This window comes from Dipodomys spectabilis, unplaced genomic scaffold (genome assembly GCF_019054845.1).
Source record: "Dipodomys spectabilis isolate Male_0828 unplaced genomic scaffold, ASM1905484v1 ptg000174l, whole genome shotgun sequence".
Classification (NCBI taxonomy): domain Eukaryota; kingdom Metazoa; phylum Chordata; class Mammalia; order Rodentia; family Heteromyidae; genus Dipodomys; species Dipodomys spectabilis.
Window position 1 is genome coordinate 2,050,780 of NW_024870851.1, and position 144,179 is coordinate 2,194,958.

The window sequence follows — 144,179 nt, forward strand, 5'->3', positions numbered from 1 at the left end:
CGAAAGCCGGACCCCCAGCTCCCACAGCCGATTCCCGGCACGGGGCGGCGGGCTGCGCGCGGGGCTGAGCCCGGGGAGGGCGCGGCGCGGCGCGGGAGCGAAGGGCGCAGGGCCGGCGGCCGCGTCCACATGTGGCGGGCCGCAGGGAGGGGGGGCGCGAGCCGAGGGGGAGGGCTCACGTCGCGGCGAAGTTCCCGGATGGTCGCAGCCTCCCTCCCGGCGCGGAGAGCTTTTCCTGCCCGCCCGGCTCAGCCCTGCGGGGACCCCGCGAGAAGTTTCCCAGAAAAAAATGCCCGGCGCGCCGCGGGGCCGTGGAGCCGCCGCCCGGAGCCGCTACGTGGTAAGGGCGCGCGGGGCGCGCGGGGCGGGGCGGGGCGGGGGGGGGGCCGGCCCGGGTCCGGGCTGTGGGTCCGGGGGCGCCGGGAGGGACTGGCTCCCCGGCGGGGCTCCGCTGCGCTGCCTCGGGAGGCGCTGCCCCCAGCGGCGCTGCCTCGAGCGGGCGGGACGGCCGGGGGGGGCGAGGCCGCGACGGCCCCCGCGGCCCAGCTCCGGGCGCGGCAGGAGGGAGGCGAGGAAGGGGCGCGGACGGCCCGGCTGCTCCGGGTCCGGGAGGACGCTGCCGGGCTGCCCCGAGGACTCGGACCCGACCCTAGCCCTCGCTTCGCGGGCTGGACCTGGCGGCGACGTCTAGGGCCGTCCTTCACCTCTCCGGCTCCCGCGGAGCTGGCTTCGGGGCATCCCGGGAGCCAAGCGGGCTGGGGAGCCGCCTCGCCCGCCTGGCTCGCGGAAGCGCGCCCCTCCCGCGACTCCACTTCCCGGAAGAGCTTCCTTCCCACCCGGATCGATCCGATCCCTGCGGGGGCCCGCAGAGCCACCCTCGCTCCGGCGTCTCTCCCCAAGCTCTCCCGCTCAGCGTCACTTCACTTTTCCCGAGACACACTTGCCTTTTAAGAGAAGTCTCTCGTGTAAGGAAAAACAGCTTGACCCAGCAAGGGTTATCCAGATCCTCACTTTATGGCTAGACTTTGAACTCTGGGATTCACAAAGGGTGTGTTTGCGTGGAACCCAGCCTACAGTCTTCTGGGTCCTGCCTAATAGAAGGTGGACTATCCTCTCCAGAGCCTGGGGTTCCAGGTCCCCTCCTCTGAGCTCTCTGGGAAGCCCCTCCGGTTGTCAGCAGTGAGTGAGTGGATTTGATCCCCGTTTCTGAAGATTGCTACTCATTTCTCCCTCCACCCCCTCCCAGGAGCTTCACTGCGCCTCTCCTTCCCCTTCCCAGGCACCAATTTTGATCCTGGTCTCTCTCACCACTTTCCTAAAGCAATTTCTGAACAGCACTGTGGCTTCGTTTTGGGTGACTGGTAGACTTTGCCTTCTCTACACTGCTTATTTCTGTAATGAATGAAGTAAGGAAGAAATTTTCTGTTTTAGTTTATAAGTCATCTTTTGACTTCTTAAAGTGAAAACTCCACACAGGCTCTCTGTACTCTGAAATCTTCAGCCCCCTTACAGTGCTCACTGCGCTGCTCAATCCTATGATTATTCTTGTTCTGGGTATTTGCCTGCCAGTCATCCATCCAGAGTTGAATTTTTCGGGGACCTGGAAGTGGTACACTCTACACATGCCCAGTGACTGGCTGAGTAGAAGTGTGTAGACTAGGCTTTGCAGATGGTGGTTCTGTCACCGGACAGAGGTGAGGTTTAGTGAAGCTCCCCTTTAAATATAGGAACTCTTCACTTAGGGTCCTTGACTTCGATCACAGAATAAGAATTTCTGGACAAGTCGCAATGGTAAGAAAACTTGGCAGAGCTTTATTAAGTAAACAAAGAAACAGACAAAAAAGCAGACACACAAAAGGGCAGGGGCACACTCTTGCAGATTGTGGGTGCTTTCATAAGGACATAAAGACACAGACATAGGCCCACAAAGGAGACACCCAGCTCCTTGTGCTGTTGGGTATTTATAGGGTAAAGGCAGGGGGTCTGGCTGTAAGTTATGCAAAGCTAGGTGCTTTGTTTTTGCTTTAACTACACCTGGTGTTATTTTCTCAGTTTCCAGGTAAGAATCATCCTGCAATAAAACAGATCCTTGTCCTTGAGACAAAGAGATGCCCTGCTATCTGCATTTTGGAGCATCCTGTCAGGCAGTTGTGAATCCTTGGTGAGAAATGCATCCCTTAGGAAAGAATGCATTCAGTTGCCTCTCTTTGAAGCAAAGATAGTATTTCTAAGTTTCTAGATACCGTGTTTCTGAGTGGTTTGCACCAGGCCTCAGTTTCCATAAGTTATCGAGCTTCAGTCCAACAGCTCAATGACATCCTCTTCCTTGGAACCTTCCCAATGCCTGACTTAACCTTTTTCCCTGAGAATTACATGAACCTTTTCAGATTGGCTGATGTAAAGAGATTTGAAAGCAAGGCAAAATTAATTCTAGGACATTTAGAGAGAATGAGCTTATTTCCAGCTGGAGGAAATAAGCCTTCTTTCATTTTTTGTTCGTTTTACAAATAAAATCTACTGTATTGTTTATGTACTTTCTTTGATTAGCATAAATTGTTGTACAAAGTATGGGGTTTCATTGTGATATTTCCATATATGCATATAATGTACTTGGTTATATCCTTTTTATTTTTTTGTCAGTTTCTGGGCCTGGGCGCTATCCCTGAGCTCTTCAGCTCAAGGCGGGCACTCTACCTCTTGAGCCACAGCACCACTTCTGGTTTTCTGGTGGTTCATTGGAGATCAGAGTCTCACGGACTTTTCTGCCTGGTCTAGCTTTAACCTCGATCCTTAGATCTCAGCCGCCTAAGTAGCTAGGATTACAGGCGTGAGCCACTGGCGCCCAGCTTATATATCCCTTTATTACTATTTATTCCTTTCTCCAAGTCCTTTCACAATTTTGATAGCTTTCATCATGACATTCTGACATTTTCGTCCTTTCACACTTTGATCATTTACACAGACACACACACACACACACACACCCTTTCTGCTTCCCTTTCCTACCCATAGTCACTTTCTGGTGTCAGTGGGCATATCTTACAACTTGAGCATTATCTCATTCACAACTGGAGTTGATAACCTTTGTACTTCCTCCATCCTGGAGTGTGAGGACCGAGTGGAATAACAGGGTGTAAAACAGCAAAAAAGCAGCTTGACAGAGAGTCATCAAGACTTGGAACAACAAGAGAAAGTGGTTTTGTAATTTCCTGTAGTGTCACGTGCTCTATGGACTCTCCTACCCCTACCATCTAGGTGCTCTGGGCAGCTATGCCTTTTGTGGATATTTTACTAGATCTGTGTCACTGACTTCACTATTTCAAGGTGTTCCTAACTATGGTTATAATTTGGGGGACATGAAGTTTCCACAAAGGACTAACAGGAGCGTTTTTGGTACTATAACTCTTTCATTTCTAAGCATCTAAGCTGTCTTCCTGAGGCCTGTCTGCCCATAGGGGATACCAAATTCCAAATGATGTCCCCACAAAGGTCTCCTTTCTGGTATTTTGTGTGTGTGTGTGTGTGTGTGTGTGTGTTTGTTTTTGCTGGCAATCTACAATTATGTCATGGTTCTTGATGGTTTATAGGCTCATTTATGCCTTGTGACTAGCTAGGACTTATAGATGTGAATCAGGCCACAGTTAGCATCATGCCAGATGTTCATTGAGCATTGAGGATCCCTGCTAGAGGCAAGGTGGAAGTTGTGCTCTGCGCTTGAGGTAGAGGAGAGATCAACCTTAAGAGATGCATGCCCCTGGATGGCTACCTTCTGTTTCACACAGCAGGAGTGCAAGGTAGAATATGATAAACAATATTGAAAAAGGTGCAGAACAAATACAGGAATTTCAAGGAGGGTGAAGTTACTTCCAGCTGGAGGGAAGTCAGTCAGTTTGTCATTGATTTATCCACTTAACAGGTACTTATTATTTGTTCTGTGCTAGGCATGGAAAGATTAATAGGCCCATTTACACTGTGTCCCGTTGAGAAACACTTCAGGCTTTACTTCTCTAGGACCAAGGAAGTCTTGCTCACATGAGATACAATTATGCCCAGCCTTAACCAGATGTAGTTAGTTACTCCTTGACCTGCAGGTATTAAGGTCAAGTTAAAATACCAATTGTGTCTCTTGAACACTTTTGAATCATAAAATCTCCAGGCTTACCAAAGTCCACAGAATATCTTCAATTAGGTAAGAAATGTTATAAGCTAACACGCATTATGTTGGTTTTGTACGGCTGTGTCAGAATATCTGATAAAAGTATTTAAAGATTTATTTATTTTACCTCGTGGTTTCAGAGGGTCCATGGTCACTTAATTCTGAGTTTCTTGACCTGTTGTGAGGAAGAACATTATGGCCACTGGAGCATGTAGGAAGAGGTTGATTATCTCTTGGCAAGCTATGCCCTTCAGAACCACCCCCGCTCCCCCCCTCCCCCAAACCTTTGTTCTTCCAACCAGGCCATACCTTACACAGTTTTCAGACTCTTCTCAGCTGGGAACCAAGCCTTGAACACATGGATCTGTGGAGATTCCTTTGTATTGAAGTCTGCTGGTCCTTAGCAATGACTGAGACTAGAAGCTTATAAAGGCTTGATTGACTGCCTGCCCCCAGGTAAGGCCAATGTTCTGCTGAAGGCAGAGCTTCTGAATGGTTATAGCATGGACCACCGGTGAAACACATCTTGCTTCCAGTTCCAGTGCTTACTCTTACAAGAGCTTTGTTTCTTTACTTTTAAAATGAAGAGTATAGTAGCTTTCCAATTAATTGTTGATAAATAGTGGTTTATTTCCACCATTCTACAATAATTGAGAAGAGTGAGTTTTCCACAAAGTCAAAGGATTTTAATGAGAGTTAGATATTATATCATATATGTAGGTCACTTGGCAAATTGTGGCTACCTCAGTATTTATTTGTGGGTTATTATTTCTTGCATCATTATTATCAGTGTTAGTCTATATAAAACATTGTTGGTATAAGAACTTAAACATAGGTACTATTTTTATGCAAATTAATTCACATTAATAATTCCTTAGCTGTGTGCAGTTTATCAGGTGCTTCCCACCAGTCCTCTCATATAGCTCTGAGAAGGAGAAATCTCAAGGAGAAGCCATCTTAGTATTAGAGGACTTCCAGCTTGCAGTGTCTGCTACTCAGTAGTACCGACTGTATTGAGGTTATCAGAACAGATTAAGGACAGGGAAGGGAAGACAAGGTATATCGCTTTCCTGGTCCTTTGGCACCAGGAAATAACAAGTTAACATGTTGTGGCAGTAACCCATTAGGAGGCATACCTGGCAGGAGGGGTAGAGGTAACGAGTTGATCAGACTGACTGCCCCCTTCAAGCTGCTTTAGTCATGAATATAGTCCTCAAGGACATTGAGATGGGGTACCTCTGCATCTTGTGGCCAGGGGTCATGGAACTTTTAGTCCTGAGAAACATACTTAGTGTTACAGAATCTGCCCATTGATTATAGATACTTGAGAAATCAAAAGTAATATACTTTGCTAAGACTTAACAGAAGAACATAGAATAAGTTGGAAGCACAGTTATTTACAAATCTCATTAGTAATTTTGATAAATGTGGTTTTTGTAAGATTGTGCTCAAGAAGAGACCAAATGCTCCTTTTCCATTTACCAGTTCCCCTCTCAGGCAGCTTCCATCACTGTTTGGGCCTCACTGTGGTTTGAAATCTATTGTCCTGTATTGCAGTTGCTTGTCACCCTTCCTCCTCATTAAACATAGGAACTATTTTAATACAATTTCTGTTGTTTTTTTTTTGTTTTTATGCAGTTACTGTTTTTAGGCTCTTTCACTTAAAAAGACACTTAATAGTCAAAATAGGAGCTTTCCAATTATTCTTGATAAATGGTGGTTTATTTCCACCATTCTCTAAGAATTGAGAAGAGTGAGTTTTCCACAAAGACAAGGTAAATCTTTGTTCTGTAGAAGACTGACTTCTGAAGAGGTTGGCATACAAATTTCATCCTAAGAGTGTTTCTTCACTGTGATCAACAATGTGACATTAAGTACTGTGTATCTTGATATCTTTTAATTTGAAAAATAATTAGTCTGCTAATAAAGGAATTAGGATTTGTGTTCTTTCTGGAAAGATGACAATCATTATTGTCTAAACAAAGAATTGCTGTTTCCTGGGTTCATTTTTCTCTGTGTATTTACTGTATTTGGTTCAGATGGGGACCAAGACTCTTCTGCCCTTGACTTTTGCACCCTTTGTTCTGGCTGAGCAGAGGTATACAGCCTAAGAAGGACATTTAGGCCAGGTTCACGGACAGTAGCCTTCTCTGTGGCCACAGACTCCTTTGTACTTAGAGAATATGCACTTCTGACAGAGAAGAGCTATCAGAAGCAGGAAGGAAATTGTGAATAAAAAAAAAAAATCAAGCCGGGTGCTGGTGGCTCACACCTGTAATCCTAAATACTCAGGAGGCTGAGATCTGAGGTTCATGATTCAAAGGCAGCCTGGGCAAGAAAGTCTGTGAGACTCTTATCTCCATCGAAAACCAAAAATGGCACTGTAGCTCAAAGTGGTAGAGCACTAGAGCCTTGAGCAAAAGAGCTCAAGGACAGCACCTAGACCCTGAGTTCAAGAACCATAACTGACAACTCCCCCCCCCCCAAAAAAAAATCCAAAAAACAATTCAGAGCCAATTTTCTAGGCAAGTGGACTCAATGATAACTGTGAGTTTATATTTTTATATATAGAGAGAGTTAATAGATTTTTAAAATTTTGTCCTACATGGATATATATACACCTTTTAAAAAGTATATGTATGTTTATGTTTATATATATTCTCTCAATAACAAAACTTGATCACCCTACAAATATGTGTACATACCTTATCTCATTAATAAGAGCTATATTGGTTATATTTTTCTTCTCCTTCTATCCCACTTGATATTCTCAAATATTTGAAATTGTTATATAGAAACTGTTTGTAGTTGGTTGCTTTACTTTTTAGTATTTCTCCAACAACAATGACAATAATAATCATGCTGGGATTGAAACCAGGACTCTTTACATGCTAAGCACACACTCTGCTAATGAGATACACCCCAGTCCCTCCCCACCATGTTATTTATCTATTTATGTGTCAGTGCTGGGGCTTGGACTCAGGGCCTGGGCTCTGTCCCTTAGTTTTTTCGTTCAAGGCTGACACTCTACCAATTGAACCACAGTTCCACATCCAGCCTTTTGTTAGTCAATTGGAGATTAAGTGTCCCACAGATTTTCCTGCCTGGTCTGATACCAAACCATAGTCCTGGATCTCAGCTTCTTGAATAGCTAGGATTAGTCATGAGCAGCTTCATGTTATTTTTTTTTTAACAGCTCATAACATCATGTTGTGGGGATGTATTATTAACAATTTCACTATTGGTTGATTGACAACGATCATTCATTAGACCGAACACTAGTAGTTCAGTGACCATCCACTCACCTGCTAGCTCTTGTTAATGATGTTTAAACAACTAGCCATTTATTCAGTGGTAGAATAAATGTCATTTATTAGTTGACACTACATAGACCAAATAGGCAATTTAATAGGTTGAATTTCTTGTTTTTTCTACTGCTGTGTGTTGTTAGATCACCACAGCTCATTTCTAAAATCCCCTGAATATTTTTCTATTGATGTCTACAAGAGATTATATGTACTGAATGGAAAAAGTTAGGCCTGGGAGGGCACAGGAGATTGCACTATGGATTGATGCTATATTGAACTGCTGAATATGCTTTTAAATAATGTTCAGGAGACCCTGAGTCTGCCTTTCGCCCAGCAGAATAGATTTTGAAAGTAGGAAACCTTTAAAGCCTTGAAGATCTTGAGAAAACATGTACCCTTGCTATTTATTTTCTGAGAATGTAAACAGTGAGATCAGTGTCTAGAGCACAATGGTCTTGTGTTGTGGGATAGATAGTTAAATAATGGAGACAGTCAGAGCAGCCCTGAGATAGAAGAGAATAGAAATGGACTGCTCTTAAACAGGCCCACATCCCATAAACAGCAATGTATGTGTGCCCTGTTAGGTTCAACTTCCAAGAAGTATTGAGCAAGAAGTGAACAGAGCAAAGAGAAGAAGACTAATGTAGTTTTATTTCTCAGGTCTCAGAAGAGAGGCTGAGGAATACTAGGGCAAGTTTTCAGGTAGTGCTAAAATTCCTAATTAGATTTTTGAGGACCTAGAAAAAGGCAAAGTCATCGGAGACCTTTTCAAACCTTTTTTTTTTTTTGGGTCCGGTCATGGGGCCTGAACTCTGAGCCTGGGCGCTGTCCCTCAGCTCTTCAGCTCAAGGCTAGCGCTCTACCACTTGAGCCACAGTGCCACTTACGACTTTTTTTTTCTGCTTATGTGGTGCTGAGGAATCGAACCCAGGGCCTCATGCATGCAAGGCAAGCAAGCGCTCTACCACTGAGCCACCTTCCCCCCCCTTTTTTTTAAGAGCACATTTACTTTAAGCAAGGCTTCTGGTTGTCCATTAGAACCAGAGTTTGATTGGCATGAATGGTTTAATGAAGTACTCTTGCCAGTGATTCTTGGGAGGCTGTGGATGGGAGAATGATAATTTGAGATCAGCTTGAGCCGCAAAGTTTATGAAACTTCTAAGCCCAGAACTGGGTGACATAGGGCATGCCTGTCTTCCTAAATATGTCATGGGATGTTGAGATTGAGAGGCTCTGGGCCAAGCTAGGAAGAAAAGTCTGCACACTCTTTCTCAATGGAAGAAGCTGGGTATGATGCTTAATATCTGTCATCCCAGTTACCACAAGAAACCTAAAATAGACAGATGGCAAGGTTTCAGGCCAACCCCTGGACATCAAATGAGATCCTCCCCCAAAATAAACAGTGCAAAAAAGGGCTTTAGGCATGGGCTTGTGATCAGGTACCTGCATAGCAAGTCTGAGGCCCTGACTTCAAACTCTGAACTTCCAAAAGGAAAAGAAAGAAAAGGAAGGGAGAAACATTAGTTTAAATAATCTTGGTTTTCTTAAATTAGAATTTCACATTGTTGGGCTGGGAAGTGGCTTAGTGGTAGAGCACTTGCCTTGCATGCCTGAGGCCCTGGGTTCGATTCCTCAGCACCACATAAGCAAAAAGCAAAAAGCCGGAAGTGGCACTATGGCTCAAGTGGTAGAGCGCTAGCCTTGAGCTGAAGAGCTGAGGGACAGCGCCCAGACCCAGAGTTCAGGCCTCACAACCGGACCGCCCCCCCCCCCCAAAAAAAAGAATTTCACATTGTTCTAGTCTTACCATTGTTTGTTGTTTTTAAGGACTCATTTTATTTGAGACAAATAAAAAAATTGTTGTTAGGTTCCTCAGAAGATTCCACATAGAGCTCCCCTATGACCCAGCAATCCCACTTTTGGGCATTTACCCAAATGATCACAAACAAGACCAGCTAAGACTAAAGATACCAGCACAAATATGTTTATTGCAGCATTATTTACCATAGCTAAGATATGGAATCAACCCAGATGTACCTCAGGAGATGAATGGATCAAGAAAATGTGGTGTATATACACAATGGAATTCTGTGCCTCCATCAGAAAGAATGGCATTGCCCCATTTGTTAGGAAATAGAAAGACTTGGAAAAAAATTATATTAAGTGAAGTAAGCCAGGCCCAAAGAAACATAGGTCCATGGTTTCCCTTATTTGCAATAACTAGTATATGCCTGAGTCAAGCAGAAAAGGTCAGATAAGTTGATGTTAGGTGAAATGAACCCCAAGATAAGGATTCAAATGTTTTTTCTTTCTTGCTATTGTTTCTAACATTTATAAGATGATTTCTTGGTTGCTTTGTATGTCCTTCCCCCACGGTATAACCCCTGCTTTCACTGCATTTGATGTTGGTATAATTTGTGGAGGGGAAGGGAAAAAACAAATCATTTAAATAGGGATACAGGTGGACCCATTGCAACAATGAGATGTACAAGTCGTTATGTTGAAAAACAAACTTTACAACTTTGCCGGGGTGGGGAGGAGGGGGTGGAGATGAGAAGGAATGGGAAGAGCGAACAAAGGAGGAGGCTACAATGCTTGATAAGAAATGTGCTCATTATCTTGCCCGTGTAATTGTAACCCCTCTGTACGGTATTTTCACAATAAAAAAAAATGGTTGTTAGAATTAGGATTTCCTTTTTGGGTGGTGTTTTGTAAGATTTCAGAGGTAGAGCTGCATTATTTAGACATCATAATTCCCTTAATCTCATTTGGATGAGGAACCAGTAATTGAAGGAAAACAAATCCTATGGTTAAAGAACTGTGGGGACAATGTTATAGTAGTAGTTTAGTGGCAAGATTTCTTTTTGTGCAGATTCTCTTATACATCATCTCCTTTATGCTGTAGGAAAGCACCGTGTTGTCTCAGCTTGGAAGAAATTTGTGTGTTCACCATCAGGCCAGTGCAGAGTGCTTATAATTCATAGCCTTTGCTGAAAATTTCACTCTATCACTTTAAAAATTGTCATTTTTAATTTGTTAGATTATAACAATAGTGTGGGCTTGCCAAAGACAAAAAAAATGGAGAAATGCCTAGAGGAAAAATTAGTATTTTTTCCTCTTTATCTTCCTCAAATCCTAACTCCTCAAGGTAATCAATAGTACCAAGTTTGCAACTGTGCCTTTACTTATGTAACAATTTATAAATGTTTTCATAATAGCTTATTTTTTCTTTTTTTCCTCTTCCTTCCTTTTCTTTCTTCCTTTGTTTTTTCCTTTCCTTTCTTTCTTCCTCTTTCCTTCCTTTCCTTCCTCCTTCCTCCCTTCTATTCTCTCCCTTTCCCTCTCCTTCCTTCCTTCCTTCCTTCCTTCCTCCCTCCCTTCCTCCCTCCCTCCCTCCCTCCTTCCCTCCCCCCCTCTTTCTCTCTTTCTCTTTCTTTGTGCCAGTACTGGAGCTTGAACTTAAGGACAAGGCACTGTCCCTTTGCTTTTTGTACTCAAGGCTGATTCTCACTTGAGTCATAGCTCCACTTCCAGCTTTTTGGTGGTTAATTAGAGATAAGAGTCTCACAGACTTTCCTGCATGGACTGTCTTTGAGCTATGATCCATAGATCTCACCTTCTGAGTAGCTAGGATTGTAAGTGTGAGCCTTCAGTGCCTGGTGTATGATAGCCTCTAATACTAAAAATAGAGTCATATATATTAGTCGTCATTTTTGTTGTTTTTCTTTTGCAGTGCTGGGGCTCATGAATTACTAAACAAGTACTCTGCCACTGAGCCATACTCCCATCTCAGGCTACAACTTTTTTTTTTTATATATAAGGCACCATAGACTTTCTCTAAATCAAAAACAAACAAAAGATAGTATAGATTTTTCTTTAAATCAAAAAACTCATTTATGTCATGCTTAATATTCCATATTTTAGCCATTCATCTTGTTCCAAGTTTTCTCCTACAATAGTACTTCTCAGAACACACTAATGTGTGCAAGTGTGTTTGTACGTGCTAGCATACAGAATTGCTCATTTCTGTCGAGTCCCCAAAGTGGTATCACTTTTCCAAAGTTGTAACAATTCAGTCTCACTAACACTCTTTTAAATATGTTTCCCCACTTCCTAACCAGCATAATTCATTTCAGAAGTATAAACTTTCTAATTTCCTTTTCCTGTTTTGTTTCAAATAACTTCTTAGGAATCTCTTGTCAGTATCTCTACCTTTATAAAAAAAATTCACTCATTTGAATTTTTCATGTTTTTTTCTTTAATTTCTCTAATGTGCATATGATTTGTCTTCTAAAACTAGAAAAGAAAAACTAAGGTCACAGCTTAATTGTTCTGGGCTGAAACGATAATAACAAAGTAAATACAGACCTTCCAATCCAATTTTCCTCTAGAAGTATATTATTTATTGTCTCATGAAATAGAAATGGTCTAATGGGAAAAACCAGAAACTTACAAAGATGGGAAAATTTTAAAGGAGTTTAAGCTTGCATAGTTAATTGAGTTTCTCTCTTGGATCCAAAAGCCTCAAGACAAAGATTCTTTGAGAGTATTAGTTATAAGTTCGCTGAATTACATAAAGAGGAAAAAGTGAATCATAGCAGATAGAAATTTCAAGTCCAGGGGCTGGGAAGGTGGCTCAGTGGTAGAGTGCTTGCTTTGCATGCATGAGGCCCTGGGTTCGATTCCTCAGTATCACATAAGCAAAAAGAAAAAAGCCAGAAGTGGCGCTGTGGCTCAAGTGGTAGAGCGCTAGCCTTGAGCTGAAGAGCTGAGGGACAGCGCCCAGGCCCTGAGTTCAGGCCCCACGACCGAATTTCAAGTGCAACTGCTATTGAAAAGAAAGTTCCTGTCCTCATTGCGCTTGCTTATTTTTCTGGGAGGTGAGACTGGAGTCCACTTCTCCTGGTCTTATAGTTGCTGAGTTCATTATAAAATTATTTGCATGTAACTTCAGCAGTACATTGGCTAATCAGAAACAGCTGTCCAACCTGAGTTGTTTATATGACCAGAATAACTAAATCAATCAGCAAGATCTCTTATGTTTTGGTAGATCAGGCCAACATTGTGTATTTAGCCCAGAATAATTATGCTTTGTAACTAACCTGACACAGATGGCAAAAAGATTGTTTGGGCAGAATTGGAACTAAAAATTAAGAAACCCTGTGAGTCCTTGATAGTGGCCTTAATAAAGTGTTATTCTGTTTTTGATCTTAGTGTTTTAAAGGCTAAAATTCATAAAGGTGTAGTCTTTTAAAACATCTTCTGTTAGGGTTGGGACCCCTGAGTGAAGCTGAATTCTCTTGATCAATGTTCCCAAAGAAGAGTCTGTGCATTCTGCCAAACTGCCAGGACTGAAATAAGCCCAGAGCCCCAAGCTGGTAAAATGCCACAAACCAAGCAAACTGACATGTCTGACTAGAGGCAGCTGTACTACATCAGGCATGAAACACTCATTCCCAAGTGAGGCTAGAGGCAGAAATCCTGTTTGGGTGGAGCCACAGTGATTCCTCAGAATGATGTCTCTCTGCTCCTAGCCCTTAAGGCCCACTGGAGCTGAGTGAGTTCACAGAGTGTCCATAGGCTCCAAGCAATCAGTGTTCATAGAGACTTCAGTACTGTAAGACAGGAGGTCTGATGACATAGGAAAAGTCTCTGGACCCTGAGTTTCCATGTGTTAACCAGTCTTGGGGGAATTCTGCATTTGCTATCACTCAAACCCACTCTCAAGGACAGAAGCCTGCCTGCTTCCACTAGTCAGAGAATCCTAGGCCTGGACTACATTTGAGTCCCTGGTTGGCTCTGATGTAGTGCTAACCTGGAAGATAGTAGCTATTTTAGGTTGCAGTCAGTGAATGGAACAATAAGGTAAAATGCTGTCTGTTCTTTTGCTGCAGACCACCTTTTGCAAGAAGTTGCATTTTCTTGGGGCCACTTATGCTGATGCCTGAAGGCAGATAGAGGTCTCTGTTTCCCACCCTCCCTTTGCCCTTGGCTAATCCTCAGTGGTGCAGATTCTAGAATTTAAGTAACTTTGAGATTAAGACCTGATTATCACCTGGTTCATTGGCTTAACTCCCTTCATATAGTACCCTCTGCAAAAGGCCTGGGTAGAATGAGCAGATTCATAGATTAAACTCAATCTTGTGTTCTAGTCCTAGCTTTCTTGCCCAGGAGTCTCATGACCTTGACAACAATACCACATTCTGCAGTTATAGAGAACAGGAATCTGCAGGAATTCAGAGAGAGGCTGTGATGAGAGAGAGAGGTGGAGACAAAGATGATCCTTGGGCTCCTTGGTAGTGTTTTGGGTCAAGCCTTAACTTTGCTCTGGATCAGTCATGTTAACACCTGACACCCAACAAGACATACATTAGACATCTCTAAGAATCGTCCCAAAACATCCCAGGTGCTGCTTAAGAACATGGTATTGGGGCTGGGAAGGTGGCTCAGTGGTAGAGCACTGGCCTTGCATGCATGAGGCCCTGGGTTCAATTCCTCAGCACCACATAAACAAAAAGAAAAAAGCCGGAAGTGGCGCTGTGGCTCAAGTGGTAGAGCACTGGCCTTGAGCTGAAGAGCTGAGGGACAGCACCCAGGCCCAGAGTTCAGACCCCACGACTGGACCCCCCCCCCCCAAAAAAAAAGAACATGGTATTGATTGGTGTCACATTTTGCTCTCAAGAATAAATGACTAATATAAACTTCATTGAGCTGCTGGGGAAAGAACATAAAATTCAACCAAAAAAAGTAGAATCTTTGTTATTATTATTTTAAAAAAATGTAAGACTCTAGGATTTAGGACAGAGAAACTGTATGAATATCATTTTGCCATTTGGCAGTTAAGCAACCACCTCCAAGAAGTAGGGGCCTGCCTCATGCCAGATGCTAGTTGATTGCAGAGTTGAGAAGGGTGGTGAGCCTGATGAGTCCTAGTCCATACCTCTTTCCCTTACCTGAATTACTTACAGTATTCTAAATGCTTTTTCTATTGAATTACAGCTAAAGCATAGACCTTTCTGTGAAAGCAGAACTCTCTCAGATAGGTAACACAGGAAGTTCAGCAGGGGAACAAGGCAGTGTTCAGTTGTTCAAATGGCTGTGGCTCTCTCATTTTCATAGCCCATCCTCTGCCTCCTGGACAGGGGTGTAGGATAACAGGTTTGTCCCTATTATCCCTAATGCATGTAATTACTTGGGTATGATGAAGTCAAACTAGCCTAGTTCACATTAGAGTTCATTGAAGGGGCAGGGATAAGAGGGGAATAGCCACTTCCTTTCTGTGCAGACAAATGTACCTCAAAATCCTGCTACTGGGAGCAATTGTTAGGCAACGAATTCAGCAAGCTTTGGTCATAATGGCTTTGGGGCCTGAAAGGCCTGTGAGGCAGCAATCTCTCCAGGCTGCTAGAATGGAGCTCAAAGCCCCTCCTGGAGGAGGCCTAGGCAACCTGTGGAGGCCTCCCCACCCCTTAGTCATTGGTCAGTTCTAAGATAGCCTGTCAGGGCTCAGAACTGTAGGATAAATGACTACTGTCTACCTTTGTACCTATAGATCCTCAGAGCAAGAATGGGGGGAAAACAGCTCTTTATCAGATAAGACAGAACTCCAAGCCCTGGGCCTTATCTCATCTAGAGGGCCTCTGAACAGACTATGGCAGTAGAGTGGGGTTGTGGGTACTGTGAAATGTCATTGGCCCAGGGCTGATTGTATCTCTGGTTTTGCTTCATTTCCTCCACAGGAAGAATATTTGGAGGAATTGAAACTTAGGCCAGAGAAGAGACTTGCTTCTGCACTGTAGACTGTCACAGAGTGGGAAACACTCCATTCTTGTCCTCCACTCCATCAGACCCCCACAACTAGAAGCTTCCCTGGATCACCAGGAGCTGAACCCTCTGCTACCACTTTACCTAATAATCTTTTAAAGCCTAGGGAAAGACAAAAGACAGAACAGAAGATCAACTAAAGCCACTTTTCAGCCTCAAATCCATGCACCTGAGAATATCTTCATCAGAGAGCAGAGGGGCCTCTTTCTATTTTTCTGATATGACCCTGGCCATTCTAGATTCAATCAAGGAGCTAGAATTGAACTTTAGGAGTTTCTGATTCCCATATATGTGATCTCCCTGGCCTTGTCTTCGGTTAGAACAGTGTGGCCCTGCCTTTGAGTGTACGTTTTTGTTCCACATCAGCTAGCCTCCTGAGCATGAGATGCCAGGCCACAGGGCCTGTATAGGCTACTGCCTTACACCTGGATGGTGCAGAAAACGACTTCATCTCTCCCTCTAAGCAGTCAAAGCTCATAATCATGCTGACTCTCACCTTTTCTGAACTTACTGCCTCATCTCCAGCACAAACAGACAGCTCTCTTAAAACCATCAATGGATTGCCTACTTGGGGGAACTGGAGAGCAGAATGTGTTGTAACTGACCCTATTGCATAAGACAGCTCAGGGACTTCCTCCTTTTTAACCATAAGGTAAATAAGCTCAGAAGGCCCATGTAGAAGAACTGAAGGAACAAAATAACTTGGGGCCCATAAGCAAAGAACTTTGCCCTGTGTGGATCCCAGGATTGGGAAAACAGAGGACATATCCCTTTAACTCTTCCCAGAGTCACAATGTTTTTAAAAGAGAAAAATGTAAATTTAAGAGGTCACAAGTGGTTTAGAATTTAAACAACAAAAAGGAGCATCTCTCATGAGCAGGAGTCCAGCTATAAAGAGGCATTGTCCAAACTAGTGTTTTGAAACTTTTTTGACCATAATTTACAGTAAGTGGTAAGTTTTTTCATTGAAGGTAGGTAGATGATAGGTAGAGATTGGGGTGTATATAGCTCAGTGCTAGAGCACTTGCCTAATGCACAAAGCTTTAAGTTTGATCCCCAGCAATCAATGAGTCCTAGGCGATGGATGGATGGATGGATGGGTGGATGGATGGAAGGACAGATGGAAAAACCCAAAATCCAAAAGTATTATAACACAATTCTGGTGTTTACCAAATACAACACATCTATGTTGCATCTATGAAGGAGGGAGGGAGAGAGGAAAGGAGGAAGGCTAGATGGAAACCATCAGAGAATGGTAGCCAGAGAATAGGCAGTAACTTTTAGTTTGAAATACTGGTTAGGGGCTGGGAAGGTGGCTCAGTGGTAGAGCGTTTGCCTTGCAAGCCTGAGGCCCTGGGTTCGATTCCTCAGTACCACATAAGCAACAAGAAAAAAAAGCCGGAAGTGGCGCTGTGGCTCAAGTGGTAGATCGCTAGCCTTGAGCTGAAGAGCTGAGGGACAGCGCCCAGGCCCAGAGTTCAAGCCCCACGACCGGACCTAAAAAAAAAAAAAATACTGGTTAAATAGAAATGTGTATAGTTTCTTTAGTAAATTTAAAAGACATTCACTGTGGCTAGTCCTGTGCACATTCCTGTGCTTTCCTCAGTGCTGAGCTCCTTGCTGCTCATCCGAGCCACTCAGGTAGTCTCAGCCACTCAGTATTTTTTCATACTTTTCTCCACTTCAACTTTTGATAATTTTGTTAATATTCTAAATAAATGTTAAAATCACACCCTTTCCTCCTACTTCTGAATAAATTCTCTAGATGGTTTACTATCTGTATTTCTTTATCTTATCCAGTTGCACTGTATTTCCACTCTGTTGAAATGTAAGGTTGTGATTTCTTCACTGAATCAGCTGAAGAAGGATATAAGCTCCATGAGAGCCAGAAACTAGCAGGAAAAGACTGCTTCTGTTTCTCCAATAGCTGGCACAGAGAAGGTACTTAGAAATTACTACTTGTTTGAAAAAAAAAACAGAAAAATAATTAAAGCAAAAAGGCTCAAATGATAAAAGGACTTCCTAGCAAGCACAAAGCCCCGAGTTAAAATTAAAAAAACAGTAGTTAAAAAAAAAGCATTATTTGAAGAGCATTTTAACAAACTCAACTTACAGTAGCATAAGATACAACAGGATAGTACAGTATGTTCACAATAAAAAAAAAAAAAAAGATACAACAGGATAGATAGGAAGGACCCAGAAAGGCTGCATTTAGAAGAACTTCCAAACCCTGTGTAGGTTTAATCCTCTGCAGAGCAAGCCTTTAAAAACAGTAGTCTGGTGTGACATGTAGTCTGGTGTGACTGAGCCTGGGAATGGCATACTCTGTGGGGCTCTAGGCTTGGAGTTCAGAAGTCATCCGTACAGGTGGGCCTGACCCAACGCAGGCCAGTGGGGGACACAGAGAGAGTGTTGCATTAGGACAGTCCGGGATATTCCTTTGAAACTACACTGAGCTTCCTTTTCCAGAATAGCAGTTCAGAACAATGTGATTCAGGCTTCAGTCACCCCAAGTTTCTGCATGGTAGGTTTCTGTGGAGAAGGAGGTGCTGGCTGAGTCCTAAATGGCATCTTTGTTCCCAGGCCTGGACCACCGTAGTGTGAATGGGGCATTTAGATTGAGGAGTAGTCTAGGGTTCTAGGCCCCTGGAGACCCTAGTGCACAACTATGTACAATGCCTGGAGCCAGAGCCAGCCTTTCCTCCTAGGCCTGGTGCTCCAGATCCCAGCTTATCATACTGTTCCTACAGTAAAAGAGCTATAAAACCTTCTTTTAAGGTGGTGTGTGTGTGTGTGTGTGTGTGTGTGTGTGTGTGTGTGTGTGTGTGTGTGTGTGTGTGTGTGTGTGTGTGTGTGTGTGTGTGTGTGTGTGTGTGTGTGTGTGTGTGTGTGTACATGCCTGGGTTGCAGGGAGGAGAGGGAAAGGCAGGCATGACCTAGGACCTGGGAATAGAACAGAGGGATAGAAAGGTTCTTCCTCCAGCTCTGCCATTATCTGTATGCCTTGGGCCTCAGTGTCCTCATCTATAACTGGGGATATTGGAGATACTCTCATGATCTCCTCAGTTTTAAATGCCTGGTACTTTGTCACAGGCCCAAGAAGCGTTTTCTGGCAGGAAGGAGAGGCTGCCCAGAGCTTCCTTCTCAGGCAGCCAGGGACGACATTCTTTCCTGTGCCCGCATATGGAAGCAATTTCTAGATTATCCAAGGCACTAATGCTGCTGAGCTCACCCGAAACAGAGGAGCTCGGTTTTGGTAAGTGGAGAAAAGAAAAATTTTGCATGTGTTTTTCTGTTTTCTACCATGGGGACTTTGATATATGGAATTGTTCTTGTGATCTGTTTTTCCATGTTTAGGCAGGGTAGGGTTTGGGGCATTCCACAGAAAAATCCTGATGAAGTGAATGCCAAGTGAACTGCTGCTCTCTGTGACAGGCCTGAGCATGGGGGAATATGCAGACATCAACGAATTTCAGAGTTCGTTCCATGTTTATTGTAATCTTTCTCTCTGCAAAATTCTCTAAATTGAATTGGGAGTCATCAGCTTTGTAGGGGAAAAATTTTCGTAATTCCTTCTCTGCCCTGAGAACCCTTTAAAAGCACACATGTTCCTCTTCTGAACTCCTGAGTTGGGAAGTGGTTTCTGTTAACTCTGCCGCTGCTGGCAGCACTTGCTCCTAAACGCAGAACACAAACGGGACTCTTCTAGAGCACTACTTTGCTCAGAAAGCCTCAGCCATTGTCCTGGTCCCTATAAATGGTCCTCCTGACTTTCCTTGCTTCCTCCCACCCTCTCTTTCCTTCTGACCTTAATTCCAGGCAAAGGAGATTACCATAAAGGATGTGTTTACAAAGAAATGGTTTTGTTCCCCTTTCAGTTCAGTCTTTAACTTCTTTACCACCTAATCCCCACTATGGGAACCTTTACAAATTTTGTAGAGCGGTAATACTTTTTTGTAGAGATGAACTTGTAGTAATTAAGGATCTACATATTTTTTACCAACATTTGTGAAAGGAGTTGAATAAACATTCTTCTTTAAGAGTCAAATAATTCCTTAGAATATTTTCCGAAGAAAAAAACTCAGAATCAAGACAGTAGGCTGATACAAAAGATTCTCAGAGAAGACATTTTAAAATTTCTGTTGTTTTTGGGCCTCCAGGGCTGAGCCTTCTGGCCCAAGAGCCTCTTACTCTCTTTGGAGGGAGCATGTTTACCTCTGGCTTGCTGGCTGGAAATGACACGTGACTAAAAGATAGACATACTTGCCCAAACCTCACAGGGCTACTCCCCTATTTCGGAACACTTGATTGCCTCTGTTTGGCCTCCAACAAAGTTGTAATTCTGTACAAATTTTCCCCCTCTCTAGAACCAACATCAGAAATGTTTATTTTGTTTTTGTTTACTTGGTTTGTGTGTGCTTGTGTGTACTTGAACGCAAAGCCTCACCCTCTTGCTTGGCTTTTTCTCTCAAGGCTTGTGCTTCACCACTTGAGCCACAACTCCACTTCAGGCTTTTTGTTGGTGAATAGGAGATAAGAATCTTCCAGAGATGTTTGATGAGGCTGACTTTGAACCTAGATCTTAAGATCTCAGCTTCCTGTGTAGCTAAGATTACAAGTGTGAACCACCCACATCCACCTATAAGTCTTTATTTTAAGGAGGCCCCCATCTCTGTAGGACTGTACTAGATTCTCTTCGGCATTCCTCGGAGCTGATCTGGCACGCCTGCTTGTTGTCTTCTTAAGCTAACAGCTGAGAGCCCAGTGCTGAATGTTGCCCCTTCTAGACACTGCTGAGCTCAGGCTTACCCGAAGTGGAGTGAGCACTGCTTGCTCTGCTCTGTGACAGTTGCTGAAGCTCCTTGCTTTCTAGGAAGGCCGACCCACATCATTCTTTCCCTCCAGTGATTCTCCTCTCTAGGGCAAGCACAGTGCCCTGGCTTTGGGTTTTGAAGCAGCCACACCCACTCCCATGGCAGGTACCCACTGTTACAGAGTCAAGACCAGCTTCACAGACAGTGACACTCCTCTGCACATGACTGTTGAATGCATACTGGAGGTTTGTTAAAGGCAAGGTCCCTGTCTTCACTGAGTTTGTATAGGGAGAAACAGGTAATAAACAAGAAAATGGATGACTCAGAAAAATTGAAATGGTGATCTGAGAAAAGCTGATGGGATCATGGGCTGGAGAATGATGAGACTACAGTTCCAGATAGAGCTGTCAGGGCAAGCCCATCTGAGGAAGTGACTGGAGAGCTGAGATATGAGTGGCAGGGGACAGATACATGACATCTGGGAAGTGTGCATCAGAGTCAGGAAAGGCCAAATGCTAGGACCTGAGAACAAACAGGACATATCCCAAAAAAGAAAGAGGGAGTATGTGGAGGAGGAGAGGATGAGGGAATCAAGTCAGATGTAGGCAGACGCAGGGCCTCTTAGAGAACAGAGTTCTAATTGTAATAACCAGTGTGTGGTAGAATCTGCAGTAAGTTTTATAAGTCACTCTGGCTCTGCCAGCTCTGGCATCTAGCCCTACATCCTTATTCACACCTCTTCTTTTTTTCCCTCCAAGCTGGCTTGGACCACAATCCTCAGGATCTCTTCCTCCTAAGTAATTGAAATTACATGTACGAGCCACCACAATCAGCTCTAACTCATACTTCTTATCCAGTCAGTATACCTGACTTCTCATATGACCTACCTGTCATATGCTGGCTGTCCTAGTTCGGATCACTTCTGCAGCTTCCGCCATGGGATTGAGATTCATGGGATTGTTGAACCAGTCTTCTTGCAGCAAGAGACAGGGAGGAGAAGGAGCGGCTTACTGTGCTGAGAGACTTTGAGCAGGCCTTTTATAATTGTATTCTCTGAATTTCCATTCAGTTACTACTCTGCCCTAAGCTTCAGTGACATGCTTATAATCAGTATTTGTCAATCACTTGTTCTATCCTGGGGTTTTTGTGTATCTCACTCACCCCTCTAAGTGCTATAAAATGGGCACTGCTGTTAACCCTGCACTAATAGAGGCACAAGAGGTTAAACAAACGAGTTAGCAGCTAGTGTGCCAGGATGAACAGTCTGAACCACTTTACCCATATATGAACAGTGGGGATGGCTTCCTTTTGCCACCCTAGACAGTTCTACACTGTCTCTTTTCCACTGTTGTGCAGCCCTCATTAAGGACAGTGGGTTCTCCCAGTTGACACACTTTGTCCCTATCAGTAAGCTGATAAGATAGGGTAATTTCTGAAGCAGATCCCTAAAGGTTCATCATGAGGATGGCATCTCCCTCATCTGCTAAGCCCAGGCCGAATGTCCTTTCCAGGATGTGCTCAGCACCCCTGTTCTGATCCAGATGTGAAAACCTATCTGAACTTACCACCTGCTGTGCAGTGGTAGTAATAATAGTAGTAGCGAATGATAGAGCACTTACAATTTTTATTTTATAAATAAGGAAACTAAGCACATAAAGGTTAGAGTCCTAGAGCTAGTAGATGATAGAACCAAGATTTGAACCCAGGCAGTCTGGCTTCAGAGTAGATATTTAGAGCCATTTAAAATATCCTCCCTTCCTCCCCTGTCCCTCATGGTAACTTACATTCTAATCCTTGAAGCCACAGAATGAACTAAGTTTATTAATATAGACAGAGCCTTAAATACTTGGAGACAGTTATTGCCTCTTTCTTGGTTCTGAACCACCACACCACACTCTTAGGGACTGGTGCTACCCTAGATCTCTATCTTCATCCAAAATGCACAAATCATAATTTATACTTGTCATCCATATCCTGATATATGTGAGAGGCAAGGGACCATCATTAGTAATCATACTGGAACCACATTCAGGTGTTCATGCAAGAGCACTTGGAATAAATCTCAAACATACAGGTTTGGGGAAAACAGGATTGGCAGACCTTGTAATAAAGAAATTTCTCGGTTAAGTCATGTGGTTTAACCTGCCCCAGGATTTGAAGACTTTTCTAAGGGACCGTGGGAAAGTAAAGCTTATGGCATGTAGATACATCATGGATGAGAAACCATTAGATCTTAGGAGCCTGCTGTTTTACTGGAGAGTGCTGGATTTAAGATCAAGTCCCACAGTTGCTAAGGTGATCTAAAATGAGTCCTCTTACCCTGAGTTCCATTTTCTCATTTTTATTTTTCACATTTAAATCAAGTAAAAATAATGTTATCTACAAAAACCAATTATTATATTTTCTACAACAGGCAATGCATTTCAGTACAGGACTATGGCAACACACACTGGTAAAATATATACATCTTCACAAAAGTGCATGTGTCACACGGTTTCCTCATCTTATGACAGGTTGATAATTTGATAATGTATATCAGGCTTCCTGACACAAGCAGGGCCAACATCTTTACGTGGAAGCCACTGACATGGAACTTGGGATTTTAGCCTCTTTTTTTGGTCAAGTTAAGCCTTATCATAGTTTTTAAAGTGCTAGCAAGAGCCCTCCATTTCAGCATGCTTTCGAGATATTCGTGAAAATTTCCCAGATTCTAAGTATCTTGTTTAATACTACTTTTCTTTTAGATACTATGGGTTTTGCTTGTACAAAAGCAGGAAATAGAACCTTTTGTTGATGGTACCAGTTGACTTACTGAGAAATTTCTTTATTAAAAGATTTGCCCCCTGGGCTGGGAAGGTGGCTCAGTGGTAGAGCACTTGCCTTGCATGCTTGAGGCCCTGGGTTCAGTTCCTCAGCACCACATAAGCAAAAAGAAAAAAGCCTGAAGTGGCACTGTGGCTCAGCTGGTAGAGCACTAGCCTTGAGCTGAAGAGCTGAGGGACAGCACCCAGGCCCAGAGTTCATGCACTACGACCAGACCCCTCCCCCCCCAAAAAAAATAAGATTTGCCCCTGGGGGGCAGGGGGAGATATGAAGGGAGAGGGGGGAGGGGAGATGGGAAGGGATAGGAAGGGGAAACAAAGGAGGAGGCAACAATGCTTGATAAGAAATGTACTCATTATCTTGCCCATGTAATTGTAACTCCTCTGTACGGTATTTTCACAATAAAAAAAAAAAAAGATTTGCCCATCCTGTTTCCTCAAAACCTGATTTTGTGAAATAATTTCAAAGTATGTTCACATAACTTATTAAAGCCTCAGAATGGCTCTGCAAAATAATAGTATCTGTTTTCCAGAGATTGGAATGAGGCTCAAGGGTTTCAGTAACTTGTCTGAAGATATACAATTATTAGTGGTGGGATTTCAGTTCAAGTTCAAGTCTGCAGGACCTTTATCCAGTAGTCTTTCTACCATACCTGTAGCTTTCAGTTTGTGAGTTTTTAAGTAGAGAACTTGTTTTTGCAGATAGAAGCAAAGCTTTTCTGAGAGCCTTCGTGGTACAGGGAGGAGTACTTGCTTTCTCTTGGTACTCTCTTGAGATTCCATAGGATCCCCAGATGCTTACCAAGTACTTTCTCAAGATTCCTTACACAGTTCTGCCCATAAGATTGCTGTGGAGCTTGGCAGAAATGGCCTCTACATGAATCTGTTACATCTAATAAATGCCACTGTGTCTTAATTCTCTTGGTCAAACCATCATGGAGCTTGCACCAGTTTTGTGAGCATAATCTCAGGAGAATCAATTTCCTCTTCCTTAAGGTGCAGTAGGACCTTTCCAGTTCCCAAACTCAACCTGCTGAGTCCCACTCCTACCTAGACAACAAGTGGAATCTGGATGTTACTTGCCTGCTTTCATCATTTATCCACCCATCGCATAGATGCTTAGTGAATATTTATTAAATAAAATCACATGAGAAAGCTCAGTCTATTGGCCTGCATGTGTGAAGGGTAAGTGCCTATCTTTGCCATATGCACAGCCTAGTGCCCCTTCATCTCCTGTGTGTGAGGTGTTAGGAATGATCAAATCCCCCAGGCTTCTTCTTTTACAATTCTGACCCCAGCCCTTTCTCAGCCCTAGAAGGCAAAAAATGAGGGTGCCTGGTTCCTTTTCAGTGCATGTTTGCTCTTCCTCCCTAGAGTCTGATGCCTCCACCTGCTATTCTGTAGAAAGAAGAAGATAGAAAATAAATTTTCCATTCTCTTGTGTTTCTGGGTCCCAGGGAGCAACTGAGATGACATCTATTCAGAGAGCTATTATCTAGGAGGAAGGAAAAAGAATGAGAAATACTTCCTATTTCTAATGGGTAGATTTTACTAAGGAGATCATGCTCAGTCTCTCCAGTGAACAGGACATAGATATCTATCCTTGAAGTCCTGTTGCTCTCACTCAGTGCCTGGAGCTTTGCAGACACTGAGAATAGATCCTTCTCTTTGTATACGTGCAATACTCAAGCTGTCAGATCCTTCTTAAATCCAAACCTGCATCATATAAAATTTATTAATTACAGGTAGTTTTAAAAGAGACATATGTTTTATAAAATACATGGTAATTTTACCTACAAGAGACCATTTAGCAAATTCAAGTCGTTAAGCCACTATCAAGTATTACAAATGGTTCTTGCATTTTGTTTTTAGATTTTTTTTGTGTGGGTTGTGGGGCTTGAACTCTGGGCCTGGGTGCTGCCTCTCACCTCTTCAGCTAAAGGCTAGCACTCTACCACTGCCGGCTTTTTCTGCTTATGTGATGCTGAGAATCGAACCCAGGGCCTCATGCATGCAAGGCAAGCACTCTACTACTGAGCCACCTTCCCAGCCCTGTTTTTAGATTAAAAAAATTTTTTAGGCAATAGTTCTTATATAACAATCTTTTTCTTTCTGAAAGAGCAGCAATGACTAGAATACTAATCCTAAACTTCACCAAGCCAGTATAAATTTAGCAGTCATTCTGCAGATGGCTGTGCAGAATGAGGAAAATATAAATGTCTAATATTTGGGATTTTAAGTTAGTATAGCCATAGTCTAGAGTATGTAATAATGTTCATTAGCTCTCTCCATGTGTGTGTTTGTGTATGTGCACACACGTGTGTGTGTGTGTGTGTGTGTGTGTGTGTGTAACAGATTGGATACCTAGGTTAAAGACATTGAGAAGCTGTCTTTTTTTTTTTTTCCAAACCACAGACAAGTCATGAGGTTGTGTGTAAAAGCTGGTCATTCTGTTCCTGGGGAGATGATAGATTTTTCCTACTGAGCCAGTATGAAATCAGTGTCTAGTGTAGCTAAACTCAGAACCCCTAGAGTGCCCCGTCCCCACTGAGCAGCCCCTGTGTTGCTGGTAAGGAAGAGAGCAAGAAGGAGCAGCAGGGATGGGTGGGCCCTGGAAGTTTGCAGTTTCAGTCCATGTGTTAATGTTCTCATGCCATTCTTGCTTGGACACTTCGTTTTAATGTCAGACCTGGAATCTCTTTAAAGAAAAAAAATAGGAAAATCTTTTCTTTGGAAAATGTCTTAAAACCAAGGAGAATAGCAGAGGAAAATGTGATGTAAATGGAAGCTAGTGGTATGAGTTCCTCTACTTCCTTTTAATTCTGTTGCTTATTTTCTTTTGAGTCTGCTATTTCTTATAGATACTTTTTAGAAACATTACCTTTTCTTTGTATGACATTCATTTTGTGCAATAATTTCATATTTCCTTTTATTAATTAATTGCTGTATAGCAAACAACCCCAGAACTTAGTAGCTTAAAGCATCTGTCATTTTACTTGTCTATAGTTCTTTCATCTAGGCAAGACTCATCTGGGCAGGTCTTCTGTTCTTGCCTGGGATTAATCTTTTAGCTGTATTCAGATATTGAAATAGCTGGACAGGACTTCTCTCTTTTTCCATTTAGATTAGGATCTCAAAATCAGAATTATCAGGGTATCACATTTTTCAGCCTTCTGTTGATTAAAGCAAGTCACAGGTATAGCTCAAAGTTAAAAGTAGAGGACTATGTAATATGTGAGAACCATTAGAGGTCACTAGTGGAACAAAGGACCACATAATCATTCTTTTTTTAATTTAAATTTTATTGTAAAGATGATGGACAGAGGGATTACAGTTACATAAGTCAGTTAATGAGTACGTTTCTTTTTGTTGTTTTTTTTGTGTGTGTGTCCGGTCGTGGGGCCTGAACCCTGGGCCTGGGCACTGTCCCTCGCTCTTCAGCTTAAGGCTAGTGCCCTACCACTTGAGCCACAGCGCCACTTCCAGCTTTTTTCTTTTTTGCTTATGTGGTGCTGAGGAATTGAACCCAGGGCCTCATGCATGCAAGGCAAGCGCTCTACCACTGAGCCACCTTCCCAGCCCCAGTACGTTTCTTTTTGAACAGTGTTAAGACCTTCCTCATTTTCTCCCACTTTTCCCCTCTCATTCCCCCTCCCCTTCAAGTTGTAAAGTTCATTTCCATAGTGTCTAGTTCATTTTCATAGTGTCTAGTGAGTATCACTGTTGAATTGGTTTGCCATTGTCCTTTGTCTCACCATTTTGTTGTTCCCCTTCCCTTCCCAAAGTCAGATACAAAAAGGGTACAAAAAGAAAAAAAAAAAACTGACAACTGGGAATTAACCAAAGGGGAAAAAAAAGAAAAAAAGGAAATAACTGTAAATTGTACAGTTAAAAAAACCTCTTGTTTCCATTTCTTGGAGTTCATTTCAATAAGTATCATTTTATATGGTCATATGCACATAGCTATTGAGCCACTGTGATCCTTTCCTAAGAATATCTTAGACATATTCTAGTTATTACAAATAAGAAAAACCATGCAACCTATGTTTTCTTGGGTCTGCTTACTTTGCTTAATGTAATTTTTTTCTAAGTCTTTTCATGTCCTTATGAATGTGACGATGTCATTCTTTCTGATGGAAGCATAGAATCCATTGAGTATATATACCACATTTCTTGATCCACTGAGGGACATCTGTGTTGATTCCATATCTTAGCTATGGTAACTAATGCTTCAATGAACATGGTGGCTTTAGTGAAGGTTGGTTTATGGTCATTTGAGTAAATGCCCAGGAGTGGGATTTCTGGGTCATAGGGAAGCTCCATGTTTAGTCTTTTGAGGAATCTCCATACTGCTTTCCAAAGTGGTTGAGTAAGTTTGCATTCCTACCAACAGTGTGGCAGTGTCCCCTTTTAGCGACATCCCCACTAGCATCTGTTATTATTAGTTTTCTTGATATCGGCCATTCTAAGTACATTATAAGTGAGGTAGAATCTTAATGTTGTTTTGATTTGCATTTCTTTTATGGCAAGGGTTGTTGAACATTTCTTCATGTGTCTATTGGCCATTCTTATTTCTTCTTCAGAGAAGTCTCTCTGCATGTCTTATTAATGGAGTGGTTGATTTTTTGAGCTCTAAGTATATCCTAGATATGAGACCCTGGATACATAGCTAGAAAATATATTCTCCCAATCTGTGGGCTTTTTGTTTATCTTGCTAGCTCACACAGTCATTATTCAATCTGCTGATATTTATTTAGTACATGTCATGCTAGGCACTGAACATACTAATGGTAAACACAGGTCCCGGTACTCTTGGAGCTTTTAGTCTATGCGAAACAAAAGTCAGTAATCAGAAAATTGTCACACAGTATGATGAATGTTGATGTGAGGGTGTGCTGGGCATGGTAATATATGCACTCAGAAGGCTAGGCTAGCCTGGTACACAAGACCCTATCTCAAAAAACCAAGCCAGAAAAAAAAAAGAAACAACCACAAAACTATTGGACCTGACCTCTATCATGATGGAAGAGGATTTTAAGCAGATCTGCCTTTTGGAGAGGATTCGCTAGTGGCTACTAACTGAGCGTGGAGGACTGGATCTGGACACCTCAGAATTTGATACAAAAGACAAAACCAAGAAGACTGCTCCCAAAGGTAGGGAGCTCAAGGATGCATTTAGGGATACTAGAAATAGACTACAAGTGTTGATGATTGATTGAGGCGGTAAGAATAAAGAAGCAATGGATATTGGGTTTCTGTCTGGGCATTCGGTGATGGTCTCATTCTCTGCAATAGGGAATTTTGAAAGTTCCCTATAGGATTGGGCACCCGAGAGTAGGCTGATGTTCCAAAGAAAGCCAACTTGGACATAGCAAATTTGATAACACTGCAAAGCTTTTGTAGACTAATATATTGTGAGCCACTTAAGTGCCTAGCTTCCATGCCTCTCTGATAGTGTATTCCTTTCTGCTTCTTCCTGTGCTTCCTTAGAGAAGTATGGAATGGCCAGGTCTATGACAGTGGATTGGAGGACTGGTGAGAAGACTTGGAATCGCTGAGTTACAGAGAGCAGCTCAAGTCATAGGGTTGAGAAATTTGAAGATGAGAGAGTTTGGGAAGAAATTGAAGATGGTGGGGTGGGGGTGGGGAGAAAAATATAAAAAAGTTAACACATAGATGAAGACATAAGAAAGCCAAGAAAAACACATCATCCCTGTGTGGTGGTAGGGGAACAGAAAAGAAAAGTCAGAGAGAAAGACATAATTCTACAATCTAGTGCTTCTGTTATGGAAAATTCCAGAATCTTGTTCTTTGGTGCCTCATTTTTATATTGGCATTCAGAGGAGTGCAAAATTAGAAAAATGAAGTAAGCCTTTTTTTTCTTTTTTCTTTTTAAGGCTTTCATGGGTAAGAAAGTAGCCTTCAGATAAGAGTTCTTGCTAGATAAAAAAGGAAATGAGCACTTACTGCTCTAAAATAAACTCTGATCCATCTGTGGAAGAGGATTTCTAGAAAAGAAAGAGGCATGCAAAGCGTTAAAGTAGATTAAGAAAAAAATTGAGGAAAATACTAGGTTGTGTATTTCCAACTGATCTGACAGAGAAATATCTGTAGCCTCAGAGAATGGAGAAAGGGCATGTCCCCATGATCAATTTTTAATAAACATAAATGGTATAATAAATTATGTATAGAGGAATGGTATGAAACATTCAGTGATGAAGGATAAATAATTTAAGTGATTAAAATTGCTTCTGTCACATGTTTGATGTATGAGAACTCTATTTGAATTTTCTCTCTAAGGAAATAGAGCAAGATTTTTAGAGAATCTTTTTCAAAACATTTCTTAAAAACTACCAAGAAAGGGCTGGGAAGGTGGCTCAGTGGTAGAGCGCTTGCCTTGCATGCCTGAGGCCCTGGGTTCAATTCCTCAGCACCACATAAGCAGAAAAAAAAAGCCGGAAGTGGCACTGTGGCTCAAGTGGTAGAGCGCTAGCCTTGAGCTAAAGAGCTGAGGGACAGCGCCCAGGCCCAGAGTTCAGGTCCCACGACCGGACCCAAAAAAAAAAAAAAAAGACTACCAAGAAAGGTTGTTGAACATAAAAATACTTGACTCTTTTGTCTTTTATCTTTTCTGGTAAGTATGTGGAAAGCATCTTGCTGATGATTGTACTCTACCAGGTTAGCAATGATAAGATCTCTTTCCATGTATGCAGAGAAACTGTCAGGGGCCAGGAATATAGTGAACTCAGTTTCCTTCCCTCCCTCTCTCCGTCCCTCCCTCCGTCCCTTCCTCCTTCCTTCCTTCCTTCCTTCCTACCTTCCTTCCTTCCTTCCTTCCTTCCTTCCTTCCTTCCTTCCTTCCTTCCTTCCTTCCTTCCTTCCTTCCTTCCTTCCTTCCTTCCTTCCTTCCTTTTCGTTCATTCATCACTGTACTAGGGCTTAAACTCCCTGAACTTTTGTGCTCAAGGCTAGTACTCTACCACTTGATCCATAGTCCCACTTCCAGCTCTTTGGTGGTCAGTTGAAGACAAGAGTCTTACAGATTTTCCTGCCCAGGTTGCCTTTGAATGCAATCCTCAGATCTCAGCCTCCTCAGTAGCTAGAATAACATATGTGAGCCATGGGCACCCAGCTGTAAACTCAGTTTCTTATACAGTCTTAGACTTCCAGTATTCCTAAGTAAAAAGCACTGTCTTTGCATAGTCATTGCTTTGGATAAACTTCCATTTCTTCCCTCACAGTAGATAATTCAGATGTGTTATACCCAGAGAAGGGCCAGAAGGCTTATCCTCATCTTACCTTAGGAGAGCCACATTCATCAAAAGTTCTGTATTATGTAACGCAGTGGTTAAGGTTATAATTGTCAGAGTCAAAGCATATTTACATGTGAATCCAATCTCTGCTATTTATTGTTTTGTGAACTTTGTCAGTTAATTTAAACTCCCTGAAGCTTAGTTTCTTTCTGTGTAAAATGGCTCCAGAGACATTCATCCCAAAGGACTATTGAACATGAAATAAGGTACAAATGGCAATTACTTAGCTCAATGCTTGGACCAGAATAATTATAGAACTAATTAATTATAAAATTTTTATACTTTCAGAGAGGAATATAAAATAGACCAACAGGATCAGGGCAAATCCAAATTTAGGAAATAAATATCTACCATCTAATCTAAATCAAAGATTATAAGTTGTGGCCCCAAAACCAATTTTTGGGAAATGAAGTTGTTTTTTTTTTAAATTGAATCCACATAGCTTAAAACAAAGGCATATACTGTCCAGTTAACTCCACTACCACATTTCTGTTCCCAGCCTGCTTTCCTCCTCTGGAACTTGAGTTGTTACCCACAAATAATTTGTCACAAAATAATTATTAGCTCTACAAGTTAAATAATTTCCTTTAAGTTTCCTGGCTCCTTAAATGCTTTATTTTAAATTGGCACATCTAATTTTTATATAGCATTAATGGAGATGGGGAAATGTTTTGCCCAACTTAAAAAAATTGGTAAAAATTAAAGAGACGAAGATGGTAGCAGATTTTCTACCAATTGTTTCCTTGGGCATTATTCTAAGTAATTGTTTACATAACACCCATCTAGACATTCCATTTCCTGGGACTATTCCTTCTCCTAAACCAGAAGCTGATTATCTAGAAATATAATTACAGCCATTCATGGTTAATATTTTATAAGCTAACATGCTTATCAATAAAAATTCAAGTTCAAAATATTGGTTTACAAGACAATGAGATGTGACTGTAAATACATTGACTGTCTTCCCAGTGAGAAGTAGGACTATGTCCCTTCCTCTACAACTTGAATCTCCTTTATCAATGGAATGTGTCAAAGTGACCTTAGGTGGCTTCTAAGGCTAGATCATAAAAGGCTTGTTCATTGGGAACACTTGCATTTACAGACTTGCTTAAAAGTCTTACCATGTAAGAAGTGCAGCTGCATGCCATGTAAATGGTCTGCTTACAAAGTCTTGGTGAGCCTATTCTTTAGCCTTCCTAGCCTTGTGCCAGACATGTATAAATGAAGAGACTCTCTTGGACATAGATTTTTTCCAACCCTAGTATTCACCAAGTGATCCCAGAAAGAAAACAGATGTTAGCGAACAGAGACTTGCTGTCTCCATTATGCCATTGCTGAATTCCTGACACAGAATCTCTGAGGACAATAAAATGGTACAATTTTATACACTAAGTTTTAGGGTCATTTACTACACAGCAATAGATAACTGTAGCACTGGCCCAACTTGGTTGTTTAACTCTATGGCTTAGGTATTTACCATATAACATACTGTGTTTACAAGACCTTGACTGTGCAACCACCAGCTCATCAAGATAACCTGGTCAGTTAGTGCTATATGTAGTTTGGATCTTGAATGTTCCCCAAAGGTCTAAGTGTTAAAGGCTGGTCCCCAGCATGCCACTATGGGAAGGGGGTAGAACCTTTCAGTGGGGCCTGATAAGGGCCTTAGCTAATTGGTGGTATGCCTCTGTGGGACCTAGCCATACTCCCTCTTAGGCTTCTTGACCACAAAGTGAGCAGTTTTGCTCCAGTACACTCTGCTGCCATGATATGTTGCCTCACCACAGGCTCAAAGCAAGAAGACCAACTTACCGCAGACTGAAACCTCCAAAACTATGAGTCAAAAATACCCTTTCTTTTTGTTAATTGTCTCAAATACACTTGTTGTAGTGACACAAAGTTGACTAACACAGTTATCTAGTCTGCTAACAGAAAATTTTCTAACTGGAACCCAAGTAAAGGCAAACTAAAAGGTAATGTGAAAACCAAACTCATACAATTTGATAGCTTCACTGGAAGGATGTATTACTGTTGCTTCATTTAGCTGTAACTCAGCGTCATCATCTCTAAAATAGGAATAATTTCTTCCGTAATGATGAATTAGACAATACACAGAAAAAGCCCTTTAGGTTTAAAACTGATAATATCATTGCTACACATAAACACTTATGTAATACGTTAGATTAATGGCTAATACTAATAGTCATTTTCAAAGTAGTCTCAGCCCCAGTAGAAAGTCTCTTGGGCCTAAGGCACCTGCTGCTTTAGAAGCAGTTGAACTATAGTGACAGTCTTAGTCCTTTCATTAGGAACCAGTTGAGTGTCTGTGTTTACAAAAAGATAATTGAGTCACAAGATTGGAAGTCAAGGTTCTGCAGATCACAAGGCACATCACTTCAGAGAGGCTGGGTGGAAAAATTCTATCTTTTATGTTCACTGCCTTTGCAGTGGGTCAACAGACACGGACCTAAGTCAGCACATCCAGTAGCACTCAATTGTAGACATTGTGCCTATAGACTTGGTCTAATGTAAGTTGGGGCTCTTCCAATTCTGGCAGTTACTCATGGTACCCTGGGAGGACAGGCTTGAATATTCCTCAGGGAATTCCAGGACATTCCATCTGAGGAAAGGACAGAATATCACAGGGAGCCAGAACACTAGTCTCCAGCACAGCTATGAATGAAGATAGATTGGATGCTTTCTGTTGAGATACCTGTCTTTGTATTAAAAATAGTCAGGCAGTGTAATATTTAATACTAAAAAGAAAACTGAAAAGCTATACTTTTCTTTTTTGAAGCACAGTTTAAGATAGCCTTAAGATACAGAAAAAAAAATGTCTAAGAAACACTTTGATTTACAGTGGTTTATATAAGGCCAAAGGCAAAGTTATATCCCAGCATCTGCCTTAAGGGCTGTATTAGGCATGTTAATTTAGACTCTGAATCAACATTTTTAATTTAAGTGCTTTGTAGCTCAGTCTGGCTTTGAACTTGTGATCTTCTTGCCTTAGCTCCCCTAGTGATGAGATTGCAGGCATATACTACTATGCCTGACCTGGCATTTTTTTTTTTTTAATTTTTAGGGCCTTATACTTTGTGTGTACATAGAGTGGATCATGAACAAATCTGGTGAGTTAGACTACTAAATTTGATAATGATGGATTCCACTGTTCTTTGTTGCTAGGATGCAGTAATTCTTAATTCAGCAGATACCAATAAGGCCCCAGCTCCTCCTCTCCTCCCAGGGGGAGACATGTGAGGAGGAGTATGGAGTAGACTATACCAGTATAGTGGAGAAGTACTGGAACACAGCACTGCCTGGAAGGGTCCAGAAGGAAGAGGCTTGACCCCTGAACCAAGATTGGTACCACAGGAAACAGAACACCTGTCTGAGGTTATCACCCTTAGTACTGACACACTCTAAATACTAACATTTACTATGTTAACATGGCAGGAAAACTGGATTTGAAAGGACTGTCCAGAGGGAACGGTAAATCACTGTTATATCAAAGTTTCTGATACGTTTCTGTCAAGACAGAGAAAGTATGTGGAGATGACTGCACCCCTGGCCAGTGTAGTTGAGGAAAGTAAAGGCTTGCAGTCATGGTGAGGCAGAGGTACATCTCTTCAGAACCACTCTTGATCACTATTTCCTTGCTCTCTGGATTGTTTTTCATTCTTAAATTTATGTGACCAGGCATCAAGGAAACCTAGGAGTGCACAGGAGAACAAAATTGATTATGCTTACTAGTCCTGGACAAAAAGGAGGCATGGTGTGCTGCTTTGCTTTTGCATCTATCAGTACTACTGCTTTGCAGTGAATTTGAGAATGATGGATTCCACTGTTTAATGTATTTCAGTATACACACTTATTGTTTAGACTCAGAGATGGCTGGTTATTTTTGTATATATTTGTTATTGGATTTTAATTGGTGAATGTTATGTTGCTTTCAGTACCTAAATATATCATTGGGAGGTATGCTGGAGTAATTTAGAAAATAGCACCCTATTTTGGGCACTACCCAAAACACCAACTTTATTTCTAGAAGTTGATTGAAAGCAAAGAAGATAATAGATGCTGATATACAAATGCAGTGTTTTCCACTCATTATGACTGCTACTAATTAATAAACCCTTGGCAGATGTTTGTGTTTTGTAAATTTATTTCCTTCGCAGATTCACATAATTCAGTCTATCTGTTGTCATTTCAAAATTTAAATCTTAGTCCAGAAAAAATGTAATAAACATATGAGATTGGGTTTGATGTTGCTCAGCTGGATATGACTCACACACTAATTGTAACCTGACTAAATCCCAAGGCTTTTCTTGGCCAGATTCTGCCTGGAGTCTCAGTCAAAGAAAATGAATTCCAATCCCAGAAGCCTTGAAAAACATACTCTAGGTTTTTCTAAAAGGCATGGTTTAAGAGTCTTGTACTTCACATCACATAAACAGCTTCTAGAAAATTCTATGAAGTCACCTGTTTCTCTGTCTACACTCATGGGTACTATACTAAATCCCTATTTCTCTCAGTCACATAATTTCATACTAATCATGAGGCAGTCCTCATTTCTAAAACTCATAGAATGTAATTCACTCATCATTATTCCTTTCCCTCTCACCTTCTCTTCTTCTCTCTTCCTCTTCCTTCTTGCATTCTCTGTCTCTCTCTGTCTCTCTGTCTCTCTCTGTCTCTCTGTCTCTCTCTGTCTCTGTCTCTCTCTCTCTCTCTTTCTCTGTATCTGCATCTTGCTAGACATTGAATTTTTTTTTATCAGATACAGATACTCTTCCAACTTTAGGAACACCAGTACTGTATTACCTCAAGACTGAAAGCACCGTTGTAGATTTCCTTCCTTACTTCATGGCTGGATTGTGCCTCTCTAGGATGACCTACAGCCTGGTTTCTCCTAATTCCTGAGTATCTTTTATGTGCTTCATGCAGAACACCTTCAGAAATAAAGTTCTTTGCTTGATTGATTCATTGTGTTTCCCAAGAATGGATACCAATGGCTCACACTAAAGCAGTGGCTACCAGGTACCTGAGATTGAAAATATCATGGTTCAAGGCAAGTTTGGGCAGAAAAGTTTGTAAGACCTCTTCTCAACTAATACCTTGGTATGGTAGCATGTGCCTGTTATTCTAGCTATGTAGGAGGCTGAGATCAGGATTGTGTTTCCAGTCAGCTTAAGCAGAAAGGTCTCAAGATTTGATGTAAATGAAAGAAGCTGGACATAGTACCTCGTTCTTGTCATTTCAGCTATGACAGGAAGCCTAAAATAGGCTGTTGCAGTCCAGATGCATGCCCAGGCAGGAAGTTAGACCCTATCCTGAAAACAACCAGTATAAAACAATGCTGGAGATATGGCTCAGCAGTAGACATCTGCTTCATAAGTACAAGGCCCTGAATTTAAACCTACCTCCTAGAAAGTACAAGGCCCTAAGTTTAAACACCACTCTCCAAAAAGTTCCTCTACCCATTCACAGTAACAATAGCCATTGTTTTTTGCATTGCCCCAGCCAGGTAATATCACATTTAATACCTATGAAATTCACCTTATAGATGAAAAACCTGTCACCACAGCACCTAGTAAGTAATAGATCTGCTGTTTGAACCCAGGCAGTCTGATTCCAGAATCTTTCAATTAAGAAATGATATGAAGTTAGGTGCTGGTGGCTCATGCCTGTAATCCTAGCTACTCAGGAGGCCGAGATTTGAGGATTGCTGTTTAAGGACATCCCAGGCAAGAAAGTACATGAGACTCTAATTTCCAATTCATTAGCAGAAAAAAAGCCAGAAGTGGAGCTGTGGCTCAAGTGGTAGACCATTAGCTTGGAGCAAGAAAGTTCAGGGGCAGAGCCCAGGCCCTGAGTTCAAGCCCCAAGACCGGCACACACAGACAAAAATGATGTGAGCTTGTTTACCAGTTTAGCCCCTTTCTGTGTGCTCTTAAGTGTTCATTGGGGTGCATGCAATCAGGTATTCTTGTGGTCTCATGTTATTATATGTGTGTGTGTGTAGAAAAGACAATTTCCAAATCAAAGCCACAAATCTGTGTAATGAGGGGTGCATTGCCATTCATGATCCATCTCAACACAGTTGGCACACTTTTGGGTTGTTTGTAGTGCATTGTATTAGTTTATTTTCTGTTCAGCCAAAAATATGGGAGCTTCAAATGTGAAATACTTAGTTGTTAGTACTTTCTCTTGGCTACCTCTGGAATTCTGTATTTATGAGGCTTCTTATGACTTATCTTGCATGAATGGCAAGGCTTTCCTCTGTGTCCATTAGCCAGTCTTTTTTATGATTAAAGAAATTTGTCATTTCCTTTCAGTGTTTTGATTAACAGTAAAGGTGAATGAAGGGGCCTGCTTATTTTGGAATTCAATTGTGTGATATTGAAAAGGGCCAACTGGTTGTTGGTATCAGGGCCTGTGGGTTGCCAAAGAAGAATGATGCCACTAGGTTAAGCTCTGGCTTTGAGGGCAGATGGTCCAGAGCCTTCATAATCCTGACTTTCATTACAGTGGCATAAACAATGTGCCAGTGTGTAATGTGCTAGCAATAGAACTTTCTTGACCTTTTGGCTTCCTTTTAGCTGCTCCAAGAGCTCAGAAATGCAATGTATGGTATCTCTTTTGCAGGACTGTTAATGAAGACAGCTTTTGCATGATATAATGCTCCAAAAATCCCCCACTCTTCTGGGGGAGCGGTTGCTCTGAGGTCTGGCTGGACTGTCTGACCACCAAGTGCTTCAGAGCATGGCCCTCACATGGTGCCTGGTGTAAGTTATACAGAACAAGGAGACAGACTGATAGTAGACTTGTTGGAAACTTTAGGTTCACTTATTTAGTAGTTAGAACAGATCTCCCCAGCTTTTGGAAAGTTTGTGGTATGAGAGTGATTTAAAATATTTTAACTCAGTGTTTAAAATATGTTCAGACCCTCTTTTAAAATATTTTTACCACTTCCTTGAGGTTCTAGCCAGGATTTCTGATCACTATACTGAGTTACTGCCAGATACTTAACACTTGCTAGACCTTGTCCCTACTCCTTCTCCCTTATAGCCCCAGTTTTTCCTCCAAAAAGCCAAGTATGGAATGTCACTGTTAACCTTCAGTTCAACATGTATATGTACACATGTAAACACACATGCACACACACACAATCAGTTCCTGCTTTTTAGAGCCAAAATTCCTTTCAGTTAAATCAAGGCTCTGAAACAGCCTACTTTATAGTAAAGGTTTTAGAGTCTTGTTTATTGTGGAGCTTCTAGCCTCTCAGCAAGTTGAGCAACAACTTTCTCAATCGAATTCCTGAGTTAAGAGTTGGGTTTACATTCTTATGTTCATGCCTGATTCTAGATCATATTCCTCAGCCAATGATGACTTTTGACAGAAAGTGGCAGCTTTCCTTCTGAAGGCACCTCTATAGACCTTCACAGTATCTGCAGATGGCAAAATCAGCCCTACTGCATTCTTTCCTGTGCCTGAGCCAACAGGCTCCTGGGTGCCCCTGCATTCCACACCTGCCTACATTATTAGTGAGAGTGTACCCTTTTAGAACAGTTTCTTAGGCTGTGTGTCATCTCCTCACTATATATCAGCTACTAATGTGAAGTTACCACTTCTCATTTCCCCAAATGACAAAGGACTTCCTGCCAGTCACCAGGATCCTACTATATAATTCACTGGTGTTCATCAAGAAAGGTCACATGTATTTGGAAAAAAGTATAAAAATGATTTCAAAACCATTAGATTTAAAAATAATAATAACAAAGCCAGAAGAATAGAGAGCACTACAACAATAAAAAGAAAACATGGTAAATCAGCAAAAAAAAAAAAAAATCAAGAAAAAATGGTAAGTGGGAGGGAACCAGAAAAAACAACAATATAACAGAATAATATAACGTATAATAATGTACCCAGAATAAAGATATCATAAAAATATGACTAGGTTAAATTCATCTAATAGAATCGGTGACTCTCATATCCACTAAAAAGATAATCTAAGGAGTTAAGAGGCCTGGCTCCGGTGGTACAGCACCAGTCAATGAGCTAAAACATCAGATACTAAGTTTGAGTCCTGGTCTTGGACAAAATAAATAAAGAAAGAAAGAGAGAGAGAGAGAAAGGAAGAAAGAAAAGAAAGAAAGAAAGAAAGAAAGAAAGAAAGAAAGAAAGAAAGAAAGAAAAAGAATCTAGCTGGGTATAATCCCAGATACTCAGGTGGCAGAGGAAGGAGGATTATAAATTGGAGGCTTGCCCAGGAAAACTTAGTAGGACCCTGTCTCAAAAATAATATATAGGGGGCTGGGAAGGTGGCTTAGTGGTAGAGCGCTTGCCTTGCATGCATGAGGCCCTGGGTTCGATTCCTCAGTACCACATAAGCAAAAATAAAAAAAAGCCAGAAGTGGCGCTGTGACTCAAGAGGTAGATCGGTAGCCTTAAGCTGAAGAGCTGAGGGACAGTGCCCAGGCCCATAGTTCAGGCCCCACGTCTGGACCCCTCTCCCCCCCCAAAAAATAATATATAGGCCCAAAACAGTAGCTCATGCCTATAATTAATCCCAGAGATAGGAGGATCATGGTTCAACCAGCCTAGGCAAAAAATTAGCTAGACCCTATCTCAATATAAGATGGATGTAGTACTATACATCTGCACACACAGGAGGAAGAAGTAGGAGTATTACATTCTGAGACTGACCCCTGGCAAAAGTGCAAGACCTGTCTGAAAAATAAGTAAAGAAAAAAAGCTCAGAGCATTTGTGTGTAGCCCTGATTTCAAACGCCAGCACTGACAAACATATATAAACAAAATGGGAGAATGTTTGTTTGCCATGCTCTAGGTCCTGGGTTCAGTCCTCAGCACTGGGGGGAAAATATAGCTATATATAATCCTCATGAGTTGTATGTAGAGTAAAATTACACAGAAAGGATGAAAATGAGAAATACTTGGTGGAAGCTAGCTAACACAACAAAAATAGGATGGTAAAATTAATATGAAAAATGTAGGATTAAATGTACAAAAATGTGTAGAAGAATAGTAGAAGTATAAACCCCACATGAAAATTAGACAATAATGAATATTTACTGACCTACCATGTAATCATATAAAGCAAAATCTATTAAAATTTTAAAAAGTAATAAAACATATAAATATATAAAATAAAAAAATTGAAAAATACACTCAAATTTGCCATAATCATATAGAAAGCATTTAACAAAATGTGTTCCAATTTTGATCAAATAGACAAAAGTAGTGGAGAATATTTGAAGAACCATGTCATTGTTGAATTAACTCAATAAATAGGATATTCATATACACACATTTCTAAAAACCATGGGGATATGTATATAACATGATTATACAGAGAAAAATTTCATGTACCCCCCCATCTGTTGGCCATATTTAACATCAGTGTTTATTTTGTTTTATTATTTTTATTTTTAGTTGGCATGTAACAATTGTACATATTTACGAAGTATAACAGTGCGATATTTCTGTCATAAATCAGATCAGGGAAATTGGCATCCATCTTGTCAAACATGCATCATTTCTTTGTGTTATAAACATTCAGAATCCTCTCACGTTGAGCCTGGCCCTGGTGGCTCATGCTTATAATCCTAGTTACTCAGGAAGCTGAGATCTGAAGATCACGGTTCAAAGCTAGCCCAGGCAGAAAAGTCCCCATGAGACTCTTCTGATCTCCAGTTAACCACTCAAAAACAGGAAGTGGCACTATGGCTCAAAGTGGTGAAGCATTAGCTTTGAGCAGAAGAGTTCTGGGACAGTACCCAGGCCCTGAGTTCAAGCCCCACTACTGACCCACCCTCCAAAAAAATCCTCTCACTTAGAGACACATAATTGTTGCTAGCCTTAGTTATCTTACAATGCTATAGGACAGAAGAAGTTATTCTTCCTATTCGACTGCACTTCTATACCCATTAACAACCCTCTTTATCCTCCCCCATTCTTACAGTCTCTGGGAACCATCATTCCATTCTCTACTTGTGCAGAATCAGCTTTCATAGTTTTCACATATAAGTGAGAACATACAGTAATTTTCTTCCTGTGTCTGAATTATTTCACAATAATTAATAATTAACACAATATGTTGAATTACATTCATGTTGCCTGAAGTGAGGATTTCAGTGCATGTGTGTGGCTAAGTAATATTGTATACATGGACCACACACTCTCTTTTATCCATTCATGCATGGGTGGACCCCTGGATTAATTCCATATCTTGAGTCTTGCCTTTTGTGAATAGTGCTGCAATAAATGTGTGTGTAAGTGTTTCTTGTAATACTGACTTCATTCATTTGGTTATATTCCCAGTTACTGGGATAGCTGGGTCACATATGGTAGTTTATTTCTAGTTTTTTTAGGAACCATCATACTATTTTGCATAATGACTATACTGATTTCTCCTTTCTCCACATTCTTACTAGCATTTGGGTTTTTTTAATTTTTATTTTTTATATAAACATTAACCATTCAGGGGCTGGGAAGGTTGCTCAGTGGTAGAGCGCTTGCATGCATGAGGCCCTGGGTTCGATTCCTTAGCACCACATAAGCAAAAAGAAAAAAGCCAGAAGCGGTGCTGTGGCTCAAGTGGTAGAGCACTGGCCTTGAGCTGAAGAGCTGAGAGACAGCGCCCAGGCCCAGAGTTCAGGCCCCACTACCGGACCCAAAAAAACAAAACAAAAAAAAAAAACCAAAAAAGAAACATTAACCATTCAGATTGGGATGAGATGATACTTCACTGTGGTTTTGATTTGTATTTCCTCAGACACAGCTGAGCTTGCAAGTTAGTTTCAACTTTGTTTTGGGACTCTGTGTTAATCTCTCCTGGATACTTTATCTGTAAAGTAGAGATGACAGTACTTGCCTTACAGGCTTAGTGAATGAGAATGTGTGAGTAAAGCACCTAGCCAAGTGTCTACATGTAGAAAGACTTAGTAAATGACTGTTGAAAACAGTCTGCAATCTGCATCAAGTCCCAGCTGGATGCTGGTGAACTGATTAGGGCACTATGGGTACCTTGGTACCTTTTACATGGGAGTGAGACAGGAAGCAGTACTTACAGTAGCCAATCTAGATGAAAAGCTTGAACATTTTGTGTGACTGTGAAATAGACCAGTAGTGGTGAGTGGTTGGAATAATCTCTATTCATTAAATGGAAGAAGAAAAAAGCAATGTAAACAAACTTAGCTCACTAACTGCAGGGAAGATCTTGGCCACAGAGAAGGAAACAGCCAGTTCTGTGCTATGCCTTTGGCTTCTCTGGGGGTGGGCAAGGAAGAGCGGGAGTAGGAGCCAGAAGGCTTTCCGCACTGCCTGCCTGCTGACCAATATGCTGACTTCTCATGCTCCAGACTGCAACTTCTCCCAGCCAGTGAGCATATACCATAAGCTCCTCAGGCATGATCCATGAGATATGGGGACAGTAAGGCAGGAAACACAAGAGAGCCAGAGATAGTAATCTCAACAAAAGAATTCAATACCTCCCCTCTTTTCTCTGTGGCGGGACTTAGTGACAATTTTTGCTTTGATATAACTGTAGAATGAGTAGTTACAAATCTTACTTTTTTTAATCGAACTACTTTGATAAAAATATTTGTTCAGTGGAAGTAAAAAATCAGTGAAAATAGTTCAGTGATTTCATTTCTCCAGATAAGGGTTAATTGATTGGTATACTTCCTCCATTCCTGAGATACCCCAGCTGGAGTTCCATCAAAATAATGAAAGGTACGGAGGAAGAAAGGACACAATATTAAAGGCACACCTTGATTCCAGGAGTGTAAAAGCATGAAGGAGAAACACTATCCAGACAGACATGCATCTTAGAATGAAGGGAATTCAGCATTTCACTCATTTGATCTCTTAGCTTTGATGTTTTTCTACTGGTAGATGCTATAACTAATTTTATGAATGCAACTTTACACACAGAAAATGATTTGTGTTGGTGTTTATGGGTAGAAGAAAAGAAAATTGAAAGCAAAAAAAAGTTTTCTCTGGTCAATAAATCTAGTTTCTTTTATTCTATTGTGAAGAAAGTAAGACAAAAATCATAGACAATTGGGGAGGAACTGTACATATGATTAAAATGGTACTTAACCTGTATTTTTCATCAAAATAATCTATAACCTAGTCTTATCATGAGAAAAGCATCAGAGAGATCTTGTCATGGCACATTCTCCAAAATCCCTTGCCAACATATCTCAACACTGTCAGTCTTCACAAGCGGGGAATGGGAGCAACTGTCACAGTCCAGTGGACCCTAGAAGTCCTGGTGACTGACTATAATGTGGTGTCCTGGATGGGTCCAAAATAAACTGTGGACTTAATGATAATGTTTCTGTGTGGGTTTGCTGATTGTCTGTAAAATGTTAGTAATGAGGGCAAGGGGACAATGTAGAGTCTATGGGTACTCTGCTGCCTTATTAGTTTTTCTATAAATCTACAACTATTCTGAAGAACAAAATGTATTACTATTTTTAATTTCTAAACTGAAAAAAATTACAGACAGAAAATCAGGTTAGGAATTTTGGTGGTTTTTTTTTTTCTTTTGCCAGTCCTGGGGCTTGCACTCAGGGCCTGGACACTATCCCTGAGCTTTTTTTGTTCAAGGAGCACTTGAGCCACAGCTCCACTTCCAGCTTTTTCTACTTTTTTTTTTTTAATTTTTTGGTTCCGGTCGTGGGGCCTGGGCCTGGGCCTGGGCCTGGGCCTGGGCGCTGTCCCTGAGCTCTTCAGCTTAAGGCTAGCGCTCTACCACTTGAGCCATAGTGCCACTTCTGGCTTTTTTCTTTTTGTTTATGTGGTGCTGAGGAATGGAACCCAGGGCCTCGGGCACGCAAGGCAAGCGCTCTACCACTGAGCCACCTTCCCAGCCCCAGTCCAGCTTTTTCTGTTGATGTGGTACTGAGGAGTGGAACTGAGGGCTTCACGCATGCTAGCAAGCACTCTTCCACTAAGCCACATCCCCACCCCCTAGGTTAGGAATTTTAAAAGAATATTATAAGGTATTTTGTTCAGACTTTTTCTAATTAAGAACAGAACCAAGAACATAAGGGGCTTAGTTAAAAATAGAATGGGAAGCTGAGCTCAGAATGTGATACTTCTAGATACTTTCAGATAGAGTTAATGTTATCTTTTTACCTACATAGTATTCTTTGTGATGTCTGACTCCAAGATTTTATCATTGTTCTTTTTTTCACTCAAGGCTGGTGCTCTACCACTTGAGGCACAGTTCTACTTCCTCATTATTCTTACTTTAAAGCTGATACTATGTCTGTAGCTTGGATGGGTATCTTGTTCAACTGGCTAATCTAAATGGACAGTCCATTCAGAAAACCAGCCCTCAGCTGTCAAGACAGAAGACAGTTATGTGGTTTCCAAAGCCAAAGCTACAATATTGAGGTGAGACCTTTGAGTCTAACTGTTGTCCTCATCTCTCAGGACTCTTTTCCTTACTTGGTATTCTCACATGGAAAACCAGGAGGGAAATTACTAGATGATATTTTCAAGATTTGGAACTTGTCTACAGTTATTTTACTAAAAACTAAAGGATTCCTTTAAAATCATTTTGTAAAAGCTGGGTGCTGGTGGCTTATACCTGTAATCCTAACTACTCAGGAGGCTGAGATCTGAGGATTGTGGTCTGAAGCTAGCCTGGGCAGAAAAGTCCCCATGAGACACTTGTCTCCAATTAACTCTTATCTCTGAAAAAAGCCAGAAGTGGCACTGTGGCTCAAGTAGTAGAGCACTAGCCTTCAGCACAAAGAGGCTCAGGGACAGTGCCTGGGCCCTGAGTTCAAGCCCCAGGACTAGAGGGGAAAAAAAAGCATTTTGTAAAAAGAATTATACCAAGGTAGCCATATAGAAACAATTTTGGATTTTCTGCATTGAGCCAAGTTATGCAAATTATAGAATATTCCCTTTGGTCCAGGAAGTGTCCCACACACCACTTTCAACATGTACAAATTTCAGTGTGTTTGGACCCTCCTGATGCTAGGGGAATTATAAAAGGAAAGAGGAACATGACAGCTAAAAATGGTGTCCTTGGGCTTCTTGCTCAGCCCTTGCCCAGCTCTGTTCCAGCCCCTCCCTACTCCCCAGGGCAGAGAGGGGCAGATATAACCTGGAGCTCTCCCTAGCTCCCCTGCCAGCTAGCTAACACCATAGTTACTTAGCTCAGGAGGCTGGCTTTGTTTTTCTAGACCAAGAATTAGGGCACACTGTCTGATAGCATGACTAAGTAGGCTGCGTGTGAACTTGAAGCTCTCCCAGGAAGTTCAGGGTAAGTGGTTGAGGAAATGTGAGCCAAAGTCAGCGTGTGAACCACTAATGGTGTACCCCAGAGCAGAGTATGGGGACATCCTAGGAGTCGCTTCATCAAGGACTCTTCCTTAACAGTCCGAAGGGTGTGCAGCAGCACCGGGTGCTGCCCTGACAACAGGAGGGTGCCCCAACTCCAGACTCTACCATAGACTCTACCCCTGCTCATCTGGGGGCCTCCAACCCCTAGTTGCAGACCCTGGAGCTCAAAGAGTCTTTCTCTCTTCTTAGAATGGAGTCAGAAGGGCCAGGGGCTCAGAAAGTACCTCTCTACCCTATAACCCCAGCTTATCTCCTCTTTACTTGTACTCTGCAAACACCCAAAGAAAGCTGGGGGACCTTTGTGGAGAGACCACCATTTCTGTTGACAAGGGATGACCTCACGTGAAGAGGCAGCCAGCCGATGTTATCACATGCCTGTGAGCGCTTGGAGAGGCAGTAGAAGAAGGTGCAGAGAGGAAGTGCAATGTCACATGCAGCTTTACAGGAAGCTAGCCAGCAGATAGCTAGCAAGGACTTGAGCACTTGGTCATTTCAGCGGATCCAAACAACCCAGGTTAGTGCCTTGTTTCTTCTGAAAATCCTTTTGTGGCTGCTTTCAAAAACCTGATTCCCTTTCCTGTAACTGTTTCTCTAATAAAAAGAAACTGCTCCGGCTTTGAATGTGTAAGCCAGGGCATGGCTGGTAACTTTAGCTGTTAGAGGAACAAACATTGAGTCAGTATGGTGAAAAGAAGTTCTCCAAATTGCTTGATTTCCTTGTTTAGAGCTTCTGTGCCTACAAAAAACAAGTTGAATGTTTAAGTAACTTACTTCATGGAATGCAGCTAAGCCTCTTTTCATTTTTACTTATTAGCATGAATCCAAAACAGGACAGATGAACTTGTATCCGCAGACATGTGGGGTGTGGACAGGGACATAGAGAATACAGAAATTCTGTGTGTAAAAGCATGCTAAGGGCTCGTTGTAAACATTTGTTGTTTTTATGTACTTTTCATCCCAGGTGACACATCTTTTGGCTTAGATTTTATGTTAAAATAATTTCTTAGGTCTATACATTCTGACATTTCCTGGTCATTTTACCCTCTCTTAATTTTTTTTTCTTTCCCCTTCCGTCTCTTCCTAATACAAAATGGGAGTAGAGAATAGGGCAGCTTGATATGAGATGAGGAAGTCAAGTCTCTAAGAAGACAGGACAGCCTGGAGCTAAAGCTCAGCCATTGGAGTTTGGGGAAACCTTGAGGTTTAGAGTTCACTAGATCTCTCCTCAGCTTCGTGCTTCTGATAGGAAGATTGAAAGAGTTTGGAGGAAAAACACGAAGAGGCTAAAAAAGATCGGGAGGGAGTTTGAGAAGGACTCAGAAACAAATGAAGGGCCTAGGATCATTTATCCTGTGGCCAAGAAGGAATAGTTTTGGGAAGAACCAGAAATTGCTAAAGGTTTCTGACATTGCCTGCCACTTTCAGACAGATAATGAGCAAGGAAAATGTCTCAAGTCTAACTTAGTAAAAGGAAGTTACTTCATTCTTTAGGCATTGTTAAGCACTAGAGCAGGGTAGTAAGCCAGAAAGGTGGCTGAGCTCTTACTGGACATTTTGTGGACTATTCTAGATTTGTTTCTTTGGTTGTGTTATATATTAATGGAGACAAAGAAGTAATGAGGAAAGGAGGCTAGAATTCACAACTTCCTGTTTGTTTATTCCAGCCTTAGTGTTCTAAAATGTATCTACTGAAAAACAGCAAAGGGGTGAAGGGTCATTTGATTCACGTGTTATTTATATTCCAGTAATGCAAAATAACCAGGACTGTGTTGAAAGTGAAAAATCATTGTTGTTTTTGTCCTCAAATTGCCACATACTTTTCATTTTTTAGTACTAAGTTGTGCAAGAAGATGGAGAGGAAACTGACAGTAGGGGAGTTTCTAAGTCAGGACTCAGTTCTGGTGGTTTCAGAGGCTACTGGCTCGCTTTGAGGAGCTGCCCCTAAACTCACCAATTTCATTGGGTGGGGGATGGGCACCTTACTACTATTGGATCCCCTGGCACAAATGCTTGGAAGTGCCCAAGTAGGAACTGCAGTGTGGCAGAACATCCGTGGTGCTCCCCTGAACACCACAAAGAGGCTTACATCTTCACAAGTGGCTCTACCTCCTTCGAAGGAGCTCTTCTTTCAGTTTTGTTTTATTAATTTGTCATAGAGCTTTGCTATTCATGGAGTTTTATATTATGCTAATCTGCTTCTCATACTAGAAAGGCGCTTTATTTTCTTAAAATACTTTCCATATGGACTGAAGTGTGTGTGTGTGTGAATGTGTGTGAATGCATCCTTCCCAGAGCTATTTCCAGATTTCTTCCTAACCACTTCATGGCGTATTCTCCACTTTCTTATTTTACTATGTTCTTTGGTATTTAAGATGCATGAAAAGGTTTCCAAAGGGTCCTCATTTATGCATCCCCTTTGGGCCCTGGGCTGGAGGGGTTCTGAAAAAAAAAAGGAAGAGGCAGAATGCAGAAAGTAGTGGTTTATGCTGGATGGTGGAAAGTACCTGAAATGTAATTTTGTATGTAATTGCGAGACAAGAATTACTACCCACCTGAACATAGAGTTCACTTTGAAGGTCAAAAGTGTTAAAGAGATGAGTGCTGGCCTTTATCTGGAGAGCAAAATGGCACATTTTATGGGGAGGGACATTGTGGATGTATTACTGAGTCCATTAAATAATAATAAGAAGAATGGAGTTGGCTTCACAAATCTCTCTTCACCCAGAACTTGATATATGGGCAGCTGCTTCTCAGGATCTCACATGATGTGACAGTCACACTGCAAACAACATCCACAGATGTTTAGATCTCAGAGGGATGAAATAGCATGATACATAATACATATATAGTTATGATATTAGGCAAAAAGAAAATAATAAAATTTGATATGAGTGCAGCTTTTATATCAAACTCATCCTCAGTCATCATTTCAAGTTGGTAGGATCTAGCTCAATAAGTTGGACTGCTGGCTTAGGAAAATGAGCAAGTTCAGAGGGGCTGTTCTGCAAGGGGTACCCATGATAGGTGTTTAGATGACAGATTTTCTGGAAGGAAATGGTAAGGAAGATGTGATAGGCAGCCTCACACAATGTTAGGTAATGATTCTTTTGCTGGAGGTACCATCTTCTGTAAGTATGAACCCTAATACAGATTCTGACACTTCCAGAAAGGGATTGCCAGTAAGTCTGACTGATAGGTCACTTTTCCATTTCAATCACCCTTTGTTTCTTGATCAGGAGGAAAGTTAGTGTTATTTTTAAATATAATTTTATTGATACAATTAAGGTATTGTATAGAGGGGTTACCAGTTCATAAGTCAGGTAATGAGAACATTTCTCTATTAGACAATGTCATTCCTTCCTTCACTCTCCCCCCATTTTCCCTTCCTATCCCTGTCCACAAGCTACAATAGTTCATTTTCTACAGTAACTGCATTGTGCTGTTTCTTTGTTTTAAAAAGCTTCTTTCACCAAATTCCCTTCAAAGAGGCATCAGAAAATGACAAGAGCAGTTGCATTTATGTGTTTATGAAAATGACAAGAATGGTTTCGTTTAGGAAAGTGCACAGGAAGCTTTTCCTGGACAAGAATAAAGTAGGAAAAGATGAATGCTTGAAGTGGAACCCTGAATTTAAGAGTCACCTATTCCTAATTTATATTATATCCTACCCCTTTTCACCCGGAGGTATTCATATAACACTAGCATTGTAATTTCTTCATGCTAATGAGAAGTTACTGCTGTAAGACTAATCAGCTAGATATTTAACAGAGTCAGAGCATATATTTGATGTTTTCTGTAATGAATTGGGTTTCCTTTGTACTTGGGTTTTCTTAGATTTTGATGTCATATTTTAAGTTAACTCATTGTATTAGTTGGCATGTTAATCAGACTTTTTATCAAAATACCTGACAAAATAAATAAGACATATTTTGCTTCACAGTTTCAGAGATTTTAGTTCATAGTTGCCTAGCTGCATTGCTTTTAGACCCAGAAAGGGCATAACTGGGAAAGATGTTCACCTCGTGTAAGCCAAAAAGGCCAGAATACATCCCTATTGACCTTTTTCCTCCAGCTAAGTCCTATCTCCTACCTTCCACCATCCATCAGGGGATGAATCCAGGTATGAAGTCAGTACCTCGTGACCCAGTTGCTTCCCAAAAATCCCAGCTCTGAGCACTGCTCCATTACAAACCAAGCTTCCAACACGTGAGCTTTGTAGGGGGACACCTCATATGCAAACTGTAACAGTTTTGTAATCATAATATTGCTTAAAAAGAGTGTTTTGTGATCTGGGTGCTGGTGGCTCACCCCTGTAATCTTAGCAACTCAGGAGGCTAAGATCTGTATTACAGTTCGAAGCCAGCCCAGGCAGGAAAGTCCATGAGATCCTTATCTTCCATTAGCCACCAGAAAACTGGAAGTGGAACTGTGGCTTAAAGTGGCAGAGTGCTAGCTTTGGGCAAAAAAGCTCAGGGGTACCACCCAGGCCCTGAATTCAAGTGCCACAACTGACAACAAAAAAAGGGTTTATGTGTGTGTGTGTGTGTGTGTGTGTGTGTGTGTGTGTGTGTGTGTGTGTGTGTGTGTACATATATATGTGCATAGGTTTTTTATGATGGAAGAAATACTTTAGGATATGTATTCTCTTTGCTAAAAGTCATTAGATGGTTGGAACCCTCAATTATTTAACATGATACTAACTTCAGACTAGGAGGCTATGCCTATGAAAGCCATGTAGATTTATTTGCAGGGTTTGCTAGTGAATTACTGTTCTTTCAGTAAATCACTGACCTATGAGTGATCATAAATTTGGAATATCTTTGCTTTCCAGACCAACAATGGAATGATAGGTCTTCCTTTGAGGAATTTGAGACCTGTAGAGTGTGCTTGACTCCTGAGGTCTGGGTATAGCCTTAGTAGAGAAAGAGGAGGGGCCTTCCAGTACCTCACCTGCCTGCTATGCTGGAGGAGCGGGGCAGAGGGAGCTGTTAAAGGAAGAGCTGAAGAGCTGATGTTGCCGCTCTGCCTCTTACTGCAGTGGCCCTTCTTAAGAAAGTACTAGTCCCACGAGTCTTTGAAATGAGCATTTTTTGATGAACTGCCACGAGGACTTTCCCAAAAACCTCTTTCAATGCAAATACTCTATATGTTGCTTTTTGTCTTCCTTTTTCTTTTCTCTTTCTTGGTTCTACAAACTTTTATCTTTGCCATCACATGCCCATTACTTTTTGAAAACCTGTTTTATGCATGGACAGTGTGTTTCCTCCCTCAGCCCCTTTCTGCTAAGCATGTAATAGCCTTCTCTCCAAGGAAAATAGGACTGGAGTTCATCATGTTGAGCAAAGTAAGCCAAACTCATACACAAAGGTCATGTTTTCACTCATATGCAGAATCTTTTCTTTTCTTTTTTTTTTGTCTATTATGGAGCTTGAACTCTGGGCCTGGGCTCTGTCCCTGAGTTTTTCAGCTCAAGGCTAGTGCTCTACCACTTGAGCCACAGCACCACTTCTGGTTTTCTGGTGGTTAATTGGAGATAAGGGTCTCAGGGACTTGCCTGCTCAGGCTGGCTTTGAACTGTGATCCTCAGAGCTCAGACTCCTGAGTGGCTAGGATTACAGGCATAAGCCAGCAGCGCCCAGTTCAGAATCTTCTTTTTTTTTTTTTTAAAGACATGAAAGTAGAAAGGAGACTATTTGGGAAGAGGAACACCAAGAAAGAGAAGAGAGGACAAGAAAGGACAATGGGGGTGAATACATTATCCAAGTATATTAAATAAATGGGTGAAAAATGTCATGATAAAGCCTACTATTTTGTACAAGTAATATATGTTAATAAAAACCTATTTGCCTCAAAGAAGCAACCGCCGATTAATAAGTGGGCTAAAGACTTAAAGAGAGACTTCTCTGACGAGGAAATAAGAATGGCCAATAAACACATCAAAAAAATTGCTCAACTTCTCTAGCCATAAAAGAAATGCAAATCAAAACATTGAAATTCCACCTCACCCCAGTTAGAATGGCTATAATCAAGAAATCTAATAACAACAGATGATGGAGGGGATGTGGCCAAAAGGGAACCCTACTGCATTGTTGGTGGGAGTATAAACTTGTTCAACCACTTTGAAAAGCAGTATGGAGGTTCCTCAAAAGACTCCACATAGAACTCCCCTATGACCTAGCAATCCCACTTTGGGGTGTTTACCCAAACGATCACAAACAAGGCCATACTAAAGCTACCAGCACATCTATGTTTATCACAGTATTATTCACCACAGCTAAGATATGGAACCAACCCAGATGCCCTCAGTAGATGAATGGATGAAGAAAATGTGATATATATGTGTATATATATATATATATATATATGTATGTATATATATATACACACACACATATATGCAATGCAATTCTATGCCTCCATCAGAAAAAATGACACCACCCCATTTGTGAGGAAATTGAAAAAAATTATGTTAAGTAAGCCAGGCCCAAAGAAACATAGGTCCCATGGTTTTCCTTATTTGCATTAACTTGTATATGTCTAGGACAAGCAGAAAATGTCAAAAGCTATGTACATATGACTATATATGATGATGCTAAGTGAAATGAACCCCAAGATAGGGGCACAAGAGGTTTTATATTTGTTGCTGTTGTTTTTAATGTACTTATAGTGTACTACGTGATTTTTTTTTGTTTCTTTTGTATGTTTTTCCCCGATGGTATAATCCCTGTTTTCACTGTATTTGATTCCAGTGTCCTGCATCTTGTATATACATTTGTCTAATTTGGGGAGGGGAAGGGAAATAACAAAATGCTGAAATAAGGATATACAGGTTGACCCATTGAGCAATGAGATGTACAAGACACTACGTTGAAAACAAACTTTACAAGTTAGGTATGGGGAGGGAGGAGTTAGGGAGGTGAGGAGGGAAAGGATGGTAGGGAAAAAACAAAGGAGGGGGTAACAATGCTTGATAGGAAATGTACTCATTACCTTAGTCATGTAACTGCAACCCCTCTGTATACTATCTTTACAATAAAAAATATATATTCAAAAAAGCTACTATTGGGGCTGGGAAGGTGGCTCAGTGGTAGAGCGCTTGCCTTGCATGCTTGAGGCCCTGGGTTCAATTCCCCAGCACCACATAAGCACAAAGAAAAAAAAGCCAGAAGTGGCGCTGTGGCTCAAGTGGTAGAGCGCTAGCCTTGAGCTGAAGAGCTGAAGGACAGCGCCCAGACCCAGAGTTCAGGCCCCATGACAGACCCCCCCCCCAAAAAAAAGCTACTATTTGGCCTCTTACAAGCTCAATAAATATTCAGGAAGAAAAAAAACTTTCCTGCAAAACAGAGACAAATTAATGCTTATGAATATAGTTACCTGATTTAAATGTTTGAGGTTTCTTATAGAGGGGGAAAAAAAACTTGGAAAAAATGCATTAAGATGGTAGGTCCTGATTATGAATCAGTAAACTTCTTTGCAGGATTCTTATGGAAGCAGCAAGTGAGGGAAAGAGGACTGAAAGGGCCAGAAGATAATTTGTTCTAAAAGACAAAATGTCAGATTATTTTAGAACTAGTTTTTTCCCCCTCTGCTTCAGTGCCAGGAACATCTGGCTTTGGGAACCAGTTCGGAAAGTTTTCAGATGCTATTGTCATTATTAAAGATTTAAAGAAGCAGGTAAAAAATGGATTCAGCTAGGCGCCAATAGCTCACACCTGTAAATCCTAGCTATTCAGAGAGCTGAGGATCATGGTTCAAAGCCAGCCCGGGCAGGAAAGGCTGTGAGACTCAGAAAATGGGAAGTGACGCTGTAGCTCAGGTGGTAGAGTGCTAGCCTTGAGCTGAAGAGCTCAGGGATAGTACCCAGGCCCAGAGTTCAAGCCCCACAACTGACCAAAAAAAAAAAAAAAATCATGGATACTTCTAGAAAAAGAAGACACATGAGGCGAGTTCTATCTGCTCAAATTCTTGGGAGATACAGCAATCTGATTCTAATTTTGTAGGCAGAATCTTATTCCCTCCCACCTGGAGAAAGTTTGTGTGCAATGAACCTGGTCCCCATAGAACAGAGAAAACAGCCCAGAGTGTTAAAATTACAACTGGACCCAGGACAGACCAGGAAGAGATATGCTCAATCTTATGAGCACAATGTTAAATGTGAAGTATGAATGAATATCATAGCTCACTATGTCCTGGAGTAAGCAGTCCTTGTAAATGTTATTGACCCTTAGCATTAATTCCAAAATCTCCAATCCATCTTCTGAATATCAAATAAGACTCCTGGGTACCATTATCTTGCATGGATATAGTGTGGCTAGTGGACAGGGTCAGGGGTCAGTAGAAAGTAATGACATTTGTAAATTCTAGGATGCTCAGCAGCCCCTTGTGAATTTTTAATGGGGGTCAGCCAGTCTGAATCCGATTTTTCTGGCTCCTAGATACAAGGGAGGTTTTAGGGGCTCTATGATTATGGCTATATTTGAAATATGGTAATCCAGCTCTAAACCAACTCAGACTCAGACTGAGGTTTCTTTTACTATACACTCACACCACCAATCACTTCTGTGACTCGAACAGTGTAAACATTTTTCCTACCAGCAAACAAACACTTCTGCAACAGGAGGTGTTCTAAGCTGATTCAGTTCTGATGCTGTAAACCTGGAAGTCACTTTCATATACTACAGGTTGAGGAGACATCCCCAAGACTGCTCTCACCTCTCAGCTTTAGATGCTAGCCACACTCCACTACCTGTGTTTCTGACCCACTAGCAGCAGATTGGGAGTTCCCACAGTCCCCTCCTTGGGTTTGATTTTACTTTACTGGAGCAGTTCACAGAACACAGGGAAACATAATGGATGTTATAAAGGACACAGGTGAAGAGACGCAGAGAGTGAGGGGTGGTAAAAAAGACAGGATGTTGCCTGAACCTCCCCTAGCCACTGTTCAGCTATTTGGGATTGCCCTAGGCTTGCCTTTTGAGGTGTTTTGGAGCTATCATTGCATATCTAATGGATAGACTGGGTGGAGAAACCCAGTTGTTGTATCATCTTCTTGGCCTCTTCATGTAGCATCCCCCTCCAGAATATAGGGTAAGATTTGTCTGGAATAAGGTCTTATGACCTACTGTCAGATAAGTATAAGTTAGAGAATTTCTTTATGGACCCATCCAAGATAAAAAGGCTGGGAAATATTCAAATTTCATGAGGTCATGAAACTTCTCTTCCCTTACCTAGGGGAAAAGAAATTCTGATTTTTATGGTCTGCCTTGGGGAGGAAGTTATGAGTCAGGAATCAGAGAGGAAGGTCAAAATTGTTCATATATCAGAGCTACTCCTGGGGTCTGCTGGGCAAACAGCAGCCTTTTCTTGGTGTCAGGCTTATATCTTTGTTGCTCCACTTCAGACTGTCTCAAGCACACAAGCATTATTAAAAGAAAATGAAACATAATAGGTTCTGTCATTAGAAATCACAAGACCCTTGTTATACACTAGAAAATTTTCTAGTTGTTTTTCTTTGAGCTCCTCACTCCTTTCCACATTTTCTCTTAATTTGGAAGTATTTATTGAGAACCTTTCATGTAGATCTTTGAAGAATATGAACCATGAGCAGTAAATATAAGATATATGGTGTGTGTATGTGTGTGTGTGTGTGTGTGTGTGTGTGTGTGTGTGTGTGTGTGTGTGTGTACATGCTGGATCTGGGTCTTGAACTCAGGGACAGGGCATTGTCTCTGAACTTTTTTGTTCAAGACTAGTGCTCTACCACATGAGTCACAGCTCCACTTAGAGCTTTTTGGCGGTTAATTAGACTCAGCTTTAAGTCTAAGTTCTCAGATCTTATCCTCTTGAGGAACTGGGATTACAGGCATTAACCACTAGCACCCTGCTTTTTAAATTTTTTAACATTTTATTAGTTTCAATGAACAAGATGCCATATGTATCACTTGAGACACTCATAAGTGACAAATTAAGATGCAAATATTTTCCTTATAGATGTTCTATAATTATGTATATTATTCTGCATTACATTTCTGTACTTCTTTAGTCTATGTTTTTCCACTACAAGACACCTCTTTGTTCTATTCATATCAATTCATTTTTCTCAGATTTAATATTTTCTTCTTTTTCACAGTTTATACTGTTTTTTTACCTCAGTGTACTACCATCATTATATATTAAAATACAAATAAGAAAATTCAGTGTTGCTGGCACAGAGTAAAATTTTTTTAATGCATGAATGCACCAATGTTTAATGTTAAATAATGAAATAATTTATTTGCCTCAGCAGGTGCTGCTGCAGGGTCCTCTTTCTCTGAGGTCAACTGCTGATTGTAGGCCATGTGCTGTTCACAGGTGGCCCTAAGCTCCTGCAGCTGGGCCAGGTACTGGTAATGTAGGTCCTGCAGATTCTGAGCTGCTTGGCTAACTCAGCCATCTCTTTCCATTCTTCTAACTTCTTTTCTAGCTGGTCCATCTTCTTCTGAAGGTGTTTTTTCACCTGCTGCTCAGGATGCTGGTGAGCTCCTCCTTCTCACTGCTCAGCCTGTGGAAGACTCCTGCAGCTGGGCCAGCTGGTCATTCAGCTCTTGGTTATGCACCAGTGTACATCTCATGGTCTTGTGTTTCTCTTCCATTGTCTCGAGGATCTTGTGCTGATCCTCAGCATGCTGACTCCATTCCTCGCCTTCTCCAGTATCCACAGCCACTGCTACTGCTCCACATTCTGGAGACCAAGGCTCTCATTTTCCTGTACCTGGATGTAAAGTTGTTCCTCCAAGTTCTTGAGCTCCTTCTAGGTCTGGAAGGCTTGCGCCTGCAACTGCCACTCAGCCTGAGATGGTCCTGCAGGGGACTGGGGCAGGGGGCAGGGGTGGTGGTGGTGGTGTATGCAGGTCTGCCAGCTGCTTTCTCAGTTCCACTAGTTGGTCTTTAGGTCCACCTGCTGCAGTGCTTCCTGCACACAAGCCAACTTCTCATTCTCTTTCCCCTGTTGATCCTACAGGTCTTTCTCTTCCTCCTTTAGGTGTTCTATATCACTGAAGAGATGCTGGTTTTTTATTCTGCTGGAGTCCAGGGCAAGTGCCAGTTCTTGGCAGTGCATTTCCAGCTCCTCAGTGTAATTATGACAGTCTTGGCCCTGGCAACTCTGACTGTGCCCAAAGACTGAGGAGGCTCAGGGTCTGTGTTGTCTTTGGCCAAACATTCACCACCTCTACCTCCCTCAATGCTAGTAATGGTTGAGCCAACAGAGGGAATATCAGTGCTACTAGGCAGCATGGAATGTGGGCATGGCCCAAATTCTTGTATCCCATTGGCCAGAGAGAAACATGAAAAATAGGGGGCGTGACCAGAATTTTGTGATCCAGGCAGAATGGGTGGAGTCATAATGACAGTTGCTCCTGCAGCTGGGGGGAAGGGTAGGACCTGCTCTTGTTGGATAGGTGCATAGTTTTACGAGTCATCTTTCCTGGCTTCTATCATATAACTGGTCACCACAGTTTCCACTAGGCTTCCAACTGTACTTCAGGAAATAGCACCAAGAAACACAGCTATCCTCAGATCTTCACTCCTTGCCAACTTAGCTCTACTGTTCTGATCATATTTGCTGACACTTGTATTTTGGTCAGGGAGCCATTGAGATTCACAATGACCTGGACATTATCTGCTTTTCCAGCTGCTCTGGTACTGGAGGGTTCAGGGACATCTGAGTACAGAGCTCCTCTCCATGAATATTGGTCATGCTCTCACCTAGTCCATATATATTTCCTAGACTAAAGGTAATTGGAGGCAGTGGAAATTCATCTTCTTTATACATTTCACATCTTACCACAGCATATGTTTTACACACTTTGGCGGCTGATCTCAGAACATTCAGAAACACAATCATGGGGGGAATGTGTCAGTCTATTAGCTGATCAGTCAGCTAACCAGTCACATCCAAATGAAATCCATTGTGTCCAGAATCCAGGTTCTGGGGCAGCCCTCTACTACTCCAGAGCCCTGGGACATCTATGTCAGCATAGGAATTGGTTGTCCTCCAGTGATGGATGAGCTTCAGACTGGGGATGTGTCAGCAAGGCCAGGCATTTTTGCTGTGTGGGCTAGACTCATCACCCCTCATCACTCCCACTCACAGCATGTATGACTCATGACACACACTCGGTGAATATGCACAATGACGTCTCTGGCACCCCACTTTTGATGTCTTTTTTGACACCATATAGCCCAGGATGGCTTTCAAATTGCTTTGTAGCCCAGGTTGGCCTCAAACTCATGAGCTTCCTGCTTCAGCCTTCTGAGTGCTAGGATTACATGTTTGTGCCAACATGCCCAGCTTTACATGATGTATCTTTTAGAAGGTTAGAATTTAATAATTGCTAGAAAGAAGTATTAGCAGGATAAGAAAGAACAGTCACAGTGAAAGGTATGTATGTGGATTTAAGTGGGGGTGATTAAAGTGATACCATGTAGAGATGTACAGATTTAGAAGTGATGTGAGAAGGGTTTTTTGGGCGGGGGTTGCGGGGGCTTAGCCAGTACTGGGGCTTGAACTCAGGGCCTCACACTGTTATTTGGCATTTTTCCTCAAAGCTGGAGGCTCTAACACTTGAGCTATACTTCCATTTCTTGCTTTTTGCTAGTTAATTGGAGAAAAGAGTCTCATGGATTTTCTACCCAGGGTAGCTTGGAACTGTGAGCCTCAGCCTCTTCAGTAGCTAGGATTATAGGCATCTAGCACCAGTGCAGACTCTTTATTAAACTATTTATTATGGAAACTCAGAGTTCCTATGAGCTACATCTGAGACAATGCAAGATTATTAAGACATATTTTGACTTCCAAAGCCACTCTTCTGTCTTTGGTTTTTAATCAATTGTGTATACTTATAGTTAGTATACTGGAATGATACAGGCATTTCCTAGGCCAAGCTGACAGTAAGTGTTCTTAATTCTGGATCTTGCCCTGACCTTATAAGAAGAATGAAGAATATGTGTCAAATTTGTCTTTAGGTCATTAGACCCTCAACCAGCCCAAAGCAGACACTGTGAGGCGTACCATTTGCAGAGGTAGAAACTGCCATAAATGTGTGAAGGAACTTGATTGCATTCCACAATAAGAGCTGGAATTCGACCCATGTCTATGAGTATCTAAAGCTTTGCCCAGTACATTTCCCAGAAGCAAGAAGTAAAACAAACCAGAGATTTCAGTTAATTCAGAAAGCACTTGTGATTTTATAGGTAGACCAAGTAATAATGCAGGAATCTCTTTTAAGCAAAGCCTAGAACCTAGGGTGCCATTCAGGAATGTCAAGAAGTTGCATAACCAGTCTAGGAGATAGGGGATCCTAAACAAGTCTTTCATTTGGCCTGTGTCCTCTACAAAAGTAGTTATCCATGGGTGAAATATCACTGATGGGCTGAGATTGTAACACTCCATCAAACCCATACCCAAACTCCTCTTTCACAGAAGCCCATTGGTGCTAGCAGCTGTCCCAGGTTGCTCAGAAGGCACCTGGTATTGGGGAAACTGCCAGTTAGCAGTTACTGGGAGATTCACATGAGGAATTCTGTGAGCCTCAGAAATGATTCAGGACCTGGAGGGTCTGGCCTCAGCTCAGGGCTCAGGAAGAAGTAGGCCAGTGAGAGCTACAGGGTAACTAGATCTGTTCCCACCATAGTAGTCCTTAAGAGGAGCCCCTCTCTGCACTTGATACTCAGTCTCATTCATTTGCCCTGATCAGACATGCTGGTTATTAAACAAGATGCTTCAAAATCAGGTTGGTGAATTGTCAGTGCAACCCAGGATCTCTAACTTCTCCCATAGCTAGGAATGGCATGGGTGCCCCAGGATGCTGCTCCAGCATGATGTTTAATGGTCATGATTGTACAATGCCTTTGTGTCATAGTTGTTAAATATTTTCAATGCAATCCTACCCTGCTGAAATGGAACAATGAAACATTGCTGTGAGCAAGGGATGAGACATTTCGATTGGAGTCTAGGAGGAAAAATTAAAATTTGCAGTTGTGACCCTAGTTGACTTCTCTGGTGTGCCTGTCTTGGTAGTAGTCCAAATTGTTCCTCCTCACTAGAAGGAGAATGAATGGTTGCAGTAAGCAAAGGTGAAACAGAATCTTTGGTCACATGATTTTGATGCATAATTTCAGATGGCTCCAAGTTTAAGATAATGTGGATGTTGCAGAAAAACATCTTTGCCTCTACCAACTTCCTACTTCAGCCCTACTTAATCATTAGAAAAGTGGTTTGTGGGGTTGGGAAGGTGGCTCAGTGGTAGAGCACTTGCCTTGCATGCTTGAGGCCCTGGGTTCGATTCCTCAGCACCACATAAGCAAAAAAATAAAAGCCAGAAGTGGTGCTGTGGCTCAAGTGGTAGAGCGCTAGCCTTGAGCTGAAGAGCTGAGGGACAGCACCCAGGCCCAGAGTTCAGGCCCCACGACCGGACCCCCCACCCCCCAAAAAAAAAAAAAAAGTGGTTTGTTTGTTCCCGTAGTTCAGTTGGTCACCATCCCAGAGGAGGTGAAAGGTTCATTATAAATTGAGCTCCACTGATCTTTATTGTTGCCAAACACTTGCCTTTTGCAATTGTGAGGAAAGTTTTCAAAGCTGATTTGTTTCTGAGTGGGCCACTCATACCACATGGTATTTTTGTTTTTTTTTTTTTAAATCTTATAAACATAATAAATGCCCACAGATGGTAGATTCTAGGGAAATATGAGAAATCCTGATTTTAGATGGTATAAAATACACTATTACTTAATCAGATTTTTTTTAATCCTGAAGTTTATTAATTGAGTTGGGAAAATAATACTTTTATTAACCCCCTAACTGAAAATTCACATCCATTCATTATAAATGCAACCAACAAACTTCAGGACAGCTAGCAGCACTTGTGGCACCACACCAATGGAAATCATAGCTCTTTTATGTCATCAGGTGATAGACAACCTAAGGAAGCACCCAGTAACCACCCAACCTCCTGAAATTCATGCTCTTGTATATCCTCTGGGCACAGGCTGGAGTTAATTATTAACTTTGGTGAGTAATGTGGGGTGAGAAGTCAATTCTGAGATTTTGCTATAAAACATTTGTAATGTCTACTGTCATGCTCATGCTACCATGTTGTTATAAGTTGCAGCACAGGACTACAGAAAGCATTAGGCCAAAAGCCAGTGAGGAGCTAATGTATGCCAACAACATGTGATGTGCCTGGAATCAGCTTCTCCCCTCGTCAGATGAGAACATGTTTCCTGCAAATACCTTGATTGTAGTCTTGTGATAGACCTTGAGTCAAAGCTAAGCTGTGCCAAGATCTCTGGCCCATAGACACTGAGAGAATACAGTAAATGCTTCTTGGTTTTAGCTGCTCAGTTCTAGGATAATTTCTTATACAGCAATAAATTAACTAATATATAGTTGTAGATATCTTCAAATGTTTATATTTGTTATTACTTACTAGACTGGCCACTAGATCTTACTGTTATGAAGAAACACACACTTCTATATGACAAATTTATTTTAAAAACCATTTTGATACTGTGCATCTTCACTATTGAAATTTACATATTATTTTTCAAAGTCTTCAGGCTCTGCAGATAATTCATAACCAAATATCAGCAACAAGAAATATATGAAGAGGGTCATATAATAAATACTATAGTTATCTCTGCCTTGTGAAGTTTCTAGTTAAAAGCCTAATTCTCAAACTTACCAGCTCTAGAAACCTTGGAAAATTCAAACAAATATAATTTCCCTTGTAAGTGGGGTTAGTTCCTGAAATGTCTTAACAACTAGTAGACACAAGTGCTAATCAACCCAAATAAATGCCAGCCTGACAAACAAGCAGTGTGTAGTAATGCACGTGTGCTTGTATGTAGAAGTGGGGGTGCAGTTAGGATATGAGCACCACTGAGCATTCAGAGGTTGCAGATGGACTCTGATACCCTACTTCCCTTTCCTTCCCCAGGCTGTGTTTTCAGAGTTCAACAGTTACACTGCTTGCTGGTTGTTTGTGAGATGATTTCAGGAGACATTTGGATAAACATTATTATTATTATTAATTACAAGGTACAGCAGAAAATTGTAACACCAATGAAAATATGTGACTTCTTGAATATAGTTTCTTAGGATGATACCAAAGTATGCATTTAGACTTTTTAGATTAAATTAAAATAAAAATATGAAGTAAACAATATCACATATCACTTTATGATGAGAATATGTTCCAAAATGCATCATTAAGAGATTTCATCACTGTGTAACTACACAGAGAGTACTTACACAACTATGATGGCACTAAGGAACATCACCTCATAGAATGCCATCGACTCAGTCTGTCATGACTAAAATGCCATTATACAATGCATCACTATGTACTGTTCTGGTGGGAGGTTGAAATTTGAGAACCATTGTCTTAGGAAATTTATGAGGGAATTAGCCATAGATATACATACACAGTGACAGATAACCTATTGAAGTCCATGAGACCTAAGTTCATTTCAGTTTGTGTCAGGATATTGGATAACCTAGAAGGCTGGGTATGGAAGACAGGATTCTCTGTGCTGTATACCTCCAAAGCTTGTAGGGTCATGTAAAACTGCCCCTTTGCCCTCCTGGAGAGGGTGAGAAGTGGATGGACAATGATGTGGCAAAGTTAAGAGGTAAGAAGTTTCCTATTGTCCTCTAACCAATAAAACTAAATTACATTTAATCCCACAAATCCTAAGGCTTAAAAACATTTCATGTTGATGTTTCAGTCACTCCTGTGGATCACTATGTAATACTACCCACTCCAGGGCAGTGCCTACTTAAGTATGGCCAAACCACGTTGAGTCAGGCTGGACTGAAAGTGCAAAAGAAACATCAGATTTTGAAGACAGTTAAAAAAAAATATAGGGCTAGGAATGGAACTCAGTGCTAGAGTGACTGACTGGCTAGCATGTTCAGTCCCCAAAACTGCAAAAAAAAAAAAAAAAGGAAGAGAAGAAAAAAAAATCTCATTAGAAAATTTTATATAATGTTGAAATGGTATTTTAGACAGATACAGTTAAATATATTCCGAAAGCTAATCTCACATGCTTTTTAAAACATGGCTACTGGATAATTGCATATTGTGTATTTGGCTGGCATTCTTTCCCCATTTGCGGGGAAGGACCAGTATCCAAGTATGTGGAGAAGGGTGGACAGGATGCTGTAGATGTAAAGTGATTATGCTGGCTCTACTTGTCCCTCCCTTGATCTCTTTTTTTCTTTTTGTCATTGCATTTCCTTTTTTAAAAAAAGTTTTTTTATTGTGAAAATACTGTACAGAGGGGTTACAATTACATGAGCAAGGTAATAAGTACATTTCTGATCAAGCATTGTTACCTCTGCCTTTGTTTTCCCCCTACCATCCCTACCCTCCCATCTCCACGACTATCCTCTCTCCCCTTGGCACCCCTCCCCCCAAAGTTGTAAAGTTCATTTTTCAACATAGCCCCTTGTTAAAATTTATTTTTTATTGTAAAGTTAATATACACAGGGGTTACAGTTACATAAGTTGGGTAATAGGTAATTTCTTTTTGAACAGTGTCACCTCTTCACTCGTTTTCTCCCAGTTTTTTCCCTCTTGACCCCCTCCCCCACAGCTGTATAGTTCATTTTCAACATAGTGTCTAGTGATTATCACTGCTGCATTTTTGTTCACCCTTTGTCCTACCATTTCTATGCTCCCCTTACACCTCCCAAAATAGATAAACTTACATATAAGACAAAAGGTACAAAAATAAAAAATAGCGACAAAGGAGGGGAAAAAAATACCCAAAAAACAAAAACAAAAGACAAAGTAACAAAAACCTCATTCCATTTTTTGAAATTTATTTCGACAAACATTATTTTATATGATCATATTCACATAGCTATTGAGCCTTTGTGATCCTCTCCTAAGAATAACCTCCTTTGGTCTCACTGTGTGACTATCTAGAGTCCTGTTTAATTTGCCCCGTCCATGTGTATATTTTGTCTTTAATGTGCATTTCCTTTGACTTTCTGGACACACTTGATAACATCAGAATCTGAGCCTCAATGTGTCCAAATCTCTTCATGGGAAAGCTCGCTCTCATTCTTCCTTCCTTTTCTCACTGATGACACCCACACTTAATTAGCCTCTGTGTCTTATTATTTCTTCCTATGAAATATTGCAAATATGTCTTCTGTCCTCACCCTGATTGAGGCCTACAAACCCTATGGTCTGGGCAATTCAGATAAGTCACTTGTCTTGGAAGTCTCCAGTTCTTATCATATTGCCATAAGAATGAACTTGGTAAAGGCAAGTGTGGTCATGGCACCATTGCTTAAGTAACTGTTATAGGTATTATGCACTTCCAGCAAATTTCCAAATTCCTGAATACTGTCATACCCCAAAACACTTTTTTCAGCCTCATCTGGTGCCTTAGGCCATAGTTGGGCACATCTGACCCCAATGCTAACTTGCCTAGGACTCTAATCTCTCCTTCAAAGAAAGACCCAGCCCCTGGGTCCGCTCCTACTGAAGCATTTTATGTGTGTCTGTGACCACCCGTCACATGTGCTATGATTATGTGCTCACATGCCTTCTTTTCTGCTTCCCTCTAGAGTGAGTCCCTGGTTTCTTACCTTAATGCCCTCCCTCCTTCTACCCCAGCTGTAACATAGGAACTGGTCACAGTGTAGACTTAGTAAATGTGGGCTGGAGGTGAGGATGATGTGTAAATGTTGAGTATTTTAATGGCTCTAAATAAAGGAGTCTTCTGTAAATTCAAATAGGATCTTGATTAGAGTGAAATTAGAGTGAAGAGTGATTAGAAGCAATTTTACTTTTGCCTATAATTTTTCTGACTTGATGCCATGAAGATAAAGTTGAGAATAATAGTTTCTTCTTCAAATAAATATATTTCTTATACTTATACTTTTTTTCTTATACTTTCACTCTGATAGCAATGGTTTGTTACTTCCATTAAGGTTGACGCATCAAACCAGACTAAAGAATGGCTCAGAGAGGCACATACCTGGTTTCCATTTCTAATTCAGGTACTCTGCCCAGGACAGAACCTCTCTGAGCTTTAGTTGCCTTATACACTGGACAGTTTACTCAGTCATCTCTAAAGTAATTTCCATTCTAAAGTATTTTAAAGCTCCAAAGATATTAAAGTTGGAAACTACTTGTCACAGGTATGCTTGCACCTAATATCTATTTCTTTTGAAATATTACATTAAGAATGTAGTTTAAGTATTTGGATCACTGGTCCATTAACAAAACAAGGTAAAGATTTTCTAAAGTTATTGCTAATTCTAAAGTTATTTCTAATTCTGTGTTGATAGGTACAAGGTGAATGGGTCATTGTTTTTATGTAGCCAGGGGAGGCAGGAACCTCCCCAGCAGGACTTTTGCACTGTCAAGTGAATTTAAATTGTTCAAACTCATAGATTCAAAACTGCTGTTTCTGTCATGAATTCTATAGCACAGTCCTCACTGTGCGTAAGAATTGTATATATGGATACTGATAGTAAGCACAATTTAACTGGGCATTGGGGTGCATAACTGTAATCCTAGCTACTTCCTACCTCTGGAAGTGAAGATCAAGAAGATTGTGGATGGGCTGGGAAGGTGGCTCAGTGGTAGAGCGCTTACCTTGCATGCATGAGGCCTTGGGTTCAATTCCTCAGCACCACATCAGCAAAAAGAAAAAAAGCCAGAAGTGGCGCTGTGGCTCAAGTGATAGAGCGCTAGCCTTGAGCTGAAGAGCTGAGGGACAGTGCCCAGGCTCAGAGTTCAGGCCCCATGACCAGAACCCCTCCTCAAAAAAAAAAAAAAGAAGATTGTGGATCGATACCAGTGAGAGCCTATCTCAGCAAACAAGATTGGCATGGTGATGCATGTCTGTCATCACACTTCCAAAGGAGGAAAAGATAGGAAGTCCACAGTCTGAGGCTGCACCTAGACAAAAAACACAAGACCCTATCTGAAAAAATAACTGAAAGCATAAAGAAAGCCGGCATGGTGATTCAAGTGTTAGAGCATCCACCTAGCCAGAAGAAGGTCCTGAATTCAATACCCCAGGACTGCCTCTCTCCAATTCCAGGACACACGAGGTAGAAAAGTCTGCAAGCCTCCATATCAACCAAGGAATGATGGCTGTAGTGGTGCATACCTGTCATCTCATCCATCATAGGAAACCTAAAATAGGTGGACTATAGTCCATGTATGTGACCAAGTGGGAACAAGACTCTATCTCAGAAATAACCAGCTAAAAATGAGCTGCAGGCATAACTCAGCTATAGAGTGCTTGCCTAGCAAGCATGAGGCCCAGAGTTCAAACTCTAGTAGTGGGGAATAAAAGATAAATGATTGGTAAAAGAAAAATGTCAAATAAAGGAAAATCATGCAGTCATTAATAAAATCACACTTTCAAAGAATGTTCAGTAGCATGAAAGAATAACAAAAGCTCTATTCAAAACTACCTATATAATAATATACTTTAGAAATATATAGACACTAGAAGTTAGCAAAATATAGTATTATAACTTTTCTTTCTCTTTCTTCCTTTCTCCCTTCCTCCCCCTCCTCCTCTCTTTCTTTCTTGTGCTAGTCCTGGATCTTGAACTCAGAACCTAGATGCTGTCCCTGAGCTTTTTTTTTTTTTCCCTCAAGGCTAGCTCTCTACCACTTGAACCATGGATCCACTTTTTTCTTTTACTTTTTTTTTTCTTTTTTGTTTTTGGTGGGTTAATTGGAGATAAGGAGTCTCACAAACTTTCCTGCCCAGGCTGGCTTTGAACAGATCCTTAAATCTCAGCATCTTTAGTAGTTAGTATTACAGCCATGAGTCACCAGCGCCCAGCTCTTATTTTCTTTAAACCTATTTGTGTTCATTATTTTCCAGAGTAAACTGAAACTTTCATGTTTTGGGAAAGCACTCTTTCCATATATGAAATACAGATTTTGTGCTAAATCCTGCAGTTGGGGAGAGGAGAGGATGCAACACCTGGTGTTACAACATCTTGGGAGGGCTACAAGCACATAGAAATTCCTTTTAGGGGCAATGAGGATCCATGCATGAACAAGCTGCCCACAGTGAGCTATGAGAGAAGAGAGGAAGTAGTCATGGTGTCTAATCTCAGGTGACACCTTGCCAGAGCTCATTATGGCTCTGCAGAGCCTTTGGCCACACTTGCGCACTGTGTGCAGGTGCATGAAATATATTCTTTCAGAGCTGACCCACGCACTGTGATCAGGACAAGCTGTCATCCACCAGCCTTCCTCTGATCCTGCATCCTAGAAAGGAAGATCCAAGGCTACCACCTGCACTTTGTCTGCACTTGTTTGGGTGCATTTTTTAAAAGTTCCCTTCAGAAATTGTTGTATCAGTGAGCTCAGGATATATTATTATGCAAATAAGCAAGACATAATATGTACCAAGATAGGGCACCACACATATCCTGATGCATGATGTCACATGAGTGTGAGCCAATACTTTAAATACTGGTGCCATTTCAGCATGGTATGTGCATATCAAGTCTTTCCCTGCTTAAGGTAGAAGGTTCCTATGGACCAGAACAGGGCTGCCCCTAGCAGCACCTGACATTAGGAATTCTTGAATTACTAAGTATATACTTGAGTTAACAAGATTCATAATGAGTAGAACCAAGAAAAAAATGTTAGATGTGAGACAATAGAAGAGCAGGAAACAGACCATGTGTCAAGCTTCCCTAACAGAGAGACTTTATTGTAAGAATGTCAGTAAAGGATACAGGAAACCCAGGAGCAGTGTCCTGGAGAGGTGCGTGTTGGGTAGGAGTATGGGCTCTATGGTTCCAGACCATTTCTGTATTACTGAATTTGTCTTTGCTCAGTTCTGTCTGTATTACTGGATATATTTCATGGAGCTGTGAGGTTTGAAGGAGTTGAGGATACTTGTAAAGCAGTCTTTAGCACAAAGTAAGAGCTTAACTGTTAATATTGTTGTTATTGGTATTATTGCAGCTAAAATTATTCAAGACTAGGATGCAGTTCAGGTACCTGAAAAACCTCCATGTCCCGTCTGTCCCCTCTGCACTGTCTTCTGATCAATGGTTCCACTTTTTTTATCTTCTCTTGTGCCTCTCTTTGTGGTATACAACTTATACTTCTGAGACAAACCTGGAGGGGTTGCAGTTGCTTACTGGGCCCTTTTTTTTCCTTGTGAGAGCATAGCTTTGAAGGCTAGGCCTGCCTTGTCCAGTTGGCCCTGGCTGGGTAGGTCCAGCTGTAGTTGCTCTCCCTAGGAATGTAGGCATGCAGGAAGCTCTCAGAAATAAGGAGTTTTAAGATGTTTTCAGATTTGTAGGGGGAGTAGAATAATGGGAAGGGGTGACTCCAATCCAGTTACACATATAATTGGACATATTAAACTGAAAAGCTTTTGCACAACTATTTGAAGATAATAAAAATTTAAAAAGATTTGTAGAATGTGTAAGAAAGGTTAAGTCGACCTGGGGAAGAGACAAGAGACGTTGGCATTTTCCCCCTAGCATACTTATTCATTTTCTAAGCTCATTGGTTATTGTTAAAATCTACAAAGGAAATTATGTGGCTTAGAATGGCAAAAATGAAAGGAAACCTCAGAGGATTTTATCATACTTGGCTTTTCTTTTTTTTTGGGTCCGGTCGTGGGGCCTGAACTCTGGGCCTGGGCGCTGTCCCTCAGCTCTTCAGCTCAAGGCTAGCACTTCTACCACTTGAGCCACAGCGCCACTTCCAGTTTTTTTTTTTTCTTTTTGCTTATGTGGTGCTGAGGAATCGAACCCAGGGCCTCAGGCATGCAAGGCAAGCACTCTACCACTGAGCCACCTTCCCAGCCCGATACTTGGCTTTTCTACACCATGCCCTTTCCACTGCTTCACTGGTTCACCTGGAAGCCAGTCTTTTTCTGGTATCTTTTGTTGAGTTCTCCCTGTATATGAAGCACCCGAGAAAACAATGTGGTGTGTTCACTATCAAAGATGTTGGTGGGCCATCTGATAACTTCCTGTGGCTGTGACCTGTGAAAAAGCTATAAGACACTGCCTGGGACACCCTCCCCTACACTTCCTGTGGCTTCAAGGCCATTAGAACAAAGTCTCGTTGCCACTTCAGATCACCCTACCTCTTGGGCCATGTGTGAGGCTACATGTGATATAAGTTACTGCTCGTTCCAGGGCCAGCAGCCCAGCTGTGCAGACAGCAGGGAACAGACAGGTGAACATTTAAGAGGGCCTATGCTCCCAGTCTTGGGAAGATTTTTGGTTCTCTGCATCACGCCTGTTTTTTCCAGATGCCTCTGATTTGGTATTTCTTCTGGCCAGAGATGAACACTGGAAACATTGAACACAAAGCATTCCCTTCCTTAGTACTGTGTGTTTTCATAGCAGCCCAGAAGGTCTGTGTTGTGTTTTGCCAGCTTCAGAGAATTGCTGACTGGTGAACCACCTAGAAAGACAAAAACTGTAGAAACTTTAGACCTGGAATAACCCATGAGTAAGCAATCAAGCCGAGGCAGCTGCCCTGCTTGAATATTACGATCAGAGCTCCAAGAAACGAATGCATCATTTAAAGTATCTTAATTGTACCCACATGTGATCCAGTCTCTAAATTTTTTTCATAAAAAATTATATTACACAAGTGAATGTCAGTGACACAAGTTCCAAATATTAAGGCTTAACTACTATTTCCTGTCTCCTGCAATAAAATAATTAGGCCATCGGCTATAGTATGAATTTACTTGAATGACCAAAAAACCAAAGGACTCTTTGGGGTTCTTTAATTCTATAAGAATTATTTCCCCAAAATAACCACATAAACTAATACTGAAAAAACAGCAAATATCTTCTCAAAATTTACTTGAAAACTGGGGCAGGGAAGGTGGCTCAGTGGTAGAGCGCTTGCCTTGCATGCCTGAGGCCCTGGGTTCGATTCCTCAGCGTCACATAAGCGAAAAGAAAAAAGCCAGAAGTGGCGCTGTGGCTCAAGTGGTAGAGCGCTAGCTTTGAGCTGAAGAGCTGAGGGACAGCGCCCAGGCCCAAAGTTCAGGCCCCACGACCAGACCCCCCCCCAAAAAAAATTTACTTGAAAAAAAAATAAGGCTTTTTTTGGGGAAACTGGTAGCAGTTGATACCTGTTTTCTCAAGAAAACAGCTTTTACATAAAACCTTGATTTTCAAAAACCAGATTAAATATAATCTTTGTCAATGATGGGTTCCCTTAATTTGAAGAAACTTCTTAATGAATGAAAACAAAATTTAATAGCTATCTTAATGAGTGTAGATATGTTTCAACCCACGCTTAACGAAAGAAACACATACTTTGGAATCATCCTGCTGTTTTAGTGTTCAAGAGCCTCTATGGAAGGAAGATCAATGGAGAAAACATGTCAGAAGCTCTTAGAATGAGCTACTCATCTTGTAGTGGCTTCAAACTTGACTTCCCTTCTGTCCCAAGCTGAGTAAGGATTTCTAGGGCCCACCGTGTCATAGAAAAAAGGTGTGAAATTTGCTTACATACACGTGATTCAATTTCTGAAGCTAGTTGGCTGCTTCTGTTTCCTCTTATTCCATTCAACTTCAGGAAGCATAACCTTGCCCTTTCATCCCTTTTGGCATGGAACAAAACCTTTGCATAAATGCGACCTTCAGTTTTCCTGCATCTATGTAACCATGGCTAAGGTAAACTGGTCTCTTGGGTTTATTTTGAGTTGAAATTAGCTGAGCTGTTTATTTCCTTTGAGCCACAAACAGATGCTTTTTGAACTATGTGTTGAAGGGATTTTTTTTCATAGTATCAGCATACCACTTCCTCTAGGTCATTACTTTGAAATAGTTTTACAGAGGGAGATATTCCTGCCAGTTGTGTAAATCAGTGATTGAGGAATGTCTATACAACTTTACTTGAAATGAGTTCATGAAATGCTTGCTTATCCATTTTGCAAATAAGAAGTATTGACTCCCTTTTGAATGATACTCAGAGGTTGAGCTAACATAATGTCTTTTTTTTGAGGGGGGGGGGGTTCGCTCATGGGGCCTGAACTCTGGGCTTGGGCGCTGTCCCTCAGCTCTTCAGCTCAAGGCTAGCGCTCTACCACTTGAGCCACAACGCCATTTCTGGCTTTTTTTCTTTTTGCTTATGTGGTGCTGAGGAATCGAACCCAGGGCCTCAGGCATGCAAGGCAAGCACTCTACCACTGAGCCACCTTCCCAGCCCTAACATAATGTCTTTAGATGATCTTTGTCTGCTTATTCTTGCTGAGAATTCATGAATATGGGTGATTTCTTTGTAACCTTCTATACTTCTAGGTTCTGTGATCCTGATAAGTTTTACAAACTGCAAGTTTAAGTTATTCTTAGCTTCCTTTTATTATGTTTTAAATACTTTTCGCAGTGAAATATCTTTTAAATGTTGATATACCAAGACAAATAGTGCTTTTAATAACATGTTTTATAAATATAACTTTTTCCATAAATTCATAAGTTGATTTTGCCATAGTAATGTTTTATTGTCTACTCAAAACTAAATTCTAAACCTTTACTTTTAAAGAAACTAAAACTAAAAGCTTATTATCTGTAAGCATACTGAGTTTAAAGTGATTATTATATTCTTAGGCATATGCATTAAAAACTGAACTAATAAATTGAGGCTTTACATTTTTAAGTATTGCTTATTTTTCATAGGAGGTTGGAGAAGTTTTCTTTACTGAAAATCACTGAGTTGACCGAGTCTTTTCCTGGACTTTGTAAAAGCCCAGATTCTACTAAAGTACCAGGTTTCATTTTACACCCGAGAATGGTACATTGTGCATTTTCTCTGATAATTTCTTTGGAGTATTTTAGAATAGAGGCCTGGATAATTTTTTTCGAAAAAAAAATTAAGGTGCATTTACAAGACTGAGTGTATATGTCACAGCCCTGGCTAGTGGATCAGAGTAAAAAATTTTACTGTTCTCCATTGTTGGGACTTGTGCTTGTTGCTTATGCTATAACTATTTCTGAGCTGATCTTGTCTTCGTGTGTTTTTCAGCATTTCTGAGAAACTCGTCTGTGTTTTCCAGGTCTTGGGGTGGGTTTTAAAAACACTACAAGTGAGGCAGGTGCTACTGCTAAGAAAATTAGAAAAGTGTTTCCACATGGTGTTTTGCATTTGTGAGGAGAAAACTTGGATGACAAGGAAGGCCTGTGCGCAGAAAGGCTTTGTTCTTTGGAAAATAAAATTTCTCATTGCTCTTCACTACAATTGTCCCGCCAATGGGGTGTTGGATCCACTATGTGTTTTCTGTGTGGTGTTCGATTTTGCTGAAGCTTTATTCAACTCTTGGCACTGGTATGTTTCACATCAGAGTGCTGTTGTCCTCTGGTGGCTGAACTTGGGCATAATGATAGGAATCAGGACTTTATTTCCTCTCTTACTCAGAGAAACCAGGTCTTTCCTCAAGGCCTATTTTTTTCTCTGTCCATTATGTGTCCCCTCTGAAAACAGTCACAGATTACCACTGCTCTTTGTTTAATTGTCACCCTCTATAATAAAGCAGTCTTGAAAATAAGTAGTGCCTTCCATTCCCAAATCAAATTAGACTACCCTGAAGGGACTTTGCCCATTTATTTTTTTAGTAGCCTGAAGAGAGTTCCTGTTTTATGCAGTGGAAAATTTGATAGTCAAAGCCCCCAATTCTTGTCCCAGAACCTTCACTTACCTATCAATTGGCAACAGCCATCTCCAGTATACATGAAAATAATCCTGAGCATAAAATCTATTTCCTAATCTCTAGTTCATCTCAACATTAGAAAAAGCTGTAGTTTTAGTAAGCTTGTGAACCATTTGTTTCTAAACTTTTATTCATTGAGTATAGTGATACTTGGAATTGCACGAAATGCAGAGGTGGTAGTGAATGAGAATGGGAGTGGCACAAATTGAGTGGATCAGTGCCAGATCTTTGAAGTAACGCCAAGTGTATTTGAAAACCAGTTGTGGATAAATGATACAAATGGAAACTGAAATGACCAGTACTTAACATTTTTCAAATATGAAAGCAAATTCTCCACTCTTAAATTGCATTGAGTTTGTCTCTCTGAAAATAAAAAGAGCCACTTTACCTTCCAGGCTCCTTTTTTCACCTTCTTATCTACCTTATTCTCTTCCCCAGCCCACTCCTGTTTCCTCCATAACCAAGTAGCACTAATTGAGAAGTTCAGCTCATTTAACAACCATAATGATAGCTAATGTTGTTGTGTAATGATGCCAGACTCTTTGCCCCAAGGCATCTGCCTACCTAATTTAGTTGTGTTAAATGTCTTCTCAGTCTAGAAGATGAGGAACATCTCAAGATTTAGTTTGGGAAGACCAATGTGGACACTGCTGTCACTGTAGCCTAGATTCTCCAACCACCATCCAGTAGACCACTACAGTTGCTTTGAATGATCTGTGTTCAGATTGCCAAGTTTTTTGATCATAAAACAGTCTAAATTAGATTTTACCTTTTCCAGAATAGTTTCATAATGGCTAATGAAGGCAAGGAAAATAAAGGAAGCATGGATACCTATTAGGTATTCCCTAGTTCCTGGGACTTGTGATGTTGGGAAAAATAGACTAAGGTGATTCTGGGTTATAAGAGTTATTTCCTGTCTGCATTAGTGTAACATAAGCCCAGCTATTCCTGCTTTTGTCTGTGAGACAGGAAGAACTACAATGACATATGCCTATAAGTCCTGCACCCACCTCCCAGCCTACCACAGAAACAGTCCTTAGCCAAGGATGCACAATAAATGTGGTCCTATTTATGAACATTTGATTCATATGCTGATATAAATAGCACTATCCCAATGGTTGAACATTTTATTTTATTTGCAAAAACCCATTGAGTGGGCAGAGGTGGGTAGGGTAATAGCTCAAGGGTGGACTACTTGCCTAGCCTAAGGTCTTGTGTGGGCTGGTCCAGCAGTATACCATCAAATATATTTGAGTTCATTACAAAAACCAAAGAGCTAGGTCTGTTTGCTCATACCTGTAATCCTAGCTACTCAGAATGCTGAGATTAGGAGAATCTTAGTTCAAAGCCAGCCCAGGTAAAAAGTTTGAGACACCCTTGCCATTTCAGTCAGTGAAGAAGCTGGGCACAATAGCATACAGCTATCATCCTAGCTATATGGGACATATAAATAGGAGAGTTGCTGTCCAGGTTGTCCTGAGCAAAACAGTGAGATCCTACTCAACAGGCCTGGAGAAGAAGGCCCATGTGTTACATAGAGAGCCATGTCATGGGGAAAGATGAGGATGGTTGGGCTTAAATGATGGGGAAGCTAATCTGGAAGGAGGCTGTGGTAACAGAAAGAAGCCATGGTCAGGCAGTGATATAGACTGAGGTGAAGGTTATATCAGGTTATTTTCACACATTGGCCTTGGCCATTGTCCCCCATCAGGATGTAACTGCCACCCAAACGCCAAGAGAAGAATGCAAGTAGGTTTTGTGTAATTGCTGTTCATTTTAGTTTGGATTTTTACAAGGAAGAGGCAGAGAGATACTATTTCAATGCTTTTTTTCTGCCTCTGTCCATTGATGTTCTAGAAGGTGACCTACAAAATGCAAACCATATGTGGGTTTATAGCTTGTCTCAGAGCAGTTTGTTATCCTCAAAGCAAGTCAATATTTAAATGTAGTCATGGAGCTGCTTTTCACATAAGCCACCAACTGCTCACTGCTGGACTGTGAGACAGCAGAAGGGAGCCAAGACTTAAGCAGCTTCTGTGTTGCAGGGAAAATTGTCATTTGGTCAGGGCTGAAGGAGGGAAGGCAAAAACAGAAACAAACAATCATACAAAATGGTAGAGGCAGCCACTTTATCACTGCCCCTTATTTGACCCCTGCATCATATTAGGAAGCAGGACGCATCTTCTGCTTTCCCAGGGCCTGGTAGAGCCTGACCCCATTAGGGGCAACCTGAAAGTGTTTTTCAACAGTCTGTTTTCCCAGTCAGTCATTTGGAGAATCCAGAACAGTGGGAGGGGAAAATGATTGGAAGAAATCTGGGGTCATTTGGAGAGAACGAATTCTGTTTTGGCCAAGCCCTGGGGGAAAGCAGCGTTCTACGAAGAAGCAGAAGGAAGAAGCACACAGGCCTTTGTGATACACAGGAGCAGAGTGTGAAATTGTACCCAGAGCTAGAAGTAAGCAAACAGCTGTAGTGGTCCCAGCGTCCCACTTCCTGGGCTGGATGAGCAGTCACCAAACAGAGCCCAGAGCTGTGTCAGCATCCCTAGAACGTCCAAAAGCAATAGCCCTCAGCCTTCTCTGATCACTGACCACTTTTAATAACAATATTTTTCAGCTCTTCCTTTATAATCTTTAATAAACCTCATGAATGAAATACTCTGATTTCACGCACAAGTTGTTTTAAATCAGTGTATTGTCAAAGAGAAATCAAAGATTTTCCAAAATAACTTCAATTGCTAAGTGACCAGGCACAACTCCTTAGGAAACAAAATGGAGTTGAGTACCGATGACCTATACCTGGAATCCTAGCTACTTGGAAGGCCGAGGATAAGAGGATCATGGTTTGAGGCCTGCCCAGACAAAAAACATCACGACCCCTTTTAATCCATAGCTGAGCACCGTGGCATGTACCAGTCACTCCAAGCTACATAGAAGCTAAGGCTGGGAGGCACTGGTTCCAGGCTAGCCCAGGGAGACAAATCCTCAGGACGCTATCTCTATAGAAGGAAGCCAGACATAGTGTGTGTGTGCCTGTGATCCCAGGAATGACAAGAATGACAAGAAATCTTTTTTTTTTTTTTTCAGGTAAGGGGTAGGTTTATTCAGTAGACCTGCTCGGAAAGAGCTGGGAAAGAGAAGAGAGAGCTGGGAAAGAGAGCATCTGGGAAAGGTGGAAAAAAGAGAGCTAGGAAAGAGAAGGGAGCTGGGAAAGAAAAGAGAAGGAAAGAGCTGAGAAAGAGCTAGAAAAGAGCAGAGAGAGCAAGAAATCTTTTTTTTTTTTATTTTTTGCCAGTCATGGTGCCTGAACTCTGGGCCTGGGCACTGTCCCTCAGCTCTTCAGCTCAAGGCTAGTGCTCTACCACTTGAGCCACAGCACCACTTCCAGCTTTTTCTGCTTATGTGGTGCTGAGGAATCAAACCCAGGGCCTCATGCATGCAAGGCAAGCTCTCTACCACTGAGCCACCTTCCCAGCCCTTAGAGAGAGCAAGAAATCTTAAATACAGGGATTTCAGATCAGGCAGGCATGTAAGTAGAAGTGAGAGGCTCTCCTAGAAATATCAAGCAAAAATTACAGCTGGAGTCACACACCACCTAGCAAGCATGAAGCCCCTGTGTTAAAAAAGGAAAAAAATCCTGTATTGCCAAAAGTATTTTTATTCCCAAAACATTAAAATTATACATATAATACAGAGAAATACATATAATACAGATATACATGTAATACATATAATACAGAGATACAAAAAGAAAAGGAGAAAGGAAACAATGAAGTTGGTAGTGAGGTCTTACCATCTATATGTCATCACCATGAACATGGCAGCTACCAATGCAGATTCACTTTAGTTAGAGACTTAAAGAGCATGAATGCATAAGATCCTTATGCACACAATTTTTCAAAAAGGGGCAGATAATGCTGGGTAAAAATCTTGTCAATCTTTTTTTTTTCAATCTTGTCAACTTTAAAAGAATAAAAGCTAATTTGAACCTCTGTCTTCCTATTTCTGCCTCTCAAGCAGCTGGGATTGCAGGGGTGTACCACCATGCCTGACCCTGCCTAATAGAAAATCAAAAGGAATGCATTGCTTTCTGTGTTCTCCCTAGTACATATATAGAGAGAGAGAATAAACAAAGCAGGATGTGAAAGAGACTTTCCACCAACTTGGGCTGTATGCACTCCTTCTATATTTCCTGTGGGTTTTCCACTAGTGGGGGACATTGGTGTTGGATGTTAGTGACTAACTGAGAAATATTGGCAGTCTAATTAAAATACCAAAGATATGACACAGTGCTTTCAAAAGAAATATTAATGGCTTTCCATATGTGAAAAACATTTTTCTTACAAAGAAATGAGGTTAGTGACAGTCATACTTGGTCTTTTTTTTGGGGGGGGGATCGGACGTGGGGCCTGAACTCTGGGCCTGGGTGCTTGTCCCTCAGCTCTTCAACTCAAGGCTAGCGCTCTACCACTTGAGCCATACCGCCACTTCCAGCTTTTTCTGCTTAAGTAGGATGCTAAGGAATCAAACCCAGGGCCTCATGCATGCAAGGCAAGCACTCTACCACTGAGCTACCTTCCTAGCCCCTAACTTGGCCTTTGTTATTTATTGTAATTTCTGGGTTTTGTACACCACCAGCCTGGCAAGACAGAGTTCCCCACTGTGTCTTTCCCACTGGGCACTGGAGTAGAGTGGAGATATTAACAGATTTGCAGAGTATGATTATGTGACCTCCCCCCCTTTGTGAGAATGTCACTTATGTAGTTCTATGGCCTCTTTCCCACCCTGATGTCACTTCCTTTTCTCCTTGCAAGATAGTCACCTTACTACTTCTTAAGCTGGTGAGAGACGGTCCCATCCAGCCCTGACACTGGCAAGTGGCCTTGATAGTTTGGAAAGGCTGTCTCGCATCACCACAAACACAACTCATTTCTGCTTTACACATCTCCCTCCAACCTAGAGCCAAGCAGGGCCAAATGGGGAGACGTGATTATAGTCCCAGCTTAAGCAAAGGATGAAACTAAGCTTGGAGCCACAAGCCTTGAAAATCCATTTACAACGATTTTTCAAGCACTGTGACATGTCGGACACTGTAGTTGAATTGACAGCTGTGAGCAGGACAAAGCCCTTGCCCATGTGCCACTGCTGCTGCAGTGAATGAGGGAACAAAGTAAGGGGGCGGGACCTGAGGACAGCCAAGGGAAGAGTGTCCTGCGAATTCAAAAGCCAGGAGACAGAAGGTAGAGAAAGGCAAGAGAGGCCAGGTTGGGGAGGGCTAGCTCCAGGTGGGCCTTGCCAGATGAAGAACTTAGATTTCACTTGGTGTAACATGGAAAGCTACTGAAGTTTTTGAGTCCATGAATTTCTTCTGAGCCTTCAATTTGAAGGCACACATAGTACAGTATCTCCTGGCTGAGAATGGTTCCTGCCCACCAGCCCCATGCCAGCCAGTTACGTTGTCCAGTATGGTATTGTCTTGGAACACTTGAATGCCACCAGTAGGAAAATACAGTTTCTGAGGAATTTTTGTGGGAAGCATAGAATACCTCATCAGTAATTCTGTTAAACATTTTAGCCCATGTAATAAACTTTTTTGGCCAGTTGTGGGGCCTGAACTCTGGGCCGCCGTCCCTCAGCTCTTCAGCTCAAGGCTAGCACTCTACCACTTGAGCCACAGTGCCACTTCCAGCCTTTTCTGCTTATGTGGTGCTGAGGAATCAAACCCAGGGCTTCATGTATTCCCAGCCCCTATAATTAAATTTTTTTAATTTAATTTTTATTTATTTATTTTTTTGGGGGGTCTGGTCGTGAGGCCTGAACTCAGGGCCTGGGCGCTGTCCCTCAGCTCTTCAGCTCAAGGCTAGCGCTCTACCACTAGAGCCATAGCGCCACTTCCAGCTTTTTTCTTTTTGCTCATGTGGTGCTGAGGAATCGAACCCAGGGCCTCATGCATGCAAGGCAAGCGCTCTACCACTGAGCTACCTTCCCAGCCCCTAGTTAAATTTTTTTAATGTAAGTAAAATATTTTATTGCTAGTAGAAAACAGAATTGCTCAGATTTCAGCTACTTAGGACCTGGAGGATTATGGTTCTAGGTTGGCCGTAAGCAAAAAGCATCCTATCTAAAAAAAGTAACTAAAGAAAAAAAGGCTGTGGCTCAAATGATAGACCACCACTAGTGCCACAGCAAAGAGAAGTCCTGAGTTCAAAACCCAGTAGAGAAGGTGAAAGGGAAAGAGGAAAAAAGAGAAGGAGGAGGGAGGGAAGGAATTATACATGGTGCTGTAATTACAGTGTCGGAGCTTCTTTCTCTTGCTTAACTTTTTCTCTCAAGGCTGACACTCTACCATTTGGCTACACCTCTGCTTCTTCCAATTACATTTCTGCTGGTCAATCCCTATCTAGAAGAATAACTGCTCTGTTTCCTTATTTGGTTAGTTGGTTGTTTGGAATTGTCATTTTTGCTTTCTTAGTTGCCATTATGGATGGGTCTTGGATTTGATCATTTAAGTATGTTCTGTGAATAACTACTTGGACTTTGAACCATTATGGGGCATATTTCAGTATCACATGTTATTCAGGAGCAAAGAGATCAGTTTGAGAAGTGTAAGAAAACGTTTCTTAAATTCAAGTGTGAGCAGGCTGCTGAGTAAATGAGGAAACCTCTCCAACAGCCCCTAGTGGATAAACAAGGGAATGAGCAGCAAGGCCTGCTTGGAACCGCTTTCCATTGTGGAAACAGTTCAGCGCCATGCACTCCTTCCTGGCTCATCTTTAAAAATGATTATCCTAGGACTTTGGTTTCATTCACATTCCTGCTGCCTGTTTCCACAGAACTTTGACACCATGTCCCTTTATCCACAAATAGTTCAGTGGGAATCACTGAAAGTTAAGGATTCTTTGTAAAATATGGCATAGGTACAATAACATCACACTTAAAAATTAGCAATGGTATACTAATAACATTAAATTCTCAGTATTCTAATTTCCAGCTTCTTTTTGTTTGTTTGTTTGTTTTAGCTTCTTTGAATCTGGAGCCAAGTAGCATCCATATGTGACATGGTGTGCCTCTGAGGGCTCAGGCTCCCCTAGCGCTCTTACTGAATGGGTTTCTTCTCATCTTTTCAGTTGCCACTGGTTTATAATTATGGATAAAATCCAACCAGTCCCAGCCCTGGATGTCTTAGAACAGTTTCATCGTGTCTCCTTCCTTCAGAAGTTAATGCAGGTTCATCTCTGAACTGGATAGCTACAGAGAATTCCAAGGCTGTAATAAACCAACACAGATCACTTTCCATTCCTGGAGTCAGAATAGAGTTAACCCAACCAAGGCCAAGGTCAGAGTTGAATATCAGCAAGTCTCTTCCCAAATCTGAATTTGTTACTGTATTTCATGGGGCAAATACTCCAAAGCAAGAGTGCATATTCAGTGTACTAAGCCCCTCTCTCCCAATCCCAAGTATCTTCCCATACACACAGTTTAGAAAGGTACACCTCAATGAATTGTGCTTACCTACCTCAAACCCAAACTCTTCATTTGGTAATTCACTTCTTGCTGATGGTAGGTCCAAAGGTCACAATGAAAGTAGCTCCTCTTTTTTCAGACAAAAGAACATAAAACAACCCCATGCTATCAAATGTTAATCTAACAGGGACAATTGGGCTCTCCACCTTTTGACTGCCAACCCATTTGATTGAAGATTACAAGTTTAAAAAGGGCTTCTGGTTGTTTATTTTTAAATGTTTCCATTTTCTCCTCTGTATGTCTAGTGAGTTTTAGCTAGTTGTCTTTCCTGTGTATATTTACGGTACTCGAACATTCTGATTTTTTTCTGTGGAACATTTTGATGGTAGGCCATCAGCAGGCTCATGGTCTTAGACCATGGATTCAGTAGGTGGCAGCATTATGAACAAAGCTGCTGTTGTGTAACCAGAAGGACTACCTTCTAGAGGGAGAAAACAGGTACCACCAGCCTTTCCTCCATCTTAAAGCAGAAGCTGCACATTTTAGGGTCACACTCTTCTAGTACCAGCTCCTGTATCACTGGGAAGCCCCTGCATTGCTAGTGACAGAAGCTGACAGTGCTGGCTTAAGCAAAATAAAAAAGTGATTTCCTCATATGAAACAGGAGTCTAGAAATAGTGCCAGCTACAAGTATAGATAGGTTCAGGGCTTAGCTAGCAGCATCAAGACCTGTCTTTTCTCCAGCCCAGTTCTCTGCTGCTTGTATCAGTTTCAGACCCAGTATAGTCAAAGAAGAAATATAGCAGGCCCACCCTCTCTATCCTCACACTGCTTCTAGCCTTTACCCCAGCAAAAGTCTTGCCTCCGCTCACAAGTCTCCTTGATTCTGATGGCTTCACAGGCCAGAAAAATCTCAAAGGCCAAGTGAATGTATGCAAGGCTTTGTTAGCCAGCTATGAATCTCAGTGGGAGTGGGGGGCCCTGGGTCCACATGGTCTGAGAGGGATAGAGAAAGGGTCCTCACAAATCAAAACACAAGAACCACAAAACACAAGAACCAAGAGGGTGAATGATCAGTCAACAAGCTGCCAAAGCATTATGAAATATACTACAGTTGTCCCCAAGTAAAATTAAACGAACTTTTATTAACAGTGAATGATACTACAAAAATGGATTTTATTTTCTCCATGTTGTTGAGATCAGTTTTAAGTGACCAGCTCTCTTTGTAACTATATTGATAGTTATGTGAACGGATCATCTCTCAGTGCCTGCTCTTTTGACGGCCTTCAACTCCCATGTTTAAACTCAGTACTCTACCACTGGCCTCTACACCCAGCCCTAGTTTAACTTTGGAAAGTAGATTCCTCTAACAATAAATAGTTTTCACGTAGTAGTATTTTTCTCCTTAAAAGCTGGAAGAGGGACATTTTGCTGTTTTGGAATTGAAGGAATACAGTATTACAAACCTCTGCATTATCAGAGTAAGTAACATGCCTAACAGGCAGTCATGAAAACATGCTGACAAACCAGAATTATTAAAAACAACAGCAAACAAACAAATGTTTCCATATTCCACTCATTCACATTGTGCTGATTCACCAGGTGTTTACCGGCAGCCACAACAGAGATGTTGGCTATGGTTCTTTATTTCTTTTCCAAGACTGATAAGACCTATGCTGTTATTTTACCATTTTCTGTCTGCTCCTAGCTTTTTATTTCTGTGGATTCATATAGAAGATTCTTTAACCTGATTGGTCCAAGAGTCTGTTGATTATTGTTTTATTTTAACATAACTTGGGCTGGTCTGTGTATTGGATAGGGAAGATACAGGCATATAAAGTTCTCCTTCAGGTCCAGATTCTTATCTGTTCAGCCCTGCTTATGGTGGGCCTTTGATGATAATCTTAATAGGAACAATGATACAAACACCATCCTTGACTTTTTTCCTCACATTATACCTGCTTCTACCCTCTTCATGCTTCCTCTTATGCTTATAGGAAGGAGTTGGATGGAAATGACTTTCTGAAAAGATAATGAGGTTTAAAATAGTAATGGTGCTGCACCCTGGAGTAGGAGCCCAGGATTCCCACACAGCTCTGCAGGGTTAGCTGTGTGACATACGACACCCTGGATCCCATTTCTCTGTCTGTCAATGATGAAGCAGGTTTTGATCTCTGCAGCCCCTTCAGCCTTACAGTTTCTCTGTTTTGAACTCAGGATCTCATGCTTACTAGACAGACACTCTACCACTTCAGCTATAGCTCCAGCCGTTTTTGTTTTAGATATGTGGGGGACAGGGTCTCATTCTTTTACCAAGGCAAATCTCAGATTATATTCTTCCTGCCTGTATCCTCCCTGTAGGTGAGATTATAGGGGTGAGCCACCAGACAAGTCTTATTTGTTGTGATCAGGTCTCACTCATGTTTTGTCTGGGCTGCCTACAACTGTGATCTTCCAAATTACTGCCTCCTCAGTCTGAGACTATAGTTTTAAAATGCAGCTTCAGTCAGGCGCTGGTGGCTCACACCTGCAATCCTAGCTACTTAGGAGGCTGAGATCTGAGGATCACGGTTCAAAGCCAGCCTGGGCAGGAGAGTCTGTGAGACTCTTTTTTTTTTTTTTGGGGGGGGGGTCCGTTCGTGGGGCCTGAACTCTGGGCCTGGGGCTAGCACTCTACCACTTGAGCCACAGCGCCACTTCCAGCTTTTTTCTTTCTGCTTATGTGGTGCTGAGGAATCGAACCCAGGGCCTCATGCATGGAAGGCAAGCGCTCTACCACTGAGCCACCTTCCCAGCCCAGTCCATGAGACTCTTATATCCAATAAACCACTAGAAAACTGGAAGTGGTGCTGTGGCTCAAGTGGTAGAGTACTTGCCTTGAGCTGAAGAGCGCAGAGACAGCGCCCAAGTCCAGAGTTCAAGCCCCACGACCGACGAAAAAAAAAATGCAGCTTCTTATAGACACTTATAGACACTTTGACTGCATTTACAAGTTATTCTGAAGATGGAATAGACCCAAACTGCACAGCTCCTCTCTGGGTCTCACCCGCCATACACTAAGTGAACTCTAGAATAAGTACATGTAGACTTTCCCATATTGACCGTGTTTTCTGTTTGGACCCAGCTAGAGTTAAACTTCCTCAAAAAATTCACTCAAGCATTTATTTCAAGTTGGTCGGGTTTTCTGTTGTCCCAGGGGCTTGCAGAGGAGGAAGTAGATGCCTGATGCCTGTATTGAGGCCCTGTATATCTCAAATATCTCTGGAGTAAGTGCCACATGAACTTCAGGGTCTGTGTTAAGCAAGAGGAATGCAATGCCTAACTTCTGGTAGCTCCAGGCAGAGCAGATGACTCTCTGACAACCATCCTTGGATACTCCACTTAGAGAAATGGTGCCCATGGACTGGCAATATGAAGCTGTTGATGCAGTTCAACGCATAGCACAGAGACAGAGTTTGGTCTTTCAAATTTAGATATCTATGTCATATGTCTCAATAGGAACACTATTGGTATTGAGGCTGAACACCATAGCAAATTTCAAATTTTTGGCCCCACCTACCAAATCCTACAGGCCCCGCCCCCTATCAATCTCACCCACTGAAAATGCTTCCTAACTAGGTAAGGAAATAATATATAAACCTATATCTTTCAAATGGGTCAAGAAAAAAATATATGAGCATTTCCAGATTATTCTAAACACATAACTTCAGGTTCTGACATAGTGTTGCCTACAAATATCCCATTGTTCCTCACCTCTTAAAGTCCCTTAGAAATGGGAAATACAACTGCTCCTTCTACCCTCATTTTCTTTTCCTCATTTTCTTACCCTCATTTGCTTTTTCCACTATCTTCTGGGAGAGTTATTGTTACCCCGCAAATGGTGAACAGAAACATTTTGGCTTAGAAAGCCGTAGATCTGCAGCTGACTTGGGCTGCATATCATTTCTCCTTGCTTAGGCTTCCAAATCACATTTCAAACTCATTTGCCTTCCTACACCTGGACTGCTGTCTTCACCTGCATTAGCACCTTTCTCCCTGCACACTCGAGTGCTCTGTAAATGAGGAAAGATCACTTAGACTAATTCTCAGTGTACTTAAGAGCTTTTATTTGCTGAGTGACTCTTCTTATTACTAAATGGAATCATCAGAATTGAGAGTCTTGCTTTCCATTAGAATTCTTTTGAAGGAGTCTCAAGTTTGGTGAATGATTTATTTTTGTACAGGTATCTAGGATGAAGTTGGGCTGTTAACTGGATAGAGTTGCTGAGCATAACTTGTTACTTTATCAAAAAGCTATGTTGTATCTTGTAGAAAGGAGAAGCCTGTAATTTATGCAGTTTTTTTCTTTGTTTGCTTCTTAAGTAAAACCAATCTAGTTTCTTTTTCTGTAGTAAAAGAGGAAGGAACAAACAACGAATTAATCAGACAGGAAGTGAATACCACAGAAGGACGTCAGCCTCTGACTTGGTGTGTTCACTGTGTCACACTGAATTGGAGGCCAGAGCTAGTCCAAAATGGCCGCCCAGAAACAACCCCGCTCTTGCTTGCATTAGAGAATGATGCTTTTACAAGGACGGTTGTGTCTCTTAGCTCATGTCTCACTTGCTCTCTGTCTGCCTGGGTCTCTGAACATGCCTTCCTACAGTACCTTTTAACGGTAAGGAAAACTGTATTCAAGCTAAATTTATTTTATCAGTGGAAGGGAAGAACTAAATGGCTTTTAATGGGCTCTAGTACACTAAGATAAAGTTGTTTAATTTTTCAGTAAACCATATGATTTATTACTGCTGCCCACTGTAGTGATTGTGGATAATTCATAACTGTGTTTTGACCAAGATGTAAGTGGAATTTTCAGTACAACTTTTCATGACCATTGGGCAAATACGGAGCCACTGAAGTTCCTTTCCCATTTAAAATGAGACTCAGATAAGTAAATGTGTCCCTTTGGAATAAGAGGTTGGCCATAGATTGAATTGTTGCAGTTTTAGGCACAATAAGGTAGCAAGTACAGCTTGGAAAGAAGCCACTGCTATGGCTACTGCTGTAGTGTACATGTGGAGTTCAACTCCTGAACTAAACCCTTTCTTTCTTTTTTTAAATTTTTTTCTTTCTTTTTTTTTTTTTTTTATGCCAGCACCAGGGATTAAACTCTTTCTCAGCTTTGCTTATAGCTAGTGCTCTACACTAGCAGTTTTTCTGGTTAATCAGAGGAGATACAGTTTCTTAGACTTGTCTGTGCAGGCTAGCTTTGAACTATGATCCTCAGAGCTCGCCCTCTCTCTATATATATATAATTATAGGCATGAGACTGGCACATAGCACCCCACAAAACCTTTTTTTTTTTTTTTGTCAGCTTGTGGAGCTTGAACTCTGGGCCTGGGCGCTGTCCCTTTACTCTTCAGCTCAAGGCGAGCGCTCTACCACTTGAGCCAGAGCGCCACTTCCGGTTTTCTGATGGTTTATTGGAGATAAGAGTCTCACAGACTTTCCTGTCCAGGCTGGCTTTGAACCGTGATCCTCAGATCTCAGCATCCTGAGTAGCTAGGATTACAGGCGTGAGCACTGACAGGCAGCTCTATAAAACCATTTCTAAGCAGTGTCTTAAGCAGTAGTCAGCTTGACTTTTAGAATAATTCTGTGTACTTGAAAACAATGCAGAGCAGCACAGCTACTATTGCAAATCAATTTGGATAGCATTTTTTATATTTACATTTAATATGATTACTATTTTGGCATAAAATATACTTTAAAATTTGAAGCCATGAACTTAGAAATCCACCAGAGTAGATGAAGGAAAGTTTCTGTATTCAAATTCTCTAGGATATATGAAAAAGCAACTTGACTTCTATTCCTTTTTCTCCTGGAAGAAACATGGAAGCTTAAAAAATATATAAAAAAGAAGGAAATATACAACTTAGTCAATAAGTACAAGTTCTATTCAATAATTTAATGGCATAACTGTTGAGTACAATATAAAGATGTCAATGAAGAACGGGTTATAGAAAGATTCTAATTAAGAAAAGTAGGGAAGCTTGGTAGAAAGATTGATGGAAGGCGGGGGAAAGAGTGACAAGGTAATAAGAAGGGAACAGGAAGGACACAGGGTTTGTTAATGTAGAAACATACTCATCATTTACTTAAAGAATTATGTGTTCTCATAAAATCTTACTGCATCTGAACTGGAATGTGATCTAGTCAAACTCCTCTTTCTGCAAGTCTTAAGAGATTCAGTGATTTACCTAAAACTAAAGTCAGCTTTTCTTAGATTCTTTAGACAAGCTTGTCCTTGGGTTACCTATTCATGACTCTTCAGATACTTTTTTATTTTTTTGGTCTGTCGTGGGGCTTGAACTCTGGGCTTGGGCTCTGTCCTTGCGCTCTTCAGCTCAAGGCGATCACTCTACCACTCTACAGCACCACTTCCGGTTTTCAAGTGGTTTATTGGAGATAAGAGTTTCACAGACTTTCCTGCCAGGGCTGGCTTTGAACCGTGATCCTCAGATCTCAGCCTCCTGAGTAGCTAGGATTATAGGCGTGAGCCATGGCACCCGGCTTCTTCAGATACTTTAATATCTAAATGTTGAAGGTGATGTGTGTTCTGGATTAACTGCATGAAAATTATTCCTGGGTTCCAGCAGCAAATTCACTCTGATTGTTGAGAAATCAAATTTTACATCTGACTTATAGGTTAGAAGTTCCCCCAACCTATGCTATAAACGTCAGAGGATATGAGCTACTGGGACTTTGAAATCGACTTCACATTTTGTGACAACTCATTCACTTGGGTATTATCTGGCCATTTCATTGTGAGATATTTCTGATTTACAGTTTGACCCCTCTCCCAAATTGTTATATGTGTGCCTCTTGTTGGAAAGAGGATTTTATTTTCCCTTGGATTTTCATATATACCTGTCTGTATTCTGTAACTTTCAGTTCTGAAAATTAAAACAAAAAATACATCAGAATAAGAAATGTTACAATAGAAATGAACTGTACAACTTGGGAGAGGGATTGGGGGGGGGGGAAAGAGGGAGAAAAATGAGGGAAGGGGTAACAAGTTAGATAAGAAATGTAATCACTACCTTACTTATGTAACTGTAAACTCTCAGTACATCAGCTTGACAATAACATTTTTTTAAAAAAGAAAAGAAATGTCACAATCAGTGTGCTTTAGCCAGAAGGCTCATGCCTGTAATTCTAGCTATGCAGGAAGCTAACGTCTTGGGATCAAGATTCAAAGCTAGCCCTCACAGGAAAGTCTGAGACCCTTTTATCTTCAATTAATCAGCAAAGAGCTGGAAGTAGAGTTGTGGCTCAAGTAGTAGAGCACTAGCCTTGAGCAAAAAGCTAAGGGATGGTGGTAAAGTGGCTCATGCCTGTAATTCTACCTACTCAGGAGGCTAAGAACTGAGGATCGTGGTTCAACCAGTTCCAAGCTAGCCCAGGCAGAAAAGTCCCAGGGAGACTCATCTCCAATTAACCACTCAAAAACTGGAAGTAGAGCTGTGGCTCATGTGGTAGAGTGCAAGACTTGGGCACAAAGAGGCTCAGGGACCGTGCTGAGGCCCTGAGTTCAAGCCCCACAATTGACAAAAAAAAAAAGCAAAGGGACAATGACCAGACCGACTTCAAGTCACAGTACTGGCATAAAAAATAAATAAATGATGTAAAGATAAGTAAACTAAGATGTGTTTCACCACCCAGGAGATTCAGAGGTTGGCATGGGTATGCACACCTGGGCTAAGGTCAGCTCCTAGTTCTTTTCTCATGCTCACGTAAGGGGAAAGATGGTAACATTTGCTGACCACTTAGAATGGCTTAGGCTCTTTACCTTTGCTTATTTATTTTTAATAAATGGCTAATCCTTATTAAACACTGCTTCTAAAGTTCCTTTCATCACTACTAAAAGTCTTGGATGCCTATGGTTTTCTGTTAATCTTTAAATTAAATGTGTGTAATAGTAGATTAAAAAATAATCTTGCTTCATAGAAACCTTATTTCCCTGGCAGTTATACTTGGAGTAAAATTATGCCCAAGCTCTTGGTCAATTTTAATGACATTATAAATGCCTCAAACATCTTCTTTGAAAAAGGCCTTTCACCCCCACCCACCAAAATAAATCACCTCTTAAAAGAACTTAAAAAGAAGCATGTCTGAAGAAGTCAAGTACCCTCAAAGTTTAACACAGACACAGACACAAACCTACACTATTGAGAAGACAATCTAAGCCATCAACAAAGCTGTTATTTTAAATGATTAATCAAGAAAAGAACAAATTCATTCTGAGAAATAGATTCCATGCACAGCAAGTGCGGACTCTGTATTGGCTGCAAATAGATGATAATGATGATCATAAACTGGATGGAACTGGTGATTTGCTTACAAATGTAAGCTTGCTTCTCTTCTCTATATTCTGCTTCCTCTTGGGTCCAGCTGCCTCTGTTTTTTGTTGTTGTTGTTGTTTGGATTGCTTCAGGGACCATCAGCCTGTGAAGAGGGAGAATGACAGCAATAGACCTTTCTGCAAAGATATTACAAGTTTCTAACATAGCCAACCAATTCACTTGGGAGATGGAGGAGGCAGCAATGTGGCATAGAGACTAGTGTCATAAAATAGAAAGTTCAGGCAACTGCAGCTGTGAAAAAATTGTGTCAAAGAAACAGGATGACTGTGGTTTACTGTGAGCACCAATTTTCCTGTTGAGCATTTTTACAGGAAGTTGAAAAAACAAAGCCAAATTTATCTTAATTCGTTCTTATAGTTTTCAGATTCTGAAAGGTATCAACTACATTTGCATTTCGGAGTTTCTAAAGAATGAAATCAAGAATAATTTTAAGTCAGAATCCCCAAAATGTACTTTCTTAAATGAACTAGTTTATCAGAAATTTGAGTTTGCTAAGTGATTTTATTTTTCCATTGTGCCTTGGAGGGGATTCATAGCCTTTGTAATGAATGCCTTTGCAATGATTTTTTTAATTTTTCTATTTTTTTGTTGGTCATGAGCTTGAACTGGAGGCCTGTACACTATCCTTGAACTTTTCTGCCCAAGGCTAACACTCTACCACTTTAGCCACAGAGCCACTTCCAGTTTTCTGGTAGTTAATTAGAGATAAGGGTCTCATGTTCTTTCTTCCCAGGCTGGCCTTGAACCGCCATCTTCAGATCTCAGCCTCCTGAGTAGGTATCAATAGGTGTGAGCCACTAATGCTCAGCTTGCAATTTTTTTATGATTGTAATAACTATAAATGTAATGCCCTTTTCTCATCCAAATACAGTCAAGTTACATATATTATACATTTCCATTTATTTATTTATTTACTTATGCCAGTCCTGAGGTTTGAACTCAGGGCCTGAGTACTGTCCCTAAGCTTCTTTTGCCCACTTCTGGCTTTTTCTGTTTATGTGGTACTGAAGAATCAAACCCAGGGCTTCATGCATGCTAGGCAAGCACTCTACCACTAAGTCACATTCTTACCCCAAATTTCTTTTATTAATACCTTTTGATAAAACTTGTGTATGAAAGAGAGAGATAGTGCCTGAGGGAGGAAGTGCCTGTACATGCTCACATATATTTATAAGTTATAAGTTATAAAGCTATATACAGGCTCACGCCTGTAATCCTAGCTACTCAAGAGGCTGAGATCTGAGGATCACGGTTCAAAGCCAGCCCAGGCAGGAAAAGCCATGAAACTCTTATCTCCAATAAACCACCAGAAAACCAGAAGTGGCACTGTGGCTCAGGTGGTAGAGTGCTAGCCTTGAGCTGAGAGCTGAGGGACAGTGCTCAGGCCCAGACTTCAAGCCCCATGACAGACAAAAAAAAAAAAAAGTTATCTCTAAACCTTTTTTCATCTAAAGTTTAATGATTATTGAGTGCTTCCTTCATGGATATATAAGGTTAGCATTTTATTTCATTTCTGTCATTGTTGTTTTGTCTGTTCTCTGTATTGTTCCCTATTAAAAGCAAAGGGGGGAAACTAAGGGAAAAAAACCCAAAATCTAAACTGAAGAGTCCAAAAGGAATTATGAAAATAAGTTAACAACATCACATATGCTGAAGTCTAAATTGAATATAAATTAAAATAACCTGAATAGAAAATGACAAAAGGCAAGAGAGCAGTTAGGCTTTGGGATCTGTGCAGTTGTATTGTTTCTATGATACACTTTCCTCTCCTGTCATCTGTTTCTGCTGGGGGCTGTTGGAAATTTCTCCCTTCCCCAAGTCATTCTGCAGGGTAGGCCTTGTATGGTGAGCTCTAGAATGAATTCTAATTAGCTATAAAAAGTTAAAGGGTGGAACTGGAAGCATGGCTTAAATGGTAGAGCACCAGCTACAAGCAAAAAGCCAACTGGGAGTGGTAGGCTGAGTGCAAGCCCCAGTACCAGCAAAAATTAAGAGGCAGTTATTTAAATAACTAACCAATTCTTAATTCAAAAAAGAATAATTATTTTACATCTAGGGATAATTCTGTGTTCTTAGCATATGGATGAAGCTGTAAATTTCTAGGACATCTTTGCCCTGTCATTAGGGAGAATGTGTCCCCTCTAGAAAGACAGTGGGCTAGCATTTTATTTACAAAACTAGAACATTTTAGAATTTCAGAATACTGACATTTATGTGTGTATTTATGTGCACACACACAAAAGAAGAAAGAATAGATGACGTTTTTAATCTCTGTTCTCTGAACTCCTTCATGAAACATTTATTGGCAGATTTTTCACTCCCCTTCACCTAAAATTTGATTGTTTGTTTAGTTACTAAATAAAGTTTGATAATGCTGGGCACCAGTATCTCATGTCTGTAATCCTAGCTCCTCAGGAGGCTGAGATTTGTGGGTTATGGTTCAAAGCCAGCTGGGGCAGGAAAGTCCATAAGACTCTTATCTCCAGTAAACCACCAGAAAACCAAGTGGTGCTGTGGCTCAAGTGGTAGAATGCTCTCCTTGAGCTGAAGAGCTGAGGGACAGTGCCCAGGCCAAGTTCAAGCCCAAGACCGATAAAAAAGAAAAAATTTGATAATCACTCACATACTTGCAAAGACAGGTTTAAAAAAGTGAGCCTGGTGGCAGCCCAGCACAAATAAGACGCCATAAAAAAATCATATTTTTTGATCCATGGAATGAATGAGTTGACAGAATTAGAGTTTAGGGTTTGTTTGGAGAGAAAAAAATTCCCTGAATGCCCAGCATGAAAAAGTACAGACCATGCCTGGGACCTGTTCTGCCAGGAAAGAGCAAAGCAAAGGTGGAATCTTTGAGCAGTGAGATGGGTATGGGAATAGTTCAGGAGGGTAGTAAGAGATGGGATAGGGTAAGAGGTAATTGATTTCCCGTCACCCTCAGAGTGAGAATGCTCACCTCAGGCTCTCTCCCCTTCTTGATCTAAGGTATCCAGGAGGGGATCATGAAGTCTATAAAAACCTCTTGTTCTCTGAGCTTTGGTTTTGCCTGCAACTGCAACAAGTATAGCAATACTCTTACTTTTCCATTCTATATCTGTTTACAGAAACTAAACCATCCATTATTTCAGTAGGAAGTTCTTATTTCAAGGTGTAAGTGTTCCACATTAACATTTAGTGGGGGAGTTAAATTAATATTTTTTAAGAAATTGTTTTCAGCAATTGAGAGATGATCAAGAATGAAAGAAAAACTCTGTTGCTTGAAATTTGGGACACATGTTGCCTACAAATTATATCCCCAGGCTCTCTGCTGGTTTAAGGCTCAAACTCTCTGACACACTTCTCCAAATTTACTGCCTTTGGTTTAAAATAAAATCATCTAGAGATCTTGTCAAAATGCTAATAGTGATTCAGTGGGGACTGGGAAGTGGGTAGAATTGCAGAGCAGAAAGGCATTTTGTCATGGGAATGAGGGGAAGGAAGAGCCACTTGAAGTGTATTTGTTTTCCATTAGATGTGGCCAGGATACATTTCTAGTAGTTTTATGAAACTTTCCTACTCAGGCAAGGTGCTGGTGGACTGCTGTGGTGTGGTGGAATTAAGCAACACCCCCACTGGGTGTGAGTTCTGCTCTTCAGACACCATTGCCCAGAAACCTGTCCCAGCACTCACCCTCTGTTTGTAGGGTCCTTTCAGAATAGCCTTGTCTGAGCCATGAGGGAAAGAAAAGTAACTCAATCCCTTTTAAAAGTTTGCCTAAGTGGGGGCTGGGAAGGTGGCTCAGTGGTAGAGCACTTGCCTTGCTTGCCTGAGGCCCTGGGTTCGATTCCTTAGCACCACATAAGCAAAAAGAAAAAAGCTAAATGTTTTTTTTTCTTTCATGCATTTGTTTCTAACGCATTTATAAGATTATTTCTTTGCTGCTTTGTATGTCCCTCCCCCACAGTATAACCCTGCTTTCACTATATTTGATGTCGGTATAATTTGTGGAGGAGAAGGGGAAAAGCAAGTCGTTTAAGGATACAGGTGGACCCGTTGTAACAATGAGAAATACAAGTTGTCATGTCGAAAACAAACTTTACAACTTTGGGGGGGGGTTGGGTGGGGGGGGAGGCTGGGAAGGGATGTGAAGGGTAAACAAAGGAGGAGGCTGCAATGCTTGATAAGAAATGTACTCATTATCTTGCCCATGTAATTGTAACCCCTCTGTACAGTATGCTCACAATAAAAAGAAATAAAAAGAAAAAAAGAAAAAAGCCGCAAGTGGCACTGTGGCTCAAGTGGTAGAGCGCTAGCCTTAAGCTGAAGAGCTGAGGGATAGCGCCCAGGCCCAGAGTTCAGGCCCCACAACTGGACCCCCCCAAAAAAAAGTTTGCCAAATTGAAGCTGGCAGGAAAAATAAGAGTTAATGAGAAATCTAATAGCTGTGTGTGTGTTGTCTTTACAGATTTATCAGCAAGACTGTTGAAAGCATAACTATCCAAGATGCCTGTCCCTCCCCCACCAGCGCCCCCACCGCCACCAACATTTGCACTGGTGAGTGCTCTTGCCATTTAAGTATTTTCAGGAAGGTTAACTAGTGCTACAGTTCACCTCTTTTATTCACTTAAAAACAACAACAACTTTTTTTTAGACAGGGTTTTCACTTTGTTGTCCAAGCTGTCATCTAACTCACTCCTGCCCATACCATACCTCCCAGTGCCGGGACTGTGCGGACATTGCCATCATGCCTGGGTTTCTCTACTCACATTTCTATGCATAAAGTAGGCCAAGCTAAGTGAAAAGGCACAATCCAGCAGGCTTGCCAAACCCTGAGACCTCAAGAATCCAAACAACATGCAGGGTTTGTTTGACCAAAGTCTCGTACAGTACATAGTACAAGCTGGGAATGTGGGTTATTAGGTTTCCTGGACCTCTGTCCCTCATGGGAAATGAGATGGTCCAAGACAGGAGTTTGCAGGAGCAGTCCTGTAGAGAGCACTGTGGAGTCACACTCCCAGAGTTTGAATCTGATGACTGGAGCAAATGATTTGATGCTTCCATGCCTCACTCTCCTTGTCTTGTAAAATGGAAGTATCTCACTGAGTTGGTGAGGACTACATAAGTAGTACACATAAAGTACTGAAAACAGTACCTGACCTAGAGTAACAGCTACAAAAATGTTACATGTTATTATCATGATTAATTTCAAGATACTTCCAAATTAACATATAGTAATTCTATGTAGCCTATTTCTAGGTTCCTCTTAGCTCCCCCTCTACCTCTGCCTCTGCCTCTGTTAATATAAATCTGGGGAGGTGTCAAGCCATATGTTTCTCCAGCTTTACCTCTTGTGACCCTCACTGGCTCATCTGAAATCATGCCCTTTTCAGAGACAGAGCCAGCCAGGAGGACTCTTGGTTCTCCTGGAAGGACCTGTGGCTTCCTGGAGCCAGGCAGTGTCAACCCAGTTTCCACATGTGACAGACACAGGCAGATGTCTGCTTCCAAGCCCATGTGCTAGACACTTAGTGTACCAGTCCTAAAATAACGCCAAAGGAAAAAAGATTTCAATTTTATGGTAAGATTCTTTCCAAGAATTTGGGGACTGTAAGAAAATACCAATGCTACGCACGTATTATCCTAGCTACTTAGGAGGTGGAAGCAGGAGAATCAAAAGTTCAAGTCAAGCCGTGACACAGAAAGACACTATCTCAAAAACAAGATAGAAACAAAAGTGCTGGGGCATGCCTAGCATTATGAGATCCTAGGTTCAAACCACAATCCCCAGTAACTCAAAAACGAGAAAATACCCAAACTTCTGAAAGCAGCATCACTGCAGTCTCTAAACTGTTAAGCATTAGAAATAACTTAGGCCAAAGGGACGCAAGGGAACTTTTTGGAATGAAAATATTCTATATCTTATTATGATAGTTATGCTCTGTCAAGACCTACAGAACTGAGCCAGGCATTGGTGGCTCACTCTTATAATCCTAGCTACTCAAGAAGCTGAGATCTGAGAATTAAGGCTCAAAGTCAGCCCCAGGCAGAAAACTCCATGAGACTCTTCTCTCCAGTTAACCAGCAAAAAGCCAGAAGTGGAGCTGTAGCTCAAGTGGTAGAGCACTGGCCAAGTGAGAACTCAAGTCCCCTAGTTCAAGCCCAGTGCCAGCCTACTCACACAAAAAAAATAAGAATAAAAGTAGAAATTAGGCAACTTGACAAATGACTATCTAATTAACAGAAAACTATCTGTTATAGTCTTTGTGTTAGCATTTCAGTGATGGTGGGGGAAAAAAAGTTGCAAAACTATAAACTGAGTGACTCAGGAGGCTGAGATCTGAGGATGGAGGTTTAAAGCCAGCCCAGGCAAGAAAGTCTTATCTCCAATAAGCTACTCAAAAAAAGTAAAGTGACACTGCCTCTCAAGTGGTAGAGTACTAGCCTTGAGCAAAAGAAGCTCAGGGACAGAACCCAGGCCCAGAGTTCAAACCCTAGGACTGACAAAATAAAATACAAGCCCTGTAAATTGGAAGGCTGATTTCATTATAAGTAGATTATACCTTAGTAAATCTGACTTAGATAAAAAAATCTTTATCAATGTTATTCAGATGAAAATATTTTCAAAACTTCAGTTTTTAAGCCCACATTTTCTTGTGTGTGTGTGTGTGTTTTTTTTTTGGGGGGGGGGGGTCCAGTCCTGGGGCCTGAACTCTGGGCCTGGGCACTGTCCCTCAGCTCTTCAGCTCAAGGCTAGCGCTCTACCACTTGAGCCACAATGCCACTTACAGCTTTTTTCTTTTTGCTTATGTGGTGCTGAGGAATCGAACCCAAGGCCTCATGCATGCAAGGCAAGCGCTCTACCACTGAGCCACCTTCCCAGCCCCATAAACCCACTTTTTCTTATCAGAGACATTTTTTCCTTTGCATCAGGTGGGTTCTAAGAAATGGGCATTGAGTCCTATTACTCAAGATACCTCCTGGAGGATAAACCAACAAGCTCCGCAAAATCTTCTCTGACTTAAAGTTCCCTTCTTGTAGGAACTGTCTACTTAACCTGCCGGTTACACCCAGACTATGTTCTGAGTTTATCAGGGACTGACTCCATCCTGCATTAAAAATGAATGCACTCTACTACTGCATCCAAACATCTGAATCTTAAAGAGTGGCATGGAGTATAACCTAATAGAGAATTTACACTCCATATCCAAGAACCTTAATGACAACCTTCCAGTAGTCTTCTTGTTCAGCAGAATGCTATAATCCATGGTGTTAATCCAAGAGCAGCTTATGAGTTTGTGTGGTTTCCTTTCAGGCCAATACAGAGAAGCCTACCTTGAATAAGTCAGAGCAGGCTGGGAGAAATGCTCTTCTCTCTGACATCAGCAAAGGAAAGAAACTAAAGAAGACAGTCACCAATGACAGAAGTGCCCCAATATTGGACAGTAAGTAAAAAAAAAAAGCTTTCTTCCATGAAGATAGTTTATTGCCTAACTTCCCACAAAGCAATTTTTTTGTTAACAACAGCTGCAGAGCTGTCAAAATAAGGGACTGGATCGTGAATTGTGGCCCACAGCTTAGGCTTGGATTCTCCTCTAATGCTGCAGGAAGCCAGTATAATAATTCTTTGTCCAAGGCATACACAGCAGTGATTCTCTAAATTATTTACCAAACTTTTGGTGTTTAACCCATTGCTCCTGGCACCACAGGTCAGGAGGCACCATGAAACATGTAAAGTGTCCTACCTTGCAACCAAAGGATGGAGGACAAGGTCCTGACACATCCATCATGATAGCTTTTCTACTGTCCTTACTAACAAATTTGTTGTGAGCTTCAAATGTGAAATGTTTGCACAAGTGTTTGTTGTCTAGGCTATAAGAAAGGATCACTAGGAGTTTGGAGAGAGACAAAATGAGATTGTGATTTTGCTTATCTACCCATCTGACTCAGAGATGCTTTCTGCACCAAGGCAAGGGATGTATAGACAAGTAAGCACTCACAATACAAGGCTACTTATTAGCATTTACAACAGAATAAATAAATGATCCACAGCCATACCAGTGATCTGCCTGCCTCAGCCTATTGAGTACTGGATTATAGGCATGCATCATTATTCCCAGCTTATTTTAAAATCTTAAAGGAATAATTTTCTTAGACAACATTAATTTATCAAACTTCACTTGGGAAGCCTCAGTGAACAATGACAAAGATTATAATTTTATAAGATTATTTTCTCTCTAAAATGCTATGAAGCCAGAGGATAAATGATGAATTCTTTCTTTTTCAGAAACAGTTGAAAGGATGTATAAATCATTTCTAAGTAGAAATGACCAAATATCTGATAAGTATAATGAAAGTATCGTGATCCTAATATAAAAATTTGACTACCTGGAAAGTTGAGATCAGATGGATCAAAGTACCATGCCAGCCTGAGCAAAAAGTTTACAAGACTCTATCTCAACAGAAAAAAAAACAAAAACCAAAAAACTGTGCTTGATAAGTATTTGGCTGTCATCCCAGACACTAGAAAGCATAAATAGGAAAACAGAGGTCTAGGCCCAAGCAAAAAGCAAGACACTGTCTCAAAAAGAACTAGAGGCGTAGCTGAAGTGGTAGAAGCTGCCTAACAAGAGCAATGCCCCTGAGTCCCAAGCCTTGTACTTACTGCCTTGGTTTTTTTGGGTTTTGTTTGTTTTTTGTTTTTGAAAGGCACATGCTAGGCAAGCGCTTGACCACCGTAGAGTCCACTTAGCTCTTGAAGACATTTTTAGTTGTTACAACTAAAGGGTAAGGGAAGCTAGTGGGTAGAGGCCAGAGTGCTCTAAACATTCTATAAAGAATAACAGCTAACAACAACAAAGATTTATCCAGAAGATTGTCAGTCAGTAGCTCCCAAACTAAGAAGCCCTATCACAGATCATTTATAATCAGAAATGAAAGAATGCCAATTTTTAATCTAATTTTAAATAATATTAAAGGAATAATTCACCAAGACCAAAGTTTATCCCATTTTTTTTACAAATTCTTTATTGTGATTAAGTGATTATATAATTTCACAAATTTCACAGTATTGTGGAATAGTGATGCTTAGTTAAAGTCACAAACAGATTCTAACTTTCATGAGTTTATCCCATTTTTAATGCTAGATCAAAAAAATCTATCAAAAATCTATCCTATCAAATAAGAAAAATCATATAGTTACCTTGGTAGGTATACTACCAGAAAGTTTAAAATCCTAACATGGAAGGGTCCTTCCTCACTGCAAATACTTAGAAAAGAAAAAAAAATTCAATTGCATACTAATATGTACTGTGAAACATTACAGGTGTCCTCATTAAAATCAGAACACAATCAACATTAACAACATTAGTAATATAATTGTTATAGAAGTTCAGAGTAATTACCTGTATAAAATAGAAACAGGTTAAGATATACAACTCCTAAAAAAGAAGAGGCAAAATTTTTATTGTTCAACATTATTTTTATTGTCAACTAGAAAGTGCAAGACTATTTTGTATATTTGAACTTACAATGTACAGCAAAGTGGCTAATTAGAAATTAAATGACATTTCTTGCCAACAATAACCAATTATTAACTGGAAAAATGTCTCTTACAATTTCTTTTTTTTTTTTCTGTCAGTAGTGGGGCTTGAACTCTGAGCCTGGGCATTGTCCCTCAGCTCTTCAGCTCAAGGCGAGTGCTCTACCACTTGAGCCACAGCGCCACTTCCAGTTTTACGGTGGTTAATTGGAGATAAGAGTCTCATGGACTTTCCTGCCTGGGCTGGCTTTGAACCATGATCCTCAGATCTCAGCCTCCTGAGTAGCTAGGATTACAGGCATGAGCAACTGGCATTCCTTCTACAATTTCAACAAACAAAAATATATTCAGAGTAATCCTAACCCCAAAAGAACCTTTAGATAAAATGAACAAAACATTTCCAAAAAATCCAGATCACATGGATAAATTGGCAAGCGCTTTTTTTTTTTTTTTTTTTTTTTGGGGGGGGGGGGGGTCCAGTCGTGGGGCCTGAACTCTGGACCTGGGCGCTGTCCCTCAGCTCTTCAGCTCAAGGCGAGCGCTCTACCACTTGAGCCACAGCGCCAGTTCCGGCCTTTTTTTTTCTGCTTATGTGGTACTGAGGAATCGAACCTAGGGCCTCATGTATGCAAGGCAAGCGCTCTACCACTGAGCCACCTTCCCAGCCACATGGATAAATTGGAAGATATACCACATTTCCAAATGTGACATCTAAATATTATAAAGGTGTCCATTCTCCCAGCTTCATTTATAGATCTTTATGTATTACTTATCAAATATTTGACTTTGGGGGGGATAAGATTTTAAACAATGTTCAATTTCATAAATACAAACATACATACATACATATATGTTAACCCAGAAAGCTAGCCAGACAGAGTGCTCATTAACACACCTCTTCCTCTCCCTATCGTCTCTCTCTCACTCTGTCTCTTTCCATGTCTTTGTCTCTGTGTCTGTCTCTCTCTTTTTCCCTCCCCCTCTCCTCCCCCCCCCTCTCATTCTTTGTGGCATTTATTTGTTATTGTTTCCCATCTCAAAATCTTCCACAATTTCTACAATTTAATGCTTCCACAATTTCTACAATTTAATGCAATTCAAAACAAAATCTGACACCTTCTAGAATTTCAAAGAATTATTTAATTGTTAAAGCCTACTGTTGGACTTGATATTAAAAAAATTAAAATCAAGCCGGGTGCCAGTGGCTTATGCCTGTAATCCTAGCTACTCAGGAGGCTGAGATCTGAGAATCATTGTTCAAAGCCAGGCTGGGCAGGAAAGTCCATGAGACTATTATCTCCAATTAACCACCAGAAAACTAGGAGTGGCACTATGGCTCAAGTGGTAGAGCTCTTGCCTTGAGCTGAAGAGCACAGGGATAGCAACCAGGCTCAGAGTTCAAGCCCCACAACCAACCAAAAAAAAAAAACCAACCCAACATGCCATCAAAGAAGTGGGTGGTTAGATAAATTATAATATATTCATGGTCTAAAATACAATGCGATCTTTAAACTCATTTTAAAGCATGCTTAATGGGGAATGCTAATAGTAATGTGGTAATTTATAAATAACAGCAGGCTAAAAACTGCTATTAATTTTACAAAACAAAACACATAAACTGATATAGCCAGGGGCTCGTGGTGATGCTCATGCCTGTAATTTTAGCTACTGAGGAGGCTGAAATCTCAGGATTGTGGTTTGAAGCCAACCTGGGCAGAAAAGTCCATGAGACTTAACCTCCAATTAAACAACAAAAAGCTGGAAATGGTGGTGTGGCTCAAGTGGTAGAGCACCAGCCTTGAGTGAAAAGGGCAAGTGAGAGTACAAGGCCATGAGTTCAAGCCCCAAAACCAGCACTATAATTAAGTAAATAAATAAATAGGAACTGACTGAAAAAATACAAAAGTGGGTATTTCCAAGGAGTAACATTATGAAAGATTTTATTTTTATTTCTTTACTATTTTTTACTTTTTGTTGATCCCCACCCCTTTGAGACTCTTTTCTTTTGGAGATTTTTTTATTTGCTAAATCTTAGGATAGGAAATAAATAGACATTAACCCAGATGACGGCTGAGCAGGTAGGGGTTCTGGGCACCATCCGTCTTACTGTTTCTTCCACCCCTGGACTCAGGATTGCTTCTGTCTTGACTGGGGTAAGGAAAACCGAGGCTTCTGCCATATCTTTGTTTTATGGAGTCCTTGGGCTATGCCTGGTGAAATGCTAAGGTGTTTTTTTATGCATATACTTTTCTTTCTCTACAGAACCAAAAGGAGCCGGGGGCAGTGGTGGCTTCAGTGGTGGCGGCAGCAGTGGAGGCAGTGGTGGCAATTTTGGAGGAGGAGGAGGACCTCCTGGATTAGGAGGATTGTTCCAGGCTGGAATGCCAAAGCTGAGATCCACGGCCAACAGAGATAATGGTATGCATGCCCTTCTTGAGTAACTAAGACTTAAGTTTGGCAGCTTGGAGGCTTGGCAGACCCCCTAAGTCTCTGTGTCCTTTAAAATAGTTTATAGTGTTCGAAAGGTTACCATTTCTTTACAGGACACTGTGCTCTGCTCCCGTTTATCAAACAGGATCAGGCAGCTCCACAGAACTATGGAATACTTGCCTAGTATCCTTGAGGATAACCTGTCCTCTTGTGTAGTGGTAAGCAAAGGAGGAAGAGAGAAAGGAGCCTATGGAACATATCTCCATCCCCCTCTTCCCCAGTCTGTCCCGGTACCTAAGAGCAGCTTTCTCTGGAAGACACCATACCTCCTCTCTAACCTAGCAAATATTTGTGAGCCACTCTTCAAATGTACTATTAAGCACATCAGAGGAAATATAGCTACACATCTTACTAAATCTAAATACCATGTCTACCATTCAGATAGCGCCTGTGGTTCTAAGAACAGCAACTATCTTGCCTGAAATACTTAAAACCAGAAGCATTTTGGAGACTAGCAGTATGTTGGTTCTCTTGACTCCTTCAGAAGAATCCAGAAATTTTACCTAAAACTATTTGAGGAAAATGTTTATCACATTAGAAGAATTTTATTTCTAATTGTGTGATCTTGTAAAATTTCCTCTAGAAAAAGAAAAAACAATCAAATTCTCACATTCATTTGAAGATAAAATCACTGACTGCTCAGGGCTAGATGACTGTTCACATGGATGGTCATAATCTTGAGACTCTAGTACGCAGTGTCAGGAGACATACAGTTAATATCCAAAATACTCACAGGAGACAGCCCATCTTGCCAAACTTGTGTCTAAGTTTGTTTGCTTACGGTCTGGGAGTCTGAATCAAATGGTAACACAGTTGCTTAGGAAGCTTAAAGTCCTCAGTTCAATACCTAGTACCATTTAAAAAATAATAAACAGTTTACTTAAAAGCCTACCCACCCAAGGCATTTGACATAGCTGACACATTCATTTATGCTTTGGCAATAAGTAAAGTGAAAGCAAAAGTAAAGGAAAAAAGTAAAATAAAGGTGAATTCAAGTTTAGTGAACAGAATGGTATAACAGAAATGCTTTGCCTTTGTTAAGGTGGATGATAACTACAGCTTGAATGTGAACTTGGAGGATACAGCTCAGTGACATAGAGTTATTATGTCTGGTCAAGGAAAATACAGATTTTCTTTCTAGTGCTAAAGTCAAAATAAAACATTCTCCCCCAAGCCTATGCTACTCCACTGACAAAATCTTCCAAATGCTTCTTCTTGTGCCTAGAATAAAATAAAGAATTCAGGCCTGCAAGTCTGGTTGTGACCCAGCTCCTCTGGCCACTCAGCCTCTGTTTCCTATGGAGTCTTTGTGTCAAGGCCTTTGCACCTGCTGGCCTGCTGCCTGCAGTCTCTTCCTCACCTTCCCATGGCCATCCACTTCTTGTCAGGTCTCAGCCACATGTCACATCCATAGAAGAGCTGACCCTAGCACCTTTCTTTCCAGCCTCTCCAAACACTTGATTCTTATAACTTATCAGAAAATATTTATTTACTGGTTTTTTTGTCTTATCTCCCCTACAAAAATGTAAACTATATATAGGAGAGCAGGATCTCACCTGCTTTGCCTATTTCTTTGTAGTATCTAGAATAATGGTTGGAAAATAGTACATATTTGATACATTAATTAGCTCATGATGAAAGAGGTACATGTTTTAAGGCTTACCATTTTTCAAGAATTACTTGGATTTCAAGAGTTTAAAGGGAGTGGTTGTAATTTTCCACATCTGTTTCGCCCTTTAAGTTCCTCCCTAAACTTTAGCTTTTTTGGTTCAGCCAAATTGGTTCATTTGTTGAGCCAACATGGTTTTATAGAGGTGTTCTGTCCTACCAATATTGAAATGGAAGTTGACTCAATAGGAACAACAAAAAAAAGTTACGTGTTTGATTGCCTACTCCTTTGCAAGTGAATTCCTTCTATTAGTGTCAATTCTATTAATTTATTTTCCCATTCTTAGTGCTTTCTTAACTCTCCCAGTAAAATCCTCCCTGCCTCACCACCCCCCCTCCCCTTGGCCGGGCACTGGTGGCTCACACCTGTAATCCTAGCTACTCAGTAAGCTGAGATTTAAGGATCGTGGTTCAAAGCCAGCCTGGGCAGGAAGTCCATGAGACTCTTATCTCCAATTAACCACCAGAAAACCAGCAGTGGTACTGTGCCTTAAGAGCACTAACCTTGAGCTGAAGAGCTCAGGGACAGCACCCAGGCCTAGAGTTCAAGCCCAATGACCAACCCAAAAAAAAAAAAATACCCCCCCTCAAATTTCTTGGGCACTTCTTTCAAAGGGATTAAGTAAGCTTTGCACATGGAGATGTATATTGGGATAACTAAGGGCTGAGGATCAGTGACAGAGTGTTTGCCAAGTCTCTGGGTTTGCTGCCTAGCACCATAAAGTAAATAGATTAGATAGATAGATAGATAGATAGATAGATAGATAGATAGATAGATAGATAGATAGATGCATATTTTGTTTTTGCTTACAATGGTTGAATTATTTTATGAACATGAGAGGTACAAGGAGACAGCAGTGGGGAATAAATGAAAATCATTAGCAGAAGTCCCATTACCTATGCCATCTTGTGCTTACCCTTTTGTGATGCATAGGGGCCCTTCCAGAATGCTGCTGAATTTCACCCTGGCTCCTCCCCCTATTTATTGCTAAATAATATCTCAAAAGTCTGTTTGAAAGCCTGTGGGTGCAAGCTTGGAATTAGAAGGCAGACAAGGATCTGAAGTCTACTCCTGTGCCTCCAGAAAACCCACTTATATATTATACAAATACTACAATTTTGATTTTTTTTTTAATCTGTAATGTATAGCCCTTTAGTGAAGGACTTCCAGTAGCTAGGAATACACCCCAGCTTGCTGATTTTTGGTAGGCTTCCTAATTTTCTAACTGAGTACTCTTTTCCTATTCTTTAGATTCTGGAGGAAGCCGTCCACCAATTTTGCCCCCAGGAGGAAGAGCCACATCTGCCAAGCCTTTCTCACCCCCGAGTGGCCCAGGGAGGTTTCCCGTGCCTTCTCCAGGCCACAGAATTGGTCCGCCAGAGCCACCTAGGAACCGAATGCCTCCCCCAAGGCCCGATGTGAGCTCAAAGCCTGATAACCTCCCCCCTCCGGTGCCGAATACACCAAGACCCGTCCAGTCAACTCCACACAACCGAGGGGCCCTACCAGTGCCAGGAGCCCCCAGGCAGCTCAGCCTGGGGCCCACCCCTCCACCTTTCCCTGGAAACCGAGGTGCTGCTTTTGGAGGAGGCTCCATCCGCCAGACCCCTGTGGGCTCCTCCTCTCCCTTCTCTAACAGGCCTCCCCTGCCTCCCACACCGAGCAGGGCCTTGGATGACAAACCCCCTCCACCACCTCCTCCAGTGGGCAACAGACCCACCATGCACAGGGAAGCAGTTCCACCTCCTCCCCCGCAAAACAACAAGCCTCCAGTGCCTTCTACCCCGCGGCCTTCCCCCTCCTCGCAGGCCCCACCTCCTCCTCCACCACCAAGCAGGCCTGGCCCTCCTCCCCTGCCTCCAGCTTCCAGCAGCAGTGATGAAATCCCAAGACTCCCGCAGCGGAATTTGTCCCTCACTTCGTCTGCACCTCCCTTACCTACAGCAGGACGCTCGGGACCTCTTCCTCCCCTGCCCAATGAGAGGCCCCCTCCTCCTGTGAGGGATCCACCAGGCAGATCAGGTATGGCAAGACCTGGGTGAGTAGTCTCCCAAAAATCCAGCCTCCCTAAATGTCACCAGTGAATATCACTGGTGAATATCTAAATATCATGGGTGAATCAGTTAAGAACACAAGCAAAACCTCAGACCACTTCATGCTTTTAAGCAACACTGACTTGTATGATGTCAAACCTCTGAGGAAGGGCCCAGCAATTCAGTTTGTGTTTAAAGGTGAGGCTAACCAACAAGTAAATGATTCTAGACAGTTGATAGGAAAGGCTGGAATTTCACCTTCCCTCAGTACATTCTGGTCTCTGCTGCCCTGCCTCCCTAAACCCAAGCTCAACCATCTTAGTTGGGTATAGTCTCATCATAGAGGAGGACCCCGTGATTCCCAGAAGGATGGTCATGTCAGAGCTAATGAACTTCTAAACTTCTCTCTTCGTTTCCCAGGCTTTGAGGCCACTTCACTCACATGCTAAAAAGTCCAATTTGTCCTTTGCTAACACCTCTGGGATATAAATCCCTTGGAGAGTCAAACAAAGGTATCAACTTCTTTTTATAAAAATGCTCATATTCATAAAATCAAAATTTACATGTTGGGCTGGGGATGTAACTTAGCGGTAGAGCCCTTGCCTTAGCATGCATGAGGCCCTGGATTCAATCCTCAGCACTGCAAAATGAAACAAAACAAGCATGCATTTACATGGTTTGAAGGGCCTGCTAAAGCCATTTCCTAATTTTTCTCATTCACTGGATTATAATAGGCATTTTAATAGAATACGTGCTCTTGACATACAATGCTTTTGATAAACTCAGTCTCTTCCCCCCACCCCCTCTGTGCTGGGGATCACATCACAGTAGGTAGATACTCTACCATTGAGCCACATCCCCAGGTCCTACTTTTCAAGTTTTCATCATATCATGCATACTACATCATGTCTGAAATGGGGCATTTTTCTTTTAAGAGAAGTCAACTGACTTTTGACCCCAGGATCTCAGGAACCTAATGAACCGCATTCTTTAAATCAGTGGTCTTCAAACTTGATCACATGCTGGAATCATCGGAGAGTCTTAAAAAACTTAGAGGTCTGGGTCCCTTTCTCGGGATTCCCATCATCAGTCTAGAAGCAGAGTAGGCATCAGGATACTTCCACGTACTGGGGTGATTGTAATGCACAAAAGAGTTTGAAACCCACTCCTTCAAACCAACATGCCATGGAGAATTGATTCAAATATTAAGAAGTCACTACTCCATTAAATCTCATCCCAGTCTTAATGGCATTGCTGTAAGTTTTCTTCACTGGCCAACTTAGGTCCCTCAGATAGATGAGTGAACTATGACGTTTTTCTCCTCCAATAGCTATGGATTTATCTGCAAAGTAACTGAGGACCTTTCTGCATAGCTCTACCAAGTTGATGAATAAACAAATTTAATATAGGCAGTAACAAATAACATGTATTTTCTCTTCATACTGCATAAAAGTCATACCCATTTAATATAGAAATAGAGAAAAGTATTCAGAAAATAAAAATCACCTGAAATCCTACCACTACCATGCAGAAACAATACATAAATAATAGTTATTAACATTTATGTATCTTTCCAAGCCTCTTAAAAAGAGTATCAATTATGGCAACATTGGCACCACAAATATGTGGTAATTTGCTTTTGAAAGATTTCATTGACATTTTCTGATAGGATTATTCTTGTGCAAACTATTATGGTTGAACAGTATTAGCTCCTACAGATGTACCTTGACTTATTTATGCTGTCACATCCTTCGACTCTATGAGCCATCACTAGATTTTTATTTAATTTGGTTTTGGATTTTAAGAGTCTCTCATTGTGTGAACCAGGTTGGCCTTGAACTAACTAGTAATCCTCCTCACTCCACCTGAGTGCTCAGGTTATAGGCATATTCTACCATCTCTATGTGTTTGCTGTTACAGATAATACAGTGATGCATCCTAGTAGCTAAATATTTATTCACATCTATTTCCTTTGGAGGAGTTCCTAAAGATAGAATGCTGGAGTAATACTTCATAGCTTACTGTGAATTCTGTAGATGCTGGCAAATATCCTTCCAGAAAATTCCTAGCAATTTACATTACTACAAGAACTACATGCAAGGTCATCAAGAGGCAACTATTTCTTGAAATTCGGTTGTCTTCATTATTGGGGGAATGAGCTTTACAATTTGAAGTTAAATCCTTTCTTTTCCATTTATTCCCCTCCTGGCTTGGGCTTTAGGAACTTCTAAAATTTCTGAGCCCACACACACTGCCTCTGAACTTCTTAGAGTTGAAAGAATTTAAAGGAGACAGTATACAGAGAAGTTCTCTTATTTTCTGGCATATAGTTTTATTATTCAATGAATGGCCATTTTTAGTATTATCCTGCCAATGAAAAAGATAAGTCTGCTTTCCATTGTGCCAATCTATATTTGGAGCAGGTGTCATGGGCCAGACAGTTGGGAACATGAACATTTACTTTAAAAAACAAAATGAGATGAACTTGATAAAGTTCAATGGTAGTGTGCCCTGTAATATTGGTATTATAGTTCGTATTTGGAGCAGTCAGGTTGGTGATATTACCAGAGACATCAAACCCACATGTGAGACGACTCTTAGCCAGCCTAGGTCAACTCTCGGTGAGACACCAAAGACTCCTTGAGAAATCAGCGGCTGGGCAGCACTTCCTACCTCCACTCCCATCAAATGTTGGAACCAAAAATTTTTGCCAAGGTTATCTGAAGTGGGCACATTGTGCAACTGAAAGTCTTTAGCTGGATGCTGAACCTAAGAGTAATGAGATAATTATATGCCGAATTTACATAAAGTGAGGGCATCTTACAAGTAAAATGCACTGCTGAAGATCAGGAAGGCCACTTAGATTTACATGGGAAATGCTCAAGGTTTTGTTTCTATTTTCTTAATTTACTACACAAATATCCTCTGCATTTGGTGGATGAGGAAAACAAGAAGGATTTCTTCAGTATTATGAGAATGTACTTAGAATTTTTCTGAGAAATGAATAGTCCTGGCAGTGGTATTAGGAAAAGGTAACAACTACACTGTACTCTGTAGACCAGGAATCTAGCTCTATAGAGCAGCAGCTTTCCCAAGGCAGGACCCAGGGCATTGATTATCAATACCAGGAGTATTGATTAGCATTTGTCACTCCCTGTGCTCAATCTAACCTCCCCAAAGAGGAGAACCAAGAAGGAACTCCTGCTCTTCTCAGGATGACTAGCATTTAGCTTCCCAATGCCACTTCTGCCTGGAACCAAATTCAAGATTATAAATGGTTTCTAATTATACCCTAAGTACAAACAGTTTATCACCTGATTCTGGTTTCAACATTTCAGCTCTAGTCACAATGCTCACTCACACTCACTTTGCACACCCACATGGACACATGTACATTTTGTGTTTATATATGCCACTCACTTGTCATGTCCTGGAACATCCCCCATTTCTCCATTGTCACTAGTTAAAAGGCATGTATCCAGGAAGATACTCATAGTTGCATACTGATGATGACTACAATAGCAATAAGGCATGTAAGATACCATTGCACTCAATGTCTTCTCTTTTGCCTCAGGCCCCCTCCCACCACCGCCTCCAATAGGCAGAAATGGCAGTGCATCTCGGGCCCTGCCGGCTACCCCTCAGATGCCATCCAGGAGTGGAGGAGATAGTCCCAGGAGTGGGCCCAGGCCACCTCTTCCTCCTGACAGGCCTGGTGCTGGGGCGCCTCCCCCACCTCCGCCATCAGCATCGGTTAGAAATGGCTTCCAAGATTCATCATGTGAAGGTGTGTGGTGTTTGCCTGAGTTAACATTCATGTTCCATCATTGTTAGCACGTTGCACTGTACTGAGCAAACTATGACAGGGCCACTAGAATTTCATACTAAAAATAATTAAATCCCTCCATCCCATTTCCCAAAAGACATCTCATCTTTCTCTGAATTGTTACTTGTTTATGTCTCATTTCCAGAGATTCCAGAATTCTGAAAAGAACTTCCTTATACCCTACATTTCTAAACAGGCTTGCAGATATGAAAGCATTTCCTACCATATTCTCAGAATGGTTCCAGTTATGCTGTGCCCACTGGTGGGAGCCCAGTTCCTAATAGGAAATGCTGGATCACTGGCTAAAATCTCCATGCTTTTGATTGTAGTCCTGTATATTTTATCCACATACTAACAAGTGACATTTGTAGCACTGCCAGCTGCTCTGCAAACTTCTCAGCATAAAACTAAAACTGATTTCTATAGCCCTCTTTCTGTTTCTTTATGAGTTTTTTCATTACATAAATTGTCTTAGCAGATTGTCTGTGCTGAAGACACTGTTTGTTTCTCCCTCAGATGAGTGGGAAAGCAGATTCTACTTCCATCCAATTTCTGATCTGCCACCTCCAGAGCCATATGTACCAAGCACCAAAAGTTATCCCAGCAAGTTGGCAAGAAATGAAAGCCGGAGTGAGTATCTCTGCTAGCACATTTGGCAGATTTGTCCATAAGTAGCCTGAGTTACCTTTGGACCTTTTGTCCAAAGTCGGGTAGAAATTCTAGGAACTTCCCCTTCCATGTGTAGTGAGGAGAATAAGATCCCTGTATTGTGTGTGTGACATATGATTATTTTAAGGTGTTGTTACAAGCGCAAAGCTTGTAACAAAATACTTTGTTTTACAAGTATTAGATTCTATTATCTTGCTTCCTTGGACCATGTTTCCCCTCTGATCTACCTGAGATTGCAAAAGTGAAACCATCTTTTATTAAATGTGTCATAAACATAGCTTTATGGTTCATCATATGAAAATGTGATACATATCCATAATCTTTCCAAGGAACAAATATTTTCACCTTGCCAGATCCTTTTCCCATTCTTATCCATATAATTCTGAATTTTTGCATAGTGGAGTTTTTTGGTGGCGGCTTTTTTTATCACATACTTTGTCTCACAGGAGCCTATCAAGTGAGCACACAATAATTTATCATTATTTCACATTTAGATTGCTTCTGGTTGTTTCCTAATATATGTAATGCTTCTATAAAGAAGTAAGTAGGAAGTGGTACTGTGGCTCAAATGGTAGAGTGCTAGCCTTGAGCAAAAGAGCTGAAGGATAGCACCCAGGCCCTGAGTTCAAGCCTCATGACCAACCAAAAGAAGAAAGAAAGAAATCAAGAAGTAAATCATTGTTCCTGTATTAAAGAAGAAATGTAAGCATGAAGGAAAAGTAGTCACTCTGGAATGCCACAATAAATGCACAAGAATAAGAAAGAATCTTCATAAGATATACAGAAATTATTGATGAAGCTCAGACTTAGAGCAGCTTAGCCTCAGAACCAAACTGAGCAAGTCAGATAATGGTCCCAGTATTCATAGCCATGTCTTAGTTCCTTCAAGAGGACTTTACACACATTCAGAGCCTATTTTTTCTTTTTTTTTTTGGTCGTTATAGGGCTTGAACTCTGGGCCTTGGCACTGTCTCTGAGTGATTCAGCTCAAGGCTAGCACTCTACCACTTGAGCCACAGCGCCACTTCCGGTTTTCTGGTGGTTATTTGGAGATACACGTCTCACAGACTTTCCTGCACAGGCTGGTTTTGAACTTCAATTCTCAGAGCTCAGCCTCCTGGAGTAGCTAGGATTATAGGCATGAGCCACTGCCGCCCAGTTCAGAGCCTATTTTTTCTTAACATGCAGTTTGGGTTTGGGTTTTAGGTTTTGACAAGACTGAGGCTTGAACTCAGGGCCTTGCACTCTTACTCAGCTTTCTTGCTCACGACTGGTACTGTACCACTTGAACCATGTCTCCAGTTCTAACACCCAGTTCTTACATGACTTGGGGTTGGTTGGTTCCTAACTTCAGCGTAGATTAATATCATCTGGAGTAAAATGACTGGCCTTGGGGAGAATTGCTAGGTGGTAGTCACCGTTCAAAGCTGGAGGAAGGGACACAGAGTTGTGCTTCATGTTCTAGCCTGGGCACATTTCCATTAGGCTAAATTTAGCGAGTCAGATTTCACTTTGTGCAAAAGAGTTGAAGAGTTCAAAGTTAGAAAATACTCTAGGAAATTTTCCTTGAACAAATGGCAAAGGTAAACAACGTTGTGCCTGACAGAAACCTTCCAGTTCCTAGAAAAATGCACTTAGGTGGAATATGCATTCCTAGACAATGCCTAATTTAAAAGTCCAACTATAATAAAATTGCCATATAAGAGAAGGTGGCTGAAATTTTATGAAAGGAGGTCTTCACATGGATTTGGGGGAGTGAGGGAGGATGTGGCTATGTTTCATTTGAAGGGCTTTCTAATGAGAATTTAGCCTTATTCCCCCCTCTTGGGCACTAAAATGATTTTACATTAAGGAGCTATTTATATAAATTCTAAATACTTTTTCTGACTTGTTATAAGTTCTTGTAACTTAAATATTTGCGTTTTTAAATCAGTAAGAGAACCAGCTTCCATATACCCTGTAGTTTTCAGCTTGATAGCTAAACATATTTCCTCCCACCCTTCTTTCTTTAAGACTCAAGTAAACAACTTGAGGGCCAGAACAGTGCTTTGCTTACAACAGAATCTTCCTAGAGTAACAAAGCCTGAAACAGTAGGCATTTTAAATGTAAGTTGGTAAATTTCCACTGCTCCTGAAAATTTAAGTATTTCTAATATTAGGCATGCTTGATATAATAACTGATCATCTAACAAAAATGAATAAGGTACTATCAAGTACCAGGTTTTATTGTCCTTCTATCACTGCCTCAGTCTCTAAGTCCTGAGCCAGATAGGGCACCAAGGTAGTGCCAAGCAGTGATACACTATGAGTGCCACCTTGTGATGTGGAACAAGGTCTATCTTCCTTCTGCTGGCCATCTGTGGTGTGCTAGGTGATGGTCAGGGCTCTAAGACATATGGCTGGTCAACATCCAAATAAGTCTACTCCTATGCCTTCTCAAGAAAAGATTTGGTTGCGATGGTGAAAGAAAGAAACAAGTAGAATGACAGTATTTTCTCTAACTTCTCTCCTTAGAAACTTGATTCTGGACAGGTACTGGTTGCTCATGCCTATAATCCTAGCTATTCAGGAGGCTGAGATCTGAGAACTGAAGTTCAAAGCCAACCCAGCCAGAAAAGTCTGTGAGACTCTCATTTCCAATTAACCAGCAAAAATCCATAAGTAGGGATGTTTCAGAATGCCAACCTTGAGTGAAAAAAATCCAAGCAAGAGTGTGAGGCTCTGAGTTGAAGCCCTAGTTGCTGCATGAAAAATGAGAGAAAGCTAGACCCTGGTGGCTCATGCTTGTGCTCCTAGCTACTCAGGAGGCTAAGATCTGAGGAATATGGTTCAAAGCCATCCTGGGCAGGAAAGCCTGTGAGACACTTATCGCCAATTAAGCTACAAAAAAAAAGCTATAAGTGGAGCCTTGGCTCGAGTGGTAGAGCACTAGCCTTGAGCAAAAAAGTTCAGAGACAGTGCCCAAGCCCTGAGTTCAAGTCCAAGGACCAGCACCAAAAGAAAAGAGAGAGAAGATACTGAGAAAGAGACAGAGAAAACAGGGACTTGGTTCCCTAAGTCTACGTGTTTTCTCTTAAGGTGTCTGCTGAGGACCCATCGTGCGGCCCCCTCAGTTTCTGCTCAGTGGGCAGGCAGGCATACCTGTTTAAAGGATTAACTTTACACCCCACACCTGTTGAGCTCCTCAAACTGTGTGTTTGATAAATTAATTTTTTTAATATTAAGGAATTTTAAACTCAGTTTCAGCACACAAATAGTCCATGGATAGCTTTTATGAGAACACATGAAAAGAGTAAAAAGAGAATTTGCAGGATTGAAAAACATGTTTGAAAATTATATATCTAACAAGGGATTAATACTTAGAGTATATATAGCATTCCTACAACTCTCCAGTTAAAACAAATTGAATAATTGAATAATAGACATTTTCTGAAGAAAATATACAGATACCAAGCACATGGAAAGATATTCAACATCACTGGTCATTATGAAAATGTAAATAAAACCAGGGGAAATGACTTCAAGTGAACTGATTAACCTTACCCAACAAAAGGAGATTCATTGGATAAACTATAGTATAGTCCTATATAACCAAATGCAACATTCCATTAACAATTATATTTGTGAGAAGTATTGACTTTGGGAGATGTCAAATAAATCCTATTGCGGAATAAAAAAGGGAAATGTATATAACTGAAGAATATACACATAATCTCTGGGTGCTGCAAGCATGTATTTTCTAAATCTACAATCAACACATATAATAAGAATGTTTTTTACTTTGAATACTCAGTGTTTACTCCTGTCATCCCATGCTTCCTTTCTCACCCACATGCACAATTATCTTAGAGCCTCGGTCACAGGGAATGAGGTAGTGGGCACCTTCCCAGCCATCCCCATATTTCCCCACAGTAAAAACATAGCTTTCTAACCAAAATTATGTTTTGTCTGATTTTTCAAGGTGGATCCAACCGAAGAGAAAGGGGTGCCCCACCCCTCCCACCCATCCTGAGGTGATCTATGCCTGCTTCTCTCTTCCCAAGCTCAAGAGCCGCTTCTGTTGATGCTGTCTGAGAAGTGCACACCCTCCCCCCACTTCCCTTATCCTTATGAGGATGATGTGAGAATATGAAGGGGGAGGGTCTTGTACAAAAAACACACTTTGCTTTTTCCTATGCATATAGTCTCAGAGCGACTGCTTGCTTCAGCTAGAGCCTGCCATTGTTAGTTGCTGCGATCATCAGGCTTTTGTGGCAAGTAGGCAGAGATGAATTATATCCCAGCTTTCAACCAAACAGACTCAAACATCCACTGCTTACTTGCTACAGGCTGTAATTATTAAAGTCCCTGAGAGCTGGTTTCATCCAGGCCTTTTTCAAATGCTTAGCCTCCTGTCTGTTTCCATGAACCACAGAACGCCTTAGCAAGTTGCTGAGCAAGGGCTCATATGTAGCTCTGTGGTTACGGGAAGGGCAGTCTTGGGCAGTCTGAGGTAGGCTCCAAGACAGAGTTTTCCAATAGAAATATAATGTGAGCCCCGTGTACAACTTTAAAATGATTGGTAGCCAGATTTCTTTAAAAGGTAAAAAAGAAACAGATTAATTGTAATATATTTTATTTAACCTTATATACCCAAATTATCATTTCAACCTGTAATCTATATAAAAATTATCAATGAGCTATTTTACATTCTTTTTTGGTACCAAATTTTCAAAAACACAGTGTGCATTCTGTACTTAAAGAGTGCTTCTCTATTTGAAGTAGACAAATCTTTTGTTTAAAAGACAAAAATGCAAGATGAGCTTTGGCAATTTAAGAGGTACCTAAAAAGAAAGATAGGACCTAACACCTATTCGGCAGGCAGCTTGACCTTAGATTCTAGTCCCTTCTTTCTCCTCTTCCCATAATATCCAAGTATTGCCTCACAATACCAGGGTCAGAAATCAATCTAATCTGGTTTACCATCATTTGGAATAAAGCCATGGGAAAGAAACCGAAAGCCTTTGGGAGGCTTTAGGACTCAGAACCAGCTGTCTTGTACGCTCACTTGTCAGCTGAATGCCTGCTTTGCAGATTTGAAGTGTTTTTTTCTCTCTTTCTTTCTCCCAGAGCTAGTTCTTCAGGGACAGCTGGGAGAGGGTAGGAAGGCCAGGTAGGAGAGGGAAAGAGTCAGGAAATGGTATCAAATCAGAATCATGGAGGAAGGAAACAGCATTGAGCTGAGGGCAAAAAGCCTAAAAAACCTAACTCAGGCGTTAAGTGAATTAAAGAGCTTGCTAGTAGAAATTGGAGGACATTTATTTTTAGTCTCTACAGGAAAATCATTTGTCTCACTCTATGCAAATAAAGCTCCAATAACAGACCATATGGAAGAGCCAGACTTGCCTTTTTAAATATAATTTTGTTTACAAAATTTTACTAAGACTTTTAAATCTAGCTGTAGAGTTGGAAAAAATATTTCCATGTTGATGTTTTATAAATGATTATGTTTAAAATTATCATTATTCATGGTCTTAAAGCACAGAACCACATGTGTGTATATATATTTACCTAAACTTTATATCTTGTTTCAGTGGAATAATCACGTAGTATTGGGAGAGGCTAGCAAAATCAATCCAAAGAAAAATCTGAAAGATGCATTCCTGTTTATAGAATAACTGTTTCATTTACATAAAACTGAACTTAGGGTCTAATACATGGAGTGTCTAATAAATTATGAATTACTGATTTGAATATATTGTATTTTTATATAACTTTCCTTGCCAAAGTCCTGGCTTAGTATATTAGAGAACTGTTTCCTCACTTCTCCTTTGCCATTTATTTACCTTTCACTTATTCACTTGAAGCTCTTACTCCAAGAGAAGCAAGAAATACAAAGATGTAACAAAGCTTTGGCGAAATATCTTAAAGATTTTTTTCTAACATTTTTGGCAATTTAACAGCATCATTTTGTTTTGGATTCTTTGATCTGATGGCAACAGGGATAAACACCCCTGTGACCATGGAATGACCCAGTTCACAAAAGGTAGAAAATGGTCTTCCAAGCAGATGTGACAGAGAGAAGTCAGGCTCAAATGCACTTCATATGGGTCAGGAGGAGTAGACAATTCCTTGTATATCTCAACTTTGCTGTCACCTTTCTAAAGATTGAAACAATGTCACAGCTCAAGTTGCCATTCATCTGTGGTAAAGATGTTTTAAAATATATTTTTTAAGGAATGGTTCATTAATATACCTACATCCTTTCTTTGAAAGTTAGCAACCTAGTTGCATTCAAAACTTCAACCAAGTTCTGTGCTAAAATCTACTATGGCAAATCACCCAAAAATGAGTGTTTCTTCCCCTGAAATTAGAGTGTTAATGGGTCTTTTTTTTCATAAAAATTCCAGATAAGAGTATTCAAGATGCAATAAATACAGTACTTTAACATTCACATATTGTTTTATATTGAAATGTATTACAGTATTAAAATTCAGTGTTTGGTATTTATTTCACTATGCATTTTATTTAGTAAAAATCAAGAAAAATGTTTAATCCAATGGTGCCTTACTTTGTGATTTGAAAAAAAATCCATTTTTATGTCTAAGTAGCAGATTATTTGCATATTTGTAAAACCAGGCATTTATATTTTGACTTGTAATACCACTTTTGTTATTTTAGCAGCAGAAATATGACAGTTGTTAAAATGTCCACAATTTTTTGGTATGAAATTCCTTTTTCACTGTTTATAATCAGGGGCTGTAGAGGAAGGAAGGTATTTTTTTCATACCATTACACTGTGTAAAAAGACACATTTTGGTATCTATGTCATCAGGATAGTGGTAGGGTAGAATCTACCCTAGACAACTGCGTCTTTGTAAATTAGCCAGACAATAAATAAAAGCAGATGATACAGTGTCGGCTGGTGGTTTGTCAAATGTTGTTTATGCAGATATAAACAAAAAAACAAATTTCTGTTTTCTGTTCAGACTGGTAAAGACAAACTCAACCAAAAACAGTCCTGACAAGTAAGAAAGCATCCTTACCATTCTCCTGTATTTTACCTGAGAACCTGCTTCTTTGTTTGTGAAATTCACAATGGAAACAATGGAAGATGAAGCCATAAAATCTGGCATGGACACTGATGAATCTAGGAGATCTGCTGGGAAGTTAGGAAGATTGATAATTATTAAATTAGCAACAGATAATTGAATGTATGTACTATATGCATATACTTCAGCATGACATTGGAGTTAATTGTGCAGTTAGTCCTGGCTCCATATCTCTCTCTTGCAAGTCACTTCTCTCAACCTGTTTTGATTTTTCAAAGTGAGAAATTGTTGGACAACATCAATATGTTTATTATATGAGATGATGCCTTCAGCAGTGACTTAGTATAAGGACTCTTAATATAAGGAACAAATTCTATACAGTGACTCCAACTTAAACTAAGTGAGACAGAAGGAGACTTCGTAGTTACTTTTAAAGAAAAATACACCCATATCAGAAAAGCAAAGCAAACTCTATATAAGTTGTAGTCAATGCTATACCTCACAGACCTGGTAAACATGAGAACTCAGGTTGCTTTCATCATCATTTGATTCAATCTGAAGACACAGGAATTAAGAACCAGAAAGTACCTTTATAGGTAAGACAGCCACAGAATTCACAGTCGATAGTGGGATGCTTCTGAGAATGGAAAGGGTCAATAATGGTGCAATACAACAGATATTGGGGCTGCCCCAGCATCCTGGACCACATGGGCACCCCATCAGAGGTCATCCAGCCTAATCCTATCATCTCGCAGATGCCCCAGATGACACACTGCCGAGTGACAGGCAGGATGGCTTCTCATTACCCCACATTCCCACCCTCCCATTGCCCCACCCCCTTCCATGTCACCAAGAGAGAAAGAAGAGACCAAAGGAGAGGCCACAGAATCAATGAGACCCCAACCCTCTACACACTTGGATTTGAATCCTGGCAGTGTCATTTGAGCTTGAATAGCTCTCTAAGCTCCTTGCCTCTTAACACACAATTTTTTTTTATTTTATTTATTTATTTTTTTGCCAGTCCTGGGCTTGAACTCTAGGTCTGGGCACTGTCCCTCAACTCTTCAGCTCAAGGCAAGCGCTCTACCACTTGAGCCACAGCGCCACTTCTGGCTTTTTCTGCTTATGTGGTGCTGAGGAATCAAACCCAGGGCCTCATGCATGCAAGGCAAGCACTCTACCACTGAGCCACCTTCCCAGCCCCATAACACAACAAATTAAAAAGCCTAAATAAGTACACAGACATCAGGTAAAGGCATCTACTTGGTTTTCAATGATAGTTAAATCTATTTCTTTTGCTAATCCTTTTGCCATCAAACCTAGGCCATTTCCAGAAAGAAATTCTTTTTTTTTCTTTTTTTTTTTTTGGGGGGGGGGTCCAGTCGTGGGGCCTGAACTCTGGGCCTGGGTGCTGTCCCTCAGCTCTTCAGCTCAAGGCTAGCACTCTACCACTTGAGCCACAGCACCACTTCCGGCTTTTTTCTTTTTGCTTATGTGGTGCTGAGGAATCGAACCTAGGACCTCAGGCATGCAAGTCAAGCTCTCTACCACTGAGCCACCTTCCCAGCCCCATCCAGAAAGAAATTCTTAGTAGCAAAGAAGAATCAGAATAAAATTTTCTTTCAAAGACTGGGGGCATGGCTCAATTAGTAGACCTGCTGCCTAGCAAGCCCTTAATTCAAACCAATGTTGAAAAAAAATTATTTCAAAACTAGCCTCATTTATTCAATCTGGAATCGCTCCTTTGGCTCATCCGTTCAGTAAGTTTTCAGTGAGCCCTTACTGTGGGCCAGCTTCCTGGTAGACAAAAAGACAATCCATCACACGTGTCAGTTGAGTGATCTGTTAGGAGGAAGTAGCAGTTAGGTCCGTACCCATCCTGTCCCCCTGCACAACTGTATTTACCCAACCAGCAGAAGGCTGCCTACAAAGGGAGGGAGGGAATGTTTGTAGTTCCCACCCCCTCCTTCCCAAAAGAATTTGAGTTCCTTTTCCCTGTCACTTCAATGTACATTTATTTTATACATATTTCTCTTACTGGTACTTATTGAGAAATGTCCAGCCCATCAATGTTATGGCACAAATCCCTTTGTCTTCTTACATCATCACTACAGAGGGAAATTTTCAAAAAGGTAAGTAAGCCCAAGCTGTGGGACCCCTTTCCCCACACACGAGGAGAGTCCTACTAATTAAGAAAATTTCTATTTTTTTTATTTTTTATCTTTTAATACTCTTCTTAAATAAGACTCTTTAAACTGACATCGCTTTGAGCCTCGTAAAACTGGCATCTGTCCTTTCATATCTGCTCTCCTTCACTTCTGATGCGGAACTTAACCAAAGAGAATATCTTCAGAACTTTCTAAATGCCACCTGTCCATGAATGACTTGAGGATCAAGATGGCAGAAGTGTTTATCTGCTTTGTACTCCCAGCATTGTATCCTGTAAATATCCCAAAATGACCTGGTCATTGAACTACCCACATTGCATTGGAGTCAGAGGTCCCACAATGTGACCCATCCAGGAAGAGTTTTGTCCTCTGAAGTTCCTGGGAAACAAGTCTGGATATTATTAGACATTGAAATGACTCGCATTTTTACCATTAGGACACCTGCCAGAACACCTGGAATATACATCACAGATTTAACTTACTATGCTGTAGTCATGAGGGGCTCCCATCCAATTCCTGTTTTCTTAAGCTAAAGGCCGCTCATCAAAATGTTATTTCAGATACTCCTTAAGCAAAATGGCAGCAGATAATTTTGGAAGATCCAGAGGCTTTATGGAGCTGTTGTACATGCATTCATTCAAATCACCAACAAACACTGACAATTTATTAAGCACTGGGGATAAAAAAATAGGTATTATGCAATAGCATGTTGTACTAGTTCTAGGATAAAAAAATAGGTATTATGCAATAGCATGTTATACTAGTTCTAGAATCAAGGGTTTGGGTCTAAATTATAGATCCAACAAAAAATTCTTCAGTAAACAACTCCATTCTACCACTAGTTTGGAGTGTTCCTCACCAGGACTCTTGGGTTGTCTGTCCACAAAAGGGAAATTCCCCTGATGCTTGCTCTGTAGAGATTTTCTCTTGGAGCAAAGGCATGAGTAAGTCCTGAGTGGTGCCATCAGGGGGAAAAAGGAAAAACATCTTATGCAGTAGTAAAAACATAATGATTTTATACCATCAAAATATTATCTATTGGGTATGGTACACACCTGTCATCCCAGCTACTCTAGAGGTAGAAGCAGGAGGATCTTAAGTTCAAGGCCAGCATAGGCAAAGATAGATGCAAGAGTCTTTCATAAGCAAACTAAAAAGGGCTGGGCTGTAGCCCAAAAAGTAGCCCAAAAGGGCACAATAAGACCCTGATTCAATCCTCAACACCAAAGAGGGGAAAAGAAACAATTCTATGTAATTTATTTATCTCAATAACACACATTTCATTTACTCTGTATAGCTATACTACTTGATCATCTATTATTATGTAGTACAATTTAAGCTAGGATATTCACAAAATACTATTATATTCTATTTACCAATATTTGTGTCTACACAAAGAAATAAAAGCTTAAGTGGACTCAAAGTTGGTCTCAAGCCACTTTCCTTGAGTAGACCCAGCAATCAAACCCAAAATACTGACATTTCACAAAAGCAAAGACATTTTAATAAGCCATGACAAAGGAAGACCTAATGTTAGAATAAAAGAGAACAGGCTTCAGGGAAAACTCCAGCTTCAAGGAAAACTCCCTGCATTGGGTTTGCTGTACTCACCAGGTCATGGCAGGTCCTTCCACTAGACCATCACACCCACCACTGTTTTCCCTGATGCTCACTTCTCCCTCTCTCCCTCCCCTCCTCTCTTCTTTTCGTCCCTTTTCTCCTTTTCTTCCTCATCCTCTGATAGAATCTCTTGATCATCCCTAAACCTCCTAGATGCCAGGATTCCTGGTGTGCACAATACACCAGTTATACATAGCTTCTTGTATGTGGTCTCATTTCTTTACCAGGGGCTTTATAATTCCTACTTTGTAGCTTTAAAAGAGATATGATAGACTTGTATTTTCCATTCATTTATCAGCTACCTGTGACCTTTTAAAGTGATCTCAGAGGAGCCACTAAAATTTAGATGTCATTTCATTAAATTGCAGATTTTTGAAAGTTCCCATGGCAGAGATAGTCAAACTGCAAAATGAATAGCTAATTTGCTCTTCCATGTATCTCCCTTTATCGTGCTGTTCATTATTTGTGAGATATTTCTACCATTCATATCATAAATTTATAGTCTTGATTTATTCTTTACTCTCATCGGAGTTGGAAAAGCTATGTGGTTCTTTTCAATACCAAATAATAGAACTTGCTTGCTGTTAAAATGCTGAAGTAAACTATGTCAGACAACCAACCTAATATTTGTTCACAGGGGAAATAAGGTTAGAGCAAAAAAACAGTCATGATCACATTTGACAAAATGGAAACAAGTGTCTCCACGGTTCCAATGCCTTTTTTCCATCCATCAGCTTCATTTTTACCCCATGACGGCATCTCGTGAGAGATGAGGGAAGAACCTGGTCCCCATGTTGCACACACAAGGCTAACAGCACCAAGGCACATGGTGACTCCATCAAGGCTTGTATGTTGGGTGTGAGGAAGCCAAGATCAAACTCCTCCTTCACCACTTTAGTCACAGTCTCTATCACAGTTTTACCCTTAATATCCTCATCTATTTGACATATTACTGAGCATCTTTTCAATGATGAGAAGACCTGGGATGAGCTCATCTGGAAATGAAGGTCCATTCTGCATAGCACCTGTGTTGCGGGGAGCTGATGGTCTTGGGAGAGAGTCTCTGAGGCGTCATGCACCTGGAGGGCCCATAGGAAGTTGAGCTCCTGTGAACAGTGGACCACCCCCAGCCACTCCCTTCACCCTCACAGGTGCTGCTCTCTTTGTTTTGGGTAGACTGGCAATGTTTCTCACGATGGAAGGAGGGATCCTGCTTCCCAACCATCTGAGTGCTTATTGAGTGTGATTCCTGGACTCACATCAGACTCCTAAAGAAAAATCCTTAGATTTTTCCAAGAAAAAGTAGAAGAGAAAGTAGAAAGATCGCAAGTTTCTGAAAGATTCAAGTTTCTGAATCACTGTTCTAAAAGTTTGGCCCTTTGGCTGGGTATTCAAAATAAGCAATCCAGATGCAGAGAATATAGGAAAAATCTGCAAATTAAATCACTACATTTTTAAATCTTCACTGTTTCCCATACTTAGGACATTTAACACTGCTCTAGGTGTGCTGTTAGGATACTATTTGCCTTTAGAAATTAGCTGAGTGACTGGCTCACACCTGTAATCCTAGCTACTCGAGAGGCTGAGATCTCAGGATTATGATTCATGCCTAAATCTGTAATAGTCTTATCTCCAATTAACTACCAAAAAACTGCAAGTGGAGCTGTAGCTCATGTGGTTAGAGCACCAGTGTGAGCAAAAATAATGCTGAGGGACAGCACTCACATCCCTGAGTGCATCAACACACACACACACACACACACACACACACCTCTCAAAGTAGGGCACTAGTGGCTCATGAATGCAATCCTAGCTACTCAGAAGGCTGGAATCAGAGAAGCTCCATAGAAGTCTGAGTCTCCATCTCCAATTAACCAAAAAAAAGCCCAACTGGAGGCACAGCTCATGTGGTAGAAAGCCTGTCATTGGGAAAAAGAGACAAATTATGTACATATTCCAATTTTAGAAAGTATCTAAAATCAAATTCATAGAGAAAGTAGAATAGTAGCTGCTAGGCTTTGTGGAGAGGAGGGAGTTGTTTGCTCAGGGGTAGAGACTTTCAATTTTGCCAGATGAGACGGTATAGAGATTCTGACATGAATACACTTAACACTTCTGATGTACACTTAAAAAGATTTTATTATGTGCTTTTTACCACAATAAAAATTATATGTGTGATATATTCATCTATCATTAAACTCTAATGATACATTTTCCTTAGTCTAAGTGCTATGTTTTCCTCTCTGTCAAAGAAAACTTGTATAGCAAAAGTGCTGCTCAGATCTGGCCAGGGGCGTCAGCACTGTGCTGAGTATGTGTTCTGTGTTTTGCTTCTACTGAATGTTCTTGCAAATTATGGCTTCTCTCCATTTTGATTTCTAATATGTTCTGGTAAACAAGTCTGACCTATGGTGCTGCCAAAAGGTGACATTACAGATCCTGCCATCAGGAAATACAGCAAGCATATTGTTAGATGGTGAACTTTAAGCACCTCAAGATGACCTAAGAGCCAGCTATGCTGACGTGTGCCTCTAATTCCAGCACTAGGAGGCAGAGATAAGAAATCCAAAGAGAAATCCACTGAGAAGGAATCTAACCTCAAAGATTTGACCCAAACAGACATTTATTCTGGCTCCCCAGTCAGGAACAAACCCCCTGCACAAAGAATTCCTATGACCTCTTGCTGTAGCCAGGGGAAATAACTTCAAACTACAGGAGCACTGCTCCTCAGTATCAGAGGCCCACCATGACTTGTTAGGATAGAATCCTGTAGTTTTATATTCTTGACTAGGATTTCTGATTCAATAGGCCTGGAACAGGACCTGAAAATTTGCATTTCCAACAAGTTTTTAGGTAACAGTACTGGTTTTCAGACCATCACATTTAAGTATTCCGATCAACAATCAAAGTGGTTAATTTGCTTTCTTAGCATTAGACTAATATATATATATATATATATATATATACATATATATATATACATATATATTATACTATATATTACATATAGTATATATAGTATGTATATGTAGCATCAACCCTAACTACACTATACATAATTTGCTTATAGTTAAAGAAATTTAGCTGAGTAAAGAAGAAAGCAGGTTGGGTGGTGTTGATGTACCAAAGCATAACTATAGCATATAGTTACATAACACTCTCTTGTTGGTCATCCATTGTATTTACTTCTCTGTTGGTTTTGCCTTACCCACATATCATGAGGATTGGAGTAGAATCTAAATGTTAATAAATGTTAATTATGGATTTTTAAAAAAAATCAAATCACAACAGCAGAAATCATGAAAAAAATATAATTCATGAAAGCTGTTAAACCTTCACCCTTAATCATCACAAGGTTAAATAATGATCAGAATCCTTTTAGTTGAAGTACTTATGTTTCATCTTGATGTTTGACTATCATATGAATATAACTGTGCTATTAGGCTCTATTTTTCATTGCAGACGATGATATTGATGCATCTTTGTGTGGTGTAGCCTGACATGGTAAAATTGTTACTCTCCACATAGGATATTCATAAAAATGCAATTATCGTAATCAGAACAGTTCTTTAAGCTCATGAGCAGGGACTGGCAGACTCATGATTGGCAGTTTTCAATCACCCACCATATAACAGGTAAACTTCTTAAAGCAGGCTTGGGATCAATAATGTCCTACAGAGGGAAACTATTTCTACCAAACAACAAAGGGTGTTATAAGACGGTCATAAGTCTCCTGCTGGCCTCCTCTGCTCGGCTTTGGCAGGACCAAAAGGATTTCTCATGTTATATTTAGTTTCCTCATCAACAGATTAAACAGCAGTGGTGTTTGGTGGGAGAGTGTTTTAAAAGGAAAGAGATCACCATACACCCACCTTGTTGTAAGTCAGAAAATATTACTGAGATATTTATCATTTTCCTTCTTCAGTGCATAATGGACTGGAGGAACAGCCTGGAGTGACTGGAAAGTACACCAGGCTATCTAGGGACACCATAGCAAGTGCCCTCCAGTGAATTCCCCCCTTGGTTGATTAGAGTGCCCAGTGTGCCTTGTATTCCAATGCTGGTTTGTGCATAATAATTAATAAATTTAGAGATACCCAAAGCATCCACATATTGGTGAATTCGAGAAATAAATGTTCACACAATGAAGTCTGTGAGCTTATCAATTTAAAGAAGAACATCTATGCAAATTCCCACTTTGTCTTTTCAAATTATTCAGTAGAGTTATTAGTTTTTCCCTTATCCCTGAATAAAACCCTCCGTTATCCTATAAGTTATCAGTTTTACATAATAATAAATCCCACAGCTGCTTTATGTCTCCAATAGTCTCAATGAAGAAGTTAAAACATGCAGACTTATTGTCCAAAAATAAATGTACTCTTTATCTGACTTATGTAATTGTAACACCTCTGTACATCACCTTTATAATAACAATGAATGAAAGCAATTTTAATGCAGTCCTGTGTAATAGTCAATGGCTGAAATTGGATTTAAAGTTGAGACTTCTTCCTCTGCTCATCTGAGGTCTTCTACAGCCAGAAAGTCAGGCGATGACACAGGGCCCAGCTTTTCTCCTCCATCTCACTTCCTGCTTCCTGCTATCTGTCCCCACATCACTAACCATGCTTTGTGCTAGGCTCAAGCAGAAGATTCCACATTAACTGGTTGTCTCATAAGGCAGCCTCTTTTTCTGAGACAGGTTGTGATAGTTAAAAGTTGTCTCTTCTTTGTATGAGATGATCTCATAGATTCTTCAGTGATACCATCACCTCTGTTTCTGGATGCCTTTCTCCTGACATCCCCTTGATCAGCTAAAACTCCCTCAGCTCTGCAGAAAAACCTTGGCTGCTTCATTTTGAAGCCTAACAGCCCTATAGATGCTCTGTTAGACAGCAGCAAAGCTACCTTCTACCTCTGTCCAACCAATTTTTACCCATCCAATCTAGCCACTTCTTCCTGTTAGGTAAGAATTTCCTAATTTGGGACGTTCTTTTCAAGCACCATCACACAACCATGGCCAGAATCTTCCATATCTGCCTTTTCCATGAGGCAGCCAGGTTAGGGTAGGAGCTTTCAGCCTGTCCTCTTCCAGAGAAAGCCTCCTTCACATGTTCCCTTCTAGTCTTCCTCCTCTCCCCCTAACCTTTTGTTGTGGACAGTGATGTACTTCTATCACATTCACTAATAGCACTCACACATGGGCTGCTAGGCCCAGCCCATCCTTCCTCCTTCTGCCAGCCAGCCTGCCGCAGGCATGAGTTGTACCCTGTTCTGCTTGGGAGGTTGGCTGACCTAAAGATGGGGTTCAGAAATGAGCTCTATTGGCTGCCAAACAACCATAGCCTCCAGCTGGGTCTCCTTTGGTAATGAAGGTGATAGTTCTTGTTTTATTTCCTGCTACCATTATTTTCTTTTCCAATTTGTCCAGAACCTACAAGGGAAAGAGAGGTGCTACTTTTTGAGCCCTTCAGAGTTCCAATACCTTTATACCTTGAGATAGTAGGCAGGAAAGGTTTGAGTCATGCTACCTTTTTTTAAAAAAAATATATAACCCTTTTGCAAATGTCTTCTTTTTATGACACCTCTTGTTGGCTTGTCATATATATCCTACCTTGATGACTTGGTAAGAACTTCTTATTTAATATTCTGAAATGTGTCATATGGGAAATAACTAGCTAAAAGCTTTTAGAGTTTTCTTGAGAAGTTACCGATTATAGCAGCTATTTGAGGACATATATAACAGTGAAATGAAGATATTTTAGATAAAATTTAAAAATATCGCAAGGAGAAAAGTGATTTTTCAAGGAGACTCCAAGGCCAAGCATGGTGACTCACATTTATTTCTAATCTCAGCTATTCAGGAGGCATATGTAGGAGAATTACCATCTGAGGCCAACAGGGAAAAAAATGAGACCATCTGGAAAAAAATAGTCTAAAGCAAAAAAAGGTTGGAAGTGAGGCTCAAATAGCAAGACACTTATATCAAACCATGGTACTGACCAAATTAGAGGAGAGAGACAGAAAGACAGAGAGAAAGACAGAGACAGAAAAGAGAGACTGAAGTGTTTTCTTGGCTATAGTAAGTCATTCTATTTTTCCAGACCCTTGTTTTATCACTTATATCACTCTGCCAATGAATGTATAAGATCTAGAAAAGAAGTACGAGACTGTTTTTGTGGTCAAGCAGCAAAGTTGATAGCACAGGTGTACAGGTCAATAGGGCAGGACTTTGTGCTGGAGAAATATAGCCATAAGTACTTCTAGACACATAGATTAGCACTCTAAGAAGTACTTGTGTGCATGGGATGTAATTCTTAACCCAAGGAATTTACAAGTATGAAGAAGCAAGATTGTTCATAAATAGTGCTAAAACAAAACATGATGCTTTATTTACCTGACAGGCTTTTTCTGAGCACCTCCCATTCTGTGCACCACATTCGATGTGGTAGTGTCATGGGAATTATTTGGGGTGTGGGAAGCAATGTGCTCTCAGAGCACCAGGGTTACATGTGCAGGACAGACCTAAACAAAGTCCTAATCAGGACTAGAAAGCACAAGGAATGCCATGGGATAGTCCCAGCCTCACACCTGTCCTGCACCCTCAGTTCTGTGCTTCAAGAGACAAAGACCAAAAAAATAATGGTGGTACTTCTCTTCCATTTCTTTCTCTTGCTTTGTTTTTCTTCCTTTTTTAAGACATTATTGTCATTGAGGATTACTATTTACAGTTTGACTACTTCATAGAAAAATGTGTCTATAACACACCTGTTAGTTGTAAAATGGCTTTGGTAAGACCCACAGATCCAGGTTATTTATTAATATGTTATTTATTCAGCTGTTCCAAGCTACAGTCTTACACCAAGGATTATCTGTCCGCTCCCAAATTTTCTCTCTCATTTTTTTATTAGTCCGGTTATTAAGTCAGGTTAAAAAATACAGAAATATCAAATCCCTACTTTCTTGAAAAATTCTATTCAAGTACATTCTTGGTAACATTTTAGAAAGACTTTGAAGATACATTGGTCTACTATAGCAAACTCATTACAGATAAACGTATCTGTCAAAACAGGTCCACAAATACCTCCCTAGCACTTTTAATGTACCTGGCTACCTGCTTAAGTACCCCAGAAGATACCAGTAGATGTGGTACATTCCCGGACCTCGCATCCAAGCCATGGTGTCAATGGTGTCAGAGTAGATGGTTAACCCACGACCTGTTTCACAACCCACAATCAGCAAGCTGTCCCCGATGGGCCTCAAGGTTGCACTTTGCTCTTCCTAATCTTCAAACATGAACTCTAGTCTTGCCTTCTTCCCTTCAATTGCTTTCCAAGGTGAGTTCCAAGGGACTTGAACACATCACTTTATGCATTTTCAAGACTTTAACCTTTATCGTGATAATGGACACATAATTCACTCAGTTCTGAGCAGGTAGCCTTTCATAGAGAGTTACACCTATACTCCTGGATTTTTTTAATCTAATTTTTATATTGTCTAAATTAAAATGTCTTCCAGGCAGAATTCTTGAAGAGACAGTATTTCTTTATTGGGTAAAGGAGATGGGATACCACTTACAGTAAAAACAATAGAATAGGGTGATTTATCTATCTACTGGGATTCTCCTATCTACTAGGGATGGAAAGAGTTTCAGAGGATGTAGGTTCAAAACTAACCCCAGTAAAAAGTTCTCAAGATCCGCCCCCATCTCAACCTATAAGCTGGATACAGTGCCATTCTAGTTATGCAGGAAGTATAAACAGGATATGGTTCATGCCATCCTCAGGCAAAAATGCAGGATGCTTTCTAAAGAAAAAGGTCTGGGGGAATGACTCAAGTGGTAGAAGCACCTGCCTAGAAAGTGGATGGCCCTGAGTTTGAACCCTCACAAACCATCTCCCCTCAAAAAAAAAAATGGATAGGGAAATCTCCAAGTAGGCATAAAAGTTAAGAGATATAAAGACTCCAGAGCCAGTGGTCTGACAATAAAACAGATTGTTAAATATCTAGAGTGTTTGATCAGCTCACCAACGTCACATTGAATGAAGCCAGCAAAAGCCAGCAGCTGCTCAGAAAAAGTCACGAACAATGAATCTCTGTAAGTTAAAGGATCCAGCTGAGTGGGTGGGAAGAGCCTGCTGAAGTCATCCATTTACAAGCCAAGGCTTCCTTAGCCAACACAAAGAAGGTTTGTTACCAATGGTTTCCTGAAACTAGTGCTGTCATTACCTTGTCTGCGGATGCAAAGGTACAATCTACTAATCAAGAAACAATGAAGCTTCTAAACAATACAGTCTAGGAAGGCAAAACATCAGAAGCAGGAATGCGAACAAGACAGATCATCATCCCTCCTTTAAGTTTTAAGTCCTGTGACTGCTTTAAATTTTAAAATCATACCATCTATACATGCTATAGGCGGGGGATTAGCCCCAGAGCCTTGTGCATGTGAGCAAGCACTCGATCACTGAACGACATCCCCAGACCATACTATGATTGTTCAAATTAAATCTCCATTAAATCATCATACTAATCTTGTGTATTCATGTTGAAACTTGGGAGCTGTTTCACTGCAAAAGAAGAAATTCCAACTCCCCAACTTAATAAGAATGTTGTGTCCAGCAGAATGTAATCAGAGCTGAGTTTTCCTTACTGCCAACCCTCCAAGTCAGCTTTCAGTTATGTGCTTGAAGAATCATCTTTGGGAAAATATTTTAGTTCCAATTCCTATCGCCGAAGGAGAGATTTCTAAGCCTCCCTCCATTTCTACTTTTAAGTTGCTTTGTATCTTGAAATTCATATCCCACCAAAAAATGATTTTATTTAAAACTTGACATCGTAACTAAGTTACTTTTAATGATTCAGTGCTTTGTGCACTATCAGAATGAGATATTCCTTTTCTTTTTCCTGTGGTATTGGGGATGGAAGTCAGGGCCTTGCACACATTAAGCAAGTGCTTTGCCACTAAGCTAACCCCCCATACCAAAGTGGATAAGAGCTCAATATTATGAGAAACTCAAGAGCAAGACAGACTCCACAACAGGCATTTATGTGGTGAGCAACAGCATAAAAGAGATTTATCTGAATATAGTTCTTGTTTGTCTTAGGTTATTTGTGGCCACCAGCAATCAATTAAAAGTGCATTAAAACTCATAGTCTCCCTTGATAAAACTAGAGGTAGGGATCTGCAGGTTAGCTAATGTTCTACATTCAGTTTGAAGTTGTAACAAAGGAGATGATTCAGATTCAGAAATTCTAATTTTCCTACTTAATAATTCTGTGGCTCCATGATTTACTAAGGACCTAGACTCTTGCCACATGGGTTTTTGTCCTCAATCATGTCCACTATGGTCAGAAGATGGCCAGTGCATTTAATGGCCATTTGGTATCTAAGGCACAGGATGAGACTATCCTCATTAAGAAGAGAAAGAACTTCCTAGAAACCATCCAAGTTTCAAAAGTTAAAGAGCTTGGCAGCCCATAAGGTGATAGATAAGATCTACCAATACCTAAAAAGCAAAGTAGAAGCCAGCCATCAACGGTTCATGCCTGTAATCATAGCTATTCAAGAGACTAAGATTTGAGGATCCCAAGAAAGTTTGTGAGACTCTTATCTGCACTAACTGCCAAAAAAAGGGGGGGAGGGAGAAGCAGAAGTGAAGCTGTGGTTCAAGTGGTAGAGCACTAGCCTCGTGCAAAAAAGAAGCTCAAGGACAGTTCCCAGGCCCTGAATTTAAGCAGCATCAAAAAATAAAAATAAAAAAAGCAGAGTGGGACAGCCAGGGACAAGGGCAGCTGAATAGGCATAAACGGCCATACCTGCCCTACTGGGTATTTAGAAAACTTCCACTTACATATATTGAAGGTTAACGGAGCCCCATCATTTTCCAAGATGATGTGAAATGAGCTGTCAACTTAAGAACTGTTTTCTAACCAGATAAAATAGTAAAGCACAAAAAAATGTCTAGACAGTGATAATTAGTTGCTGCTGTCATCACAAAAAGAAAGGTAAGCAAATCTCCATACCTTCCTTTGGACATATACAATGCCACCTGTGAAGTGCTTTTGCCCCACAAAAGCCAAATCAAATCAGATTAAGACCCGAGATACTAGTTTACAGGAAATAGAGGAAATAGAGGCACTTATTGAACAATACCACAGGGGTGCAGTCAGCAATTTTCAGACTCTTTAGGAACCCTACCCAGCAAAGTTCTTTGCTTCTCTTTCTCAGATCCCCCAGAATCTGGGCCATCTAGCTCAGGTATTTGTATTCCCACAAGAGCAGGTGACTCCTCCTGTAAAAGGAAAATACACATGATCTTAGCCAAGAGGCTAAGAAGCAACTGGAGGAGATAGAAGAAAAAGAAATACACTTATCAGGACCCTAAGTATGAAGCTTTAAAAATAGCCAATTCATTTACATTCATTTACATTGTCAAGGACATTCACATTGTCCTTATAAGATTGGTAGCTGCTCTATTCTACAGTTGAAGGAACAAGCTAAAAGAACTGATAGGTGATCTTGCCAGGGCCCTGAGTAGGTGGTTACGGAGCTGGGATGCAGAACCTAGTGATCTGGGACAAGCTGGATTATTGACATAGTAATTTGTGCCCTCCTTTTTATAGCTATTAGAGACTTACTGATAAATGAACAGATGGTTTTCCCCTTCATTTCCTCTTTAGAAGGAAATCTGGAGGCTTACCACCAACCTATATTCAAGCATTGTAAGAGCTTCTTTGTGTTTCAGAAGCTATCCTGGTACAACTCATACCTGAGGCAGGCTGGCTGGCCCAACCAAGTTTTGAAGAGTTCTTGGATCTTCTTGTTAAAAAAGTGGAATTATCCTAAAAAAAAAAAAACGGAGGCAATGGAAACCAATGCTTCCAATGGGAGTCAGATAGAATTGTCTTCCCAAGAAAGATGAGATTCCGAGGTTGGAGGGAGATATGGACAACTCCTACTTACACAGTGTGCAACTCAGACTCCCTCTACCACAGCTGCAAAAGGACAAGGATATGAATGTGCCCTTTAGTCAAATGTCAGCAGTTGTCCATTTTCAAACGGCACTAATGAGGAACTACAGCAAGAAAAAAGACACTAACATTCACTGTACACTGGACTTGTTCCAAAGCCTATTTTTCCCTTAACTGGGGCCCTAGGGAGTCCATAGCCTTCAGGAGTGTTGAACAGACCCACCCAGTCTGGTTTTTCCTCCTCAACTCCACCCTCCTCTGCTAGCTGCCTAGAGAAACTCAGGCTGTAGAACTTTGGTCTAGTGCCTTTGGGAGCAAAGAGTATGTGTCATGCTAGGCAGTCATAGCTCATAGAATGTGACCGTCTCTTTAATGTCTGTCAAACCTCTTGTTCTAATCAAAATAAGGGATGAAGAGAAACTAAATGTGGAAGAAGATGAAGTGTACATTCTACTTTTTTGTGGGGGAGAGGGGGGTAGGCAGTTATGGGGCTTGAACTTGGACCTAGGTGCTGTCCCTAAGCTCTTCAGCTCAAGGTGAGCACTCTACCACTTGAGCCACAGCACCACTTCCAGTTTTCTGGTGGTTAATTGGAGGAAAGAGTCTCTCAGACTTTCCTGTCTAGGCTGGCTTTGAACTGTAGTCCTTAGATCTCAGCATCCTGAGTAGCTAGGATTACAGTGGGCCACCAGCACCCAGCTTTTATATTCCACTTTTATGAAGTGCAAAACAGCCTAAACTCACCAATGGTATTAGAGGTTAGTAGAACAAATTCACTTTGGCCATTTATTGAATGAGAGGGACACATGATTGGAAATTTTCTCTATCTTGGTCTGGATGCGGATGATGTTAATGATCCAGGCTTGTCTTCACCTGTTGCTCATAAAAAAAACAAAAAACAAAAAACTGATCCTCAAGTTTTGCCAAAGAGAAATTGTGGTGTGTGGAGGAGGGGAGTGTCTTGCTTTGCTTTGTTTTGTTGCTGTTAAGAGGGGGTCTCACTGTATAGACCAGGCTGGCCTCACATTTGCAATCTTCTGCCTCGGCTTTCTGAGTGCTGAGATTACAGGCAGATTCCACCAGGCCTGGCTGAGAAAGTTATTAATTCCAAGCATAAGGAAGAGGAAAATCCCTGCGCGCCAATCCATTTCCCCAAGTGAGTGTAGAAGCATTTATGGAATGGGAAAAAAAAAAGCCTAGTGGCTGAAGTGAGGGCAACAGTGATGTAATCAGTGGTCTGAGACAGTGCAGACAGACTTAACAGTTCTTCTTCAGTTGCATGTTCAGAAAAAGCTGAGATTGCCTGACAGGGTCCTGTTTTGGACCCTGACATCAAAAGGCACTTTCTACATGCCTTTAAGCAAAGGTACCTGTTTGGACCATACAGATCTTCAAAAGTTCCTTTCTAAAAAGCTTGAAACAATCCTTTTCCACAGGGGGTGGTTTTGTAGGACTGTAATCCCACTTACTCTGGAGGTTTAGACAGAAGGTTAGACTGAGCCCAATTCAAGGCCAAAGTGGACAACATCGCCAGATGCTGGCTCAAAAATCAAATAAACAATTGCTGCCAAGGTGACCATGCCTCCCAGGTATTATCTGCAGTACAACTAGCAGAGACCAGGTATTCCTTATTCTTTGTGTTTTTTATTGTTTGAGACATTCTCTTGTAGTGTAGCCTAGGCTGACATCAAACTCCAGATCCTCCCACCTCAGCCTTTGAAGTATGAGGACTACAGGCATGAACTACCATGCACAGCTCCCTGGCTGAGTCTTATTTTATTTTTTTAATTTTTTTATTGTGAAAATACTGTACAGAGGGGTTACAATTACATGGGCAAGCCTGGCTGAGTCTTTTTTTTTTTTTCAATTTTATTTTATTTTATTTGAGAACATACTGTACAGAGGGGTTACAATTACATGGTCAGGATAATGCATACATTTCTTACCAAGCATTGCAGCCTCCTCCTTTGTTTACCCTTCACCTCCCTTCCCAGCCTCCCCCCTCCCCCCCACCCAATCATACCCCCCTCCCCCCCCTGACATTGTAAAGCTGGTTTTGACATGACATTTTGTACTTCTCATTGTTGCAACAGGTCCACCTAATCCTTAAACGACTTGTTTGTCCCCATCTCCTCCACATGTTATACTGACATCAAATATAGTGAAAGCAGGGGTTACACTGTGGGGGAGGGACATACAAAGCAACCAAGAAATAATCTTATAAATACGTTAGAAACACATGCATGAAAGAAACAAAAACATTAAAATACATATTTGAGGGTTCGTTTTCCTAACATCACATTCTCTGACTTTTTCCGCTTGACTCATACCTATACTAGATATTGCAAATAAGGGAAACCATGGGACCTATGTTTCTTTGGGCCTGGCTTACTTCACTTAATATAATTTTTTCCAAGCCTTTCCATTTCCTAACAAATGGGGCAATGTCATTCTTTCTGATGGAGGCATAGAATTCCATTGTGTATATATACCACATTTTCTTGATCCATTCATCTATTGAGGGGCATCTGGGTTGGTTCCATATCTTAGCTATGGTAAATAATGCTGCAATAAACATAGTTGTGCTGGTAGCTTTAGTGTGGTCTTTTTTGTAAACATTAGGGTAAATGCCCAAAAGTGGGATTGCTGGGTCATAGGGGAGTTCTATGTGAAGTCTTTTGAGGAACCTCCATACTGCTTTCCAAAGTGGTTGAACAAGTTTACATTCCCACCAACAATGAAGTAAGGTTCCTTTCTGTCCACATCCCCTCCAGCATCTGTTGTTGTTAGAGTTCTTGATTTTTGCTGTTCTAACTGGAGTGAGGTGATATCTCAATGTTGTTTTGATTTGCATTTCTTTTATGGCTAGGGATGTTGAACATTTCTTCATGTGTCTATTGGCCATCCTTCTTTCTTCTTCAGAGAAGCTTCTCTTCAAGTCTTTCGCCCACTTACTTATTGGGCAGTTGTTTCTTTGAGGATTTGTTGTTGGGTGGTTTAATTTTTTGAGTTCCAAGTATATTTTAGATATGAGACCCTTGTCCGTTGTATGGCTAGTAAAGATCTTCTCCCAGTCCGTGGGCTTTCTATTGATCTTGCTAGCTATGTCATTTGCCCTGCAGAAGCTCTGCAACCTTATACAATCCCATTTGTCCAACCTTTCTTTGATTTGTTGTGTTTCCGGGTCTCTATTCAGAAAATTTCGGCCTGAGCCAAGGAGACCCAGGGTTTCTCCTATTCCATCCTGTAATGTTTTCAGAGTGTCTGCTTTGAGTTCAAGGTCTTTGATCCATTTGGAGTTGATTCTGGTGCAGGGTGATATATAAGGATCTAGCTTTAGTTTTCTACATGTAGTTAACCAGTTTTGCCAGCACCATTTACTGAAGAGGCTGTCTGTCTTCCATTCTATTGTTTTAGCTCCCTTATCGAAGATTAGATGGCTATAGGTCTGTAGGTTCATTTCTGGGTTTTCAATTCTATTCCATTGGTCCTGAGGTCTGTTCTTATGCCAATACCAAGCTGTTTTGATTACTATGGCTTTATAGTAGAGTTTGAAATTTGGTATTGATATTCCTCCAGCCGTGTTCTTTCCGTTGAGGAGCGTTTTTGCTATTCGGGGTCTTTTATTGTTCCATATGAATTTTTGGCTGGCTGAGTCTTATAAGGAAGGATGTACTTTGCTTTTTAAATATTAGCTAAGAAGGGAGGATGACTCAAACTGGTTACAAGAGAAAAAAAATGTTTATTTCATTGTGAAACCAGGTTACAACTGCACAGGTACATGCATAAGAATTGACTGAATGAGGACTGGGAAGGTGGCTCAGTGGTAGAGCGCTTGCCTTGCATGCTTGAGGCCCTGGGTTTCATTCCTCAGCACCACATAAGCAAAAAGAAAAAAGCCGAAAGTGGCACTGTGGCTCAAGTGGTAGAGCGCTAGCCTTGAGCTGAAGAGCTGAGGGACAGTGACCAGGCCCAGAGTTCAGGCCCCACGACCGGACCCAAAAAAAAAAAAAAAAAAAATTGACTGAATGACATACTTAAGATCTGTGTTCTTCCTACTGCATTGCTGGTGGGAATGTACACTTATAAAACCACTTTGGAAAGCAGTCTGGAGGTACCTCAGAAAGCTAAATATAGACCTCCCCTATGACTCAGACATATGACTCCTAGGCATCTACCCTGAGCAACAGGAACCAGGATGCAAGGACACATGCACGTCCATGTTTATTGCAGCACTGTTCACAATAGCCAAGATTTGGAAACAACCCAGATGCCCTACTACTGATAAGTGGATCCAAAAAATTGTAGTACCTATATACAATGGAATATTATGTAGCCATTAGAAAGGACAAAATAATGGCATTTGCAGGGAAATGGATGGAACTAGAGTGAATCATTTGAGCGAGGTAAGCCAAGAACAAAGAGACAAATGGCACATGGTCTCCCTGATATGTGGATGCTACAGCCAAAATGCAAGGAGATATGACAAAGTAAACAGGACTCAAGAAGCAAAAGACAGCCACTCATTTTGTCGTATCATTGCTAAATGACTCCATGTTCTTGACCATAGATATGGTCAAGAGGAAAGCAAGGAGGAGGACACAGAATAAGTGAGAAATGGAACAACACACAACAAAGGGGCCCATCAGCTGCACTGGACATAGATGAAAAAGAACTAAGCAACCCAAAGACAGCGACAGGGAGGGAGGAATGAGAGGGAAAGAGGGAACAGCCTACACTAAGCAAAAGGAAAGAAATGTAAATATCACCTGATATGGAAGAAATAGTTGTATTGTCAAAGCTCATAGAATTCACAAACTTTATAGACAATGATAATTTAAACTGTGTTTGTGACTTTAACTAAGTATCACTATTCCACAATACTGTGAAATATGTGAAATTTATGTAATCATCTAATCTCAAGTTAGAAAAGAAAATAAAAGTGAGAGAAAGCACAGAGCGATGGGTGACAATGTTGTCAGACACCTTGTATTCATATATGTTTTGTAGAATGGGAACTTCTTTGTACAGCTACTTAAAGATAATAATAAAAAAACGTTTAAAAAGATCGGTGTTCTTTATTGTTATGTAAATGGAACCTCCACAAAAGTAAATGCATCATAAAAGCAAGCAAATTAATAAACAAATGCCCATAACTCATAGGAAACAGGAACCTGTAATCGCATTCTATTTCTTGCTGGAGCCACTTACCCCTTTTGTTTATTCAGCCCCACCCATACCCCAAAACAATACAGGAAGTTTAACACACTAGAGAAAAGCCTCAGCACAAGAGCCTTCAACTGCTGGAGGTATGCAGCATGGTATGCAGAGAACACAGAGCCAGGCTGCCGAGGTTCAAATCCCAGTCCTGTCACTAATGGTTATAACCTTAAGCAGCTTACTTCCATTCTCTGGTCCTCAGTTTCCTGATCTATGTAATAGGCTTAATAAGCAGGATTAAATAAGATTAATCCACATCAATGCACTCAGGAAACACCCAATAGTATTATTCTGTACTAAGCCTTTGGTAAGCACTTTACAATATTATTTTCTGCAATCCTTGAAGAAAGATGGATTCTGAAATACCCATATTACAAGTTTATTCACTTGTAATATGGGAAGCTCATATAAATTAAATTTGACTAAATTTGCATAGGCAAAAGGCTACTCGGGATTCAAATCTAGGTGTATCTTTTCTGTGACAAGATTTCCTTGAAGCCAACCCAGATCCTCCCAACCTCTGCTTCCTCCTGTGGAAATCCACAGTAATCTGCATTTTTCCAATGGCCTGTGGCTGAGGCTGGGCCACATTCTTCCATGAACATTCTAGTCATTTCCATTCTGTCTGAGCCCTCAAGTACAAGACAACCAATCTAAATAATAAACAAAGACTATGTCCCCACCCAGCCCAATTTTTATTTTTTAATAATGAGTGGAACATATTGCTTTCAAAGAACATATAACACTGGAACATAGGAAGAGAATCACTATCAAAAGCTTTTGAAGTACCTGGCAGCTAGAAGAAAAATGAAATCAACATCAACAAGAACGTGGGTGGGTGGTACTCACACCCAAAATAAGCTGAAGAAAACATGCTTATAAACAGTCAAACTAGTTGGGAGTAGTGATGCCTGACTGTAATCTCAGAACTCAGGAAGCTGATATCAAGTTGAAAGCCAGACTAAGCAAAACTGCTAGACCCTGAATCAACAAGCAAGCAAACTAATGGCAATCAATAAACAAAATAAGCACAAATCCAGGGAAGTTCCAAACTCAGAGGGATACTTACAATAACACAGAAGGGTTCTAATTGACCATCAGGATAATTTATTAAGGAACTGTTTTCAGAGCATTGAGTCCATAGCCTTTTGCCCCTAAAGAGGCAGAAGGGCGCTAGTAGTATCTGGCCTGGGGAGGACAGAGACAGGAGAAGGCTTGGAAGGCATATGCAGCAAGAGAGAAGACAAGGGAACTCCATGAGGAAAGACATGGGCACAGTCGACCACCAGGATGAAGCCCTTCTTTCTTCAGCATCATGGCAGGGACAGTAGATAGGGTTGTGTTTTTTTTTTTGTTTTGTTTTGTTTTTCTATCACTGTCAGAACAAATGACCACAGATGTAATGGCTTAAAAAACACACACAAGCCAGGCGATGGTGGCTCACACCTGTAATCCTAGCTACTCAGGAGGCTGAGATCTGAGGATCGCGGTTCAAAGCCAGCCCGGGCAGGAAAGACTGTGAGACTCCTATCTCCAATAAACCACCAGAAAACTGGAAGTGGTGCTGTTTTTTGTTTTGTTTTTGTTTTTGCCATCCTGGGCTTGAACTCAGGGCCTGGGCACCATCCCTGAGCTTCTTTTGCTCAGGGCTAGCGCTCTGCCACTTGAGCCACAGCACCACTTCTGGCTTTTTTTTGTTTCTGTTTATGTGGTACTAAGGAATCAAACCCGGGGCTTCGTAGGTGCTAGGTAAACACTCTACCAGTAAGCCAATTTCCCACCCCATACCTATCCATTTTTGAAATGCAAATGTTCTTTAAACAGCACCATTTATTGAAAAGCTTTCTTTTCCCCCACTTAGTTCCCCCACCAGTCCCTCTGAGATAAATCAAGTGATCTTCCAGTGCAGATTTGTCATCACTAGACTCCAATCTGTTTGTTTTATCTGAGGATCAGTTTCATGGTGACACAGAGGTTCCTATGGACCCAAGGGAAATTTCCTTTCTACACTATTATTTTATTCTACTGTTCTATGTCCTGGAGCTGGTTACTTTATTCAATAATATGTTTAATAAATATATAATGGTAGGCTAATATAGAAACAACTTATGTTTTGAGTAGGAAGACTTTCCATCATATTTAGAAGAATAATCTGAGAGACTGTCCCATTATAGTTTGGTATAGATCTGGGGGAAGGAGGAAAGAAATGGCTAACTTTATCTTCTATTTATTTATTTTTTTTAACTCTGGGCCTGAACACTGTCCCTCAGCATTTCAGCTCAAAGCTAGCGCTCTACCTCTTGAGCCACTATGCCACTTCAAGTTTTCTGAGTGGTTTATTGGAGATAAGAGTCTCATGGACTTTCCTGCCCAGGCTGGCTTTGAACTGTGATCCTCAGATCTCAGCCTCCTGAGTAGCTATGATTACAGGCGTGAGCCACCAGCGCCTGGCTTAACTTTATTTTTAATTTAAAAGAACTGCCACTTTGGGGCTGGGAAGGTGGCTCAGTGGTAGAGTGCTTGCCTCGCATGCATGAGGCCCTGGGTTCCATTCCTCAGCACCACATAAGTAGAAAAAGCCAGAAGTGGCGCTGTGGCTCAAGTGGTAGAGCGCTAGCCTGGAGCTGAAGAGCTGAGGGAGAGCGCCCAGGCCCAGAGTTCAGGCCATGACCAACCAAAAAAAAAAAAAAGAACTGCCACTTTAACTATATTGTTACCAGACATTCCTCCATCCCTGCTCCCCAGAGTTCATGAAGGGTTTTGAAGTATACTGAAAAGGCTCTATGTTGTAACTAAGGCTGAGGTAAGAGAGCTGAAATAGCTCATAAAACCAACTCCTGATTAAGAAGTTATCATTGTGGTCCATGGTGCTGAAGCAGATGTATTTCTATGTAGAAATGTAAACAGCACAAGAGTCTCGTAAACTCTTTGTTATGCTAAGGACAGTTGTGTAAATAGTAAAAAGAAACAGCCAAAGATCCTTTTCAGATTTGAGGGAGCAACCACACTAACATTTATATCACCTGGGAACCTAAGTGCCAACTACAACATTATCCCCAGGGCAGCCAATCAACAAGAAAAACTCTTAAATCAGAATAACAGGTGTCCATAAAGATTATATGCATACAATATGGCAATAATTTCTACAATTTCCACCATCTCAAAGACTCCTTTGTTCAGATAGTAATTCCAATGATGTTTATAACTTAAGAAGAATAGAAGGTACTGATAGGAGCTCTTGTGAATATTTGCATATGACTTTACAAGAAAAAAAAAAGCTGAAGACTTTGGGAGGATTCATTTAGATACTTTGGCCAAGTTTGAAGATAAACAAAAGTGGCATTCCCTTTGCAATTACAGTGAAGAAGAAACTAAAAAAAAATCTTTTCATCTGAACTTTTTTTGTTCTTGTTGTTGGCAAGGGGCTTGAATTCAGGGCCTGGGTGCTATCCTTGAGTTCTTTTGCTCAAGGCTAGCACTCTACCACTTTGAGCCATAGCTCCACTTCTGGTTTTCTGGTAGTTAGAGAAAATAGTTTCGTGAAGATTTTCCAGCCCCAGTGGGCTTTGGAGTGGTGTGATCCTCAGATTTCAGCCTCCTGAATAAGTAGGATTATAGATGGGAGCCACCAGCATCTGGCCATTTGAATTAACAATGTAGTTCTGTATTTTCAGAGCTAAGTTCTGATCTGATGTGTCAATTCATTCACATTATAAACAAAATGCAGACCTATACAATTTTAGAAATGGGAAACAGATAGTTACTAAAGAACAGAATCAGATTGATAGCACACTGCTCCTGAGCAACATGGCTTCTAAAACACAACTTCTTCAACAGTATGATTGTCAACTACAATACTGAGCATGTATAATATATAATACGCAGTATGCATGATTCACAATGTATAATATACAGACACAACTATGTGTGAGACTGGGATAAAAGTAGTTCAGAGGGGTTGGGAGTATAGCTCAGGTGGTAGAGCACCAGCCAATTAGCAAAATTGTCAGATACCAAGTTCAAGTCCTGGTCTCAGACAAAACAGAAAGCATTCCGACACTCAAGGACTTGGAATATTTACGTCTTATGTGTCTACTTTTGAGAAGTTGCTTGAAAAACAAAAAGAAACAAAGAAAGGGGAAGACTAGTGATCCTGGAAACAGCAAAACAACACCCAAAAGTAGGAAAGGGAAGTTCTAACAGGACTTGGCTGTACAGCAAGCTTAAAGAGTCATCAGTGGAGATTGGAGAAGCATGTGATATCTCTGAAGAGAGATCAACAGGAAAGAAGAGGTCTATGGAGGAGTGAAATGGTAAATGAGAGAATAACTAATAAAATAGCCAAGAGACAAAAAAGAATTTTTTTAAGAAAAGAAAATAGAAAAGTCAACAATTTGAAAACACAAATATACAGTGGACCCCTTTGTTAGGTTAGCTGAGTCACCAGGGTATTAGAATAAAGAGCAGAAAACAACCTCAACAGATCAGGTCAACTTTACTTGAAAGTTGAAGAGGGATACCATGGTAACCTGAGGACAGTCAGGAGACATAAGGTGTACTGGGGGAATAGGGGCTGGAGGGACTTAGGTAGGGTCCTGGGTGAAGGTAGCTAGAGGATACAAAAAGTTTTGAGGCGGGCTTTGCAACTTTCTGGTTTCGGCCTGAAGTAATTAACACAGGCCTGGTTCTGAGAGTCTGTTGTGCAAACCCACTGAGCAGGTCTTGATTCAACCAGGTGTGGCCTGCTTTGGGGAATTCAGGCACCTGTTAACCTGGAGCATGAGAGGGTGGGCTTTCATACTTTGGGGACTGCAGATTGCCATTACACTTGATCCCAAAACAAAGACAGACAGAAAGACAGACAGACAGGCAGGCAGGCAGGCAGACAGACACAGACAGACAGACAGACAGACAGACAGACAGACAAAGGGACCCTCCCTCTAGGGGTATCCCAAAATCCCACTGCCCAGGGAGTTGAACAGTATGTGTAAACTGAGGAAGAGTCTTCAAAGGTGGCCCTCTGTAACCAATGATCTGATAAGTCCCAGTGAACACTGGAGGAAAGGAATGTAAAGTTGAAGGCAGCTTTTCATAATGTCAATCTGCACTGGAAGAGGTGGGAAAGCCAAAGTATGCATCTGTTGCAATTTTCCAGGCTTGGAGGAGGAGGAGGAAATTAAAGCCACCTTAAGGGAGAAGAGAACAATCAGGCTGACATTTCAAAGGCAGGCTACATCACACAGGTACCAACACTGAAGAAAAGAGTGAGTATATTCCCAAGATTTTTGAGGCTATGGTGAAAGCGCTTGTCTAAAATTGCTACTTAAAAAAATTACTGCACACTTGCTTTGCCTTCTCATCCTTGCCTCCTCCCTCTTTCTTCCCCTTGATCCTTCATGGCAGAGACTAATGGTGCATGTTGTTCCCTTGATGCAAGCACTAGGTCCTACAACAAAATAGTAGGCTCTTGGCTAATGCTGTGGTTTCTGCTAATGATTACTGTGCTGCTTCAACCCATCAAAGAAGAAAAAATTGGGGGGGAAGTGATTTGGTGTATAAATAATAATGATGAAAATGGAGCTTAGCAACATGTCATTTGGGGAAGTAGAATTTTTTTTTCAAAACATTTCTTCCATAAAATATCTCACTTTAATATTCCTTTCTTTTGCAATCTCTATGTTTGTCTCTATGTAGAATTAAAACCAGGCAAGTATTAGGAGATCTGACTGCAGCCAAGGAAAATTGAATCTAAATTTTTCTTTTAAAATCTTTTTGACTGAAATAAACAAACTCATTTTTAGGAAGTAGAGCCTAGAGGTGCGTGTTCTATATCCTGCTTGTTTCCATTTCTGAAGGAAAAAAAAATGTTATTTTCAAAGCAAGCACTAGATGGCACTTGTGATGTATTCAATAGTTACCTTAGATCCTTTCTGGAAAAGATTTGATTGGGAAAAAAAGGTAATAAATATTAAAATGGAAAAATCATCATTACAATAATGATCAGTATCTTATGATTGTGTTTACTGTGTTACTATGTATGAGCAAAATCTTTATGCAGTACTTGCATTTAAAATCTAGCCTTTACTTTAAAAACTGGGAGAGGGAAACCAACATCTCTAATATATGAGAACCCACATCACTAAAATAATGAGAAAAGGAAATGATGTTTGATTACACAGAGATTGACTGTAGGTGTTTTTAATAGTTTCTCTATTCCATTTGGAATATTCTAGTTTGTAAAAACAGATTATGAAATATATTCCAATATCCATCTGATCCATCTGTTGTGTAAAGCAAAATAAGTCATCATTAATTTCAAATAAAGCACTATAGCTAAAAGGCTTTTTGAGTAATACTAACAAAGAAAAGGGAAGGAAGGAAGGAAAGAAGGGAGGAAGGGAGGGAGGGAGAGAAAAATTACAGCTTAAAGACTATTGTCAACAAAGAAAAAGAGAAGGAAGGAGAGAAGGAAGGAGGGAAGGAAGGAATTAGTTTACAAATTCTGATATTATTCAACTACTGACATAAAGACTTTAAACAAATACATTGCTTTCTATTACTCAATGAGGCAATTGTTTGGCAAGTTGTTTAACAATCTCATATTCTCTTTCTTTCTTCCTTCCTTTCTTTTTTCTTTTTCTTTTCTTTTTCTTTGCCAGTCCTAGGGCTTAGAACTTAGGGCCTAGGCACTTAGCTTTTTTGCTCAAGGCTGCTACTATACCACTTGAGCCACATCTCCACTTCCAGCTAGCTTTTTAATGTTTAATTGGAGATAAGAGTCTCATAGACTTTCCTGCCTGGGCTGGCTTTGAACTGAGATCCTCAGATTTCAGCCTCCTGAGTAGCCTAGGATTACAGGCATGAGCCACCAACATGCAGCTCATGTTCTTGTTTTCAATATGGAGACTATAAGCTTTTTTTTTTTGTTGTTGTTGTTGTGGGGCTTGAACTCTGGGCCTGGGCACTTGTACCTCAGCTCTTCAGCTCAAATTGGAGATAAGAGTCTCACAGACTTTCCTGCCTGGACTGGCTTTGAACGGCAATCCTCAGATCTCAGCCTCTTGAGTAGCTAGAATTACATGTGTGAGCCACCAATGCCAGCTAAAGACTATAAGCTTTTAAGAGACAAACAAATTGAGAAGATCCTATTTAAACTTGCCAAATACCACAGCAGCCAATGTAGCCTATAGATCCTCTAGGTTACTGTATCTTTCCCCTACCTGTTGTCTAGCCTTTGCAGAAAACACTTCATGCATTAGGCTCTCTAGTGGCTTTCCCTCACTTTCATATCCTTCTCCTTTGTTTCATTTCTTGTTCCTTATTTTAAATGTATTTTTTTTTGCTGTGCCTATGTAGGATAATTGAACACAATGAAATTCTTTGGGAACAAGGTGGGTTATAAGTAAATTAATAATAATGCTAATATGCTGTCTTGTAATTGCACTAATTTGTGGGTTTGGGATGGAATTGACATTTTGAAGGTAGTATCTCATGTAGTAGTAAACTCAGCATGTCAGAACTCAGAGCTAAATATGCAAAGCAGCTACAATGTTGAAAAAAAAATCTTGTAACTGTATAATAGGCTTCTTTGGAGGCAAATGATAGGAATGGATTCTGGCTAACTTAAGCACAGATGTACTTTGATGGGTTACTAGCCAGGAAGTTAAGGGATTAATGGGGACCTGAAGCCAAACCTGGACACAAGACAGGAATTTTGCCAGTTCTTAGAGTCCAGGCAACAGGAACAACTTCTGGATCGTGTCTGAGTGCTGTTTTCTCAACCTTGTGTACCCCTCTTCAGAGTCCATATTGCTCAATGTGTTCTTGGTATTTACAAACCTACAGTGCTAAGAAATATGTGTAATTTAGTGTGGAATAAAAGGCATCTTTGGAAGGTTGCTAAAGTATAAAGTCATATAAATTTGCAATAAGCAAATATCCCACAAGTCCACTTGTCTTACCTGGAGTCACATGTAGCTCCTTGACTATAGTGGGATGAGAAATGTTGGTTTACCTCCCTCCCAAGACTTCCCACAAAGGTGGGGAGGAAATTGAGTACTGCAGGAAAATATTCTTACTATCCCCCCTTAAATAACCATGTACACCTCTCTAGCAAGAGTAGATTGTACATTTCTCTGTTGTGCTATAAACCTCTATTGACTTTCCCCAAGATATAGAACCTCAGAATGTGACCTGGTGCAGAACCAGAGTAACTGGTTAAGGTTCAAGTTGAGATCTCACTGGATTAAGGTGAACTAAAAATCCAGTGGGTGTCCTTTATAGAAACAGAACAGCACACATAGAGAAGGCTATGTGGATTTGGAGGCAGAGGTTGGGACAATCCATCTACCAGCCAAGGAATGCCAAAAATTGCTGGTGACCCTCAGCCTCCATAAGTTACTAACTATAACTTATTAACTTTGGACTTCTAATATCCTGATTGGTAAAATAATATATATCTATTGTTTATTATCTATTATTCAGTGAGTAAATAAACTCTTGATTTAAACATGAAAATGTGTTTTACCACCACATGCTCAGCCAGGTTATCTAAAATATCTCCATGTGCCTTTATCAGGGAAAGAGGAAAAGACCCATCTGAAGTGTTGCAGACCTTCTGCTCTTCTTAACAAGGTCTAAGCTCTTGGAAAGCTAGTTAGCCAGAGCCTGGCCTGCTAGTGCTTTATTAGAGTTTAACCGATTTGAGGAAGGGAATTATTCAAATCCAGCCTGCTCTTGTCATCCTGTTCTACCTAAGTATGAAAAACAAAAACTCTGAGAAACACTTGGGAAGTTTGCAGTCTGGAGTCAGGCTCACTACAAAACTAGTACCCAATCATAGGACCATAGAATGCTTCCTACTGTCTACATTACCATTACATTAATGAAGGCCTATTCATCATAGTTTTCTACCTAATATACCATGTTGGGCTACCAAGAAAAATTTACATGGCATAAAAAAAAAACCAGTTTGGAAGACAGGAAAAGCATCAGAACCAGATGGAGGGGTTATGAAAGAGGAAATTACCTATGATTAATGTGCTAAGAGCTCCAATGTACAAAGTATGCAACATAGAAGAACACATACCCAGATGAAGAGATAGAAATCACAGATATATATCAAACAAAAACTGCTACAGAAATGAAGAATGCTTTGACAACCTGGTACCACACTATAATCTTAGTTATTTATGAAGCTGAAATCTGGAGGACAGCTCAGACAGAAATTTGTTAGACTCCATCTCCAAAATAGCCAGCAAAAAGCTGGGCTGGCCAGATGCCAGTGGCTCATGCCTGCAATCCTAGCTACTCAGGAAGCTGAGATCTGAGGATCATGTTCAAAGCCAGCCCAGGCAGGAAAGTCCATGAGACTCTTAGCTCCAATAAACCACTAGAAAACCAGAAGTGGTGCTGTGGCTCAAGTGGTAGAGAGCTCACCTTAAGCTGAAGAGCTCAGGGACAATGCCCAGGCCCAGAGGTCAAGCCCCACAACTGACAAAAAAAAAAAAAAAAGCTGGGCTGACATCCTGTCTCAAGTGGAAGAATGCTAGCCTTGAATGACTGAGGACCTGAATTCAAACCCTAGACAGTACTGGAAAAAAATGCCTTTGAAAGATTTGTTGATAGAACATGGATGAGCAAAGACTCTCTGAACTTAAAAATCTATCAGTAGAAACCTGAAAGATTAAAAAAAAAAAGAGAACAAATGATTTTAAAAATGGAAGAAAAAAGATAATATCC

At 40.9% G+C, this 144,179-nt stretch overlaps 1 protein-coding gene across 3 annotated transcripts; it reads left to right on the top strand.

The window, feature by feature from the left end:
• Positions 1-217: 217 nt before the first annotated feature.
• On the top strand, positions 218-114,328 carry Wipf1 (WAS/WASL interacting protein family member 1). 3 transcript variants are annotated; one of them, XM_042694056.1, is made up of 8 exons: positions 218-340; positions 91,672-91,760; positions 94,519-94,648; positions 99,007-99,162; positions 102,155-102,925; positions 106,511-106,723; positions 107,279-107,392; positions 111,393-114,328. In XM_042694056.1, exons 2-8 carry the CDS (start codon positions 91,710-91,712, stop codon positions 111,446-111,448), a joined length of 1,491 nt encoding a protein of 496 aa, XP_042549990.1. In that variant the 5' UTR covers positions 218-340; positions 91,672-91,709; the 3' UTR covers positions 111,449-114,328. The 3 variants fall into 3 exon arrangements, with proteins under 3 accessions (XP_042549990.1, XP_042549988.1, XP_042549989.1); XM_042694054.1 differs by lacking the exon at positions 218-340 and adding an exon at positions 45,015-45,139; XM_042694055.1 differs by lacking the exon at positions 218-340 and adding an exon at positions 83,310-83,482.
• The last annotated feature ends 29,851 nt before the right edge of the window (positions 114,329-144,179 follow it).

Bases quoted from the DNA above. Each gene is read 5' to 3' on its own strand.
- Wipf1 (XM_042694056.1), top strand. From the start codon at position 91,710: ATGCCTGTCCCTCCCCCACCAGCGCCCCCACCGCCACCAACATTTGCA. The intron at 94,649-99,006 runs GTAAGTAAAAAA...CTTTCTCTACAG, and splicing joins AAGTGCCCCAATATTGGACA to AACCAAAAGGAGCCGGGGGC. The intron at 106,724-107,278 runs GTGTGTGGTGTT...TTTCTCCCTCAG, and splicing joins CCAAGATTCATCATGTGAAG to ATGAGTGGGAAAGCAGATTC.